Source organism: Grus americana, chromosome 32 (assembly GCF_028858705.1).
Source record: "Grus americana isolate bGruAme1 chromosome 32, bGruAme1.mat, whole genome shotgun sequence".
NCBI lineage: Eukaryota > Metazoa > Chordata > Aves > Gruiformes > Gruidae > Grus > Grus americana.
The window spans coordinates 770,704-891,936 of NC_072883.1; the positions used below are offsets into that span (position 1 = coordinate 770,704).

The window sequence follows — 121,233 nt, forward strand, 5'->3', positions numbered from 1 at the left end:
GAGCGTGGAGGTAAATTTTTGCCGAGAGTGACGTGAGACTCTATGTTGAGCCCTTGCGCGGCTAGGCGAGCCCGCAGCCCCAATGCGAGTGGGGCTGTGCGAGGGCCGGTGTGGGAGGTTTGAGGCCAGGCATCCCTTTTGGGGCTGGCACCTTTGGCCTGGAGCAGGGCCTCGACGTTTCCAGTTTGGAGCGTGGAGGTAAATTTTTGCCGAGAGTGACGTGAGACTCTATGTTGAGGCCTTGCGCGGCTAGGCGAGCCCGCAGCCCCAATGCGAGTGGGCTGTGCGAGGGCCGGTGTGGGAGGTTTGAGGCCAGGCATCCCTTTTGGGCTGGCACCTTTGGCCTGGGAGCAGGGCTCGACGTTAAAAATTTTGGAGCGTGGAGGTAAATTTTTGCCGAGAGTGACGCGAGACTCTATGTTGAGGCCTTGCGCGGCTAGGCGAGCCCCGCAGCCCCAATGCGAGTGGGGCTGTGCGAGGGCCGGTGTGGAGGTTTGAGGCCAGGCATCCCTTTTGGGGCTGGCACCTTTGGCCTGGGAGCAGGGGCTCGACGTTAAAAATTTGGAGCGTGGAGGTAAATTTTTGCCGAGAGTGACGTGAGACTCTATGTTGAGGCCTTGCGCGGCTAGGCGAGCCCGCAGCCCCAATGCGAGTGGGGCTGTGCGAGGGCCGGTGTGGGAGGTTTGAGGCCAGGCATCCCTTTTGGGCTGGCACCTTTGGCCTGGGAGCAGGGCCTCGACGTTAAAAATTTTGGAGCGTGGAGGTAAATTTTTTGCCGAGAGTGACGTGAGACTCTATGTTGAGGCCTTGCGCGGCTAGGCGAGCCCGCAGCCCCCAATGCGAGTGGGGCTGTGCGAGGCCGGTGTGGGAGGTTTGAGGCCAGGCATCCCTTTTGGGGCTGGCACCTTTGGCCTGGGAGCAGGGCCTCGACGTTTCCAGTTTGGAGCGTGGAGGTAAATTTTTGCCGAGAGTGACGTGAGACTCTATGTTGAGGCCTTGCGCGGCTAGGCGAGCCCGCAGCCCCAATGCGAGTGGGGCTGTGCGAGGCCGGTGTGGGAGGTTTGAGGCCAGGCATCCCTTTTGGGGCTGGCACCTTTGGCCTGGAGCAGGGCTCGACGTTTCCAGTTTGGAGCGTGGAGGTAAATTTTTGCCGAGAGTGACGTGAGACTCTATGTTGAGGCCTTGCGCGGCTAGGCGAGCCCGCAGCCCCATTGCGAGTGGGGCTGTGCGAGGGCCGGTGTGGGAGGTTTGAGGGCAGGCATCCCTTTTGGGGCTGGCACCTTTGGCCTGGGAGCAGGGGCTCGACGTTTCCAGTTTGGAGCGTGGAGGTAAATTTTTGCCGAGAGTGACGTGAGACTCTATGTTGAGGCCTTGCGCGGCTAGGCGAGCCCGCAGCCCCAATGCGAGTGGGGCTGTGCGAGGGCCGGTGTGGGAGGTTTGAGGGCAGGCATCCCTTTTGGGGCTGGCACCTTTGGCCTGGGAGCAGGGCCTCGACTTTTCAATTTTGGAGCGTGGAGGTAAATTTTTGCCGAGAGTGACGTGAGACTCTATGTTGAGGCCTTGCGCGGCTAGGCGAGCCCGCAGCCCCAATGCGAGTGGGGCTGTGCGAGGGCCGGTGTGGGAGGTTTGAGGCCAGGCATCCCTTTTGGGGCTGGCACCTTTGGCCTGGGAGCAGGGCCTCGACGTTTCAAATTTTGGAGCGTGGAGGTAAATTTTTGCCGAGAGTGACGTGAGACTCTATGTTGAGGCCTTGCGCGGCTAGGCGAGCCCGCAGCCCCAATGAGAGTGGGCTGTGCGAGGGCCGGTGAGGGAGGTTTGAGTCCAGGCATCCCTTTTGGGGCTGGCACCTTTGGCCTGGAGCAGGGCCTCGACGTTTCCAGTTTGGAGCGTGGAGGTAAATTTTTGCCGAGAGTGACGTGAGACTCTATGTTGAGGCCTTGCGCGGCTAGGCGAGCCCGCAGCCCCAATGCGAGTGGGGCTGTGCGAGGGCCGGTGTGGGAGGTTTGAGGCCAGGCATCCCTTTTGGGGCTGGCACCTTTGGCCTGGGAGCAGGGCCTCGACGTTAAATATTTTGGAGCGTGGAGGTAAATTTTTGCCGAGAGTGACGTGAGACTCTATGTTGAGGCCTTGCGCGGCTAGGCGAGCCCGCAGCCCCAATGCGAGTGGGGCTGTGCGAGGGCCGGTGTGGGAGGTTTGAGGCCAGGCATCCCTTTTGGGGCTGGCACCTTTGGCCTGGGAGCAGGGCCTCGACGTTAAAAATTTTGGAGCGTGGAGGTAAATTTTTGCCGAGAGTGACGTGAGACTCTATGTTGAGGCCTTGCGCTGCTAGGCGAGCCCGCAGCCCCAATGCGAGTGGGGCTGTGCGAGGGCCGGTGTGGGAGGTTTGAGGCAGGCATCCCTTTTGGGGCTGGCACCTTTGGCCTGGGAGCAGGGCCTCGACGTTTCCAGTTTGGAGCGTGGAGGTAAATTTTTGCCGAGAGTGACGTGAGACTCTATGTTGAGGCCTTGCGCGGCTAGGCGAGCCCGCAGCCCCAATGCGAGTGGGGCTGTGCGAGGGCCGGTGTGGGAGGTTTGAGGCAGGCATCCCTTTTGGGGCTGGCACCTTTGGCCTGGGAGCAGGGCCTCGACGTTAAAAATTTGGAGCGTGGAGGTAAATTTTTGCCGAGAGTGACGTGAGACTCTATGTTGAGGCCTTGCGCGGCTAGGCGAGCCCGCAGCCCCAATGCGAGTGGGGCTGTGCGAGGGCCGGTGTGGGAGGTTTGAGGCCAGGCATCCCTTTTGGGGCTGGCACCTTTGGCCTGGGAGCAGGGCCTCGACGTTAAAAATTTTGGAGCGTGGAGGTAAATTTTTGCCGAGAGTGACGTGAGACTCTATGTTGAGGCCTTGCGCGGCTAGGCGAGCCCGCAGCCCCAATGCGAGTGGGGCTGTGCGAGGGCCGGTGTGGGAGGTTTGAGGCCAGGCATCCCTTTTGGGGCTGGCACCTTTGGCCTGGGAGCAGGGCCTCGACGTTTCCAGTTTGGAGCGTGGAGGTAAATTTTTGCCGAGAGTGACGTGAGACTCTATGTTGAGGCCTTGCGCGGCTAGGCGAGCCCGCAGCCCCAGTGCGAGTGGGGCTGTGCGAGGGCCGGTGTGGGAGGTTTGAGGCCAGGCATCCCTTTTGGGGCTGGCACCTTTGGCCTGGGAGCAGGGCCTCGACGTTAAAAATTTTGGAGCGTGGAGGTAAATTTTTGCCGAGAGTGACGTGAGACTCTATGTTGAGGCCTTGCGCGGCTAGGCGAGCCCGCAGCCCCAGTGCGAGTGGGGCTGTGCGAGGGCCGGTGTGGGAGGTTTGAGGGCAGGCATCCCTTTTGGGGCTGGCACCTTTGGCCTGGGAGCAGGGCCTCGACGTTAAAAATTTTGGAGCGTGGAGGTAAATTTTTGCCGAGAGTGACGTGAGACTCTATGTTGAGGCCTTGCGCGGCTAGGCGAGCCCGCAGCCCCAATGCGAGTGGGGCTGTGCGAGGGCCGGTGTGGGAGGTTTGAGGGCAGGCATCCCTTTTGGGGCTGGCACCTTTGGCCTGGGAGCAGGGCCTCGACGTTTCCAGTTTGGAGCGTGGAGGTAAATTTTTGCCGAGAGTGACGTGAGACTCTATGTTGAGGCCTTGCGCGGCTAGGCGAGCCCGCAGCCCCAGTGCGAGTGGGGCTGTGCGAGGGCCGGTGTGGGAGGTTTGAGGCCAGGCATCCCTTTTGGGGCTGGCACCTTTGGCCTGGGAGCAGGGCCTCGACGTTAAAAATTTTGGAGCGTGGAGGTAAATTTTTGCCGAGAGTGACGTGAGACTCTATGTTGAGGCCTTGCGCGGCTAGGCGAGCCCGCAGCCCCATTGCGAGTGGGGCTGTGCGAGGGCCGGTGTGGGAGGTTTGAGGCCAGGCATCCCTTTTGGGGCTGGCACCTTTGGCCTGGGAGCAGGGCCTCGACGTTTCCAGTTTGGAGCGTGGAGGTAAATTTTTGCCGAGAGTGACGTGAGACTCTATGTTGAGGCCTTGCGCGGCTAGGCGAGCCCGCAGCCCCAATGCGAGTGGGGCTGTGCGAGGGCCGGTGTGGGAGGTTTGAGGCCAGGCATCCCTTTTGGGGCTGGCACCTTTGGCCTGGGAGCAGGGGCTCGACGTTTCCAGTTTGGAGCGTGGAGGTAAATTTTTGCCGAGAGTGACGTGAGACTCTATGTTGAGGCCTTGCGCGGCTAGGCGAGCCCGCAGCCCCAATGCGAGTGGGGCTGTGCGAGGGCCGGTGTGGGAGGTTTGAGGCCAGGCATCCCTTTTGGGGCTGGCACCTTTGGCCTGGGAGCAGGGCCTCGACGTTAAAAATTTTGGAGCGTGGAGGTAAATTTTTGCCGAGAGTGACGTGAGACTCTATGTTGAGGCCTTGCGCGGCTAGGCGAGCCCGCAGCCCCAATGCGAGTGGGGCTGTGCGAGGGCCGGTGTGGGAGGTTTGAGGCCAGGCATCCCTTTTGGGGCTGGCACCTTTGGCCTGGGAGCAGGGCCTCGACGTTTCCAGTTTGGAGCGTGGAGGTAAATTTTTGCCGAGAGTGACGTGAGACTCTATGTTGAGGCCTTGCGCGGCTAGGCGAGCCCGCAGCCCCAGTGCGAGTGGGGCTGTGCGAGGGCCGGTGTGGGAGGTTTGAGGGCAGGCATCCCTTTTGGGGCTGGCACCTTTGGCCTGGGAGCAGGGCCTCGACGTTAAAAATTTTGGAGCGTGGAGGTAAATTTTTGCCGAGAGTGACGCGAGACTCTATGTTGAGGCCTTGCGCGGCTAGGCGAGCCCGCAGCCCCAATGCGAGTGGGGCTGTGCGAGGGCCGGTGTGGGAGGTTTGAGGGCAGGCATCCCTTTTGGGGCTGGCACCTTTGGCCTGGGAGCAGGGCCTCGACGTTAAAAATTTGGAGCGTGGAGGTAAATTTTTGCCGAGAGTGACGTGAGACTCTATGTTGAGGCCTTGCGCGGCTAGGCGAGCCCGCAGCCCCAATGCGAGTGGGGCTGTGCGAGGGCCGGTGTGGGAGGTTTGAGGCCAGGCATCCCTTTTGGGGCTGGCACCTTTGGCCTGGGAGCAGGGCCTCGACGTTTCCAGTTTGGAGCGTGGAGGTAAATTTTTGCCGAGAGTGACGTGAGACTCTATGTTGAGGCCTTGCGCGGCTAGGCGAGCCCGCAGCCCCAATGCGAGTGGGGCTGTGCGAGGGCCGGTGTGGGAGGTTTGAGGCCAGGCATCCCTTTTGGGGCTGGCACCTTTGGCCTGGGAGCAGGGCCTCGACGTTAAAAATTTTGGAGCGTGGAGGTAAATTTTTGCCGAGAGTGACGTGAGACTCTATGTTGAGGCCTTGCGCGGCTAGGCGAGCCCGCAGCCCCAATGCGAGTGGGGCTGTGCGAGGGCCGGTGTGGGAGGTTTGAGGCAGGCATCCCTTTTGGGGCTGGCACCTTTGGCCTGGGAGCAGGGCCTCGACGTTAAAAATTTTGGAGCGTGGAGGTAAATTTTTGCCGAGAGTGACGTGAGACTCTATGTTGAGGCCTTGCGCGGCTAGGCGAGCCCGCAGCCCCAATGCGAGTGGGGCTGTGCGAGGGCCGGTGTGGGAGGTTTGAGGCCAGGCATCCCTTTTGGGGCTGGCACCTTTGGCCTGGGAGCAGGGCCTCGACGTTTCCAGTTTGGAGCGTGGAGGTAAATTTTTGCCGAGAGTGACGTGAGACTCTATGTTGAGGCCTTGCGCGGCTAGGCGAGCCCGCAGCCCCAATGCGAGTGGGGCTGTGCGAGGGCCGGTGTGGGAGGTTTGAGGCAGGCATCCCTTTTGGGGCTGGCACCTTTGGCCTGGGAGCAGGGCCTCGACGTTAAAAATTTTGGAGCGTGGAGGTAAATTTTTGCCGAGAGTGACGTGAGACTCTATGTTGAGGCCTTGCGCGGCTAGGCGAGCCCGCAGCCCCAATGCGAGTGGGGCTGTGCGAGGGCCGGTGTGGGAGGTTTGAGGCCAGGCATCCCTTTTGGGGCTGGCACCTTTGGCCTGGGAGCAGGGCCTCGACGTTTCCAGTTTGGAGCGTGGAGGTAAATTTTTGCCGAGAGTGACGTGAGACTCTATGTTGAGGCCTTGCGCGGCTAGGCGAGCCCGCAGCCCCAATGCGAGTGGGGCTGTGCGAGGGCCGGTGTGGGAGGTTTGAGGCCAGGCATCCCTTTTGGGGCTGGCACCTTTGGCCTGGGAGCAGGGCCTCGACGTTTCCAGTTTGGAGCGTGGAGGTAAATTTTTGCCGAGAGTGACGTGAGACTCTATGTTGAGGCCTTGCGCGGCTAGGCGAGCCCGCAGCCCCAATGCGAGTGGGGCTGTGCGAGGGCCGGTGTGGGAGGTTTGAGGCCAGGCATCCCTTTTGGGGCTGGCACCTTTGGCCTGGGAGCAGGGCCTCGACGTTAAAAATTTGGAGCGTGGAGGTAAATTTTTGCCGAGAGTGACGTGAGACTCTATGTTGAGGCCTTGCGCGGCTAGGCGAGCCCGCAGCCCCAGTGCGAGTGGGGCTGTGCGAGGGCCGGTGTGGGAGGTTTGAGGCAGGCATCCCTTTTGGGGCTGGCACCTTTGGCCTGGGAGCAGGGCTCGACGTTTCCAGTTTGGAGCGTGGAGGTAAATTTTTGCCGAGAGTGACGTGAGACTCTATGTTGAGGCCTTGCGCGGCTAGGCGAGCCCGCAGCCCCAATGCGAGTGGGGCTGTGCGAGGGCCGGTGTGGGAGGTTTGAGGCCAGGCATCCCTTTTGGGGCTGGCACCTTTGGCCTGGGAGCAGGGCCTCGACGTTAAAAATTTTGGAGCGTGGAGGTAAATTTTTGCCGAGAGTGACGTGAGACTCTATGTTGAGGCCTTGCGCGGCTAGGCGAGCCCGCAGCCCCAATGCGAGTGGGGCTGTGCGAGGGCCGGTGTGGGAGGTTTGAGGCCAGGCATCCCTTTTGGGGCTGGCACCTTTGGCCTGGGAGCAGGGCCTCGACGTTAAAAATTTTGGAGCGTGGAGGTAAATTTTTGCCGAGAGTGACGTGAGACTCTATGTTGAGGCCTTGCGCGGCTAGGCGAGCCCGCAGCCCCAATGCGAGTGGGGCTGTGCGAGGGCCGGTGTGGGAGGTTTGAGGCCAGGCATCCCTTTTGGGGCTGGCACCTTTGGCCTGGGAGCAGGGCCTCGACGTTTCCAGTTTGGAGCGTGGAGGTAAATTTTTGCCGAGAGTGACGTGAGACTCTATGTTGAGGCCTTGCGCGGCTAGGCGAGCCCGCAGCCCCAATGCGAGTGGGGCTGTGCGAGGGCCGGTGTGGGAGGTTTGAGGCCAGGCATCCCTTTTGGGGCTGGCACCTTTGGCCTGGGAGCAGGGCTCGACGTTTCCAGTTTGGAGCGTGGAGGTAAATTTTTGCCGAGAGTGACGTGAGACTCTATGTTGAGGCCTTGCGCGGCTAGGCGAGCCCGCAGCCCCAATGCGAGTGGGGCTGTGCGAGGGCCGGTGTGGGAGGTTTGAGGCCAGGCATCCCTTTTGGGGCTGGCACCTTTGGCCTGGGAGCAGGGCCTCGACGTTAAAAATTTTGGAGCGTGGAGGTAAATTTTTGCCGAGAGTGACGTGAGACTCTATGTTGAGGCCTTGCGCGGCTAGGCGAGCCCGCAGCCCCAATGCGAGTGGGGCTGTGCGAGGGCCGGTGTGGGAGGTTTGAGGCCAGGCATCCCTTTTGGGGCTGGCACCTTTGGCCTGGGAGCAGGGCCTCGACGTTTCCAGTTTGGAGCGTGGAGGTAAATTTTTGCCGAGAGTGACGTGAGACTCTATGTTGAGGCCTTGCGCGGCTAGGCGAGCCCGCAGCCCCAATGCGAGTGGGGCTGTGCGAGGGCCGGTGTGGGAGGTTTGAGGCCAGGCATCCCTTTTGGGGCTGGCACCTTTGGCCTGGGAGCAGGGCTCGACGTTTCCAGTTTGGAGCGTGGAGGTAAATTTTTGCCGAGAGTGACGTGAGACTCTATGTTGAGGCCTTGCGCGGCTAGGCGAGCCCGCAGCCCCAATGCGAGTGGGGCTGTGCGAGGGCCGGTGTGGGAGGTTTGAGGCCAGGCATCCCTTTTGGGGCTGGCACCTTTGGCCTGGGAGCAGGGCCTCGACGTTTCCAGTTTGGAGCGTGGAGGTAAATTTTTGCCGAGAGTGACGTGAGACTCTATGTTGAGGCCTTGCGCGGCTAGGCGAGCCCGCAGCCCCAATGCGAGTGGGGCTGTGCGAGGGCCGGTGTGGGAGGTTTGAGGCCAGGCATCCCTTTTGGGGCTGGCACCTTTGGCCTGGGAGCAGGGCCTCGACGTTTCCAGTTTGGAGCGTGGAGGTAAATTTTTGCCGAGAGTGACGTGAGACTCTATGTTGAGGCCTTGCGCGGCTAGGCGAGCCCGCAGCCCCAATGCGAGTGGGGCTGTGCGAGGGCCGGTGTGGGAGGTTTGAGGCCAGGCATCCCTTTTGGGGCTGGCACCTTTGGCCTGGGAGCAGGGCCTCGACGTTAAAAATTTTGGAGCGTGGAGGTAAATTTTTGCCGAGAGTGACGTGAGACTCTATGTTGAGGCCTTGCGCGGCTAGGCGAGCCCGCAGCCCCAATGCGAGTGGGGCTGTGCGAGGGCCGGTGTGGGAGGTTTGAGGCCAGGCATCCCTTTTGGGGCTGGCACCTTTGGCCTGGGAGCAGGGCCTCGACGTTTCCAGTTTGGAGCGTGGAGGTAAATTTTTGCCGAGAGTGACGTGAGACTCTATGTTGAGGCCTTGCGCGGCTAGGCGAGCCCGCAGCCCCAATGCGAGTGGGGCTGTGCGAGGGCCGGTGTGGGAGGTTTGAGGCCAGGCATCCCTTTTGGGGCTGGCACCTTTGGCCTGGGAGCAGGGCCTCGACGTTTCCAGTTTGGAGCGTGGAGGTAAATTTTTGCCGAGAGTGACGTGAGACTCTATGTTGAGGCCTTGCGCGGCTAGGCGAGCCCGCAGCCCCAATGCGAGTGGGGCTGTGCGAGGGCCGGTGTGGGAGGTTTGAGGCCAGGCATCCCTTTTGGGGCTGGCACCTTTGGCCTGGGAGCAGGGCCTCGACGTTAAAAATTTTGGAGCGTGGAGGTAAATTTTTGCCGAGAGTGACGTGAGACTCTATGTTGAGGCCTTGCGCGGCTAGGCGAGCCCGCAGCCCCAATGCGAGTGGGGCTGTGCGAGGGCCGGTGTGGGAGGTTTGAGGCCAGGCATCCCTTTTGGGGCTGGCACCTTTGGCCTGGGAGCAGGGCCTCGACGTTTCCAGTTTGGAGCGTGGAGGTAAATTTTTGCCGAGAGTGACGTGAGACTCTATGTTGAGGCCTTGCGCGGCTAGGCGAGCCCGCAGCCCCAATGCGAGTGGGGCTGTGCGAGGGCCGGTGTGGGAGGTTTGAGGCCAGGCATCCCTTTTGGGGCTGGCACCTTTGGCCTGGGAGCAGGGCCTCGACGTTTCCAGTTTGGAGCGTGGAGGTAAATTTTTGCCGAGAGTGACGTGAGACTCTATGTTGAGGCCTTGCGCGGCTAGGCGAGCCCGCAGCCCCAATGCGAGTGGGGCTGTGCGAGGGCCGGTGTGGGAGGTTTGAGGCCAGGCATCCCTTTTGGGGCTGGCACCTTTGGCCTGGGAGCAGGGCCTCGACGTTTCCAGTTTGGAGCGTGGAGGTAAATTTTTGCCGAGAGTGACGTGAGACTCTATGTTGAGGCCTTGCGCGGCTAGGCGAGCCCGCAGCCCCAATGCGAGTGGGGCTGTGCGAGGGCCGGTGTGGGAGGTTTGAGGCCAGGCATCCCTTTTGGGGCTGGCACCTTTGGCCTGGGAGCAGGGCCTCGACGTTAAAAATTTTGGAGCGTGGAGGTAAATTTTTGCCGAGAGTGACGTGAGACTCTATGTTGAGGCCTTGCGCGGCTAGGCGAGCCCGCAGCCCCAATGCGAGTGGGGCTGTGCGAGGGCCGGTGTGGGAGGTTTGAGGCCAGGCATCCCTTTTGGGGCTGGCACCTTTGGCCTGGGAGCAGGGCCTCGACGTTAAAAATTTTGGAGCGTGGAGGTAAATTTTTGCCGAGAGTGACGTGAGACTCTATGTTGAGGCCTTGCGCGGCTAGGCGAGCCCGCAGCCCCAATGCGAGTGGGGCTGTGCGAGGGCCGGTGTGGGAGGTTTGAGGCCAGGCATCCCTTTTGGGGCTGGCACCTTTGGCCTGGGAGCAGGGCCTCGACGTTAAAAATTTTGGAGCGTGGAGGTAAATTTTTGCCGAGAGTGACGTGAGACTCTATGTTGAGGCCTTGCGCGGCTAGGCGAGCCCGCAGCCCCAATGCGAGTGGGGCTGTGCGAGGGCCGGTGTGGGAGGTTTGAGGCCAGGCATCCCTTTTGGGGCTGGCACCTTTGGCCTGGGAGCAGGGCCTCGACGTTAAAAATTTTGGAGCGTGGAGGTAAATTTTTGCCGAGAGTGACGTGAGACTCTATGTTGAGGCCTTGCGCGGCTAGGCGAGCCCGCAGCCCCAATGCGAGTGGGGCTGTGCGAGGGCCGGTGTGGGAGGTTTGAGGCCAGGCATCCCTTTTGGGGCTGGCACCTTTGGCCTGGGAGCAGGGCCTCGACGTTTCCAGTTTGGAGCGTGGAGGTAAATTTTTGCCGAGAGTGACGTGAGACTCTATGTTGAGGCCTTGCGCGGCTAGGCGAGCCCGCAGCCCCAATGCGAGTGGGGCTGTGCGAGGGCCGGTGTGGGAGGTTTGAGGCCAGGCATCCCTTTTGGGGCTGGCACCTTTGGCCTGGGAGCAGGGCCTCGACGTTAAAAATTTTGGAGCGTGGAGGTAAATTTTTGCCGAGAGTGACGTGAGACTCTATGTTGAGGCCTTGCGCGGCTAGGCGAGCCCGCAGCCCCAATGCGAGTGGGGCTGTGCGAGGGCCGGTGTGGGAGGTTTGAGGCCAGGCATCCCTTTTGGGGCTGGCACCTTTGGCCTGGGAGCAGGGCCTCGACGTTAAAAATTTGGAGCGGGGAGGTAAATTTTTGCCGAGAGTGACGTGAGACTCTATGTTGAGGCCTTGCGCGGCTAGGCGAGCCCGCAGCCCCAATGCGAGTGGGGCTGTGCGAGGGCCGGTGTGGGAGGTTTGAGGGCAGGCATCCCTTTTGGGGCTGGCACCTTTGGCCTGGGAGCAGGGCCTCGACGTTAAAAATTTTGGAGCGTGGAGGTAAATTTTTGCCGAGAGTGACGTGAGACTCTATGTTGAGGCCTTGCGCGGCTAGGCGAGCCCGCAGCCCCAATGCGTGTGGGGCTGTGCGAGGGCCGGTGTGGGAGGTTTGAGGCCAGGCATCCCTTTTGGGGCTGGCACCTTTGGCCTGGGAGCAGGGCCTCGACGTTTCCAGTTTGGAGCGTGGAGGTAAATTTTTGCCGAGAGTGACGTGAGACTCTATGTTGAGGCCTTGCGCGGCTAGGCGAGCCCGCAGCCCCAATGCGAGTGGGGCTGTGCGAGGGCCGGTGTGGGAGGTTTGAGGCCAGGCATCCCTTTTGGGGCTGGCACCTTTGGCCTGGGAGCAGGGCCTCGACGTTAAAAATTTTGGAGCGTGGAGGTAAATTTTTGCCGAGAGTGACGTGAGACTCTATGTTGAGGCCTTGCGCGGCTAGGCGAGCCCGCAGCCCCAATGCGAGTGGGGCTGTGCGAGGGCCGGTGTGGGAGGTTTGAGGCCAGGCATCCCTTTTGGGGCTGGCACCTTTGGCCTGGGAGCAGGGCCTCGACGTTTCCAGTTTGGAGCGTGGAGGTAAATTTTTGCCGAGAGTGACGTGAGACTCTATGTTGAGGCCTTGCGCGGCTAGGCGAGCCCGCAGCCCCAATGCGAGTGGGGCTGTGCGAGGGCCGGTGTGGGAGATTTGAGGCCAGGCATGCGTTTTGGGGCTGGCACCTTTGGCCTGGGAGCAGGGCCTCGACGTTAAAAATTTTGGAGCGTGGAGGTAAATTTTTGCCGAGAGTGACGTGAGACTCTATGTTGAGGCCTTGCGCGGCTAGGCGAGCCCGCAGCCCCAATGCGAGTGGGGCTGTGCGAGGGCCGGTGTGGGAGGTTTGAGGCCAGGCATCCCTTTTGGGGCTGGCACCTTTGGCCTGGGAGCAGGGGCTCGACGTTTCCAGTTTGGAGCGTGGAGGTAAATTTTTGCCGAGAGTGACGTGAGACTCTATGTTGAGGCCTTGCGCGGCTAGGCGAGCCCGCAGCCCCAATGCGAGTGGGGCTGTGCGAGGGCCGGTGTGGGAGGTTTGAGGCCAGGCATCCCTTTTGGGGCTGGCACCTTTGGCCTGGGAGCAGGGCCTCGACGTTTCCAGTTTGGAGCGTGGAGGTAAATTTTTGCCGAGAGTGACGTGAGACTCTATGTTGAGGCCTTGCGCGGCTAGGCGAGCCCGCAGCCCCAATGCGAGTGGGGCTGTGCGAGGGCCGGTGTGGGAGGTTTGAGGCCAGGCATCCCTTTTGGGGCTGGCACCTTTGGCCTGGGAGCAGGGCCTCGACGTTAAAAATTTTGGAGCGTGGAGGTAAATTTTTGCCGAGAGTGACGTGAGACTCTATGTTGAGGCCTTGCGCGGCTAGGCGAGCCCGCAGCCCCAATGCGAGTGGGGCTGTGCGAGGGCCGGTGTGGGAGGTTTGAGGCCAGGCATCCCTTTTGGGGCTGGCACCTTTGGCCTGGGAGCAGGGCCTCGACGTTTCCAGTTTGGAGCGTGGAGGTAAATTTTTGCCGAGAGTGACGTGAGACTCTATGTTGAGGCCTTGCGCGGCTAGGCGAGCCCGCAGCCCCAATGCGAGTGGGGCTGTGCGAGGGCCGGTGTGGGAGGTTTGAGGCCAGGCATCCCTTTTGGGGCTGGCACCTTTGGCCTGGGAGCAGGGCCTCGACGTTAAAAATTTTGGAGCGTGGAGGTAAATTTTTGCCGAGAGTGACGTGAGACTCTATGTTGAGGCCTTGCGCGGCTAGGCGAGCCCGCAGCCCCAATGCGAGTGGGGCTGTGCGAGGGCCGGTGTGGGAGGTTTGAGGCCAGGCATCCCTTTTGGGGCTGGCACCTTTGGCCTGGGAGCAGGGCCTCGACGTTCCAGTTTGGAGCGTGGAGGTAAATTTTTGCCGAGAGTGACGTGAGACTCTATGTTGAGGCCTTGCGCGGCTAGGCGAGCCCGCAGCCCCAATGCGAGTGGGGCTGTGCGAGGGCCGGTGTGGGAGGTTTGAGGCCAGGCATCCCTTTTGGGGCTGGCACCTTTGGCCTGGGAGCAGGGCCTCGACGTTTCCAGTTTGGAGCGTGGAGGTAAATTTTTGCCGAGAGTGACGTGAGACTCTATGTTGAGGCCTTGCGCGGCTAGGCGAGCCCGCAGCCCCAATGCGAGTGGGGCTGTGCGAGGGCCGGTGTGGGAGGTTTGAGGCCAGGCATCCCTTTTGGGGCTGGCACCTTTGGCCTGGGAGCAGGGCCTCGACGTTAAAAATTTTGGAGCGTGGAGGTAAATTTTTGCCGAGAGTGACGTGAGACTCTATGTTGAGGCCTTGCGCGGCTAGGCGAGCCCGCAGCCCCAATGCGAGTGGGGCTGTGCGAGGGCCGGTGTGGGAGGTTTGAGGCCAGGCATCCCTTTTGGGGCTGGCACCTTTGGCCTGGGAGCAGGGCCTCGACGTTCCAGTTTGGAGCGTGGAGGTAAATTTTTGCCGAGAGTGACGTGAGACTCTATGTTGAGGCCTTGCGCGGCTAGGCGAGCCCGCAGCCCCAATGCGAGTGGGGCTGTGCGAGGGCCGGTGTGGGAGGTTTGAGGCCAGGCATCCCTTTTGGGGCTGGCACCTTTGGCCTGGGAGCAGGGCCTCGACGTTTCAAGTTTGGAGCGTGGAGGTAAATTTTTGCCGAGAGTGACGTGAGACTCTATGTTGAGGCCTTGCGCGGCTAGGCGAGCCCGCAGCCCCAATGCGAGTGGGGCTGTGCGAGGGCCGGTGTGGGAGGTTTGAGGCCAGGCATCCCTTTTGGGGCTGGCACCTTTGGCCTGGGAGCAGGGGCTCGACGTTTCCAGTTTGGAGCGTGGAGGTAAATTTTTGCCGAGAGTGACGTGAGACTCTATGTTGAGGCCTTGCGCGGCTAGGCGAGCCCGCAGCCCCAATGCGAGTGGGGCTGTGCGAGGGCCGGTGTGGGAGGTTTGAGGCCAGGCATCCCTTTTGGGGCTGGCACCTTTGGCCTGGGAGCAGGGGCTCGACGTTCCAGTTTGGAGCGTGGAGGTAAATTTTTGCCGAGAGTGACGTGAGACTCTATGTTGAGGCCTTGCGCGGCTAGGCGAGCCCGCAGCCCCAATGCGAGTGGGGCTGTGCGAGGGCCGGTGTGGGAGGTTTGAGGCCAGGCATCCCTTTTGGGGCTGGCACCTTTGGCCTGGGAGCAGGGCCTCGACGTTTCCAGTTTGGAGCGTGGAGGTAAATTTTTGCCGAGAGTGACGTGAGACTCTATGTTGAGGCCTTGCGCGGCTAGGCGAGCCCGCAGCCCCAATGCGAGTGGGGCTGTGCGAGGGCCGGTGTGGGAGGTTTGAGGCCAGGCATCCCTTTTGGGGCTGGCACCTTTGGCCTGGGAGCAGGGCCTCGACGTTAAAAATTTTGGAGCGTGGAGGTAAATTTTTGCCGAGAGTGACGTGAGACTCTATGTTGAGGCCTTGCGCGGCTAGGCGAGCCCGCAGCCCCAATGCGAGTGGGGCTGTGCGAGGGCCGGTGTGGGAGGTTTGAGGCCAGGCATCCCTTTTGGGGCTGGCACCTTTGGCCTGGGAGCAGGGCCTCGACGTTTCCAGTTTGGAGCGTGGAGGTAAATTTTTGCCGAGAGTGACGTGAGACTCTATGTTGAGGCCTTGCGCGGCTAGGCGAGCCCGCAGCCCCAATGCGAGTGGGGCTGTGCGAGGGCCGGTGTGGGAGGTTTGAGGGCAGGCATCCCTTTTGGGGCTGGCACCTTTGGCCTGGGAGCAGGGCCTCGACGTTTCCAGTTTGGAGCGTGGAGGTAAATTTTTGCCGAGAGTGACGTGAGACTCTATGTTGAGGCCTTGCGCGGCTAGGCGAGCCCGCAGCCCCAATGCGAGTGGGGCTGTGCGAGGGCCGGTGTGGGAGGTTTGAGGCCAGGCATCCCTTTTGGGGCTGGCACCTTTGGCCTGGGAGCAGGGCCTCGACGTTAAAAATTTTGGAGCGTGGAGGTAAATTTTTGCCGAGAGTGACGTGAGACTCTATGTTGAGGCCTTGCGCGGCTAGGCGAGCCCGCAGCCCCAATGCGAGTGGGGCTGTGCGAGGGCCGGTGTGGGAGGTTTGAGGCCAGGCATCCCTTTTGGGGCTGGCACCTTTGGCCTGGGAGCAGGGCTCGACGTTTCCAGTTTGGAGCGTGGAGGTAAATTTTTGCCGAGAGTGACGTGAGACTCTATGTTGAGGCCTTGCGCGGCTAGGCGAGCCCGCAGCCCCAATGCGAGTGGGGCTGTGCGAGGGCCGGTGTGGGAGGTTTGAGGCCAGGCATCCCTTTTGGGGCTGGCACCTTTGGCCTGGGAGCAGGGCTCGACGTTTCCAGTTTGGAGCGTGGAGGTAAATTGTTGCCGAGAGTGACGTGAGACTCTATGTTGAGGCCTTGCGCGGCTAGGCGAGCCCGCAGCCCCATTGCGAGTGGGGCTGTGCGAGGGCCGGTGTGGGAGGTTTGAGGCCAGGCATCCCTTTTGGGGCTGGCACCTTTGGCCTGGGAGCAGGGCCTCGACGTTAAAAATTTTGGAGCGTGGAGGTAAATTGTTGCCGAGAGTGACGTGAGACTCTATGTTGAGGCCTTGCGCGGCTAGGCGAGCCCGCAGCCCCAATGCGAGTGGGGCTGTGCGAGGGCCGGTGTGGGAGGTTTGAGGGCAGGCATCCCTTTTGGGGCTGGCACCTTTGGCCTGGGAGCAGGGCCTCGACGTTTCCAGTTTGGAGCGTGGAGGTAAATTTTTGCCGAGAGTGACGTGAGACTCTATGTTGAGGCCTTGCGCGGCTAGGCGAGCCCGCAGCCCCAATGCGAGTGGGGCTGTGCGAGGGCCGGTGTGGGAGGTTTGAGGCCAGGCATCCCTTTTGGGGCTGGCACCTTTGGCCTGGGAGCAGGGCCTCGACGTTAAAAATTTTGGAGCGTGGAGGTAAATTGTTGCCGAGAGTGACGTGAGACTCTATGTTGAGGCCTTGCGTGGCTAGGCGAGCCCGCAGCCCCAGTGCGAGTGGGGCTGTGCGAGGGCCGGTGTGGGAGGTTTGAGGCCAGGCATCCCTTTTGGGGCTGGCACCTTTGGCCTGGGAGCAGGGGCTCGACGTTTCCAGTTTGGAGCGTGGAGGTAAATTGTTGCCGAGAGTGACGTGAGACTCTATGTTGAGGCCTTGCGCGGCTAGGCGAGCCCGCAGCCCCAATGCGAGTGGGGCTGTGCGAGGGCCGGTGTGGGAGGTTTGAGGGCAGGCATCCCTTTTGGGGCTGGCACCTTTGGCCTGGGAGCAGGGGCTCGACGTTTCCAGTTTGGAGCGTGGAGGTAAATTGTTGCCGAGAGTGACGTGAGACTCTATGTTGAGGCCTTGCGCGGCTAGGCGAGCCCGCAGCCCCAATGCGAGTGGGGCTGTGCGAGGGCCGGTGTGGGAGGTTTGAGGCCAGGCATCCCTTTTGGGGCTGGCACCTTTGGCCTGGGAGCAGGGCCTCGACGTTAAAAATTTTGGAGCGTGGAGGTAAATTGTTGCCGAGAGTGACGTGAGACTCTATGTTGAGGCCTTGCGCGGCTAGGCGAGCCCGCAGCCCCAGTGCGAGTGGGGCTGTGCGAGGGCCGGTGTGGGAGGTTTGAGGGCAGGCATCCCTTTTGGGGCTGGCACCTTTGGCCTGGGAGCAGGGGCTCGACGTTTCCAGTTTGGAGCGTGGAGGTAAATTTTTGCCGAGAGTGACGTGAGACTCTATGTTGAGGCCTTGCGCGGCTAGGCGAGCCCGCAGCCCCAATGCGAGTGGGGCTGTGCGAGGGCCGGTGTGGGAGGTTTGAGGGCAGGCATCCCTTTTGGGGCTGGCACCTTTGGCCTGGGAGCAGGGCCTCGACGTTTCCAGTTTGGAGCGTGGAGGTAAATTTTTGCCGAGAGTGACGTGAGACTCTATGTTGAGGCCTTGCGCGGCTAGGCGAGCCCGCAGCCCCAATGCGAGTGGGGCTGTGCGAGGGCCGGTGTGGGAGGTTTGAGGCCAGGCATCCCTTTTGGGGCTGGCACCTTTGGCCTGGGAGCAGGGCCTCGACGTTAAAAATTTTGGAGCGTGGAGGTAAATTTTTGCCGAGAGTGACGTGAGACTCTATGTTGAGGCCTTGCGCGGCTAGGCGAGCCCGCAGCCCCAATGCGAGTGGGGCTGTGCGAGGGCCGGTGTGGGAGGTTTGAGGCCAGGCATCCCTTTTGGGGCTGGCACCTTTGGCCTGGGAGCAGGGCCTCGACGTTAAAAATTTTGGAGCGTGGAGGTAAATTTTTGCCGAGAGTGACGCGAGACTCTATGTTGAGGCCTTGCGCGGCTAGGCGAGCCCGCAGCCCCAATGCGAGTGGGGCTGTGCGAGGGCCGGTGTGGGAGGTTTGAGGGCAGGCATCCCTTTTGGGGCTGGCACCTTTGGCCTGGGAGCAGGGCCTCGACGTTAAAAATTTTGGAGCGTGGAGGTAAATTTTTGCCGAGAGTGACGTGAGACTCTATGTTGAGGCCTTGCGCGGCTAGGCGAGCCCGCAGCCCCAATGCGAGTGGGGCTGTGCGAGGGCCGGTGTGGGAGGTTTGAGGGCAGGCATCCCTTTTGGGGCTGGCACCTTTGGCCTGGGAGCAGGGGCTCGACGTTTCCAGTTTGGAGCGTGGAGGTAAATTGTTGCCGAGAGTGACGTGAGACTCTATGTTGAGGCCTTGCGCGGCTAGGCGAGCCCGCAGCCCCAATGCGAGTGGGGCTGTGCGAGGGCCGGTGTGGGAGGTTTGAGGCCAGGCATCCCTTTTGGGGCTGGTACCTTTGGCCTGGGAGCAGGGCCTCGACGTTAAAAATTTTGGAGCGTGGAGGTAAATTGTTGCCGAGAGTGACGTGAGACTCTATGTTGAGGCCTTGCGCGGCTAGGCGAGCCCGCAGCCCCAGTGCGAGTGGGGCTGTGCGAGGGCCGGTGTGGGAGGTTTGAGGGCAGGCATCCCTTTTGGGGCTGGCACCTTTGGCCTGGGAGCAGGGGCTCGACGTTTCCAGTTTGGAGCGTGGAGGTAAATTTTTGCCGAGAGTGACGTGAGACTCTATGTTGAGGCCTTGCGCGGCTAGGCGAGCCCGCAGCCCCAATGCGAGTGGGGCTGTGCGAGGGCCGGTGTGGGAGGTTTGAGGGCAGGCATCCCTTTTGGGGCTGGCACCTTTGGCCTGGGAGCAGGGCCTCGACGTTAAAAATTTTGGAGCGTGGAGGTAAATTGTTGCCGAGAGTGACGTGAGACTCTATGTTGAGGCCTTGCGCGGCTAGGCGAGCCCGCAGCCCCAGTGCGAGTGGGGCTGTGCGAGGGCCGGTGTGGGAGGTTTGAGGGCAGGCATCCCTTTTGGGGCTGGCACCTTTGGCCTGGGAGCAGGGGCTCGACGTTTCCAGTTTGGAGCGTGGAGGTAAATTTTTGCCGAGAGTGACGTGAGACTCTATGTTGAGGCCTTGCGCGGCTAGGCGAGCCCGCAGCCCCAATGCGAGTGGGGCTGTGCGAGGGCCGGTGTGGGAGGTTTGAGGGCAGGCATCCCTTTTGGGGCTGGCACCTTTGGCCTGGGAGCAGGGCCTCGACGTTTCCAGTTTGGAGCGTGGAGGTAAATTGTTGCCGAGAGTGACGTGAGACTCTATGTTGAGGCCTTGCGCGGCTAGGCGAGCCCGCAGCCCCAATGCGAGTGGGGCTGTGCGAGGGCCGGTGTGGGAGGTTTGAGGCCAGGCATCCCTTTTGGGGCTGGCACCTTTGGCCTGGGAGCAGGGGCTCGACGTTTCCAGTTTGGAGCGTGGAGGTAAATTGTTGCCGAGAGTGACGTGAGACTCTATGTTGAGGCCTTGCGCGGCTAGGCGAGCCCGCAGCCCCAATGCGAGTGGGGCTGTGCGAGGGCCGGTGTGGGAGGTTTGAGGCCAGGCATCCCTTTTGGGGCTGGCACCTTTGGCCTGGGAGCAGGGCCTCGACGTTAAAAATTTTGGAGCGTGGAGGTAAATTGTTGCCGAGAGTGACGTGAGACTCTATGTTGAGGCCTTGCGCGGCTAGGCGAGCCCGCAGCCCCAATGCGAGTGGGGCTGTGCGAGGGCCGGTGTGGGAGGTTTGAGGGCAGGCATCCCTTTTGGGGCTGGCACCTTTGGCCTGGGAGCAGGGCCTCGACGTTTCCAGTTTGGAGCGTGGAGGTAAATTTTTGCCGAGAGTGACGTGAGACTCTATGTTGAGGCCTTGCGCGGCTAGGCGAGCCCGCAGCCCCAATGCGAGTGGGGCTGTGCGAGGGCCGGTGTGGGAGGTTTGAGGCCAGGCATCCCTTTTGGGGCTGGCACCTTTGGCCTGGGAGCAGGGCCTCGACGTTAAAAATTTTGGAGCGTGGAGGTAAATTGTTGCCGAGAGTGACGTGAGACTCTATGTTGAGGCCTTGCGTGGCTAGGCGAGCCCGCAGCCCCAGTGCGAGTGGGGCTGTGCGAGGGCCGGTGTGGGAGGTTTGAGGCCAGGCATCCCTTTTGGGGCTGGCACCTTTGGCCTGGGAGCAGGGGCTCGACGTTTCCAGTTTGGAGCGTGGAGGTAAATTTTTGCCGAGAGTGACGTGAGACTCTATGTTGAGGCCTTGCGCGGCTAGGCGAGCCCGCAGCCCCAATGCGAGTGGGGCTCTGCGAGGGCCGGTGTGGGAGGTTTGAGGCCAGGCATCCCTTTTGGGGCTGGCACCTTTGGCCTGGGAGCAGGGCCTCGACGTTAAAAATTTTGGAGCGTGGAGGTAAATTGTTGCCGAGAGTGACGTGAGACTCTATGTTGAGGCCTTGCGCGGCTAGGCGAGCCCGCAGCCCCAGTGCGAGTGGGGCTGTGCGAGGGCCGGTGTGGGAGGTTTGAGGGCAGGCATCCCTTTTGGGGCTGGCACCTTTGGCCTGGGAGCAGGGGCTCGACGTTTCCAGTTTGGAGCGTGGAGGTAAATTTTTGCCGAGAGTGACGTGAGACTCTATGTTGTGGCCTTGCGCGGCTAGGCGAGCCCGCAGCCCCAATGCGAGTGGGGCTGTGCGAGGGCCGGTGTGGGAGGTTTGAGGCCAGGCATCCCTTTTGGGGCTGGCACCTTTGGCCTGGGAGCAGGGCCTCGACGTTTCCAGTTTGGAGCGTGGAGGTAAATTTTTGCCGAGAGTGACGTGAGACTCTATGTTGAGGCCTTGCGCGGCTAGGCGAGCCCGCAGCCCCAATGCGAGTGGGGCTGTGCGAGGGCCGGTGTGGGAGGTTTGAGGGCAGGCATCCCTTTTGGGGCTGGCACCTTTGGCCTGGGAGCAGGGCCTCGACGTTAAAAATTTTGGAGCGTGGAGGTAAATTTTTGCCGAGAGTGACGCGAGACTCTATGTTGAGGCCTTGCGCGGCTAGGCGAGCCCGCAGCCCCAATGCGAGTGGGGCTGTGCGAGGGCCGGTGTGGGAGGTTTGAGGGCAGGCATCCCTTTTGGGGCTGGCACCTTTGGCCTGGGAGCAGGGCCTCGACGTTTCCAGTTTGGAGCGTGGAGGTAAATTTTTGCCGAGAGTGACGTGAGACTCTATGTTGAGGCCTTGCGCGGCTAGGCGAGCCCGCAGCCCCAGTGCGAGTGGGGCTGTGCGAGGGCCGGTGTGGGAGGTTTGAGGCCAGGCATCCCTTTTGGGGCTGGCACCTTTGGCCTGGGAGCAGGGCCTCGACGTTAAAAATTTTGGAGCGTGGAGGTAAATTGTTGCCGAGAGTGACGTGAGACTCTATGTTGAGGCCTTGTGCGGCTAGGCGAGCCCGCAGCCCCAGTGCGAGTGGGGCTGTGCGAGGGCCGGTGTGGGAGGTTTGAGGGCAGGCATCCCTTTTGGGGCTGGCACCTTTGGCCTGGGAGCAGGGCCTCGACGTTTCCAGTTTGGAGCGTGGAGGTAAATTTTTGCCGAGAGTGACGTGAGACTCTATGTTGAGGCCTTGCGCGGCTAGGCGAGCCCGCAGCCCCAATGCGAGTGGGGCTGTGCGAGGGCCGGTGTGGGAGGTTTGAGGCCAGGCATCCCTTTTGGGGCTGGCACCTTTGGCCTGGGAGCAGGGCCTCGACGTTAAAAATTTTGGAGCGTGGAGGTAAATTGTTGCCGAGAGTGACGTGAGACTCTATGTTGAGGCCTTGTGTGGCTAGGCGAGCCCGCAGCCCCAGTGCGAGTGGGGCTGTGCGAGGGCCGGTGTGGGAGGTTTGAGGCCAGGCATCCCTTTTGGGGCTGGCACCTTTGGCCTGGGAGCAGGGCCTCGACGTTAAAAATTTTGGAGCGTGGAGGTAAATTGTTGCCGAGAGTGACGTGAGACTCTATGTTGAGGCCTTGCGCGGCTAGGCGAGCCCGCAGCCCCAATGCGAGTGGGGCTGTGCGAGGGCCGGTGTGGGAGGTTTGAGGCCAGGCATCCCTTTTGGGGCTGGCACCTTTGGCCTGGGAGCAGGGGCTCGACGTTTCCAGTTTGGAGCGTGGAGGTAAATTGTTGCCGAGAGTGACGTGAGACTCTATGTTGAGGCCTTGCGCGGCTAGGCGAGCCCGCAGCCCCAATGCGAGTGGGGCTGTGCGAGGGCCGGTGTGGGAGGTTTGAGGGCAGGCATCCCTTTTGGGGCTGGCACCTTTGGCCTGGGAGCAGGGCCTCGACGTTAAAAAGTTTGGAGCGTGGAGGTAAATTGTTGCCGAGAGTGACGTGAGACTCTATGTTGAGGCCTTGCGCGGCTAGGCGAGCCCGCAGCCCCAATGCGAGTGGGGCTGTGCGAGGGCCGGTGTGGGAGGTTTGAGGGCAGGCATCCCTTTTGGGGCTGGCACCTTTGGCCTGGGAGCAGGGCCTCGACGTTTCCAGTTTGGAGCGTGGAGGTAAATTTTTGCCGAGAGTGACGTGAGACTCTATGTTGAGGCCTTGCGCGGCTAGGCGAGCCCGCAGCCCCAATGCGAGTGGGGCTGTGCGAGGGCCGGTGTGGGAGGTTTGAGGGCAGGCATCCCTTTTGGGGCTGGCACCTTTGGCCTGGGAGCAGGGCCTCGACGTTTCCAGTTTGGAGCGTGGAGGTAAATTTTTGCCGAGAGTGACGTGAGACTCTATGTTGAGGCCTTGCGCGGCTAGGCGAGCCCGCAGCCCCAATGCGAGTGGGGCTGTGCGAGGGCCGGTGTGGGAGGTTTGAGGCCAGGCATCCCTTTTGGGGCTGGTACCTTTGGCCTGGGAGCAGGGCCTTGACGTTAAAAATTTTGGAGCGTGGAGGTAAATTTTTGCCGAGAGGGACGTGAGACTCTATGTTGAGGCCTTGTGCGGCTAGGCGAGCCCGCAGCCCCAGTGCGAGTGGGGCTGTGCGAGGGCCGGTGTGGGAGGTTTGAGGCCAGGCATCCCTTTTGGGGCTGGCACCTTTGGCCTGGGAGCAGGGGCTCGACGTTTCCAGTTTGGAGCGTGGAGGTAAATTTTTGCCGAGAGTGACGTGAGACTCTATGTTGAGGCCTTGCGCGGCTAGGCGAGCCCGCAGCCCCAATGCGAGTGGGGCTGTGCGAGGGCCGGTGTGGGAGGTTTGAGGCCAGGCATCCCTTTTGGGGCTGGCACCTTTGGCCTGGGAGCAGGGCCTCGACGTTAAAAATTTTGGAGCGTGGAGGTAAATTTTTGCCGAGAGTGACGTGAGACTCTATGTTGAGGCCTTGCGCGGCTAGGCGAGCCCGCAGCCCCAATGCGAGTGGGGCTGTGCGAGGGCCGGTGTGGGAGGTTTGAGGGCAGGCATCCCTTTTGGGGCTGGCACCTTTGGCCTGGGAGCAGGGCCTCGACGTTTCCAGTTTGGAGCGTGGAGGTAAATTTTTTGCCGAGAGTGACGTGAGACTCTATGTTGAGGCCTTGCGCGGCTAGGCGAGCCCGCAGCCCCAATGCGAGTGGGGCTGTGCGAGGGCCGGTGTGGGAGGTTTGAGGCCAGGCATCCCTTTTGGGGCTGGTACCTTTGGCCTGGGAGCAGGGCCTCGACGTTAAAAATTTTGGAGCGTGGAGGTAAATTTTTGCCGAGAGTGACGTGAGACTCTATGTTGAGGCCTTGTGCGGCTAGGCGAGCCCGCAGCCCCAGTGCGAGTGGGGCTGTGCGAGGGCCGGTGTGGGAGGTTTGAGGGCAGGCATCCCTTTTGGGGCTGGCACCTTTGGCCTGGGAGCAGGGGCTCGACGTTTCCAGTTTGGAGTGTGGAGGTAAATTGTTGCCGAGAGTGACGTGAGACTCTATGTTGAGGCCTTGCGCGGCTAGGCGAGCCCGCAGCCCCAATGCGAGTGGGGCTGTGCGAGGGCCGGTGTGGGAGGTTTGAGGGCAGGCATCCCTTTTGGGGCTGGCACCTTTGGCCTGGGAGCAGGGCCTCGACGTTAAAAATTTTGGAGCGTGGAGGTAAATTTTTGCCGAGAGTGACGTGAGACTCTATGTTGAGGCCTTGTGCGGCTAGGCGAGCCCGCAGCCCCAATGCGAGTGGGGCTGTGCGAGGGCCGGTGTGGGAGGTTTGAGGCCAGGCATCCCTTTTGGGGCTGGCACCTTTGGCCTGGGAGCAGGGCCTCGATGTTAAAAATTTTGGAGCGTGGAGGTAAATTTTTGCCGAGAGTGACGTGAGACTCTATGTTGAGGCCTTGCGCGGCTAGGCGAGCCCGCAGCCCCAATGCGAGTGGGGCTGTGCGAGGGCCGGTGTGGGAGGTTTGAGGCCAGGCATCCCTTTTGGGGCTGGCACCTTTGGCCTGGGAGCAGGGCCTCGACGTTAAAAATTTTGGAGCGTGGAGGTAAATTGTTGCCGAGAGTGACGTGAGACTCTATGTTGAGGCCTTGCGCAGCTAGGCGAGCCCGCAGCCCCAATGCGAGTGGGGCTGTGCGAGGGCCGGTGTGGGAGGTTTGAGGGCAGGCATCCCTTTTGGGGCTGGCACCTTTGGCCTGGGAGCAGGGCCTCGACGTTTCCAGTTTGGAGCGTGGAGGTAAATTTTTGCCGAGAGTGACGTGAGACTCTATGTTGAGGCCTTGCGCGGCTAGGCGAGCCCGCAGCCCCAATGCGAGTGGGGCTGTGCGAGGGCCGGTGTGGGAGGTTTGAGGCCAGGCATCCCTTTTGGGGCTGGCACCTTTGGCCTGGGAGCAGGGCCTCGACGTTAAAAATTTTGGAGCGTGGAGGTAAATTGTTGCCGAGAGTGACGTGAGACTCTATGTTGAGGCCTTGTGCGGCTAGGCGAGCCCGCAGCCCCAGTGCGAGTGGGGCTGTGCGAGGGCCGGTGTGGCAGGTTTGAGGCCAGGCATCCCTTTTGGGGCTGGCACCTTTGGCCTGGGAGCAGGGGCTCGACATTTCCAGTTTGGAGCGTGGAGGTAAATTTTTGCCGAGAGTGACGTGAGACTCTATGTTGAGGCCTTGAGCGGCTAGGCGAGCCCGCAGCCCCAATGCGAGTGGGGCTGTGCGAGGGCCGGTGTGGGAGGTTTGAGGCCAGGCATCCCTTTTGGGGCTGGCACCTTTGGCCTGGGAGCAGGGCCTCGACGTTAAAAATTTTGGAGCGTGGAGGTAAATTTTTGCCGAGAGTGACGTGAGACTCTATGTTGAGGCCTTGCGCGGCTAGGCGAGCCCGCAGCCCCAATGCGAGTGGGGCTGTGCGAGGGCCGGTGTGGGAGGTTTGAGGCCAGGCATCCCTTTTGGGGCTGGCACCTTTGGCCTGGGAGCAGGGCCTCGACGTTTCCAGTTTGGAGCGTGGAGGTAAATTTTTGCCGAGAGTGACGTGAGACTCTATGTTGAGGCCTTGCGCGGCTAGGCGAGCCCGCAGCCCCAATGCGAGTGGGGCTGTGCGAGGGCCGGTGTGGGAGGTTTGAGGCCAGGCATCCCTTTTGGGGCTGGCACCTTTGGCCTGGGAGCAGGGCCTCGACGTTAAAAATTTTGGAGCGTGGAGGTAAATTGTTGCCGAGAGTGACGTGAGACTCTATGTTGAGGCCTTGCGCAGCTAGGCGAGCCCGCAGCCCCAATGCGAGTGGGGCTGTGCGAGGGCCGGTGTGGGAGGTTTGAGGCCAGGCATCCCTTTTGGGGCTGGCACCTTTGGCCTGGGAGCAGGGCCTCGACGTTTCCAGTTTGGAGCGTGGAGGTAAATTTTTGCCGAGAGTGACGTGAGACTCTATGTTGAGGCCTTGCGCGGCTAGGCGAGCCCGCAGCCCCAATGCGAGTGGGGCTGTGCGAGGGCCGGTGTGGGAGGTTTGAGGCCAGGCATCCCTTTTGGGGCTGGCACCTTTGGCCTGGGAGCAGGGCCTCGACGTTAAAAATTTTGGAGCGTGGAGGTAAATTGTTGCCGAGAGTGACGTGAGACTCTATGTTGAGGCCTTGTGCGGCTAGGCGAGCCCGCAGCCCCAGTGCGAGTGGGGCTGTGCGAGGGCCGGTGTGGGAGGTTTGAGGCCAGGCATCCCTTTTGGGGCTGGCACCTTTGGCCTGGGAGCAGGGGCTCGACATTTCCAGTTTGGAGCGTGGAGGTAAATTTTTGCCGAGAGTGACGTGAGACTCTATGTTGAGGCCTTGTGCGGCTAGGCGAGCCCGCAGCCCCAATGCGAGTGGGGCTGTGCGAGGGCCGGTGTGGGAGGTTTGAGGCCAGGCATCCCTTTTGGGGCTGGCACCTTTGGCCTGGGAGCAGGGCCTCGACGTTAAAAATTTTGGAGCGTGGAGGTAAATTTTTGCCGAGAGTGACGTGAGACTCTATGTTGAGGCCTTGCGCAGCTAGGCGAGCCCGCAGCCCCAATGCAAGTGGGGCTGTGCGAGGGCCGGTGTGGGAGGTTTGAGGCCAGGCATCCCTTTTGGGGCTGGCACCTTTGGCCTGGGAGCAGGGCCTCGACGTTAAAAATTTTGGAGCGTGGAGGTAAATTTTTGCCGAGAGTGACGTGAGACTCTATGTTGAGGCCTTGCGCGGCTAGGCGAGCCCGCAGCACCAATGCGAGTGGGGCTGTGCGAGGGCCGGTGTGGGAGGTTTGAGGCCAGGCATCCCTTTTGGGGCTGGCACCTTTGGCCTGGGAGCAGGGCCTCGACGTTAAAAATTTTGGAGCGTGGAGGTAAATTTTTGCCGAGAGTGACGTGAGACTCTATGTTGAGGCCTTGCGCGGCTAGGCGAGCCCGCAGCCCCAATGCGAGTGGGGCTGTGCGAGGGCCGGTGTGGGAGGTTTGAGGCCAGGCATCCCTTTTGGGGCTGGCACCTTTGGCCTGGGAGCAGGGCCTCGACGTTTCCAGTTTGGAGCGTGGAGGTAAATTTTTGCCGAGAGTGACGTGAGACTCTATGTTGAGGCCTTGCGCGGCTAGGCGAGCCCGCAGCCCCAATGCGAGTGGGGCTGTGCGAGGGCCGGTGTGGGAGGTTTGAGGCCAGGCATCCCTTTTGGGGCTGGTACCTTTGGCCTGGGAGCAGGGCCTCGACGTTAAAAATTTTGGAGCGTGGAGGTAAATTTTTGCCGAGAGTGACGTGAGACTCTATGTTGAGGCCTTGTGCGGCTAGGCGAGCCCGCAGCCCCAATGCGAGTGGGGCTGTGCGAGGGCCGGTGTGGGAGGTTTGAGGCCAGGCATCCCTTTTGGGGCTGGCACCTTTGGCCTGGGAGCAGGGCCTCGACGTTAAAAATTTTGGAGCGTGGAGGTAAATTTTTGCCGAGAGTGACGTGAGACTCTATGTTGAGGCCTTGCGCAGCTAGGCGAGCCCGCAGCCCCAATGCGAGTGGGGCTGTGCGAGGGCCGGTGTGGGAGGTTTGAGGCCAGGCATCCCTTTTGGGGCTGGCACCTTTGGCCTGGGAGCAGGGCCTCGACGTTAAAAATTTTGGAGCGTGGAGGTAAATTGTTGCCGAGAGTGACGTGAGACTCTATGTTGAGGCCTTGCGCGGCTAGGCGAGCCCGCAGCCCCAATGAGAGTGGGGCTGTGCGAGGGCCGGTGTGGGAGGTTTGAGGCCAGGCATCCCTTTTGGGGCTGGCACCTTTGGCCTGGGAGCAGGGCCTCGACGTTAAAAATTTTGGAGCGTGGAGGTAAATTTTTGCCGAGAGTGACGTGAGACTCTATGTTGAGGCCTTGCGCGGCTAGGCGAGCCCGCAGCCCCAATGCGAGTGGGGCTGTGCGAGGGCCGGTGTGGGAGGTTTGAGGCCAGGCATCCCTTTTGGGGCTGGCACCTTTGGCCTGGGAGCAGGGGCTCGACGTTTCCAGTTTGGAGCGTGGAGGTAAATTTTTGCCGAGAGTGACGTGAGACTCTATGTTGAGGCCTTGCGCGGCTAGGCGAGCCCGCAGCCCCAATGCGAGTGGGGCTGTGCGAGGGCCGGTGTGGGAGGTTTGAGGCCAGGCATCCCTTTTGGGGCTGGCACCTTTGGCCTGGGAGCAGGGCCTCGACGTTAAAAATTTTGGAGCGTGGAGGTAAATTTTTGCCGAGAGTGACGTGAGACTCTATGTTGAGGCCTTGTGCGGCTAGGCGAGCCCGCAGCCCCAATGCGAGTGGGGCTGTGCGAGGGCCGGTGTGGGAGGTTTGAGGGCAGGCATCCCTTTTGGGGCTGGCACCTTTGGCCTGGGAGCAGGGCCTCGACGTTAAAAATTTTGGAGCGTGGAGGTAAATTTTTGCCGAGAGTGACGTGAGACTCTATGTTGAGGCCTTGCGCGGCTAGGCGAGCCCGCAGCCCCAATGCGAGTGGGGCTGTGCGAGGGCCGGTGTGGGAGGTTTGAGGCCAGGCATCCCTTTTGGGGCTGGCACCTTTGGCCTGGGAGCAGGGCCTCGACGTTAAAAATTTTGGAGCGTGGAGGTAAATTGTTGCCGAGAGTGACGTGAGACTCTATGTTGAGGCCTTGCGCGGCTAGGCGAGCCCGCAGCCCCAATGCGAGTGGGGCTGTGCGAGGGCCGGTGTGGGAGGTTTGAGGCCAGGCATCCCTTTTGGGGCTGGCACCTTTGGCCTGGGAGCAGGGCCTCGACGTTTCCAGTTTGGAGCGTGGAGGTAAATTTTTGCCGAGAGTGACGTGAGACTCTATGTTGAGGCCTTGCGCGGCTAGGCGAGCCCGCAGCCCCAATGCGAGTGGGGCTGTGCGAGGGCCGGTGTGGGAGGTTTGAGGCCAGGCATCCCTTTTGGGGCTGGCACCTTTGGCCTGGGAGCAGGGGCTCGACGTTAAAAATTTTGGAGCGTGGAGGTAAATTTTTGCCGAGAGTGACGTGAGACTCTATGTTGAGGCCTTGCGCGGCTAGGCGAGCCCGCAGCCCCAATGCGAGTGGGGCTGTGCGAGGGCCGGTGTGGGAGATTTGAGGCCAGGCATGCGTTTTGGGGCTGGCACCTTTGGCCTGGGAGCAGGGCCTCGACGTTAAAAATTTTGGAGCGTGGAGGTAAATTGTTGCCGAGAGTGACGTGAGACTCTATGTTGAGGCCTTGCGCGGCTAGGCGAGCCCGCAGCCCCAATGCGAGTGGGGCTGTGCGAGGGCCGGTGTGGGAGATTTGAGGCCAGGCATCCCTTTTGGGGCTGGCACCTTTGGCCTGGGAGCAGGGCCTCGACGTTAAAAATTTTGGAGCGTGGAGGTAAATTGTTGCCGAGAGTGACGTGAGACTCTATGTTGAGGCCTTGCGCGGCTAGGCGAGCCCGCAGCCCCAATGCGAGTGGGGCTGTGCGAGGGCCGGTGTGGGAGATTTGAGGCCAGGCATCCCTTTTGGGGCTGGCACCTTTGGCCTGGGAGCAGGGCCTCGACGTTTCCAGTTTGGAGCGTGGAGGTAAATTTTTGCCGAGAGTGACGTGAGACTCTATGTTGAGGCCTTGCGCGGCTAGGCGAGCCCGCAGCCCCAATGCGAGTGGGGCTGTGCGAGGGCCGGTGTGGGAGGTTTGAGGCCAGGCATCCCTTTTGGGGCTGGCACCTTTGGCCTGGGAGCAGGGCCTCGACGTTAAAAATTTTGGAGCGTGGAGGTAAATTTTTGCCGAGAGTGACGTGAGACTCTATGTTGAGGCCTTGCGCGGCTAGGCGAGCCCGCAGCCCCATTGCGAGTGGGGCTGTGCGAGGGCCGGTGTGGGAGGTTTGAGGCCAGGCATCCCTTTTGGGGCTGGCACCTTTGGCCTGGGAGCAGGGCCTCGACGGTTCCAGTTTGGAGCGTGGAGGTAAATTTTTGCCGAGAGTGACGTGAGACTCTATGTTGAGGCCTTGCGCGGCTAGGCGAGCCCGCAGCCCCAATGCGAGTGGGGCTGTGCGAGGGCCGGTGTGGGAGGTTTGAGGCCAGGCATCCCTTTTGGGGCTGGCACCTTTGGCCTGGGAGCAGGGCCTCGACGTTTCCAGTTTGGAGCGTGGAGGTAAATTGTTGCCGAGAGTGACGTGAGACTCTATGTTGAGGCCTTGTGCGGCTAGGCGAGCCCGCAGCCCCAGTGCGAGTGGGGCTGTGCGAGGGCCGGTGTGGGAGGTTTGAGGCCAGGCATCCCTTTTGGGGCTGGCACCTTTGGCCTGGGAGCAGGGGCTCGACGTTTCCAGTTTGGAGCGTGGAGGTAAATTTTTGCCGAGAGTGACGTGAGACTCTATGTTGAGGCCTTGTGCGGCTAGGCGAGCCCGCAGCCCCAATGCGAGTGGGGCTGTGCGAGGGCCGGTGTGGGAGGTTTGAGGCCAGGCATCCCTTTTGGGGCTGGCACCTTTGGCCTGGGAGCAGGGCCTCGACGTTAAAAATTTTGGAGCGTGGAGGTAAATTGTTGCCGAGAGTGACGTGAGACTCTATGTTGAGGCCTTGCGCGGCTAGGCGAGCCCGCAGCCCCAATGCGAGTGGGGCTGTGCGAGGGCCGGTGTGGGAGGTTTGAGGCCAGGCATCCCTTTTGGGGCTGGCACCTTTGGCCTGGGAGCAGGGCCTCGACGTTTCCAGTTTGGAGCGTGGAGGTAAATTTTTGCCGAGAGTGACGTGAGACTCTATGTTGAGGCCTTGCGCGGCTAGGCGAGCCCGCAGCCCCAATGCGAGTGGGGCTGTGCGAGGGCCGGTGTGGGAGGTTTGAGGCCAGGCATCCCTTTTGGGGCTGGCACCTTTGGCCTGGGAGCAGGGGCTCGACGTTAAAAATTTTGGAGCGTGGAGGTAAATTTTTGCCGAGAGTGACGTGAGACTCTATGTTGAGGCCTTGCGCGGCTAGGCGAGCCCGCAGCCCCAATGCGAGTGGGGCTGTGCGAGGGCCGGTGTGGGAGATTTGAGGCCAGGCATCCCTTTTGGGGCTGGCACCTTTGGCCTGGGAGCAGGGCCTCGACGTTAAAAATTTTGGAGCGTGGAGGTAAATTGTTGCCGAGAGTGACGTGAGACTCTATGTTGAGGCCTTGCGCGGCTAGGCGAGCCCGCAGCCCCAATGCGAGTGGGGCTGTGCGAGGGCCGGTGTGGGAGGTTTGAGGCCAGGCATCCCTTTTGGGGCTGGCACCTTTGGCCTGGGAGCAGGGCCTCGACGTTAAAAATTTTGGAGCGTGGAGGTAAATTGTTGCCGAGAGTGACGTGAGACTCTATGTTGAGGCCTTGCGCGGCTAGGCGAGCCCGCAGCCCCAATGCGAGTGGGGCTGTGCGAGGGCCGGTGTGGGAGATTTGAGGCCAGGCATGCGTTTTGGGGCTGGCACCTTTGGCCTGGGAGCAGGGCCTCGACGTTTCCAGTTTGGAGCGTGGAGGTAAATTTTTGCCGAGAGTGACGTGAGACTCTATGTTGAGGCCTTGCGCGGCTAGGCGAGCCCGCAGCCCCAATGCGAGTGGGGCTGTGCGAGGGCCGGTGTGGGAGGTTTGAGGCCAGGCATCCCTTTTGGGGCTGGCACCTTTGGCCTGGGAGCAGGGCCTCGACGTTAAAAATTTTGGAGCGTGGAGGTAAATTTTTGCCGAGAGTGACGTGAGACTCTATGTTGAGGCCTTGCGCGGCTAGGCGAGCCCGCAGCCCCATTGCGAGTGGGGCTGTGCGAGGGCCGGTGTGGGAGGTTTGAGGCCAGGCATCCCTTTTGGGGCTGGCACCTTTGGCCTGGGAGCAGGGCCTCGACGTTTCCAGTTTGGAGCGTGGAGGTAAATTTTTGCCGAGAGTGACGTGAGACTCTATGTTGAGGCCTTGCGCGGCTAGGCGAGCCCGCAGCCCCAATGCGAGTGGGGCTGTGCGAGGGCCGGTGTGGGAGGTTTGAGGCCAGGCATCCCTTTTGGGGCTGGCACCTTTGGCCTGGGAGCAGGGCCTCGACGGTTCCAGTTTGGAGCGTGGAGGTAAATTTTTGCCGAGAGTGACGTGAGACTCTATGTTGAGGCCTTGCGCGGCTAGGCGAGCCCGCAGCCCCATTGCGAGTGGGGCTGTGCGAGGGCCGGTGTGGGAGGTTTGAGGCCAGGCATCCCTTTTGGGGCTGGCACCTTTGGCCTGGGAGCAGGGCCTCGACGTTAAAAATTTTGGAGCGTGGAGGTAAATTGTTGCCGAGAGTGACGTGAGACTCTATGTTGAGGCCTTGTGCGGCTAGGCGAGCCCGCAGCCCCAGTGCGAGTGGGGCTGTGCGAGGGCCGGTGTGGGAGGTTTGAGGCCAGGCATCCCTTTTGGGGCTGGCACCTTTGGCCTGGGAGCAGGGGCTCGACATTTCCAGTTTGGAGCGTGGAGGTAAATTTTTGCCGAGAGTGACGTGAGACTCTATGTTGAGGCCTTGTGCGGCTAGGCGAGCCCGCAGCCCCAATGCGAGTGGGGCTGTGCGAGGGCCGGTGTGGGAGGTTTGAGGCCAGGCATCCCTTTTGGGGCTGGCACCTTTGGCCTGGGAGCAGGGCCTCGACGTTAAAAATTTTGGAGCGTGGAGGTAAATTTTTGCCGAGAGTGACGTGAGACTCTATGTTGAGGCCTTGCGCGGCTGGGCGAGCCCGCAGCCCCAATGCGAGTGGGGCTGTGCGAGGGCCGGTGTGGGAGGTTTGAGGGCAGGCATCCCTTTTGGGGCTGGCACCTTTGGCCTGGGAGCAGGGCCTCGACGTTAAAAATTTTGGAGCGTGGAGGTAAATTTTTGCCGAGAGTGACGTGAGACTCTATGTTGAGGCCTTGCGCGGCTAGGCGAGCCCGCAGCCCCAATGCGAGTGGGGCTGTGCGAGGGCCGGTGTGGGAGGTTTGAGGCCAGGCATCCCTTTTGGGGCTGGCACCTTTGGCCTGGGAGCAGGGCCTCGACGGTTCCAGTTTGGAGCGTGGAGGTAAATTTTTGCCGAGAGTGACGTGAGACTCTATGTTGAGGCCTTGCGCGGCTAGGCGAGCCCGCAGCCCCATTGCGATTTGGGCTGTGCGAGGGCCGGTGTGGGAGGTTTGAGGCCAGGCATCCCTTTTGGGGCTGGCACCTTTGGCCTGGGAGCAGGGCCTCGACGTTAAAAATTTTGGAGCGTGGAGGTAAATTTTTGCCGAGAGTGACGTGAGACTCTATGTTGAGGCCTTGCACGGCTAGGCGAGCCCGCAGCCCCAATGCGAGTGGGGCTGTGCGAGGGCCGGTGTGGGAGGTTTGAGGCCAGGCATGCGTTTTGGGGCTGGCACCTTTGGCCTGGGAGCAGGGGCTCGACGTTTCCAGTTTGGAGCGTGGAGGTAAATTTTTGCCGAGAGTGACGTGAGACTCTATGTTGAGGCCTTGCGCGGCTAGGCGAGCCCGCAGCCCCAATGCGAGTGGGGCTGTGCGAGGGCCGGTGTGGGAGGTTTGAGGCCAGGCATCCCTTTTGGGGCTGGCACCTTTGGCCTGGGAGCAGGGCCTCGACGGTTCCAGTTTGGAGCGTGGAGGTAAATTTTTGCCGAGAGTGACGTGAGACTCTATGTTGAGGCCTTGCGCGGCTAGGCGAGCCCGCAGCCCCATTGCGAGTGGGGCTGTGCGAGGGCCGGTGTGGGAGGTTTGAGGCCAGGCATCCCTTTTGGGGCTGGCACCTTTGGCCTGGGAGCAGGGCCTCGACGTTTCCAGTTTGGAGCGTGGAGGTAAATTTTTGCCGAGAGTGACGTGAGACTCTATGTTGAGGCCTTGCGCGGCTAGGCGAGCCCGCAGCCCCAATGCGAGTGGGGCTGTGCGAGGGCCGGTGTGGGAGGTTTGAGGCCAGGCATGCGTTTTGGGGCTGGCACCTTTGGCCTGGGAGCAGGGCCTCGACGTTTCCAGTTTGGAGCGTGGAGGTAAATTGTTGCCGAGAGTGACGTGAGACTCTATGTTGAGGCCTTGCGCGGCTAGGCGAGCCCGCAGCCCCAATGCGAGTGGGGCTGTGCGAGGGCCGGTGTGGGAGGTTTGAGGCCAGGCATCCCTTTTGGGGCTGGCACCTTTGGCCTGGGAGCAGGGCCTCGACGTTTCCAGTTTGGAGCGTGGAGGTAAATTTTTGCCGAGAGTGACGTGAGACTCTATGTTGAGGCCTTGCGCGGCTAGGCGAGCCCGCAGCCCCAGTGCGAGTGGGGCTGTGCGAGGGCCGGTGTGGGAGGTTTGAGGCCAGGCATCCCTTTTGGGGCTGGCACCTTTGGCCTGGGAGCAGGGCCTCGACGTTAAAAATTTTGGAGCGTGGAGGTAAATTTTTGCCGAGAGTGACGTGAGACTCTATGTTGAGGCCTTGTGCGGCTAGGCGAGCCCGCAGCCCCAATGCGAGTGGGGCTGTGCGAGGGCCGGTGTGGGAGGTTTGAGGCCAGGCATCCCTTTTGGGGCTGGCACCTTTGGCCTGGGAGCAGGGCCTCGACGTTTCCAGTTTGGAGCGTGGAGGTAAATTTTTGCCGAGAGTGACGCGAGACTCTATGTTGAGGCCTTGCGCGGCTAGGCGAGCCCGCAGCCCCAATGCGAGTGGGGCTGTGCGAGGGCCGGTGTGGGAGGTTTGAGGGCAGGCATCCCTTTTGGGGCTGGCACCTTTGGCCTGGGAGCAGGGCCTCGACGTTTCCAGTTTGGAGCGTGGAGGTAAATTTTTGCCGAGAGTGACGTGAGACTCTATGTTGAGGCCTTGCGCGGCTAGGCGAGCCCGCAGCCCCAATGCGAGTGGGGCTGTGCGAGGGCCGGTGTGGGAGGTTTGAGGCCAGGCATCCCTTTTGGGGCTGGCACCTTTGGCCTGGGAGCAGGGCCTCGACGTTAAAAATTTTGGAGCGTGGAGGTAAATTGTTGCCGAGAGTGACGTGAGACTCTATGTTGAGGCCTTGCGTGGCTAGGCGAGCCCACAGCCCCAGTGCGAGTGGGGCTGTGCGAGGGCCGGTGTGGGAGGTTTGAGGCCAGGCATCCCTTTTGGGGCTGGCACCTTTGGCCTGGGAGCAGGGGCTCGACGTTTCCAGTTTGGAGCGTGGAGGTAAATTGTTGCCGAGAGTGACGTGAGACTCTATGTTGAGGCCTTGCGCGGCTAGGCGAGCCCGCAGCCCCAATGCGAGTGGGGCTGTGCGAGGGCCGGTGTGGGAGGTTTGAGGCCAGGCATCCCTTTTGGGGCTGGCACCTTTGGCCTGGGAGCAGGGGCTCGACGTTTCCAGTTTGGAGCGTGGAGGTAAATTGTTGCCGAGAGTGACGTGAGACTCTATGTTGAGGCCTTGCGCGGCTAGGCGAGCCCGCAGCCCCAATGCGAGTGGGGCTGTGCGAGGGCCGGTGTGGGAGGTTTGAGGCCAGGCATCCCTTTTGGGGCTGGCACCTTTGGCCTGGGAGCAGGGCCTCGACGTTAAAAATTTTGGAGCGTGGAGGTAAATTGTTGCCGAGAGTGACGTGAGACTCTATGTTGAGGCCTTGCGCGGCTAGGCGAGCCCGCAGCCCCATTGCGAGTGGGGCTGTGCGAGGGCCGGTGTGGGAGGTTTGAGGGCAGGCATCCCTTTTGGGGCTGGCACCTTTGGCCTGGGAGCAGGGGCTCGACGTTTCCAGTTTGGAGCGTGGAGGTAAATTTTTGCCGAGAGTGACGTGAGACTCTATGTTGAGGCCTTGCGCGGCTAGGCGAGCCCGCAGCCCCAATGCGAGTGGGGCTGTGCGAGGGCCGGTGTGGGAGGTTTGAGGGCAGGCATCCCTTTTGGGGCTGGCACCTTTGGCCTGGGAGCAGGGCCTCGACGTTTCCAGTTTGGAGCGTGGAGGTAAATTTTTGCCGAGAGTGACGTGAGACTCTATGTTGAGGCCTTGCGCGGCTAGGCGAGCCCGCAGCCCCAATGCGAGTGGGGCTGTGCGAGGGCCGGTGTGGGAGGTTTGAGGCCAGGCATCCCTTTTGGGGCTGGCACCTTTGGCCTAGGAGCAGGGCCTCGACGTTAAAAATTTTGGAGCGTGGAGGTAAATTTTTGCCGAGAGTGACGTGAGACTCTATGTTGAGGCCTTGCGCGGCTAGGCGAGCCCGCAGCCCCAATGCGAGTGGGGCTGTGCGAGGGCCGGTGTGGGAGGTTTGAGGCCAGGCATCCCTTTTGGGGCTGGCACCTTTGGCCTGGGAGCAGGGCCTCGACGTTAAAAATTTTGGAGCGTGGAGGTAAATTTTTGCCGAGAGTGACGCGAGACTCTATGTTGAGGCCTTGCGCGGCTAGGCGAGCCCGCAGCCCCAATGCGAGTGGGGCTGTGCGAGGGCCGGTGTGGGAGGTTTGAGGGCAGGCATCCCTTTTGGGGCTGGCACCTTTGGCCTGGGAGCAGGGCCTCGACGTTTCCAGTTTGGAGCGTGGAGGTAAATTTTTGCCGAGAGTGACGTGAGACTCTATGTTGAGGCCTTGCGCGGCTAGGCGAGCCCGCAGCCCCAATGCGAGTGGGGCTGTGCGAGGGCCGGTGTGGGAGGTTTGAGGCCAGGCATCCCTTTTGGGGCTGGCACCTTTGGCCTGGGAGCAGGGCCTCGACGTTAAAAATTTTGGAGCGTGGAGGTAAATTTTTGCCGAGAGTGACGTGAGACTCTATGTTGAGGCCTTGCGCGGCTAGGCGAGCCCGCAGCCCCAGTGCGAGTGGGGCTGTGCGAGGGCCGGTGTGGGAGGTTTGAGGGCAGGCATCCCTTTTGGGGCTGGCACCTTTGGCCTGGGAGCAGGGCCTCGACGTTTCCAGTTTGGAGCGTGGAGGTAAATTGTTGCCGAGAGTGACGTGAGACTCTATGTTGAGGCCTTGCGCGGCTAGGCGAGCCCGCAGCCCCAATGCGAGTGGGGCTGTGCGAGGGCCGGTGTGGGAGGTTTGAGGCCAGGCATCCCTTTTGGGGCTGGCACCTTTGGCCTGGGAGCAGGGCCTCGACGTTAAAAATTTTGGAGCGTGGAGGTAAATTGTTGCCGAGAGTGACGTGAGACTCTATGTTGAGGCCTTGCGTGGCTAGGCGAGCCCACAGCCCCAGTGCGAGTGGGGCTGTGCGAGGGCCGGTGTGGGAGGTTTGAGGCCAGGCATCCCTTTTGGGGCTGGCACCTTTGGCCTGGGAGCAGGGCCTCGACGTTAAAAATTTTGGAGCGTGGAGGTAAATTGTTGCCGAGAGTGACGTGAGACTCTATGTTGAGGCCTTGCGCGGCTAGGCGAGCCCGCAGCCCCAATGCGAGTGGGGCTGTGCGAGGGCCGGTGTGGGAGGTTTGAGGCCAGGCATCCCTTTTGGGGCTGGTACCTTTGGCCTGGGAGCAGGGCCTCGACGTTAAAAATTTTGGAGCGTGGAGGTAAATTGTTGCCGAGAGTGACGTGAGACTCTATGTTGAGGCCTTGCGCGGCTAGGCGAGCCCGCAGCCCCAGTGCGAGTGGGGCTGTGCGAGGGCCGGTGTGGCAGGTTTGAGGGCAGGCATCCCTTTTGGGGCTGGCACCTTTGGCCTGGGAGCAGGGGCTCGACGTTTCCAGTTTGGAGCGTGGAGGTAAATTTTTGCCGAGAGTGACGTGAGACTCTATGTTGAGGCCTTGCGCGGCTAGGCGAGCCCGCAGCCCCAATGCGAGTGGGGCTGTGCGAGGGCCGGTGTGGGAGGTTTGAGGGCAGGCATCCCTTTTGGGGCTGGCACCTTTGGCCTGGGAGCAGGGCCTCGACGTTTCCAGTTTGGAGCGTGGAGGTAAATTTTTGCCGAGAGTGACGTGAGACTCTATGTTGAGGCCTTGCGCAGCTAGGCGAGCCCGCAGCCCCAATGCGAGTGGGGCTGTGCGAGGGCCGGTGTGGGAGGTTTGAGGCCAGGCATCCCTTTTGGGGCTGGTACCTTTGGCCTGGGAGCAGGGCCTTGACGTTAAAAATTTTGGAGCGTGGAGGTAAATTGTTGCCGAGAGTGACGTGAGACTCTATGTTGAGGCCTTGTGCGGCTAGGCGAGCCCGCAGCCCCAGTGCGAGTGGGGCTGTGCGAGGGCCGGTGTGGGAGGTTTGAGGCCAGGCATCCCTTTTGGGGCTGGCACCTTTGGCCTGGGAGCAGGGGCTCGACGTTTCCAGTTTGGAGCGTGGAGGTAAATTTTTGCCGAGAGTGACGTGAGACTCTATGTTGAGGCCTTGCGCGGCTAGGCGAGCCCGCAGCCCCAATGCGAGTGGGGCTGTGCGAGGGCCGGTGTGGGAGGTTTGAGGCCAGGCATCCCTTTTGGGGCTGGCACCTTTGGCCTGGGAGCAGGGCCTCGACGTTAAAAATTTTGGAGCGTGGAGGTAAATTTTTGCCGAGAGTGACGTGAGACTCTATGTTGAGGCCTTGCGCGGCTAGGCGAGCCCGCAGCCCCAATGCGAGTGGGGCTGTGCGAGGGCCGGTGTGGGAGGTTTGAGGGCAGGCATCCCTTTTGGGGCTGGCACCTTTGGCCTGGGAGCAGGGCCTCGACGTTTCCAGTTTGGAGCGTGGAGGTAAATTTTTGCCGAGAGTGACGTGAGACTCTATGTTGAGGCCTTGCGCGGCTAGGCGAGCCCGCAGCCCCAATGCGAGTGGGGCTGTGCGAGGGCCGGTGTGGGAGGTTTGAGGGCAGGCATCCCTTTTGGGGCTGGCACCTTTGGCCTGGGAGCAGGGCCTCGACGTTTACATTTTGCAATCCCAAATCAGCCAAACTCGGCTCATTCCCAACTTGTCCTGTCAAAGCTCGAAGCTTTGCACCATCACCCCCAACAAACAGCCTTCTTGTGCCTTTCTTTTTCTCCTTTTTCCTTTCCGAGGACTGAGGGGCTCCTGCCTTTTCCTCCGGAACACACCAATGTCCTGAAACACCAAAGAACCCCAAGAGATGGACCCAGTGCAACTGGCTCAGGTGGACAATTCACTGGGGTCTGGTTGGGGGTTTGCTCATTACTTCAGCGACAGTGCTCATGCACAAGACAATCAGCCCTTTTTGGGAAAGGAAACAGGTATTTCTGGGTGCCAAACCTGGCCTGGTGCTGTTCCCCAGCACAGGCTGCCGGGAGAGGTGCAGCTCCGGGAAAAGCCACCTTCAGCAGCTCCCATCCAGGTGGGAGTGGGGAGGCTGTTGGTTTCCCTTTTTGTTTTGTGCTTGGAGGTTTATTTTGTGACTCCATCACTCCCCCTCCTTCTTAACTAGACAGGGGAGAAAAGCATAAGGAAAGGCTGGTGGGGCGAGATAAGGACAGGAACAGATGACTCAGCAGTTACCATCATGGGCAGATGACAGACTCATCGTAGAGGAAATAATTCATCTAATTTATTACCGAGCAAAAGAGAGTAGAGCAATGAGAACTAAAACCAAATCTTAAAACGCCTCCCCTCACCCCTCCCATCTTCCTGGACTCAACTTCACTCCCGATTTCTACCTACTCCAGCCCAGCACCACAGGGGGATGGGGAATGGGGGCTGTGGTCAGTTCATCACACCTTGTCTGCTGCTCCTTCCTCCTCAGAGGAAGACTCCTCACACTCTGCCTCTGCTCCAGCGTGGGGTCCCTCCCATGGGAGACAGTCCTCCACCAACTTCTCCAAAGTGAGTCCTTCCCATGGGCTGCCGTTCTTCACCTGCTCCAGCATGGTCTCTCCCATGGGGTGCAGACCTTCAGGAGCAAACTGCTCCAGCGTGGGGTCCCCCACGGGGGCACAAGTCCTGCCAGCAAACCTGCTCTGGCGTGGGCTCCTCTCTGCATGGGACCAAAGGTCCTGCCAGGAACTTGCTCCACTGAGGGTTTCCCAAGAGCTCACAGCCTCCTCCAGGTGCCACCACCTGCTCTGGCATGGGGTCCTCCATGGGCTGCAGGTGGAATTTCTACACCCCCTCATCCTTCCGCCATGGGCTGCAGGGGGACAGCCTGCTTCACCATGGTCTTCACCACGGGCTGCAGGGGGATCTCTGCTCCGGCGCCTGGAGAACCTCCTGCCCCTCCTTCTGCACTGACCTGGGTGTCTGCAGAGTTTCTCACATCTTAATCTCATTGCAACAGCTCTTGCTCCTTTTTTTTTTCCTCTCCTTCTTATCTCTGTTGTCCCAGAGGCGCTACCACCACCACCACCCATCGCTGATGGGCTTGGCCTTGCACAGCAGTGGGTCCGTCTTGGAGCCAACTGCCATCGGCTCTCTCAGACACAGGGGAAGCTTCTAGGACCTTCTTGCAGAAGCCACCCAGGTAGCCCCCCGCTAACAAAAACCATGCCATGCAAACCTGGGACATCACCCCACAGGCAGGAATTCGGAAACGGAAACTGAGCAGCCTGGTGACTCCTGTAACTCGTGCCCGTCTGGTGAGTGACTTGTCTTTCTGCAGGGGATTTAGAATATTTCCTTTCCTTTAGAGTCTTGTCAGGGATTTGCAATAAATGCTGGTGAGGGGGAGCGGGGCAGAGCAGGGGGCTGCACCGGGGAGCCGTATGCGGTCCTGTCCTGCACTGGAGCAATGGGGGTGCTGGTGCAGGAGGGTTGGTGGGATTGCTGGAGCCTCTTTGGGGGCACATGCAGCCCTTCTTCCCCATCCCCTCTCCAGCAGCTGTAACCCCCCATCGCCCTCCCTCTGCCTCCCTTCCCCTCCCTCTTCTCCAGCTCCGGACGCACATGTGGCTCCCTGCGAGCCCCGGGGGCCTCCTGAGTTATTTGGTGACTCTGCACGTCCTGCGGCTGGGATCAGGTAGGGATCCTGCAGGGCTGGGGGGGGCTTTTGCCCACTCCAGGTGGCAGCTGTGGGGCAGGGGAGCTGCCATGGAGTGGGGGGAGCCCAGCCCAGAGCTGGGCCCCGCATGGGTTTTGCTTTCCCTTGGGCTCTTTCTGCAATGTGTCCCTTGCCCTGGGGGCACCTTTGGTCCCATCCTGCAGCGCTCCCCTCAAACGTTTCTGGCTTGCAGCAGGGCTGGCTGGGGTGGAGGTCGTTTTCTGGAGCACGTTCCCCCTCCCAGGAAACCTCCTTCTCCTTCCAGTCCTCCCACTCCCTCGCCACTTTCTCCAGGGTCTTTGGACCATGGGGAGGGCAAAGTAACGCCCGTGGGATGGAGCGTGCACCAAGGTCACGCCAAGCTCGCCCCTTGCCATACAACACCCCTAAATTAACGTAGGCACAATCTCTGTGTCTCTGTGTCCTTCTCCATCACCAAGCTGACTTCAGAGTGGTGGGACCAGACCACACTGTCCAGGCGACTGTGGGGCAGGACGTCGTGCTGCCATGTCACTTGTCCCCCAGCGTGGAGGCTCGGAGCTTGGACATCAGGTGGATCCGGCATCCATTCTCTGAAACGGTGCACCACTACCGAAATGGAGAGGACCTGTACAGGGATCAGATGGAGGAATATGTTGGGAGGACAGAGTTGGTCAGAGATGGTCTCTCCCGTGGACGCCTGGACTTGCGAATCTCTGCGTTGAGACCCTCTGACGATGGTCAGTACGTCTGCACTGTGACAGATGGTGCCTCTTATGGAGAAGCTACGGTGGATCTGGAGGTGGCAGGTTTGTGGTGGGTGCGGTGTTTGCAGGGGCTGGTGCGGGTGTCCGTGGGTTTGTGTGTCCCTCCCAGAGCTCTGTCCCATCCTCAGGTGTGTGGATGAGGTGCCGAAGGACAGGAGCCGTTGAAAGAGGTGGGGTGCGAGGGGGCTGTTGCCTGCAGTGCCTGCCCAGGAGGGAGCACGCAGGTGGTGCTGGAGGTGGTTTTGGGGCAGAGCCACATGGATGTGGTGGCTTTGCTGGGTGTGCGTGGTGTCTGTGAAGGGTGTCCTGGTGATGGTGTGAAGGCCCTGGGGACGAGGTGCTGAGCAGCTCCTTGTGCTCAGAGCCGGGGCTGCCAGCCAAGCCAAGGCTGGGACCTGACGCTGTTAGGTGTGGAGTTGGGAAGAGATCTCTTCCTGGCTCTGAGCAGCTGGATCTTTGCTTTGGCTTTGCCCTTTGTGCCGTAGGAGACCTGGCACGTTGTCTGGAAGCATTGGGGCTTCTTCAACAAAGACGAGTAACTACAGACGCTGCCTTGAGGCGCTGAATCTCGGCAGCTGGGTCTTGCTCTGCCGGGCTGTTTTGTGGGAGATGTGGGGTCGTTTGGCATCAATGCTCTGCAGTTCCCGCACAAGTTGGGGTGGTTTTGGTGGCCGGTCCTGTAGCCCTGGTGGGACCCATGATGTGTCTGCTATCGGATTCAGAGGCCTTTGAGTTGAGTCCATCCCACACTGACCCCAACCACGGGCTCTTCCCCAGCCACAGGCTCTGTCCCTCAGCTCTCCCTGGAGGCTTACGAGGACGGAGGCATCCGGGTGGTGTGTCGATCGGCCGGCTGGTACCCACTACCGGAGGTGCTGTGGAGAGATCCCGATGGGCAGCATCTCCCCTCGGTCTCCCAGAGACATTCCTCGGATGAGAGGGGCCTCTTTGACGTCGAAGGCATCATCATTGTGACCAATGGGAACAGAGATGGGAAATGGTCCTGCGTGGTCAGAAGCATCCGCCTCAACCAGGAGCAGGAGACGTCCCTGCACATCTCAGGTGCAATGATGGCAGCCAGACCCTGTGGTGCCGGCAGCAGGGCTGGGGTTTGCTGCGTTGCTTTGAGCAGCTTTGATCTGGGGTTCGCGGTGCAAGGTGTGGGGTGTGGGGGCACGGGAGGGCTGTGCACCTTCACAGCCTTGGGGCGTTTGTCTTTTTGTTCTTCTGCTGCTCAAACACGGGACTGTAAAACCATCCCTTTTCCTGCTGATGGTTTTGTTTCTCAGCTCCCTTTTTCCACAATGCCCGTCCCTGGATGGTTGGTGTGGGGGTGCTCCTCGTGCTTTCAGCTGTGCTCCTTGGCCTCGGTGCTTATCTGTGGAGAAGGAAAGGTAAGTGGTGTCAGAAGAATGTTTTGCCTTCACCAAAAAGCTCTTTGGGCAAAGGAAGGAAGGGGACAAGGACCCATGGTGGGGTGTGTGTGGGAGGACAGGGAGCACGGCCAGACCATCTCAGTCTGGTGGGAAGGTGCAAGAGACCCTCTTGAGATGTTCCCAGGGATGAAGCCAGCTGCTGTCCTGACCCCCTCTTCCTCTGCCTTTGCTTTTCAGTGGTGCAGTCCCGAGAGCTGGGTGAGTCCTTGTGGCCCCTTCCCCCAGCAAAACCTCCAGGCAAAGGAGCCCCCCTGGGAGGGACGTGGGTTTGGATGGCTCCTGAAGTTACGGCTGAACTCCAGAGTGCCTGGGTGGGCTGATGGGGGGATGGGCTGGCAGGGAGCCATTTCACCTGATTTGGGGAGATTTCGCACTCCCCAAAGAGAAGGAGTTGGGGTTCAGCCTGAACTCTGCCTGGCCCTGTGGGAGCAGCCATGGGATGAGACGCTGTCCCCTCTGATCACTTACTGCTTTTGGTTTTGCTTTGCAGAGAAAAGAGATGCAGCACTGGGTGAGTGTCCATGAGCTCTATCATGGCGTGGGGTTCTGTTCTGGGCACTTTGTGCTCAGCCCTTTCCCTCCTTGCCCGTCCTCTCCATCCCTGCATCCCCCAGCTCTGGGAAAGCCCAAGGCGATGTGCCTGGCAGGGTGGGCAGCTCGGGGACACCAGCCCACACCTGGACCCTCACCCCTGCCCAGAGGTGCTGGGGACCGGCTGGGGGATGTGACCAGCTCTTGTCTCTCCTTCTAGCCTGGAGAAAGTTTCTGCTTCCCCACAATCCAGGTAATCCCGTATTTTAGTGCCCTTCTGGGTGGGTCTCCTCCCTGTGCTTGTGTGCAAGGGGCATCTGGGCTGGGCAGTGCCCGGGACTGGCCGTGCCTGGGTGTGTTTGGTGACTCAGACACCCCCGAGCAGGGCACTAGCCTGTTCTCCAGCCCCTTTCTTGCCTTTCCAATGCATTGTGAGTGGCATCCCTGGGGCCAAGAGGAGCCCTCTGCCACCCCCCTGAGAGCCCGTGCACTGCCCAGACCCAGCCACTGCCTCCCCAGGCTGCTCCTCCCTGCTGGGGCTGCAGCCCCACCGTTGCCTGTTCCCAGGGGACCCAGCTGGGCCGTGGCCGTGCTGGGGCCGGCCCCGTCATGGGCATCTCTAGGAGGAAGGAGATGCCCCGTGTGCTGCCCCGCGGGGCAGAGCCTGGCCCCAGGGTGCTCAAACCCTGCCCACGACGCAGCTCTGCCCCTGATGCTCTGGCTCCTCCTGTCCCCTGCAGACGTGGTGACCCTCGATCCAAACTCGGCTCATTCCCGACTTGTCCTGTCAGCGGATGGGAGAAGTGTGAGATGGGGAAGAGCACGGCAGGACCTGCCCGACACCCCTGAGAGATTTACGTATTGGTGCTGCGTGCTGGGCCAGGAGGGGTTCAGGGAGGGGAGGCACTGCTGGGAGGTGGAGGTGAAGGGGGAGGTGGGAGGTGATTCCTGGTGGGCTGTGGGGGTGGCCAGGGACTCTGTGCACAGGAAGGGGTATCTGGAGCTGAGCCCTGCAATAGGGGTCTGGGGGGTGGGGCACTGGGAAGGGCAGTTTGTGTCTGTCACCTCTCCTCGCACCTCCCTGTCCCCGATCCCCATCCCCAGGAGACTCTGGGTCTGTCTGGACTGCACGCAGGGGCTGGTGACTTTCATCGATGCCGACAGCGGGGTCGAGATCTTCACTTTCCCACCAGCCTCCTTCAATGCAGAGATCATCCGACCCTGGTTTTGGGTGGAGACATGGAATAACAAGCTGTGCCTGAGGGGCAGAACCTCCTAGACCCTCTGCCCCCCTTCCATCCCCACCGCAGCCCCGGACAGCCCCTGCCCTGCTGCAGACACTGCCCGCTCTCCTCTCCTCCATCCCGCAGCAGCACATGTCCCTCTCTGCCCTGCCCAAGCCCACCCTGCCCAGGCACAGCACCATGGCCTTCAATAAAGCTTTGTGGGTGTGTTGGGATTGCGTGGCAAGGTTTTGGTAGCGGGGGGGCTACAGGGGTGGCTTCTGTGAGAAGCTGCTAGAAGCTCCCCCTGTGTCTGACAGAGCCAATGCCAGCCGGCTCCAAGACGGGCCCACCGCTGGCCAAGGCCAAGCCAATCAGCGCCTCTGTGATAACATATTTAAGAAGTAGAAAAACAGAGAGAGAGAGCTTTTGCAGCCGGAGAGAGGAGTGAGAAGATGTAAGAAACTCTGCAGACACCCAGGTCAGTGCAGAAGGAGGGGGAGGAGGAGCTCCAGGCGCCGGAGCAGAGATCCCCCTGCAGCCCGTGGTGAAGGCCATGGTGAGGCAGGCTGTCCCCCTGCAGCCCATGGAGGAAGGATGAGGGGGTGTAGAGATTCCACCTGCAGCCCGTGGAGGACCCCACGCCGAAGCAGGTGGAGGCACCTGAAGGAGGCTGTGGCCCGTGGGAAGCCCACGCTGGAGCAAGTTCCAGGCCGGACCGGTGGACCCGTGAAGAGGGGAGCCCACGCCAGGGCAGGTTTGCTGGCAGGACTTGTGACCCCGTGGGGGACCCCACGCTGGAGCAGTTTGCTCCTGAAGGTCTGCACCCCGTGAGAGGGACTCCATGCTGGAGCAGGGGAACGATGAGAGGAGTCCTCCCCCTGAGGATGAAGAAGCGGCAGAAACACCGTGAGATGAACTGACCGTAACCCCCATTCCCCGTCCCCCTGTGCTGCTGAGGGGGGGAAGGTTGAAGCCGGGAGTGAAGTTGAGCCCGGGAAGATGGGAGGGGTGGGGGGAAGTGTTTTAAGAGTTGATTTTATTTTCTCATTCCTCTACTCTGTTTTGCCTAGTAATAAATTAGATGAATTCCCTCTCTAAGTTTGGTCTGTTTTGCTCGTGACAACAATTAGTGAGTGATCTCTCCCTGTCCTTATCTCGACCTGCAAGCATTTCGTTATGCCTTTTCTCCCCTGTTTAGTGAATGAGGGGAGTGAGAGAGCGGCTCTGGTGGGCACCTGGTCCCCAGCCAGGCTCAACCCACCACAGGTGGGATGAGTGGGATTGATGGGATGGTGTATTGGGTTTGCGTGGCAAGGTTTTGGTAGTGGGGGGCTACAGGGGCGGCTTATGCAAGAAGCTGCTAGAAGCTTCCCCTGTGTCTGATAGAGCCATTGCAAGGTGGCTCCAAGATGGACCCGCCGCTGGCCAAGGCCAAGCCAATCAGTGCCTCTGTGATGACATAGTTAAGAAGGTAAGAAACAAGTTACAGAGAGCTTTTGCAGCAGGACAGAGGAGTGAGAAGATGTAAGAAACTCTGCAGACACCCAGGTCGGTGCAGAAGGAGGGGCAGGAGGAGCTCCAGGCACTGGAGCAGAGATCCCCCTGCAGCCCCTGGTGAAGGCCATGGTGAAGCAGGCTGTCCCCCTGCAGCCCATGGAGGAAGGATGAGGGGGTGTAGAGGTTCCACCTGCTGCCCATGGAGAACCCCACGCCAGAGCAGGTGGTGGCATCTGAAGGAGGCTGTGACCCCGTGGGAAGCCCACGCTGGAGCAAGCTCCTGGCAGGACCTGTGGCCCCATGGAGAGAGGAGCCCACGCCAGAGCAGGTTTGCTGGCAGGACTTGTGACCCCATGGGGGACCCACGCTGGAGCAGTTTGCTCCTGAAGGTCTGCACCCCATGAGAGGGACTCCATGCTGCAGCAGGGGAACGATGAGAGGAGTCCTCCCCCTGAGGATGAAGAGGCGGCAGAAACACCGTGTCATGAACCGACCGTAACCCCCATTCCCCGTCCCCCTGTGCCGCTGGTGGGGAGTAGGTGGAATTGGGAGTGAAGTTGAGCCCGGGAAGATGGGAGGGGTGGGGGGAGGTGGTTTAAGATTTGGGTTTCGTTCTCATTCCCCTACTCTCTTTTGCCTGGCAAGCAATTAGATGAACTTCCTCTCTAAGGTCAGTCTGGTTTGCCCATGACGATAATCAGTGAGTGATCTCTCCCTGTCCTTCTCTCGACCCACCAGCGTTTCATTATACCTTTTCTCCCCTGTCTAGTACAGGAGGGGGGGTGATGGAGCAGCTCTGGGGGGCACCTGGCCTGCAGACAGGGTCAGCCCACCACAGTCTTTTTTTGGCGCCCAACGTGGGGCACGACAAAATCGAGACAAGGAGAGTAATTGGAAGAGGTAACGGGCAAAACATGGACTGAACGTAGCTAGAGAGTGAAATAGTGGTGAAGGGACGAGGGGAGGACTGCGTGTGGAAATTGTCCCCTCTTGTTTGGAGTTGTGATGATGTTATTTTGATTTTGGTGAGAGGAATTCTTTTGTCTTTTTTCTTGTTGCTGTGATTTAGTGTGTGAAGTTTCTGTAGTGAGCGTGTATTGTAATGCTAACACCTAAATACGTGATGGACAGAGGCGAGGGGTGCGATGTATTGGGTTTGCGTGGCAAGGTTTTGGTAGTGGGGGGGCTACAGGGGTGGCTGTAATGACAGATGGAACCCAACGCCATGGACTAAATGAACTCGACGGACATTTTAGGGCGATGGCCCGTAGAGTAAGGGAACGATCTCTGTGAATAATCTAGGCGTGCCGTAGATGGTATAGAAGAAGGGGTGGCTAACGTCCCGGTTCTGGCTAGGGTAGAGTTAATTTTCACAAGGAGCCAGGACAGGTGAGCCAAGCTGGCCAGGGGGCTATTGCATCCCATGTGACGTCATGCTCCCCACAAAAGGGGGCTAGTCGGGGAGGGGCGGGTTTGGCGTGGCTCCGGGACGGGCTGAGGGTCCAGTCGGTCGTGGGATCGGTGAATTGCTTTCTGTTCTCACCCACAGTGATTATTTGTTATCAGTTGATTGTTTCCCTCTCCCTCGCCGTCCCAGTAACCCGTCCTTATCCCAACCCTCGAGGCTTTGCCTCTGTTTTTCCATTCTCCTCCCCATCCCGCCGGGGAGGGGTGAGCGAGCAGCGCGTCGTGCTCAGCTGGGATGGGGCTGAACCACGTCGGATGGGATGGGATGGGATGGGATGGGATGGGATGGGATGGGAGGGTGCTGGGAGCAGGGCCTAGGGGTGTCTGAGCCCGGCAGGGCACGGGAAGGGGTGGGGGACACACGAGAAGGGGCTGGGGCTGCGGGAACCAAGGACAAAGCAGAGCCCAGGCAGCCCGGCTGCTCCGAGCCGGTACCGATGCTCAGAGCCGCTCCCGGTGATGCCGCCACTGCCACGCAGGTAAGGGGCGCAGGATGCCCAGAGCCAGGAACAGGACCCCCACTGCTACACCATCCCTTGGGGGGGTTATGGTTTCTCCTTCTGCACCCCCATCCCCTTCTGCCCCTCCCAGATTCCACCACAGCTGGGTCCGGGCTCCCCAACAGCCCTGGGGTAGAAGGGGCTCATCCTGCTCCCCCTCCCCAGCTCTGGGAATGGCCCCCTGGCGCCCCCATGCCCTGCTCTGGGTCCAGCCCCTCGCACCCCCCTGCACCCCTGCTCTTGGGGATGGGCTGCCCCTGCATGGGGATGGGAGGGTGGGGACAGCGGGGGACACGTCCTGCCCTGGGATCTGAGGTCCCTGAGGGGACAGGGCAAAGGGACAGGGCACAGCGACAGGGCACAGCTGGCATGTCCCGACACTTCAAACCCCCCCCACGCCCCATCTTGTCCACTTCTCCCCCACTCCCCACAAGCTCCTGGCTGTTGTCGGGCTGCAGGGACACTGCTGGGCTCCTCCTGGATGGCCCAACAGCACAACGAAGCTCTAAGTTTTGCACCATCACTCCCAACGAACAGACTTCTTCTGCCTGTTCTGCTTGGTTCCTCTTTCGATGTTTATTTTTTGACTGATGACTTGGGCACAGATGCGGAACTTCAGCTCATGTTGTGCAGGGTGGAGCCAGAAGTCGCCCCACAGCCAGGAATTCTGCAGCTAAAATTGAGAAGCCTGGTGCCTCCTGTAACTCATGACCATCTGGTGAGCGACTTTTCTTTCTGCAGGGGATTTAGAATATTTCCTTTCCTTTCGAGTCTTGTCAGGGATTTGGAACAAATGCTGGTGAGGGGGAGTGGGGCAGAGCAGGGGGCTGCACCGGGGAGTCGTGTGCGGTCCCGTCCTGCCCTGCAGCAACGGTTTGTTCTGCCATGGGGGTGCTGGTGCAGGTGGTTTGGTGGGATTTCCGGAGCCTCTTTGGGGGCAGGTGCAGCCCTTCTTCCCCATCCCCTCTCCACCAGCTGTAACCCCCCATCACCCTCCCTCTCCCTCCCTTCCCCTCCCTCTTCTCCAGCTCCGGACGCAGATGTGGCTCCTCCTGAGCTATTTGGTGACTCTGCACGTCCTGCGGCTGGGATCAGGTAGGGATCCTGCAGGGCTGGGGGGGGGTTTTGCCCACTCTGGGGGGCAGCTGTGGGGCAGGGGAGGTGCCATGGAGTGGGGGGAGCCCAGCCCAGAGCTGGGCCCCACATGGGTTTGGCTTTCGCTTGGGCTCTTTCTGCAATACGTCCCTTGCCCTGGGGGCACCTTCGGTCCCGTCCTGCAGCGCTCCCCTCAAGCGTTTCTGGCTTGCAGCAGGGCTGGCTGGGGTGGAGGTCGTTTTCTGGAGCACGTTCCCGCTCCCAGGAAACCTCCTTCTCCTTCCAGTCCTCCCACTCTCCCGCCACTTTCTCCAGTGTCTTTGGACCATGGGGAGGGCAAAGCAACGCCCGTGGGATGGAGCGTGCACCAAGGTCACGCCAAGCTCACCCCTTGCCATGCAACACCCCTAAATTAACGTAGGCGCAATCTCTGTGTCTCTGTGTCCTTCTCCATCACCAAGCTGACTTCAGAGTGGTGGGACCAGACCGCCCTCTCCAGGTCACCGTGGGGCAGGACGTCGTGCTGCCATGTCATTTGTCCCCCAGCGTGGAGGCTCGGAGCTTGGACATCAGGTGGATCCGGCATTCATTCTCTGAAACAGTGCACCACTACCGAAATGGAGAGGACCTGTATGGGGAGCAGATGGAAGAATATGTTGGGAGGACAGAGTTGGTCAGAGATGGTCTCTCCCGTGGACGCTTGGACTTGCGAATCTCTGGGTTGAGACCCTCTGATGATGGTTATTATGTCTGCACTGTGACAGATGATGCCTCTTATGGAGAAGCTACGGTGGATGTGGAGGTGTCAGGTTTGTGGTGGGTGTGGTGTTTGCAGGGGCTGGTGTAGGTGTCCGTGGCCCTGGGGATAAGGTGCTGAGCAGCTCCTTGGGCTGAGAGCTGGGGCTGCCAGACAAGCCAAGGCTGGGAACTGATGCTGTTAGATCTCAAGATGATAAGAGATCTCTTCCTGGCTCTGAGCAGCTGGATCTTTGCTTTGGCTTTGCCCTTTGTGCCGTAGGAGACCTGGCACGTTGTCTGGAAGCGTTGGGGCTTCTTCAACAAAGATGAGTAACTACAGACGCTGCCTTGAGGCGCTGAAGCTCGGCAGCTGGGTCTTGCTCTGCCGGGCTGTTTTGTGGGAGATCTGGGGTCGTTTGGCATCAATGCTCTGCAGTTCCCGCACAAGTTGGGGTGGTTTTGGTGGCCGGACCTGTAGCCCTGGTGGGACCTGTGATGTGTCTGCTATCGGATTCAGAGGCCTTTGAGTTGAGTCCATCCCACACTGACCCCAACCACGGGCTCTTCCCCAGCCACAGGCTCTGGCCCTCAGCTCTCCCTGGAGGTTTATGAGGACGGAGGCATCCGGGTGGTGTGTCGATCGGCCGGCTGGTACCCACTACCGGAGGTGCTGTGGAGAGATCCCGATGGGCAGCATCTCCCCTCGGTCTCCCAGAGACATTCCTCGGATGAGAGGGGCCTCTTTGACGTCGAAGGCATCATCATTGTGACCAATGGGAACAGAGATGGGAAATGGTCCTGCATGGTCAGGAGCATCCGCCTCAACCAGGAGCAGGAGACGTCCCTGCACATCTCAGGTGCAATGATGGCAGCCAGACCCTGTGGTGCCGGCAGCAGGGCTGGGGTTTGCTGCGTTGCTTTGAGCAGCTTTGATCTGGGGTTCCCCGTGCAAGGTGTGGGGTGTGGGGGCACGGGAGGGCTGTGCACCTTCACAGCCTTGGGGCGTTTGTCTTTTTGTTCTTCTGCTGCTCAAACACGGGACTGTAAAACCATCCCTTTTCCTGCTGATGGTTTTGTTTCTCAGCTCCCTTTTTCCACAATGCCCGTCCCTGGATGGTTGGTGTGGGGGTGCTCCTCGTGCTTTCAGCTGTGCTCCTTGGCCTCGGTGCTTATCTGTGGAGAAGGAAAGGTAAGTGGTGCCAGAAGAATGTTTTGCCTTCACCAAAAAGCTCTTTGGGCAAAGGAAGGAAGGGGACAAGGACCCATGGTGGGGTGTGTGTGGGAGGACAGGGAGCACGGCCAGACCATCTCTGGCTGGTGGGAAGGTGCAAGAGACCCTCTTGAGATGTTCCCAGGGATGAAGCCAGCTGCTGTCCTGACCCCCTCTTCCTCTGCCTTTGCTTTTCAGGGCTGCAGTCCCGAGAGCTGGGTGAGTCCTTGTGGCCCCTTCCCCCAGCAAAACCTGCTGGCAAAGGAGCCCCCCTGGGAGGGACGTGGGTTTGGATGGCTCCTGAAGTTACGGCTGAACTCCAGAGTGCCTGGGTGGGCTGATGGGGGGATGGGCTGGCAGGGAGCCATTTCACCTGATTTGGGGAGATTTCGCACTCCCCAAAGAGAAGGAGTTGGGGTTCAGCCTGAACTCTGCCTGGCCCTGTGGGAGCAGCCATGGGATGAGACGCTGTCCCCTCTGATCACTTACTGCTTTTGGTTTTGCTTTGCAGAGAAAAGAGATGCAGCACTGGGTGAGTGTCCATGAGCTCTATCATGGCGTGGGGTTCTGTTCTGGGCACTCTGTGCTCAGCCCTTTCCCTCCTTGCCCGTCCTCTCCATCCCTGCATCCCCTGGCTCTGGGAAAGCCCAAGGCGATGTGCCTGCCAGGGTGGGCAGCTGGCGGACACCAGCCCACACCTGGACCCTCACCCCTGCCCAGAGGTGCTGGGGACCGGCTGGGGGATGTGACCAGCTCTTGTCTCTCCTTCTAGCCTGGAGAAAGTTTCTGCTTCCCCACAATCCAGGTAATCCCGTATTTTAGTGCCATTCTGGGTGGGTCTCCTCCCTGTGCTTGTGTGCAAGGGGCATCTGGGCTGGGCAGTGCCCGGGACTGGCCGTGCCTGGGTGTGTTTGGTGACTCAGACACCCCCGAGCAGGGCACTAGCCTGTTCTCCAGCCCCTTTTCTTGCCTTTCCAAGGCATTGTGAGTGGCATCCCTGGGGCCAAGAGGAGCCCTCTGCCACCCCCCTGAGAGCCCGTGCACTGCCCAGACCCAGCCACTGCCTCCCCATGCTGCTCCTCCCTGCTGGGGCTGCAGCCCCACCGTTGCCTGTTCCCAGGGGACCCAGCTGGGCCGTGGCCGTGCTGGGGCCGGCCCCGTCATGGGCATCTCTAGGAGGAAGGAGATGCCCCGTGTTCTGCCCCGCGGGGCAGAGCCTGGCCCCAGGGTGCTCAAACCCTGCCCACGACGCAGCTCTGCCCCTGATGCTCTGGCTCCTCCTGTCCCCTGCAGACGTGGTGACCCTCGATCCAGACTCGGCTCATTCCCAACTTGTCCTGTCAGCGGATGGGAGAAGTGTAAAATGGGGAACAGCATGGCAGAAACTGCCCAACACCCCTGAGAGATTTGACACTTGGTGCTGTGTGCTGGGCCAGGAGGGGTTCAGGGAGGGGAGGCACTGCTGGGAGGTGGAGGTGAAGGGCAGGGTGGGAGGAAATTCATGTTGGGCTGTGGGGGTGGCCAGGGACTCTGTGCACAGGAATTGGTATCTGGAGCTGAGCCCTGCAATAGGGGTCTGGGGGGTGGGGCACAGGTCAGGGCAGTTTGAGTCTCTCACCTCTCCTCGCACCTCCCTGTCCCCCATCCCCATCCCCAGGAGACTCTGGGTCTGTCTGGACTGCACGCAGGGGCTGGTGACTTTCATCAATGCCGACAGCGGAGTTGAGATCTTCACTTTCCCACCAGCCTCCTTCAATGCAGAGATCATCCGACCCTGGTTTTGGGTGGGGACATGCAATACTGAACTGTGCCTGAGGGACAGCACCTCCTAGAACCTCTGCCCCCCTTCCATCCCCACCGCAGCCCCGGACAGCCCCTGCCCTGCTGCAGACACTGCCCGCTCTCCTCTCCTCCATCCCGCAGCAGCACATGTCCCTCTCTGCCCTGCCCAAGCCCACCCTGCCCAGGCACAGCACCATGGCCTTCAATAAAGCTTTGTGGGTGACCATGGAGGGTGGCCGTGCTGGTTCCTGGGGGCTTTTGGTCCTGATTCCTGCCTGCCCGCGAAGGGCATTTGCAGACTGAGTTTTCAGTCCTTCGGATGATTTGCAGGTCCTCCTTCTGCCCACCCCACCCCATGCTGCTCCCCAGTCCAGCTCTGGGTCCGGGCTCCCCAACAGCCCTGGGGTAGATGGGGCTCGCCCTCGTCCCTCTCCCCAGCTCTGGGAATCCCCCCGGGCCATTATCCCATAATCACAAGGATGGGGCTGAGTGTGGGAAAGCATCTTGGTAACTGCGGGGCTTTAGGTGCAGCAGCAGAGGAACCTTCTGAGTGGAGAAAGAATTTCCCCACCTGGGGCTCTTTTAGGGTGATATTTAGCAATGTTGATTGCTGTGGCTGCTGCTGCTGCTCTGGGGTTTGGTGCTGCAGTGGAGCCAGGGACTGTGCGATGGGATGGGATGGGATGGAGTGGGATGGCATGGCATGGCATGGGATGGTAGGGTGCTGGGAGGGGGGGCCTAGGGTGGCCAAGCCAGACAATGTGTGGGAAGGGGCGGGGGACCCAAGAACAAAGCAGAGCCCAGGCAGCCCGGCTGCTTGGAGCCGGTACCGATGCTCGCAGCTGCTCCCGCTGATGCCACATCCCTGTAGGTAATGGGCAGAGGATGGCTGGGGCTGGGGCCGAGATCCCCCCGCTGCACTGACCTGGGGGGTTTGTGGGCCATCCTTCTGCTCCCCCTGCCCTCTTTTGAAGCTGGACTCTGGTAGACAGCCAGACAGACGTAAGGCGTTGTTAGGACTGTTTAGGCGGCTGGGTGAGTCTGCAGCCCCAGTGTCAGTGGGGCTGTGAAAGTGCCGCTGAGGGAGGTTTCATGGTGGAAACTTTGGGCACTGAGTGTTGTAGCCAAGTCCCTGCTCGACTTTGTGATGTGCCTGAAGGAACAAAGCTTCCCAGCTGTGTGCTGGGGCTGGGCAGCCCAGGTGGGTGCCATGAGGCTGGGGCTGGGCAGCCCAGGTTTTCCAAAGGCTGGAGGTGGGCAAGGGCCAGGGCAGCTCTTTGTGCAGCCCCTGAGGCTGGGGCTGGCCCTGCTGGGCCAAGGGCTCTAGCTGGGGAGGGGGCTGCCTGCCCTTGCCTGCCCTTGCCAGCTGGCCTAGGAGGGAAGGGAAGGGAGAAGGGAAGGGAAAAGGGAAGGGAAAATGGAAGGGAAGGGGCTGCCGCCACAGGCAGCTGCCTCCAGCAAGGAGCAGCCGGTCCCCGTGGCAAGGAAGGATCCCTCCCAGCAATGCCCGACTTCACGCACCACCAGCACACAGCGCCGGGAGCTCGGTGCCTCCGTCGGCCACACGTGGGAGCTGCCGTGCGTCCGGGAAGCCTGGTGGGAGAGGAGTGTGGAGGTACCTGCCACCTGCTCCTGAGTGGGTGAGGGTCGGGCAGCCGGCACTGTGGAGGAGCAAGGGGCGGAGGCAGAGAGAGGCCTGGGGGTGCTGAAGGTCTCCCGTGGGTGCCAGGAGGTGGGGTGAGTCGTGTGTGCGGGCCCATCCCTGCCGTGCTTCTCCAGATCTCTGCCTGCCTCCTTCCTCTCCCTGCCTCCAGCTCCCTTTCCGCCTGGCCGGATCCCCCAAGATCGTTGCTCTTCTGCCAATGCTGCCCTGTACCCTGCTGCCTTCCACTTGGCCTTTCTCTGCCTCTCCTGGTCTGCTACCCCACCTGCTGGGATTTCATTCTGCCCTCATGGCTTCTGACAAATGCATTTCTGCCTCTGTGTCTGTGCAGCAAGCTGTCTCTGTCTGCAGTGTGTCCTGTCGCCTGTCGTTGGCGTGACGACCTGGTTCAGGAACAGCACGACGACCAGCCCCGGGTCATTCGGTCCATTAGCTCACAGACACCAATGTGGTGGACGGCAAATGGCGTTTATTGGTGGGCAACAGAGCATTATATAGCTTAGGTTTACAACATCACATCCGTCTGCTTACGTCGTAAATTAAACACTATTGGCTATTAGGAGAGGGGTCTTATCTTTCCGTACAGCGCGACATCTTCCGGCCACCGGGCCCTAACTACCTACATTTCCTACATTTATTCTATATTATATGACACTCTTATATGTTATAAATTTGAAGAAAAAGATAAGGCACGTTAAACGGGTGGAAGTTAGGGGTAACCGTTAGTAATGGGGTGTAAGTCGGGATAACTTCAGGGATAACTGGGGGTAACACTGAGCGTACCTTCTTAGTATTCTTAAATATATATATCTACTCACTATTCTTAAAGCAGTTGTTGGCGTTCTACTAACATAATGTTAACGCTCTCTAGCCGGCTTCTAACAAACGACACGATTCTATTCAATAGGCAGGGTCCAAAGATCAGTGCCATCATGATCATTGCGATTGGCCCTATCAAGGTAGATATCAGGGTGGTTAGCCATGGTGAGTGGTTAAACCATGATGCAAACCAATCTTGTTGTGCCTCTCGGTCCCTTTTTCGCTTTTCCAATCCCTCTCGCAATTTGGCCATAGTGTCTCTCACTACTCCTGTGTGGTCCGCATATACACAACACTCTTCTTTTAGTGCAGCGCACACCCCTCCTTGCTGTAAGAAAACCAGGTCCAATCCTCTTCGATTTTGTAACACGACTTCCGATAATGATCTAATTGATTGTTCTAATGCGGTTATTGATTGTTCAATTCTAGCCATGTCCTCATCTACTGCCACTCTCAGGGCGCTGAATTCTTTGCTCTGTTGTACCAGGGATGTTACTCCTGTGCCTAGTCCCACACCTCCTATGATCATCAGAGTAGCTATCGTTAGTACTGTAAAGGGTTCCCGTTTTGACAGATGATGTCCTGGGGTAATATATGAGTCATAGGCATATTCTTCAGGATGGTAAAAGATCTTAGGGACTATAGACGCCTGGACACAATATTCTGAGGATTCATCAAATATTTCCAAGGACAAACAGGGTGTAAGTCCAACAGTGGAACAAATCCACTTGGCATTTTCGACCGGTATTAACCACTTTGCAGGGGTTTTGTACCGTGCCTTACCAATACATAGTTGCTTATTGTGCTCTGGGACTTTGCCTACACACATGCCACTTCCCACCACCTGTGCCAATGTAATGGTTTGTTTTTCTGTGTCCCAAATACATTGGGCCGGATTTATGCCATTTGACTGTAAAGGCATGTCCGTTATTCCTACAGCCTCATAAAAGGGTGGTTTTCTTCCGTAGCATAACCAGCAATGCTCTGTAAGGTTTGGATTAGTTTTGTTCAATACCTGGTAGCTAGCTTGCATCATTTTCCAGAGAGGATTTCCATAAGGGATTTCGGCGGTGGGTGGCGTGGTGGATGTTTTCTGGTTGTTGGTCTTTCTAATCATGTAGTCCTGGCTGCGAATAGCCCGGACCACTCTCTTAGCAATTGCTTGGTTGGGGCCTGTTGGCCATGGATCATTTGGGACAACCTCTTTTTTTATGATGATTAAGCCACCTCTGTCTGTCCCTGGTTCTGTGTATCTTATTCCCCACATTTTTCCAAGTAACCAACTGTTCTCTCGGGACTTGGTAACATTTAAGAAGAGGTATTGGCAATTTCCGCGTCCTCGCCATGCTTGCGGTGGAATGCACCCATATGGACCCCATTGGACTTTTAGGTATTTGTCTCTACCACTACCCGGTATCCAAGCAGGGGCTATGGTCTCACACCCCCAATAGGTACAGTAATATTGGTTAGGGGAGTTGCAATATCCCTTCCCAGGATTAGAGCTAGGACACATATAAAATCCCAGGTCTTCCCAACACCGGTCTCTCGGGACAAGCTGACACAGAGAGGTAGTAAAACTTGGCGCACCTGATGTTATTTGAGTTGCAATAATCTGGTGATCCTCAAACCGAAAGAGGGACCATTTAAATGGCTGATGAGGGTGGCCTGATTTTACCTGTTCTATGGTGACAAGCTCTAGGATCAAAATCACACAAAGGCATCGCGGCCCCCCCCCCTGCAGGGGCTATTTTGTCGTTGTTTGGTTTCTCCCAGTGCGGAATTTCCAGGTTCGGACGGGGTGCTTGTCAGCTTGTCATCTTCTTTTGTCACCGGGGTGTACGGGTTACGAGGGCGTCCAGTGATCCGGTCCTGTGAACAAAAACCCATAGTTTTCATTAGTTTTATTCTGGAGGTCTGGTTTAATAGACTTAAGCGGACACCACTTAATTACTCCATCTTTTTTGACTGCGGCATATCCTCGCCCTGTAAGGACTAATCTCCATCCTTGTTCCCATTCTCCCAGCTCATTTCTAATTATGACTAACGGGCCTTCCTCTAATGCCCGAGTGGCCCAATGTTTTTGGGTGGGACTATTCACCTCTTCTCCCCTGGGGAATTGGTTCAGTGCTAATAAAGCAGTCGCTAGTAAGCGCGCCTGATCTCCTGGGGGAACAGTGTTGGTAAAGCCTTCTGCTTTTGCTAATACCTCTAATTTAGATTTTAAAGTTTGGTTTGCTCGTTCGACTATGGCTTGTCCCGTGCTATTATACGGGATGCCGTGTATTAAGGTAATGCCCCATTTCAGAGCGAATGCTTGGACTGATTTGGATACAAAATTCGGACCGTTGTCTGTTTTGATCTGATTAGGGACGCCAAGCCAAGCCATGGCTGTCAGCCAGTGTTGGATGGTTGCTTTGGAGTCAGTCTTGAGGTGTTGTGTCGCTACGATCATCCCGCTATATGTGTCTACAGTCACCGCTAGCCACGCTTGAGGTTTCAGTAATTGACAGAACGTAAAATCCGTCTGCCACACCTCAGAGGCTTTGAGACCTCTGGGGTTGACTCCACTAGACCATAGAGGTGTTTTTTGACAATGGGGGCACGTGGCTACTATGTGTTTCGCATCAGTGGCTGAAATTCCACATCTCTTTGCTAGTGCTTTAGCTCCAATGTGGAGGGATTCATGTAGCTGGCGGGCATCTCTTAGCGTCCACAATCCTTTAGCAGCGGCATCTGCTTTGTCGTTACCGGTTTGGAAAAAGCCTTTAATTGGGTCGTGGCTGTTGACGTGGATGACCGATATGGTACCTTTTCGGGAAAAAAGCGCTTCTTCTAGCATTAGAGCTATTGTAGACGTCGACACGCCGGGCCCCGACATGGCTAAGCAAAGCTTGGCCACGAACATTGAATCGGTTACTATATTGAGATGTTCCATTGGGAACAGTCCGCATGCCAGTACCACTGCCGCCGCTTCCAGCTGTTGAACTGAAAGCGCACGATCGGTCATTTTGATACGGTGCCATTCTCCTTCCGATTGCCATACTGCTGCCGCGGTTGAGGTTACTGAGGATGCGTCTGTGAAGACCGTTGGTCCCGGCTGGGGCCGGTCCATGACCTTCTGTGGAAGGTCGATGTCGACGATTTTCAGCATTTGAGTCCAGGGGGGCTTTCTGGCATGCCGGACTTCTCCACCAAATCCGACGAGGGCTACAGCTAGATGTTCTGACATTGCCACTGATTGCGTTGGGAGCTGTTTGCGGAAGGGTAGGTATATTGTGGCAGGTTCAATACCTAAATGTCTTAGGGCGAGTTTTCTGCCTTTCATGATGAGGTTACCAAGGCACTCGATCCCTGGGGAGAATGCACGTGATGGTTTTCCCAGGACTACCCATTGTATTGGTTGAGCTTTTTCAGGGGGGCCCTGGGCCAGTGCCCCTACTCCCCCTCCTGCCGTAAAATGCACATACAGATCGAGTGATACATTTGGCTTCCATCTGGCGAGTGAGCTTGACGATATCTGCTGCTCGATAAAGTCAAGAGAGCTCATTGCTTCTGTCGTTAGAGTTTTTTGTTCCCATGGGTTCTTGCCTTTCAGAAGGTCGTATAGGGGGGACATGGTTTCTGGAGGGACCAGGACGATATTGCGGAGCCATTGCAAGGATCCTACTAACTGTTGCATGTCGTGGAGCGTCTTGATGTTCCGACGGATTTTCATTTGGGGGGGGGGTTATGTAGGAGCTCGTGATGTTTACTCCTAAAAAACTTACACATGGTCCTCTTTTAATTTTTGCAGTCGCGATTTCGAACCCGTTTGTTTTTAGAGTGTCTGAAACTGTCGACACCAGCTGGTCTACCTGACTCCCTGACGGTGCGGCGATCAAAATATCATCCATATATTGAATGATAGTTGCAGTCGGGTCGCTGCGTCGAACCGGTGCCAGTGCCCGATCTACCGTTATTTGGCAGATAGCAGGCGAGTTAATCATTCCTTGGGGTAGTACTTTCCACTGGAAGCGTAAATTGGGGCGTTGGCTATTTGGGAACACGACGGAAAAGGCAAATCGTTCTCTATCCTCCTCATGCAGGGGTATCGAAAAGAAACAGTCTTTAATGTCGAGAATAGCGCAAGGCTGTCCCTCTGGTATCATAGAGTTCATAGGTAACAGCGTTTGGACGGGACCCATTGGTTGAATTTTCTCGTTTACCTTACGTAGCTCATGGAGGAGGCAAAATCCCTCACCCGATCGTTTGGGTATTACAAAGACTGGGGTGTTCCATGGGCTAGTAGAAGGCCTCGTTGTAGTTCGCGGTCGATTAGCTCAAGAAGAGCATCCATTCGAGGCTTCGACAGGGGCCACTGCTCGACCCACACTGGGTCGGATGATCTCCACGTCAGTCTAATTGGTAGAAGTGGGTGTGTAGCAGTGGCCCTTATAGTAAATTTGTCACCCTGGCTTCTAATAGAGCCGGAGTGTTCCTTCCCAACAGGGGTGGGACTCCTGACATGACATATGGGAAAAGGTTGATGGTTTTCTCTGGTCCTTTTTCTGTGTGAAGCGTAATTGCTATTAATTGGGCGCTTTTCCGAGCTCGAGTTAATCCTCCGACTCCACCCACCAAGGGGGCATCTTCCAATTTCCAGTGTGGGGGCCAGTTCGTTTCGGGGATAACGGTAACATCTGCTCCGGTATCGATCAAAAAGGGGACGCTACTGGTGGTGCCATCTAAGGTATTGTAGGGGGAACAGATTCCCCACACCACTGGCGGGTTATCACACCTTACTGTCAGGGCCACCCTGGGGTCTCGCCCCCGAGGGGTGGTAGTTGCTGTCCCTGAGGCAGGGACGGGTTCGGCTGGATCGTCGGTTGAACCATAAAGTCGGTCGCCCGTCGAGGGGGCAGCGGATTCGGGAGCGCTTCGCCCCATTCGGGGTTGGCATAGTTGGGCCGCCTTATGTCCCAAGTGGGAGAGGGCTGTGCGCGGCCCGGGTGCCCCCTCCCCTTTGCGTTTCCCTGGTTTTTAGATCTGCATTCCCTGGCGAAATGCCCTTTCTTTCCACAAGCCCAACACGGTCCTCTGGGTCGATTTTGACGCGGGGCGGGCAGTGTTGACGGGTCCCTAAGCCAAGGGCAGTTTGCTACGACGTGGCCTGCCTGGCCACATTTAGAACATACCACCATAGTAGCTATTGCGGTGCGAACAGCAACTTGAATCGGGGCTAGATGTTCTTCATTCGCGACACGTTTAATCATGTCCGCGATAGTTGATCCCGCTGGCAGAGACCGTAAGGTTTCTTTGGCTTTCGAATTACACTGTTGGCGCAAGCAGTCTGCAAGGACCGGGCCTTTTGCTTCCACAGGCAGGGTCGAGGAGTCGATCGCTGCCTGGAGGCGATCTACAAATTGTGTAAAACTCTCACTTTCATTTTGTTTTATTGTGGACCATGGCGATGGCTTGGCGACAACTCTGGAGGCTACACGGATAGCTTCTCTGGCCGCGCGAGTAGTCGTCATAACTTCATGGGCCCGCAAGCCCTGGGCTTGCGCATGGGGGGTAATCATTGTTGGGTCTGTACCCATTAGCCGCTGCAGGCTGGAGCCGTGTAGTGGATGGTCCGCCCCGGTTACTCGGGCTAGTTGCCTCGTACAGTTGTCCTCCCATTCTTGTTTAAAAACGATCATTCCTGCCCCGTCAAAGATCAGTCTGCAAGTCTGTTTTATATCGAATGGGAGCATGTCATCTCCTCCGAAAATCCCGTCTATCAGGGTGGAAACCAAGGCAGAATTGAGCCCTTTGTCTGCGATTGCTTTAACAATTGTTTGTATATCCTTAGGATTTATTGGCGAGTGGACCCTTTGACCCCCATCCGTCACCCGGACTGGGAACGCTAGCGCGGCCGATGGGGCCCAGTCGGCGCATGCGGTCTTTATTTTCCTCCAGTCCGTGAGAGGGATCTCTCCCCCTCCTGGTTCCTCTTTAATTTGGATGGGAATATTTTGGCCCTTGACTCTGTTTATCTTCGTTTCCTTCTCCTCTAAGTTCGAATCAGTTGTAAGCCACTCGTCCCAGGAAGTGTCTGATCCGGAGTCGGAACTCGACTGACTGGTTACTTCCGGGTTCCGGTACCTTTTTGTCGGGCTCCGGCCCCGCCCTTTTCCCTTGTGGGTGGGCCGTTCCCTCCATCTTGACCCGCCTCGCCTTCTGACCGACAGGGTGTTTGCCCTATGAGGGCATTTTTTCCGATAGCCGCTCTGACTGGGTTTCCGCCCCTCATTCACGCCCCCCTTCTCTCCCCGTTCATCCCCGCTGCTTTTCTCCTCCTCGTTCTCCTCCCCTTCTTGTTTGTGTGCGCTTGTTGATTTTAGCGCTTCCTCCCTGTTCCCGCCCGAGGCATTCTCGCCCTGCCCTTCTTCTTTGTGCTCGGCGCCATCTTGGGGCGCGTAGGGCGGTGGCGTAGTCCAGATTTCTTTAGATTCTGATTTTTCTGCGGTGCTTCTGGCCTCCTCGGCTAGCACACCCCAGAAGGATTTAGCTCGTTTCTGTCCTTCCGTAAGCGGGTCGGGGTTTGGGGATTGAGGGGACGTGTCGCCCTCTTGCAGATCTTTAGGCTCAGCAGAATCACCAGCGTCTGGGGGGAGCAAAGTCTGTGTGGCTGCCCCGACTCCCAGTTTCGGAGTGGCCAGCAGACAGCTCTTTGCCGCCCTCCAGGTCTCCTGCTCTTGTATAGCTTTCTGCAGGGCGTGTACCACTTTTCCCCATGATTTAAGGTTTTTCCCACGACCCGAGGACATCGTCTCCTCGGCTAACGCTCTAATGCACTTCTCCCCCACTTCAGGGTGGAGAATATCCACCGGCTGGTCAATGACCCCAATTTGTAAAAGTCTCGCAACTGCGAGAGTAAAATCTTTAGGTCTAAAATCAATCACCCACTGTTTATGTAATTGAGATACGACCTTCACAAGGGCTTCCATCCTCCTTGTTGGTCCGGGAGCGTCCTCCCCGCCGGGCTGGTCCTGCCGCTCCGGCCACCGTTCACCCGATTCCAGGCGAGTGCTTCCCGGGTTTCGGCACCACTTGTTGCCTGTCGTTGGCGTGACGACCTGGTTCAGGAACGGCACGACGACCAACCCCGGGTCGTTCGGTCCATTAGCTCACAGACACCAATGTGGTGGACGGCAAATGGCGTTTATTGGTGGGCAACAGAGCATTATATAGCTTAGGTTTACAACATCACATCCGTCTGCTTACGTCGTAAATTAAACACTATTGGCTATTAGGAGAGGGGTCTTATCTTTCCGTACAGCGCGACATCTTCCGGCCGCCGGGCCCTAACTACCTACACTGTGCGAGGGCCGCTGAGGGAGGTTTGAGGGCAGGCATGTGTTTTGGGGCTGGCACCTTTGGCCTGGGAGCTAGGGCTGGACGTTTAGAGTTTTGAGCATGGACGCTGATTTTGGTGGAGAGGGTCGTAAGGCTCTATGTTGAGCCCTTGCTGGGACAGGCGAGCCCGCAGCCCCAGTGGGAGTGGGTCTGTGCGAGGGCCGCTGAGGGAGGTTTGAGGGCAGGCATGCGTTTTGGGGCTGGCACCTTTGGCCTGGGAGCTAGGGCTGGACGTTTACCATTTTGAGCATGGACGCTGATTTTGGTGGAGAGGGACGTAAGGCTCTATGTTGAGCCCTTGCTCGTCTAGGCGAGCCCGCAGCCCCAATGTGAGTGGGTCTGTGCGAGGGCCGCTGAGGGAAGTTTGAGGGCAGGCATCCCTTTTGGGGCTGGCACCTTTGGCCTGGGAGCAGGGCCTCGACGTTTCCAGTTTGGAGCGTGGAGGTAAATTTTTGCCGAGAGTGACGTAAAACCGCTATATTGAGGCCTTACGCGGCTAGGCGAGCCCGCAGCCCCAATGCGAGTGGGGCTGTGCGAGGGCCGGTGTGGGAGGTTTGAGGGCAGGCATGCGTTTTGGGGCTGGCACCTTTGGCCTGGGAGCAGGGGCCTGACGTTTCCAGTTTGGAGCGTGGAGGTAAATTTTTGCCGAGAGTGACGTGAGACTCTATGTTGAGGCCTTACGCGGCTAGGCGAGCCCGCAGCCCCAATGCGAGTGGGGCTGTGCGAGGGCCGGTGTGGGAGGTTTGAGGCCAGGCATCCCTTTTGGGGCTGGCACCTTTGGCCTGGGAGCAGGGCCTCGACGTTTACACTTTGAAATCCCAAATCAGCCAAACTCGGCTCATTCCCAACTTGTCCTGTCAGCGGATGGGAGAAGTGTGAGAAGGGGAAGAGCGCGGCAGGACCTGCCCGACACCCCTGAGAGATTTGACACTCGGTGCTGTGTGCTGGGCCAGGAGGGGTTCAGGGAGGGGAGGCACTGCTGGGGGGTGGAGGTGAAGGGGGAGGTGGGAGGTGATGCATGGTGGGCTGTGGGGGTGGCCAGGGACTCTGTGCACAGGAAGGGGGATACGGACCTGAGCCCTGAATGAGGGATCTGGGGGGTGCGGCACAAATCAGGGCAGTTTGTGTCTCTCACCTCTCCTCGCACCTCCCTGTCCCCGATCCCCATCCCCAGGAGACTCTGGGTCTGTCTGGACTGCACGCAGGGGCTGGTGACTTTCATCGATGCCGACAGCGGGGTCGAGATCTTCACTTTCCCACCAGCCTCCTTCAATGGAGGGTTCATCCGACCCTGGTTTTGGGAGGGGGTGTGATTTTACCCCAGCCGGCAGCTGAGCCCCACCCAGCTGCTCACGTCCTCCCCATCATCGGGTGTGAGAGAATTGGAAGAGTCAAAGTAACGCAATGTTTTTTTGCTTAACTTGTAACCACAAAACTTTTATATTATGACTACCGTCTTCCTGTCGAAGATGCAGAACCTCAGCTTGGCGGAAGGAACCTGCAGTCACTCCCACGTTCAGTTACTCTACAACGGAAACTCGAGCAAGGTTGGATGTATTGGGGAGCCTGGTGCCTCCTGTAACTCGTGCCCGACCGGTGAGCGAATTTTCTTTCTGCAGGGGATTTAGAATATTTCCTTTCCTTTACAGTCTTGTCTCCTCCTTGTTGAGGAGCTGTGTGTGTTCCCATCCTGCCCTGCAGCAATGGTTTGTTCTGCCATTGGGGTGCTGGTGCAGGTGGTTTGGGGGGATTTCCGGAGCCTCTTTCGGGGCAGGTGCAGCCCTTCTTCCCCATCCCCTCTCCACCAGCTCTAACCCCCCATCGCCCTCCCTCTGCCTCCCTTCCCCTCCCTCTTCTCCAGCTCCAGACGCAGATGTGGCTCCCCACGAGCCCTGGGGGCCTCCTGAGTTATTTGGTGACTCTGCACGTCCTGCGGCTGGGATCAGGTAGGGATCCTGCAGGGCTGGGGGGGATTATGCCCACTCTGCGGGGCAGCTGTGGGGCAGGGGAGGTGCCGTGGGGTGGGGGGAGCCCAGCCCAGAGCTGGGCCCCGCATGGGTTTGGCTTTGCCTCGGGCTCTTTCTGCAATACGTCCCTTGCCCTGGGGGCACCTTCGGTCCCGTCCTGCAGCGCTCCCCTCAAACGTTTCTGGCTTGCAGCAGGGCTGGCTGGGGTGGAGGTCGTTTTCTGGAGCACGTTCCCGCTCCCAGGAAACCTCCTTCTCCTTCCAGTCCTCCCACTCCCTTTCCACTTTCTCCACTGTCTTTGGACCATGGGGAGGGCAAAGCAACGCCCGTGGGATGGAGCGTGCACCAAGGTCACGCCAAGCTCACCCCTTGCCATGCAACACCCCTAAATTAACGTAGGCGCAATCTCTGTGTCTCTGTGTCCTTCTCCATCACCAAGCTGACTTCAGTGTGGTGGGACCCGACCGCCCTCTCCAGGCGACTGTGGGGCAGGACGTCGTGCTGCCATGTCACTTGTCCCCCAGCGTGGAGGCTCAGAGCTTGGACATCAGGTGGATCCGGCATCCATTCTCTGAAACGGTGCACCACTACCGAAATGGAGAGGACCTGTATGGGGATCAGATGGAGGAATATGTTGGGAGGACAGAGTTGGTCAGAGATGGTCTCTCCCGTGGACGCCTGGACTTGCGAATCTCTGAGTTGAGACCCTCTGACGATGGTCAGTACGTCTGCACTGTGAGAAATGGTGCCTCTTATGGAGAAGCTACGGTGAATGTGGAGGTGTCAGGTTTGTGGTGGGTGCGGTGTTTGCAGGGGCTGGTGCGGGTGTCCCTGGGTTTGTGTGTCCCTCCCAGAGCTCTGTCCCATCCTCAGGTGTGTGGATGAGGTGCCGAAGGACAGGAGCCATTGAAAGAGGTGGGGTGCGAGGGGGCTGTTGCCTGCAGTGCCCGCCCAGGAGGGAGCACGCAGGTGGTGCTGGAGGTGGTTTAGGGGCAGAGCCACATGGATGTGGTGGCTTTGCTGGGTGTGCGTGGTGTCTGTGAAGGGTGTCCTGGTGATGGTGTGAAGGCCCTGGGGACAAGGTGCTGAGCAGCTCCTTGGGCTGAGAGCCGGGGCTGCCAGCCAAGCCAAGGCTGGGACCTGACGCTGTTAGGTGTGGAGTTGGGAAGAGATCTCTTCCTGGCTCTGAGCAGCTGGATCTTTGCTTTGGCTTTGCCCTTTGTGCCGTAGGAGACCTGGCACGTTGTCTGGAAGCATTGGGGCTTCTTCAACAAAGATGAGTAACTACAGACGCTGCCTTGAGGTGCTGAAGCTCCGCAGCTGGGTCTTGCTCTGCCGGGCTGTTTTGTGGGAGATCTGGGGTTGTTTGGCATCAATGCTCTGCAGTTCCCGCACAAGTTGGGGTGGTTTTGGTGGCCGGACCTGTAGCCCTGGTGGGACCTGTGATGTGTTTGGTATTGGATTCGGTCATCACCTTTGAGTTGAGTCCATCCCACACTGACCCCAACCACGGGCTCTTCCCCAGCCACAGGCTCTGGCCCTCAGCTCTCCCTGGAGGCTTACGAGGACGGAGGCATCCGGGTGGTGTGTCGATCGGCCGGCTGGTACCCACTACCGGAGGTGCTGTGGAAAGATCCCGATGGAGAGCATCTCCCCTCGGTCTCCCAGAGACATTCCTCAGATGCGAGGGGCCTCTTTGACGTCGAAGGCGTCATCGTTGTGACCAATGGGAACAGAGATGGGAAATGGTCCTGCGTGGTCAGGAGCATCCGCCTCAACCAGGAGCAGGAGACGTCCCTGCACATCTCAGGTGCAACGATGGCAGCCAGACCCTGCGGTGCCGGCAGCAGGGCTGGGGTTTGCTGCGTTGCTTTGAGCAGCTTTGATCTGGGGTTCCCCGTGCAAGGTGTGGGGTGTGGGGGCACGGGAGGGGTGTGCACCTTCACAGCCTTGGGGCGTTTGTCTTTTTGTTCTTCTGCTGCTCAAACACGGGACTGTAAAACCATCCCTTTTCCTGCTGATGGTTTTGTTTCTCAGCTCCCTTTTTCCACAATGCCCGTCCCTGGATGGTTGGTGTGGGGGTGCTCCTCGTGCTTTCAGTGGTGCTCCTTGGCCTCGGTGCTTATCTGTGGAGAAGGAAAGGTAAGTGGTGTCAGAAGAATGTTTTGCCTTCACCAAAAAGCTCTTTGGGCAAAGGAAGGAAGGGCACAAGGACCCATGGTGGGGTGTGGGCGGGAGGACAGGGAGCACGGCCAGACCATCTCTGGCTGGTGGGAAGGTGCAAGAGACCCTCTTGAGATGTTCCCAGGGATGAAGCCAGCTGCTGTCCTGACCCCCTCTTCCTCTGCCTTTGCTTTTCAGTGCTGCAGTCCCGAGAGCTGGGTGAGTCCTTGTGGCCCCTTCCCCCAGCAAAACCTCCTGTCCAAGGAGCCCCCCTGGGAGGGACGTGGGTTTGGATGGCTCCTGAAGTTACGGCTGAACTCCAGAGTGCCTGGGTGGGCTGATGGGGGGATGGGCTGGCAGGGAGCCATTCCCTGGGGTTTGGGGGTTTTTTTGCACTTCCCAAAGTGCAACTCTGTCTAGTGCTGTGGAGGCAGCCATGGGATGAGCAGCTGTCTCCTCTGGAGATTTAATCCTTTTGCTCTTGCTTTACAGAGGAACGAGATGCAGCACTGGGTGAGTGTCTGTGAGCTCCATCACAGTGTGGGGTGCTGTCCCAGGTGCTTTGCGTTCGCCCTTTCCCTCCTTGCCCGTCATCTCCCTCCCTGCATCCCCTGGCTCTGGGAAAGCCCAAGGCGATGTGCCTGCCAGGGTGGGCAGCTCGGGGACACCAGCCCACGCCTGGACCCTCTGCCCTGCCCAGAGGTGCTGGGGACCGGCTGGGGGATGTGACCAGCTCTTGTCTCTCCTTCTAGCCTGGAGAAAGTTTCTGCTTCCCCACAATCCAGGTAATCCCGTATTTTAGTGCCATTCTGGGTGGGTCTCCTCCCTGTGCTTGTGTGCAAGGGGCATCTGGGCTGGGCAGTGCCCGGGACTGGCCGTGCCTGGGTGTGTTTGGTGACTCAGACACCCCCGAGCAGGGCACTAGCCTGTTCTCCAGCCCCTTTTCTTGCCTTTCCAAGGCATTGTGAGTGGCATCCCTGGGGCCAAGAGGAGCCCTCTGCCACCCCCCTGAGAGCCCGTGCACTGCCCAGACCCAGCCACTGCCTCCCCAGGCTGCTCCTCCCTGCTGGGGCTGCAGCCCCACCGTTGCCTTTTCCCAGGGGACCCAGCTGGGCCGTGGCCGTGCTGGGGCCGGCCCCGTCATGGGCATCTCTAGGAGGAAGGAGATGCCCCGTGTGCTGCCCCGTGGGGCAGAGCCTGGCCCCAGGGTGCTCAAACCCTGCCCACGACGCAGCTCTGCCCCTGATGCTCTGGCTCCTCCTGTCCCCTGCAGACGTGGTGACCCTCGATCCAGACTCGGCTCATCCTGAACTTGTCCTGTCAGCGGATGGGAGAAGTGTGAGAAGGGGAAGAGCGCGGCAGGACCTGCCCGACACCCCTGAGAGATTTATGTATTGGCGCTGTGTGCTGGGCCAGGAGGGGTTCAGGGAGGGGAGGCACTGCTGGGAGGTGGAGGTGAAGGGGGAGGTGGGAGGTGATTCCTGGTGGGGTGTGGGGGTGGCCAGGGACTCTGTGGACAGGAATTGGTATCTGGAGCTGAGCCCTGCAATAGGGGTCTGGGGGGTGGGGCACAGGTTAGGGCAGTTTGAGTCTCTCACCTCTCCTCGCACCTCCCTGTCCCCGATCCCCATCCCCAGGAGACTCTGGGTCTGTCTGGACTGCACGCAGGGGCTGGTGACTTTCATCGATGCCGACAGCGGGGTCGAGATCTTCACTTTCCCACCAGCCTCCTTCAATGCAGAGATCATCCGACCCTGGTTTTGGGTGGGGACATGGAATACTGAACTGTGCCTGAGGGACAGCACCTCCTGCACCATCTGCCCCCCTTCCATCCCCACCGCAGCCCCGGACAGCCCCTGCCCTTCTGCAGACACTGCCCGCTCTCCTCTCCTCCATCCCGCAGCAGCACATGTCCCTCTCTGCCCTGCCCAAGCCCACCCTGCCCAGGCACAGCACCATGGCCTTCAATAAAGCTTTGTGGGTGACCATGGAGTGTGGCCGTGCTGGTTCCTGGGGGCTTTTGGTCCTGATTCCTGCCTGCCCGCAAAAGGTATTTGCAGACTGAGTTTTCAGTCCTTCGGATGATTTGCAGGTCCTCCTTCTGCCCACCCCACCCCATGCTGCTCCCCAGTCCAGCTCTGGGTCCCGGCTCCCCGACAGCCCTGGGGTAGATGGGGCTCTCCCTCGTCCCTCTCCCCAGCTCTGGGAATGGCCCCCAGGCCATTATCCCATAATCACAGGGATGGGGCTGAGTGTGGGAAAGCATCTTGGTAACTGAGTGGCTTTAGGGGCAGCAGCAGAGGAACCTTCTGAGTGGAGAAAGAATTTCCCCACCTGGGGCTCTTTTAGGGTGATATTTAGCAAGATTGATTGCTGTGGCTGCTGCTGCTGCTGCTCTGGGGTTTGGTGCTGCAGTGGAGCCAGGGACTGTGGGATGGAGTGGGATGGGATGGGATGGGATGGGAGGGTGCTGGGAGGGGGGGCCTAGGGTGGCCAAGCCCGACAATGTGTGGGAAGGGACGGGGGACACACAGGAAGGGGCTGGGGCTGTGGGACCCAAGAACAAAGCAGAGCCCAGGCAGCCCGGCTGCTCGGAGCCGGTACCAATGCTCGCAGCCGCTCCCGCTGATGCCACATCCCCGTAGGTAACAGGCGGAGGATGGCCGGGGCTGGGGCCGAGATCCCCCCGCTGCACTGACCTGGGGGGTTTGTGGGCCATCCTTCTGCTCCCCCTGCCCTCTTTTGAAGCTGGACTCTGGTAGACAGCCAGGCAGACGTAAGGCGTTGTTAGGACTGTTTAGGCGGCTGGGCGAGTCTGCAGCCCCGGTGTCAGTGGGGCTGTGAAAGTGCCGCTGAGGGAGGTTTCATGGTGGAAACTTTGGGCACTGAGTGTTGTAGCCAAGTCCCTGCTCGACTTTGTGATGTGCCTGAAGGAACAAAGCTTCCCAGCTGTGTGCTGGGGCTGGGCAGCCCAGGTGGGTGCCATGAGGCTGGGGCTGGGCAGCCCAGGTTTTCCAAAGGCTGGAGGTGGGCAAGGGCCAGGGCAGCTCTTTGTGCAGCCCCTGAGGCTGGGGCTGGCCCTGCTGGGCCAAGGGCTCTAGCTGGGGAGGGGGCTGCCTGCCCTTGCCTGCCCTTGCCAGCTGGCCTAGGAGGGAAGGCAAGGGAGAAGGGAATGGAGAAGGGAAGGGAAGGGGCTGCCGCCACAGGCAGCTGCCTCCAGCAAGGAGCAGCCGGTCCCCGTGGCAAGGAAGGATCCCTCCCAGCAATGCCCGACTTCACGCACCACCAGCACACAGCGCCGGGAGCTCGGTGCCTCCGTCGGCCGCGCGTGGGAGTTGCCGTGCGTCCGGGAAGCCTGGTGGGAGAGGAGCGTGGAGGCACCCGCCACCTGCTCCTGGGTGGGCGAGGGTTGGGCAGCCGGCACTGTGGAGGAGCAAGGGGCGGAGGCAGAGAGAGGCCTGGGGGTGCTGAAGGTCTCCCGTGGGTGCCAGGAGGTGCCATGAGTCGTGTGTGCGGGCCCATCCCTGCCGTGCTTCTCCAGATCTCTGCCTGCCTCCTTCCTCTCCCTGCCTCCAGCTCCCTTTCCGCCTGGCCGGATCCCCCAAGATCGTTGCTCTTCTGCCAATGCTGCCCTGTACCCTGCTGCCTTCCACTTGGCCTTTCTCTGCCTCTCCTGGTCTGCTACCCCACCTGCTGGGATTTCATTCTGCCCTCATGGCTTCTGACAAATGCATTTCTGCCTCTGTGTCTGTGCAGCAAGCTGTCTCTGTCTGCAGTGTGTCCTGTCGCCTGTCGTTGGCGTGACGACCTGGTTCAGGAACGGCACGACGACCAGCCCCGGGTCGTTCGGTCCATCAGCTCACAGTCACCAATGTGGTGGACGGCAAATGGCGTTTATTGGTGGGCAACAGAGCATTATATAGCTTAGGTTTACAACATCACATCCGTCTGCTTACGTCATAAATTAAACACTATTGGCTATTAGGAGAGGGGTCTTATCTTTCCGTACAGCGCGACATCTTCCGGCCACCGGGCCCTAACTACCTACATTTCCCCCCTCCCTATGCATAAGAAAATTAGTTAAAATATAACAATTCTAAGAATAAGGTCTATCTCTATTCTTATTCTATATTATATGACACTCTTATATGTTATAAATTTGAAGAAAAAGATAAGGCACGTTAAACGGGTGGAAGTTAGGGGTAACCGTTAGTAATGGGGTGTAAGTCGGGATAACTTCAGGGATAACTGGGGGTAACACTGAGCGTACCTTCTTAGTATTCTTAAATATATATATCTACTCACTATTCTTAAAGCAGTTGTTGGCGTTCTACTAACATAATGTTAACGCTCTCTAGCCGGCTTCTAACAAACGACACGATTCTATTCAATAGGCAGGGTCCAAAGATCAGTGCCATCATGATCATTGCGATTGGCCCTATCAAGGTAGATATCAGGGTGGTTAGCCATGGTGAGTGGTTAAACCATGATGCAAACCAATCTTGTTGTGCCTCTCGGTCCCTTTTTCGCTTTTCCAATCCCTCTCGCAATTTGGCCATAGTGTCTCTCACTACTCCTGTGTGGTCCGCATATACACAACACTCTTCTCTTAGTGCAGCGCACACCCCTCCTTGCTGTAAGAAAACCAGGTCCAATCCTCTTCGATTTTGTAACACGACTTCCGATAATGATCTGATTGATTGTTCTAATGCAGTTATTGATTGTTCAATTCTAGCCATGTCCTCATCTACTGCCACTCTCAGGGCGCTGAATTCTTTGCTCTGTTGTACCAGGGATGTTACTCCTGTGCCTAGTCCCGCACCTCCTATGATCATCAGAGTAGCTATCGTTAGTACTGTAAAGGGTTCCCGTTTTGACAGATGATGTCCTGGGGTAATATATGAGTCATAGGCATATTCTTCAGGATGGTAAAAGATCTTAGGGACTATAGACGCCTGGACACAATATTCTGAGGATTCATCAAATATTTCCAAGGACAAACAGGGTGTAAGTCCAACAGTGGAACAAATCCACTTGGCATTTTCGGCCGGTATTAACCACTTTGCAGGGGTTTTGTACCGTGCCTTACCAATACATAGTTGCTTATTGTGCTCTGGGACTTTGCCTACACACATGCCACTTCCCACCACCTGTGCCAATGTAATGGTTTGTTTTTCTGTGTCCCAAATACATTGGGCCGGATTTATGCCATTTGACTGTAAAGGCATGTCCGTTATTCCTACAGCCTCATAAAAGGGTGGTTTTCTTCCGTAGCATAACCAGCAATGCTCTGTAAGGTTTGGATTAGTTTTGTTCAATACCTGGTAGCTAGCTTGCATCATTTTCCAGAGAGGATTTCCATAAGGGATTTCGGCGGTGGGTGGCGTGGTGGATGTTTTCTGGTTGTTGGTCTTTCTAATCATGTAGTCCTGGCTGCGAATAGCCCGGACCACTCTCTTAGCAATTGCTTGGTTGGGGCCTGTTGGCCATGGATCATTTGGGACAACCTCTTTTTTTATGATGATTAAACCACCTCTGTCTGTCCCTGGTTCTGTGTATCTTATTCCCCACATTTTTCCAAGTAACCAACTGTTCTCTCGGGACTTGGTAACATTTAAGAAGAGGTATTGGCAATTTCCGCGTCCTCGCCATGCTTGCGGTGGAATGCACCCATATGGACCCCATTGGACTTTTAGGTATTTGTCTCTACCACTACCCGGTATCCAAGCAGGGGCTATGGTCTCACACCCCCAATAGCTACAGTAATATTGGTTAGGGGAGTTGCAATATCCCTTCCCAGGATTAGAGCTAGGACACATATAAAATCCTAGGTCTTCCCAACACCGGTCTCTCAGGACAAGCTGACACAGAGAGGTAGTAAAACTTGGCGCACCTGATGTTATTTGAGTTGCAATAATCTGGTGATCCTCAAACCGAAAGAGGGACCATTTAAATGGCTGATGAGGGTGGCCTGATTTTACCTGTTCTATGGTGACAAGCTCTAGGATCAAAATCACACAAAGGTATCGCGGCCCCCCCCCCTGCAGGGGCTATTTTGTCGTTGTTTGGTTTCTCCCAGTGCGGAATTTCCAGGTTCGGACGGGGTGCTTGTCAGCTTGTCATCTTCTTTTGTCACCGGGGTGTACGGGTTACGAGGGCGTCCAGTAATCCGGTCCTGTGAACAAAAACTCACAGTTTTCATTAGCTTTATTCTGGAGGTCTGGTTTAATAGACTTAAGCGGACACCACTTAATTACTCCATCTTTTTTGACTGCGGCATATCCTCGCCCTGTAAGGACTAATCTCCATCCTTGTTCCCATTCTCCCAGCTCATTTCTAATTATGACTAATGGGCCTTCCTCTAATGCCTGAGTGGCCCAATGTTTTTGGGTGGGACTATTCACCTCTTCTCCCCTGGGGAATTGGTTCAGTGCTAATAAAGCAGTCGCTAGTAAGCGCGCCTGATCTCCTGGGGGAACAGTGTTGGTAAAGCCTTCTGCTTTTGCTAATACCTCTAATTTAGATTTTAAAGTTTGGTTTGCTCGTTCGACTATGGCTTGTCCCGTGCTATTATACGGGATGCCGTGTATTAAGGTAATGCCCCATTTCAGAGCGAATGCTTGGACTGATTTGGATACAAAATTCGGACCGTTGTCTGTTTTGATCTGATTAGGGACGCCAAGCCAAGCCATGGCTGTCAGCCAGTGTTGGATGGTTGCTTTGGAGTCAGTCTTGAGGTGCTGTGTCGCTACGATCATCCCGCTATATGTGTCTACAGTCACCGCTAGCCACGCTCGAGGTTTCAGTAATTGACAGAACGTAAAATCCGTCTGCCACACCTCAGAGGCTTTGAGACCTCTGGGGTTGACTCCACTAGACCATAGAGGTGTTTTTTGACAATGGGGGCACGTGGCTACTATGTGTTTCGCATCAGTGGCTGAAATTCCACATCTCTTTGCTAGTGCTTTAGCTCCAATGTGGAGGGATTCATGTAGCTGGCGGGCATCTCTTAGCGTCCACAATCCTTTAGCAGCGGCATCTGCTTTGTCGTTACCGGTTTGGAAAAAGCCTTTAATTGGGTCGTGGCTGTTGACATGGATGACCGATATGGTACCTTTTGGGGAAAAAAGCGCTTCTTCTAGCATTAGAGCTATTGTAGACGTCGACACACCGGGCCCCGACATGGCTAAGCAAAGCTTGGCCATGAACATTGAATCGGTTACTATATTGAGATGTTCCATTGGGAACAGTCCGCATGCCAGTACCACTGCCGCCGCTTCCAGCTGTTGAACTGAAAGCACACGATCGGTCATTTTGATACGGTGCCATTCTCCTTCCAATTGCCATACTGCTGCCGCGGTTGAGGTTACTGAGGATGCGTCTGTGAAGACCGTTGGTCCCGGCTGGGGCCGGTCCATGACCTTCTGTGGAAGGTCGATGTCGACGATTTTCAGCATTTGAGTCCAGGGGGGCTTTCTGGCATGCCGGACTTCTCCACCAAATCCGACGAGGGCTACAGCTAGATGTTCTGACATTGCCACTGATTGCGTTGGGAGCTGTTTGCGGAAGGGTAGGTATATTGTGGCAGGTTCAATACCTAAATGTCTTAGGGCGAGTTTTCTGCCTTTCATGATGAGGTTACCAAGGCACTCGATCCCTGGGGAGAATGCACGTGATGGTTTTCCCAGGACTACCCATTGTATTGGTTGAGCTTTTTCAGGGGGGCCCTGGGCCAGTGCCCCTACTCCCCCTCCTGCCGTAAAATGCACATACAGATCGAGTGATACATTTGGCTTCCATCTGGCGAGTGAGCTTGACGATATCTGCTGCTCGATAAAGTCAAGAGAGCTCATTGCTTCTGTCGTTAGAGTTTTTTGTTCCCATGGGTTCTTGCCTTTCAGAAGGTCGTATAGGGGGGACATGGTTTCTGGAGGGACCAGGACGATATTGCGGAGCCATTGCAAGGATCCTACTAACTGTTGCATGTCGTGGAGCGTCTTGATGTTCCGACGGATTTTCATTTGGGGGGGGGGGTATGTAGGAGCTCGTGATGTTTACTCCTAAAAAACTTACACATGGTCCTCTTTTAATTTTTGCAGTCGCGATTTCGAACCCGTTTGTTTTTAGAGTGTCTGAAACTGTCGACACCAACTGGTCTACCTGACTCCCTGACGGTGCGGCGATCAAAATATCATCCATATATTGAATGATAGTTGCAGTCGGGTCGCTGCGTCGAACCGGTGCCAGTGCCCGATCTACCGTTATTTGGCAGATAGCAGGCGAGTTAATCATTCCTTGGGGTAGTACTTTCCACTGGAAGCGTAAATTGGGGCGTTGGCTATTTGGGAACACGACGGAAAAGGCAAATCGTTCTCTATCCTCCTCATGCAGGGGTATCGAAAAGAAACAGTCTTTAATGTCGAGAATAGCGCAAGGCTGTCCCTCTGGTATCATAGAGTTCATAGGTAACAGCGTTTGGACGGGACCCATTGGTTGAATTTTCTCGTTTACCTTACGTAGCTCATGGAGGAGGCAAAATCCCTCACCCGATCGTTTGGGTATTACAAAGACTGGGGTGTTCCATGGGCTAGTAGAAGGCTCTATATGGCCTCGTTGTAGTTCGCGGTCGATTAGCTCAAGAAGAGCATCCATTCGAGGCTTCGACAGGGGCCACTGCTCGACCCACACTGGGTCGGATGATCTCCACGTCAGTCTAATTGGTAGAAGTGGGTGTGTAGCAGTGGCCCTTATGGTAAATTTGTCACCCTGGCTTCTAATAGAGCCGGAGTGTTCCTTCCCAACAGGGGTGGGACTCCTGACATGACATATGGGAAAAGGTTGATGGTTTTCTCTGGTCCTTTTTCTGTGTGAAGCGTAATTGCTATTAATTGGGCGCTTTTCCGAGCTCGAGTTAATCCTCCGACTCCACCCACCAAGGGGGCATCTTCCAATTTCCAGTGTGGGGGCCAGTTCGTTTCGGGGATAACGGTAACATCTGCTCCGGTATCGATCAAAAAGGGGACGCTAATGGTGGTGCCATCTAAGGTATAGTAGAGGGAACAGATTCCCCACACCACTGGCGGGTTATCACACCTTATTGTCAGGGCCACCCTGGGGTCTCGCCCCCGAGGGGTGGTACTTGCTGTCCCTGAGGCAGGGACGGGTTCGGCTGGATCGTCGGTTGAACCATAAAGTCGGTCGCCCGTCGAGGGGGCAGCGGATTCGGGAGCGCTTCGCCCCATTCGGGGTTGGCATAATTGGGCCGCCTTATGTCCCAAGTGGGAGAGGGCTGTGTGCGGCCCGGGTGCCCCCTCCCCTTTGCGTTTCCCTGGTTTTTAGATCTGCATTCCCTGGCGAAATGCCCTTTCTTTCCACAAGCCCAACACGGTCCTCTGGGTCGATTTTGACGCGGGGCGGGCAGTGTTGACGGGTCCCTAAGCCAAGGGCAGTTTGCTACGACGTGGCCTGCCTGGCCACATTTAGAACATACCACCATAGTAGCTATTGCGGTGCGAACAGCAACTTGAATCGGGGCTAGATGTTCTTCATTCGCGACACGTTTAATCATGTCCGCGATAGTTGATCCCGCTGGCAGAGACCGTAAGGTTTCTTTGGCTTTGGAATTACACTGTTGGCGCAAGCAGTCTGCAAGGACCGGGCCTTTTGCTTCCACAGGCAGGGTCGAGGAGTCGATCGCTGCCTGGAGGCGATCTACAAATTGTGTAAAACTCTCACTTTCATTCTGTTTTATTGTGGACCATGGCGATGGCTTGGCGACAACTCTGGAGGCTACACGGATAGCTTCTCTGGCCGCGCGAGTAGTCGTCATAACTTCATGGGCCCGCAAGCCCTGGGCTTGCGCATGGGGGGTAATCATTGTTGGGTCTGTACCCATTAGCCGCTGCAGGCTGGAGCCGTGTAGTGGATGGTCCGCCCCGGTTACTCGGGCTAGTTGCCTCGTACAGTTGTCCTCCCATTCTTGTTTAAAAACGATCATTCCTGCCCCGTCAAAGATCAGTCTGCAAGTCTGTTTTATATCGAATGGGAGCATGTCATCTCCTCCGAAAATCCCGTCTATCAGGGTGGAAACCAAGGCAGAATTGAGCCCTTTGTCTGCGATTGCTTTAACAATTGTTTGTATATCCTTAGGATTTATTGGCGAGTGGACCCTTTGACCCCCATCCGTCACCCGGACTGGGAACGCTAGCGCGGCCGATGGGGCCCAGTCGGCGCATGCGGTCTTTATTTTCCTCCAGTCCGTGAGAGGGATCTCTCCCCCTCCTGGTTCCTCTTTAATTTGGATGGGAATATTTTGGCCTTTGACTCTGTTTATCTTCGTTTCCTTCTCCTCTAAGTTCGAATCAGTTGTAAGCCACTCGTCCCAGGAAGTGTCTGATCCGGAGTCGGAACTCGACTGACTGGTTACTTCCGGGTTCCGGTACCGTTTTGTCGGGCTCCGGCCCCGCCCTTTTCCCTTGTGGGTGGGCCGTTCCCTCCATCTTGACCCGCCTCGCCTTCTGACCGACAGGGTGTTTGCCCTATGAGGGCATTTTTTCCGATAGCCGCTCTGACTGGGTTTCCGCCCCTCATTCACGCCCCCCTTCTCTCCCCGTTCATCCCCGCTGCTTTTCTCCTCCTCGTTCTCCTCCCCTTCTTGTTTGTGTGCGCTTGTTGATTTTAGCGCTTCCTCCCTGTTCCCGCCCGAGGCATTCTCGCCCTGCCCTTCTTCTTTGTGCTCGGCGCCATCTTGGGGCGCGTAGGGCGGTGGCGTAGTCCAGATTTCTTTAGATTCTGATTTTTCTGCGGTGCTTCTGGCCTCCTCGGCTAGCACACCCCAGAAGGATTTAGCTCGTTTCTGTCCTTCCGTAAGCGGGTCGGGGTTTGGGGATTGAGGGGACGTGTCGCCCTCTTGCAGATCTTTAGGCTCAGCAGAATCACCAGCGTCTGGGGGGAGCAAAGTCTGTGTGGCTGCCCCGACTCCCAATTTCGGAGTGGCCAGCAGACAGCTCTTTGCCGCCCTCCAGGTCTCCTGCTCTTGTATAGCTTTCTGCAGGGCGTGTACCACTTTTCCCCATGATTTAAGGTTTTTCCCACGACCCGAGGACATCGTCTCCTCGGCTAACGCTCTAATGCACTTCTCCCCCACTTCAGGGTGGAGAATATCCACCGGCTGGTCAATGACCCCAATTTGTAAAAGTCTCGCAACTGCGAGAGTAAAATCTTTAGGTCTAAAATCAATCACCCACTGTTTATGTAATTGAGATACGACCTTCACAAGGGCTTCCATCCTCCTTGTTGGTCCGGGAGCGTCCTCCCCGCCGGGCTGGTCCTGCCGCTCCGGCCACCGTTCACCCGATTCCAGGCGAGTGCTTCCCGGGTTTCGGCACCACTTGTTGCCTGTCGTTGGCGTGACGACCTGGTTCAGGAACGGCACGACGACCAACCCCGGGTCGTTCGGTCCATTAGCTCACAGACACCAATGTGGTGGACGGCAAATGGCGTTTATTGGTGGGCAACAGAGCATTATATAGCTTAGGTTTACAACATCACATCCGTCTGCTTACGTCGTAAATTAAACACTATTGGCTATTAGGAGAGGGGTCTTATCTTTCCGTACAGCGCGACATCTTCCGGCCGCCGGGCCCTAACTACCTACACTGTGCGAGGGCCGCTGAGGGAGGTTTGAGGGCAGGCATGTGTTTTGGGGCTGGCACCTTTGGCCTGGGAGCTAGGGCTGGACGTTTAGAGTTTTGAGCATGGACGCTGATTTTGGTGGAGAGGGTCGTAAGGCTCTATGTTGAGCCCTTGCTGGGACAGGCGAGCCCGCAGCCCCAGTGGGAGTGGGTCTGTGCGAGGGCCGCTGAGGGAGGTTTGAGGGCAGGCATGTGTTTTGGGGCTGGCACCATTGGCCTGGGAGCTAGGGCTGGACGTTTACCATTTTGAGCATGGACGCTGATTTTGGTGGAGAGGGACGTAAGGCTCTATGTTGAGCCCTTGCTCAGCTAGGCAAGCCCGCAGCCCCAATGTGAGTGGGTCTGTGCGAGGGCCGCTGAGGGAAGTTTGAGGGCAGGCATGCGTTTTGGGGCTGGCACCTTTGGCCTGGGAGCAGGGCCTCGACGTTTCCAGTTTGGAGCGTGGAGGTAAATTTTTGCCGAGAGTGACGTAAAACCGCTATATTGAGGCCTTACGCGGCTAGGCGAGCCCGCAGCCCCAATGCGAGTGGGGCTGTGCGAGGGCCGGTGTGGGAGGTTTGAGGGCAGGCATGCGTTTTGGGGCTGGCACCTTTGGCCTGGGAGCAGGGGCCTGACGTTTCCAGTTTGGAGCGTGGAGGTAAATTTTTGCCGAGAGTGACGTGAGACTCTATGTTGAGGCCTTGCGCGGCTAGGCGAGCCCGCAGCCCCAATGCGAGTGGGGCTGTGCGAGGGCCGGTGTGGGAGGTTTGAGGCCAGGCATCCCTTTTGGGGCTGGCACCTTTGGCCTGGGAGCAGGGGCTCGACATTTCCAGTTTTGAGCATGGATGCTGATTTTGGTGGAGAGGGTCGTAAGGCTCTATGTTGAGCCCTTGCTCGGACAGGCGAGCCCGCAGCCCCAATGTGAGTGGGTCTGTGCGAGGGCCGGTGTGGGAGGTTTGAGGGCAGGCATGCGTTTTGGGGCTGGCACCTTTGGCCTGGGAGCTAGGGCTGGACGTTTAGAGTTTTGAGCATGGAAGCTGATTTTGGTGGAGAGGGTCGTAAGGCTCTATGTTGAGCCCTTGCTCGTCTAGGCGAGCCCGCAGCCCCATTGTGAGTGGGTCTGTGCGAGGGCTCCTGAGGGAGGTTTGAGGGCAGGCATGCGTTTTGGGGCTGGCACCTTTGGCCTGGGAGCTAGGGCTGGACGTTTACAGTTTTTAGTGTGGACGCTGATTTTTGGTGGAGAGGGTCGTAAGGCTCTATGTTGAGCCCTTGCTCGGACAGGCGAGCCCGCAGCCCCAGTGTGAGTGGGTCTGTGCGAGGGCCGCTGAGGGAGGTTTGAGGGCAGGCATGCGTTTTGGGGCTGGCACCTTTGGCCTGGGAGCTAGGGCTGGACACCTTTCTCATCCTGGATACCCATGGGGCTGGGGACATCAGCCTGACTCCAAAGCTGCATTCGGGTTGTGGTTAGGGTTAGGGTTAGGGTTGAGATAGTCACAAAGCCTACAGGTCCAGAAGACCTGGGGCTGGAAAAGGCATGCCAAGGGGAACACGGCACTGGACCAACACAGCTTCCTACATGCCATTCAAATCTGGGAATAGCCATGGTGCTGGAGACCTCGGCCAGAACCCAACGGTGCCATTATGGAAGGTTAGGGTTAGGGTTAGGGTTAGGGTTAGGGTTAGGTTTAGGGTTGAGATAGCCACAAAGCCTAGAGTTCCAGGGACCTTGGGGCTGGAAACAGCATGCCAAGGGGAACACGGCACTGGACCAACAAAGCTTCCGACACACCTTTCTCATCCTGGATACCCATGGGGCTGGGGACATCAGCCTGACTCCAAAGCTGCATTCAGGTTAGGGTTAGGATTAGGGTTAGGGTTAGGGTTAGGGTTGAGATAGCCACAAAGCCTACAGGTCCAGAAGCCGTGGGGCTGGAAAAGGCATGCCAAGGGGAACACGGCACAGCACCAACACAGCTTCCTACATGCCATTCAAATCTGGGAATAGGTATGTGGTAATGGACCTTGGGATGGGATACAGCATGCCAAGGGGAACGTTGACAGTTTTGAGCATGGACGCTGATTTTTGGTGGAGAGGGTCGTAAGGCTCTATGTTGAGCCCTTGCTCGGACAGGCGAGCCCGCAGCCCCAGTGTGAGTGGGTCTGTGCGAGGGCCCCTGAGGGAGGTTTGAGGGCAGGCATGCGTTTTGGGGCTGGCACCTTTGGCCTGGGAGCTAGGGCTGGACGTTTAGAGTTTTGAGCGTGGACGCTGATTTTGGTGGAGAGGGTCGTAAGGCTCTATGTTGAGCCCTTGCTCGGACAGATAAGCCCGCAGCCCCAGTGTGAGTGGGTCTGTGCGAGGGCCGCTGAGGGAGGTTTGAGGGCAGGCATGCGTTTTGGGGCTGGCACCTTTGGCCTGGGAGCTAGGGCTGGACGTTTAGAGTTTTGAGCATGGACGCTGATTTTGGTGGAGAGGGTCGTAAGGCTCTATGTTGAGCCCTTGCTCGTCTAGGCGAGCCCGCAGCCCCAATGCGAGTGGGGCTGTGCGAGGGCCGGTGTGGGAGGTTTGAGGCCAGGCATCCCTTCTGGGGCTGGCACCTTTGGCCTGGGAGCAGGGCCTCGACGTTTCCAGTTTTGAGCATGGAGGTAAATTGTTTCCAAGAGTGACGTGAGACTCTATGTTGAGGCCTTGCGTGGCTAGGCGAGCCCGCAGCCCCAATGCGAGTGGGTCTGTGCGAGGGCCGGTGTGGGAGGTTTGAGGCCAGGCATCCCTTTTGGGGCTGGCACCTTTGGCCTGGGAGCAGGGCCTCGACGTTAAAAATTTTGGAGCGTGGAGGTAAATTTTTGCCGAGAGTGACGTGAGACTCTATGTTGAGGCCTTGCGCGGCTAGGCGAGCCTGCAGCCCCAATGCGAGTGGGGCTGTGCGAGGGCCGGTGTGGGAGGTTTGAGGCCAGGCATCCCTTTTGGGGCTGGCACCTTTGGCCTGGGAGCAGGGCCTCGACGTTTACACTTTGAAATCCCAAATCAGCCAAACTCGGCTCATTCCCAACTTGTCCTGTCAAAGCTCGAAGCTTTGCACCATCACCCCCAACAAACAGCCTTCTTGTGCCTTTCTTTTTCTCCTTTTTCCTTTCCGAGGACTGAGGGGCTCCTGCCTTTTCCTCCGGAACACACCAATGTCGTGAAACACCAAAGAACCCCAAGAGATGGACCCAGTGCAACTGGCTCAGGTGGACAATTCCCTGGGGTCTGGTTGGGGGTTTGCTCCTTGCTTCAGCAACAGTGCTCATGCACAAGACAATCAGCCCTTTTTGGGAAAGGGAACAGGTATTTCTGGGTGCCAAACCTGGCCTGGTGCTGTTCCCCAGCACAGGCTGCCGGGAGAGGTGCAGCTCCGGGAAAAGCCACCTTCAGCAGCTCCCATCCGGGTGGGAACAGGGACGCTGTTGGTTTCCCTTTCTGTTTTCTGATTGGAAGTTGAACTTATGACCCTGGACGTTGATATGTGGTTGTGAAACCTCAGCTCATTGTGTGGGGGGTGGAGCCTGGAGTCACCCAACAGGCAGGAATTCTGAAACAGGAACTGGGCAAAGGTTGGATTTATTGGGCAGCCTGGGCCACCCGCACCTCATGCCCGTCCGGTGAGCGACTTTTCTTTCTGCAGGGGATTTAGAATATTTCCTTTCCTTTAGAGTTTTGTCAGGGATTTGCAATAAACGCTGGTGAGGGGGAGTGGGGCAGAGCAGGGGGCTGCACCGAGGAGCCGTCTGTGGTCCTGTCCTGCCCTGCAGCAACGGTTTGTTCTGCCATGGGGGTGCTGGTGCAGGTGGTTTGGGGGGATTTCCGGAGCCTCTTTGGGGGCAGGTGCAGCCCTTCTCCCCCATCCCCTCTCCAGCAGCTGTAACCCCCCATCGCCCTCCCTCTGCCTCCCTTCCCCTCCCTCTTCTCCAGCTCCAGACGCAGATGTGGCTCCCCGCGAGCCCCGGGGGCCTCCTGAGTTATTTGGTGACTCTGCACGTCCTGCGGCTGGGATCAGGTAGGGATCCTGCAGGGCTGGGGGGAGGCTTTTGCCCACTCTGGGGGGCAGCTGTGGGGCAGGGGAGGTGCCGTGGGGTGGGGAGAGCCCAGCCCAGAGCTGGGCCCCGCATGGGTTTGGCTTTCCCTTGGGCTCTTTCTGCAATACGTCCCTTGCCCTGGGGGCACCTTCGGTCCCATCCTGCACCGCTCCCCTCAAACGTTTCTGGCTTGCAGCAGGGCTGGCTGGGGTGGAGGTCGTTTTCTGGAGCACGTTCCCACTCCCAGGAAACCTCCTTCTCCTTCCAGTCCTCCCACTCCCTCGCCACTTTCTCCAGGGTCTTTGGACCATGGGGAGGGCAAAGCAACGCCCGTGGGATGGAGCGTGCACCAAGGTCACGCCAAACACACCCCTTGCCATGCAACGCCCCTAAATTAACGTAGGCACAATCTCTGTGTCTCTGTGTCCTTCTCCATCACCAAGCTGACTTCAGAGTGGTGGGACCAGGCCGCCCTCTCCAGGTGACTGTGGGGCAGGACGTCGTGCTGCCATGTCACTTGTCCCCCAGCGTGGAGGCTCGGAGCTTGGACATCAGGTGGATCAGGCATTCATTCTCTGAAATGGTGCACCACTACCGAAATGGAGAGGACCTTTATGGGGAGCAGATGGAGGAATATGTTGGGAGGACAGAGTTGGTCAGGGATGGTCTCTCCAGTGGACACCTGGACTTGCGAATCTCTGCGTTGAGACCCTCTGACGATGGTCAGTACGTCTGCACTGTGACAGATGGTGCCTCTTATGGAGAAGCTACGGTGGATCTGGAGGTGTCAGGTTTGTGGTGGGTGTGGTGTTTGCAGGGGCTGGTGCGCGTGTCCCTGGGTTTGTGTGTCCCTCCCAGAGCTCTGTCCCATCCTCAGGTGTGTGGATGAGGTGCCGAAGGACAGGAGCCGTTGAAAGAGGTGGGGTGCGAGGGGGCTGTTGCCTGCAGTGCCTGCCCAGGAGGGAGCACGCAGGTGGTGCTGGAGGTGGTTTTGGGGCAGAGCCACATGGATGTGGTGGCTTTGCTGGGTGTCCGTGGTGTCTGTGAAGGGTGTGCTGGTGATGGTGTGAAGGCCGTGGGGACAAGGTGCTGAGCAGCTCCTTGGGCTGAGAGCTGGGACTGCCAGCCAAGCCAAGGCTGGGACCTGACGCTGTTAGGGATGGAGTTGGGAAGAGATCTCTTCCTGGCTCTGAGCAGCTGGATCTTTGCTTTGGCTTTGCCCTTTGTGCCGTAGGAGACCTGGCACGTTGTCTGGAAGCATTGGGGCTTCTTCAACAAAGACGGGTGGGTGCAGACGCTGCCTTGAGGCGCTGAAGCTCGGCAGCTGGGTCTTGCTGTGCCGGGCTGTTTTGTGGGAGATGTGGGGTCATTTGTTATCAATGCTCTGCAGTTCCTGCACAAGTTGGGGTGGTTTTGGCGGCCGGCCCTGTAGCCCTGGTGGGACCTGTGATGTGTCTGCTATCGGATTCGGTCGTCACCTTTGAGTTGAGTCCATCCCACACTGACCCCAACCATGGGCTCTTCCCCAGCCACAGGCTCTATCCCTCAGCTCTCCCTGGAGGCATACGAGGACGGAGGCATCCGGGTGGTGTGTCGATCGGCCGGCTGGTACCCACTACCGGAGGTGCTGTGGAAAGATCCTGGCGGGCAGCATCTCCCCTCGGTCTCCCAGAGACATTCCTCGGATGAGAGGGGCCTGTTCGACGTCAAAGATGTCATCGTTGTGACCAATGGGAACAGAGATGGGAAATGGTCCTGCGTGGTCAGGAGCATCCGCCTCAACCAGGAGCAGGAGACGTCCCTGCACATCTCAGGTGCAACGATGGCAGCCAGACCCTGCGGTGCCGGCAGCAGGGCTGGGGTTTGCTGCGTTGCTTTGAGCAGCTTTGATCTGGGGTTCGCGGTGCAAGGTGTGGGGTGTGGGGGCACGGGAGGGGTGTGCACCTTCACAGCCTTGGGGCGTTTGTCTTTTTGTTCTTCTGCTGCTCAAACACGGGACTGTAAAACCATCCCTTTTCCTGCTGATGGTTTTGTTTCTCAGCTCCCTTTTTCCACAATGCCCGTCCCTGGATGGTTGGTGTGGGGGTGCTCCTCGTGCTTTCAGCTGTGTTCCTTGGCCTCGGTGCTTATCTGTGGAGAAGGAAAGGTAAGTGGTGTCAGAAGAATGTTTTGCCTTCACCAAAAAGCTCTTTGGGCAAAGCCAGGAAGGGCACAAGGACCCATGGTGGGGTGTGGGCGGGAGGACAGGGAGTACGGCCAGACCATCTCTGGCTGGTGGGAAGGTGCAAGAGACCCTCTTGAGATGTTCCCAGGGATGAAGCCAGCTGCTGTCCTGACCCCCTCTTCCTCTGCCTTTGCTTTTCAGTGCTGCAGTCCCGAGAGCTGGGTGAGTCCTTGTGGCCCCTTCCCCCAGCAAAACCTCCTGGCAAAGGAGCCCCCCTGGGAGGGACGTGGGTTTGGATGGCTCCTGAAGTTACGGCTGAACTCCAGAGTGCCTGGGTGGGCTGATGGGGGGATAGGCTGGCAGGGAGCCATTTCACCTGATTTGGGGAGATTTCGCACTCCCCAAAGAGAAGGAGTTGGGGTTCAGCCTGAACTCTGCCTGGCCCTGTGGGAGCAGCCATGGGATGAGACGCTGTCCCCTCTGATCACTTACTGCTTTTGGTTTTGCTTTGCAGAGAAAAGAGATGCAGCACTGGGTGAGTGTCCATGAGCTCTATCACGGCGTGGGGTTCTGTTCTGGGCACTTTGTGCTCAGCCCTTTCCCTCCTTGCCCGTCCTCTCCATCCCTGCATGCCCTGGCTCTGGGAAAGCCCAAGGCGATGTGCCTGCCAGGGTGGGCAGCTCAGGGACTCCAGCCATGGGCTGTCCCCTCTCCCCTGCCCAGAGTCCTGGGCACCAGCCATCGGATGTGACCATGCTGGCAGGGAGCCATTCCAGCATTTGGGGGTCTTTTCCCATTTCCAAACAAAAGGAAGTTGGGATTTGCCCAAGCTCTGCTTACTCCTTCATAAGTGCTTATGAGATGACTTGCTGTCTCCTCTGATCACATATTGCTTTTGCTTTCCAGGGGAACAAGCTGCACTGCTGGGTGAGTCTCTGGGAGCAATTGCACAGCGTGGGGTGCTGTCCCGGGTGCTCTGTGCCTGGCCCTTTCCTTCCTCACCCATCCTCTCCATCCCTGCATCCCCTGGCTCTGGGAAAGCCCAAGGCGATGTGCCTGCCAGGGTGGGCAGCTCGGGGACACCAGCCATGGGTTCTCCCCTCTCCCCTGCTCAGAGCCCTGGGCACCAACCAAGGGATGTGACCAGGCTGGCAGGGAGCCATTCCCAGGTTTGGGTGTTTTTTACACTCCCCAAAGTGGAGCTGGGGGTCAGCCTGAACTCTATCGGATCCTGCAGGAGCAGCACAGAGTTGAGAATCTGTCCCCTCTGATCACTTACTGCTTTTGGTTTTGCTTTCCAGAGAAAAGAGTTGCAGCACTGAAGGGTGAGTCTCTGTGAAGCTCCATCACAGCGTGGGCTGCTGTCCCGGGTGCTCTGTGCTCGGCCCTTTCCCTCCTTGCCCGTCCTCTCCATCTCTGCATCCCCCAGCTCTGGGAAAGCCCAAGGCGATGTGCCTGCCAGGGTGGGCAGCTCGGGGACACCAGCCCACACCTGGACCCTCCCCCTGCCCAGAGGTGCTGGGGACCGGCTGGGGGATGTGACCAGCTCTTGTCTCTCCTTCTAGCCTGGAGAAAGTTTCTGCTTCCCCACAATCCAGGTAATCCCGTATTTTAGTGCCATTCTGGGTGGGTCTCCTCCCTGTGCTTGTGTGCAAGGGGCATCTGGGCTGGGCAGTGCCCGGGACTGGCCGTGCCTGGGTGTGTTTGGTGACTCAGACACCCCCGAGCAGGGCACTAGCCTGTTCTCCAGCCCCTTTTCTTGCCTTTCCAAGGCATTGTGAGTGGCATCCCTGGGGCCAAGAGGAGCCCTCTGCCACCCCCCTGAGAGCCCGTGCACTGCCCAGACCCAGCCACTGCCTCCCCATGCTGCTCCTCCCTGCTGGGGCTGCAGCCCCACCGTTGCCTGTTCCCAGGGGACCCAGCTGGGCCGTGGCCGTGCTGGGGCCGGCCCCGTCATGGGCATCTCTAGGAGGAAGGAGATGCCCCGTGTGCTGCCCCGCGGGGCAGAGCCTGGCCCCAGGGTGCTCAAACCCTGCCCACGACGCAGCTCTGCCCCTGATGCTCTGGCTCCTCCTGTCCCCTGCAGACGTGGTGACCCTCGATCCAAACTCGGCTCATCCTGAACTTGTCCTGTCAGCGGATGGGAGAAGTGTGAGAAGGGGAACAGCACGGCAGGACCTGCCCGACACCCCTGAGAGATTTACGTATTGGTGCTGTGTGCTGGGCCAGGAGGAGTTCAGGGAGGGGAGGCACTGCTGGGGGGTGGAGGTGAAGGGGGAGGTGGGAGGTGATTCCTGGTGGGGTGTGGGGGTGGCCAGGGACTCTGTGCACAGGAATTGGTATCTGGACCTGAGCCCTGCAGGAGGTATCTGGGGGGTACGGCACATGTCAGGGCAGTTTGTGTCTCTCACCTCTCCTCGCACCTCCCTGTCCCCAATCCCCATCCCCAGGAGACTCTGGGTCTGTCTGGACTGCACGCAGGGGCTGGTGACTTTCATCGATGCCGACAGCGGGGTCGAGATCTTCACTTTCCCACCAGCCTCCTTCAATGGAGAGATCATCCGACCCTGGTTTTGGGTGGGGACATGGAATACTGAACTGTGCCTGAGGGACAGCACCTCCTAGACCCTCTGCCCCCCTTCCATCCCCACCGCAGCCCCGGACAGCCCCTGCCCTTCTGCAGACCCTGCCCGCTCTCCTCTCCTCCATCCCGCAGCAGCACACGTCCCTCTCTGCCCTGCCCAAGCCCACCCTGCCCAGGCACAGCACCATGGCCTTCAAGAAAGCTTTGTGGGTGACCATGGAGTGTGGCCGTGCTGGTTCCTGGGGGCTTTTTGTCCTGATTCCTGCCTGCCCGTGAAGGGCATTTGCAGACTGAGTTTTCAGTCCTTCGGATGATTTGCAGGTCCTCCTTCTGCCCACCCCACCCCATGCTGCTCCCCAGTCCAGCTCTGGGTCCGGGCTCCCCAACAGCCCTGGGGTAGATGGGGCTCGCCCTCGTCCCTCTCCCCAGCTCTGGGAATGGCCCCCAGGCCATTATCCCATAATCACAGGGATGGGGCTGAGTGTGCGAAAGCATCTTGGTAACCGAGGGGCTTTAGGGGCAGCAGCAGAGGAACCTTCTGAGTGGAGAAAGAATTTCCCCACCTGGGGCTCTTTTAAAGCGCTATTCTGTAATATAAAATGCTGTGGCTGCTGCTGCTGTCCCAGCCCCCGTGACTCCTGCATCGCTGTCGGGTGCATCCCTTCTCCAGGACATCAGGAGAACCATGAGCAGGGTATCGTCCATCCTGGACATCTTCACCATGATGTGGCCTTGGTCCAAAAGGGACCCCAGGATGGGCAGGGACAGGGCAGTGGGCACTGTGGGTGTGGGGACGGGTATGGGGGGGGTGTCAGGGAAAGCGGGAGTTGCTTCATGGGGTGAAATTCGCCCATCGCCGTGCAAAAAGTCTGGCTGAGCCCAGCTTTTCCACTGGATCCAGCTCATCTGGTACTGAGGAAGCCCAAAATTTGGCAGAGAGCTCCTCCAGATGTGGTCTCGCCCCCCTGCTCCAGATGTGCTCCCCGCAGAGCCCAAAAGGCACCTGGCAGCGGTGGGATTCGAACCCACGCCCCCGAAGAGACTGGAGCCTTAATCCAGCGCCTTAGACCGCTCGGCCACGCTACCCCGCTGGAAAAATTTGGGCTCGTTTTGTGAAACGATAAGAAAAAAATTGATAAAAAATTGGGGAATTCAGCAAAATTCATCATGGGGGGTGTTTTTTAAAGGGGGGGGGGGGGTGAGGGGGTCTCAACCTTGTCGTGCCACCCCAAGAGTCATGCTACCGCAGTGGGAAAAAAATTGGTGTCGTTCTGCAAAACACTAAGAAAAAAAATTTGGGGAATTCAGCAAAATTCATAATGGGGGGGTTAATGGGGGTTGGGGGATGGGAAGGGGGTCTCAGCCCTGTCCTACCACCCCGGGGGTCCCGCTCGGCTCCTTGTCCCTTCGGGAGCCAAAGGACGGAGCTCCAGGTGGGTGACACAAGAGACAGAGCTTGGGGACAGTTCGCAGATGCCCTGAACCTCCTGGATTTGGTCTCTTTCCCCAATTTTTCTGCCCGCTTTCGCTCCTTCAACTTACACAAAAATGCTGACAGACCTTTTTTTTTTTTCTCCCCTCTTTTTAGAGCAATAAAACTCCCATGAATTTCCAAAGAAAGGACAGTGGATGCGTATCGAAACTTATCCCAAACATCCATGGGTTGGTTTTGGGTTTTGGTGGGGTTTGGTTTTGGTTTTTTTTTCCCCCAAATACAGGTGAATTAAAATTACATTGACACACACACCCCCCAGGAAAAAAAAAAAAAAAGAGGGGGAAAAAAAAAATCATTATTTTCTGCAGTGGTCAAGTTGTCATCTTTTTCAGGGACGTGCAACTGCTCTAACCCCAAAGTCCCCTCAATGGTGGGACCTGAGCTGAACCCTCCCAGGATTTGGAGGTGGGGATGGGTGTCCCACCTCCCAGTAGGACTTTTCCAACGTGATCTTCAGAGAGATCCCACCACGTAAGGGTCAAATCTCTCGGGGTGGTCCTGTGTGGACCCCTGTGACTCACCTTCCCGCCATCCTCAGCCAGGAGGGGGTTGGGGTGAGTGGAGATGGGCTCCAAGGTCATGTCCACTGGCGGGAAGAGCAGAAGTTTTTGTGTTCAAAAAAGACGTCTAGATGCGGCACTTGGGGCCTTGGTTTAGTAGACATGGTGATGTTGGGTTGATGGTTGGACTTGATGGTCTTAGAGGTCTTTTCCAACCTTAAAGATTCTATGATTCTAAGAAGGTCTCAACTAGGGTGGAATGACACTATCTAGTGCCCACCACCTACTTCCAGGACCATAAGGTGTAGAGACCCTACCCGGACAATCACACTCAGCTCCACTTTGGGATCTGCTGGTCCTCGCCAAGGTGCCTCCAAACCTGTTTTTCTGATGTCTTATGAGCCGAGGTGTTTAATTGAGCGCTAATTTCCTCACCAGCCCTCAGGCTGAGCAAGGTGCTCCACCCATGAGAGATGTCTCCTCCTACAGAGACTCTTTACACTTGTCCCATCCCCCTCGGCGGGTGAGGTTAACTTTTTAATTCTCTGCGTGGTAATCAGGAGTAACGACAATTACTCGAGAGGTTCAAACAAATTTACAATCTCACTCTCTGTCCCTTGCCTTGGGGTTGACCGAGCGATGATCTTTCACAGGCACGTGTGTGCAGAAGACACATGGTCTTTGGTTGCGTGTTTCAGGAATAGAGCAGTTGCCTCACAAGGAGTTATCCCACCTCTGCAGGTTCCGTTCTTGGTCAACAGTCCCTTGTCATCAGCCAGTCCATGTCAAGACCGACATCAGAGCCTTACGTCACCCCATGGCTCAAACAAACGTCTTGACTTCTTCTTGGAGGCCCCATCCCTGGAAGTGTTCAAGGCCAGGTTGGATGAGGCTTTGGGCAACCTGGTCCAGTGGAGGGTGTCCCTGCCCATGGCAGGGGGATGGAACTAGATGGTCTTTGAGATCCCTTCCAACCCTGACCATTCTATGATTCTATGATCTTCTAGGGTGGTGATTCTCAAGAGAAGAGAAGAGAAGAGAAGAGAAGAGAAGAGAAGAGAAGAGAAGAGAAGAGAAGAGAAGAGAAGAGAAGAGAAGAGAAGAGAAGAGAAGAGAAGAGAAGAGAAGAGAAGAGAAGAGAAGAGAAGAGAAGAGAAGAGAAGAGAAGAGAAGAGAAGAGAAGAGAAGAGGAGGAGATGGCACAGGTAATCATGCAGCCAACAACAGCTACGCCAATCATCAAAAATATGAAACAACACCCAACCTTTCTATTGACGGAGCCACAAACCCGGTCTCTCTCCTCTACTTGGGACACTTCATATGAAACCCACCTCTGAAACCTCCAAATGGGACAAGAGCCAGCCGAAGGGCTGGAGAAGGTGTTGTGGCACCTCCTTCCAGAAGCGATGGGTGCCGAACCCCGTGGCGTTGCAGACGGGCAAGGCTCCATGATCCAACCCGCGTTCACTCGCCTTTAATAATCAGTTGGAAACCCAAAAACGCCGCCGGTGGGAACGTCGTACGTGCCCCACAGCTCGGCAGATTCCACGCCCGGATATTTGTGCTCCTGGGAAAAGCGACGCGGAAGCGGTGACTCACCTGCTGCTTCCAAAAAAAAAAAAAACAAACCCAAAACCACCAAAACCTTTCTGCAGAGCCTCAGGGAAGAAACGCTACCTGCTCAGCAAGCTTTCCACGTCCTGGACGGGAAGAAAAAATCAGACAAAAAGAGGGATTTACACTCCGCGTTTTGCTGAAGAGAATTTTCTGATCTTCTGATTTTCTCATCTTCAACCCTCCCTTTCCCCACCCTGAATTACAAGCATCCCATTTTCCACCTTTTCCTCTGCAGGAAAATAAGGGGGGGAAAAGAAAAAAAAAAAAAAAAAGTGGTTACAGAAATCCAAAGAGCCGCAACTTCTCTCTTTGAGGGTCCATCTTCTTCCTCCACCGGCCACGTTGCCGTTGCGTAAATCCCTGAGGTGGTTTTGGGCTTGGGTTTTGTTAAAAAAAAGAGGAATTAGGTGTTTCTAGTAGCTGCAGAAAGCAGGAGGTGCACGTGTGAAGGGTAACGGTGACCTCCCTCTGAAGGTGGTGTGGTCAATCGAAGAGGGGAGGGTCTCACCTTCAGCAGCCCCCAAGCTGGTTGGTGGCACTTCTCGTTGATCTCATCGATGAGCTCACCCAACACTTGGCTCTGCTTGGTCATCTGGGCGACGTTGTTGCATAGCTTGGTGGTCATGGCCCCGCTTCTCCTGCTTCAGACTCTACTGGAGCTTCTCCACTTCATCCAAGAAGTTGTGCGGCTTCTCGAACGCCTCGATCTTCTCGCTCGCTCTGGAAGTTTTATTCTTTGCAGGGGTTGGGGGAAAAAAAATGGGAAACAGTGGTGGGATCTCGTTGGGAGACATGGAACTCCTCAGAAAGGAGTTGCCTTCCACTCAGCCAGCTTCTCCCGGGATTTCAAGCCCCACACTTCCACCTTCTGCTGCTGTGGGAGTTTTACGGCTGCCTCCAGCTTCTTCTGGTGAGGGGAGGAAGCAAACATGGGGAGGGAAGAATGCGACCGCATCCGCAAGGACATGGTGGGAGTTAGGAACGCAAGAAAAAAAAACCTCGTGCGTGACCACGGCTGGGCACATCCCTGGCTTTCCAGGCACCGAAGGGGGCTTTGCCTGGAGAAACCAGTAGCTGAAACTGTTGATGGACCATCTTACATCATCCACGGCATCATTACCGTGCTTCCACGGTTTCCAGCCCCCTCTCCATCCATCCATCCATCCATCCATCCATCCATCCATCCAGGTGCTCACATCTGGAGCACACAGAGGGATGAAACCACATCTGGAGAGCTTTGCCCACTCATGGCCTCCTCAGTACCAGATGAGCGTGGTCATGCTGGATCCAGTGGAGAAGCTGGACCCAGCCAGACTCTTCCCAGTGACATCCATGGGAAGGATCCGGCCCAGACCCATCCCTTGTCTCTGCCCCATGGTCCTCCCCGCTCCCGCCATGTTCTTCTGGCTCCAGAGGATTTTATGGGAACCCACTTTGAGCTTTGCCAACGGTGGGATGAAGCACTCCAGAGCACCATGATGGGTGATTTTCACTCCACACAGCAGATCCCATCTACCCCAAACCCCTCCTTGCCCGCCTCCGCAGCCACAGTGCCCACTGCCCTGTCCCTGCCCACCCTAGGGTCCCTTTCGGACCAGGACCACCCCATGGTGAAGATGCCCAGGATGGAACATATCCTGCTCATGATTCTCCTGACATCCTGGAGAAGGGATGCACCCCATAGCAGTGCAGGAGCCACTGGGGCTGGGACAAACCCCAGAGCCTGTCCCCACCATCCCACAACCCCAATGTGCCCTTGATGGTGGGATCCATGGGAATTCAGATCCATCGCAGCCCTCCCCGGGTACAGGAACACCCCGAGGCCACCCCACCTTCAGGCATGTCCCCTCCATCTCCACAACCAGGGGGCTCCAAGCTCTCCAGCCCCAGTTCCACCAGGTTCTCCAGTTTCTGGTTGGGGCACAGGTGGGTCCCCAGGACCACGTCCCCCATGTTCACACTCGAGACCATCGTACCTGCTCAGGACAGCGCCGGATCCAGCTGGACATGGGGGTTGGAGGAGACATGGGGGGGGGGGTGTGTCTCCCATCTCTTCCCCCATCTTTCCCAACCATGAGCAATCAAATCATGATCCTGCAACTCCTAGAAACCCAGTTCTACTTTATTGCACCTCGTTTTAAAGCGGGTACCCACAAACAAGGTGTCACAGCCGAGCCAAATTCATCGTGGTGTAGTTTGAAGGCGGCAGCATAAAAAAAAAAAAATTCGGATGAGAGACAGGGAGCACGGGGGGTGGGGGGGGGGGAAATTGGGGAAGGAAACACGCGTTTGGAAAGCGCCGTAGCCAATAAAAACAGATGATCCAAACGGACCGAACCTCGGGGGTACGGAGACCCCTCAGTTTCAGGATGGGCCTTCTCTTAAAATACGTAAATGTTTTTGAAGGTGGGAAGCTAAAAAAGAGGGGGTTTAGCCTCTAAAGGAAGACGTAGATGTTCTCCTCAGGTGGGTTCCCAATGCACGGGCCAAGATGAGCGGTCCCCAAACCTCACAATTCTCCATCCCATCGGGGCATCGGCATCTCTGCAGCCCCCCTGGGGTTGGGGACTGACCGGCCACCTCCATCCCTCGTCCCCGTGTCCTGAGAACATCTTCTGCCATGTAGTGTGTTTGGAGGAAGGGTGAAAATTACGTTGAAATGCATTTCTGGCATGGATGGGGCGTGGAAGGGGAGTACCCATCCATTCATCCATCCATCCATCCATCCATCCATCCATCTATCCAGTCCATCCAATCCATCCAATCCATCCATCCATCCATCGCTGAGGTGGGCACCCAAAGGCACGTCGAAGGAGCAGGGCAAAACAAAGTCATTGACTGGAACCCACCAGCAGCTCCTTACGGAGATGCGTCCGCAGATGCTTCATGAGGGAAGAGCTGGACATGAAGCATTTGGTGCATTTGGTGCATTTATAGGGTTTCTCCCCGGTGTGGATCCTTCGGTGGATGATGAGGGTGGAGCTGGCCCGAAAGCTCTTCTCACAGTAAGAGCACTGGTAGGGTTTCTCACCCGTATGGATACGCTGGTGCCTACGAAGGGTGGTGTTCTCCCGAAAAGCTTTCCCGCAGTCGGAGCAGACGTAGGGTCTGGGTCCTATGTGGGTCTTCTGATGGAGGAGGAGAGCCGAGTGGACGGTGAAACCGATCCCGCAGGTGGAGCACTGGTAGGGTTTCTCCACCAAGTGTTTTTTCCGGTGTCGTTTGAAGGATGAGCTTTCAAAGAAGGCTTCCCGGCAGTCGGAGCACGGATACGGGGCCTGGTTCCTGTGGATCCTGAGATGGGCGACGAAGGCTGAGTTTTTTGAGAAGATTTCCCCGCACTCGGGACACTTATAGGTCCCTTCCTCCATATGACTCTTGCGATGTTTGCTGAGCGATTTGTTGGCCATGAAGCTTTTCCCGCAGTCGGGGCACTCGTAGGGTCTTTCTCCCGTGTGTATTCGCCGGTGGATGATGAGGGTGGACTTGGAAGTGAGTTTTTTCCCGCAATCCGGACAGGCGAAGATGGCTCCTTCCGTGTGGCTCTTGCGATGTTTGTTGAGGGACTTGTTGGCCATGAAGCTCTTCCCGCAGTCGGGGCACTGGTAGGGTCTCTCCCCGGTGTGTATCCTGCGGTGGATGATAAGAGCTGAGTTGGAAGTCAGGTTTTTCCCGCACTCGGAACATCGGTACGGCCCGTTCTCCAGATGAAGCTTGCGATGTTTTTTGAGCGATTTGGTGGAAGCGAAGCGTTTCTCACAGCTGGGGCATTTGTAGGGTTTCCTCTGGCAATGGGTCTTCTGATGGTCCTTCAGGGTGGAGCTGCACATGAAACTTCTCCTGCAGTTGCAGCAGGTGAAGGGTTTCTCCCCAAGATGGATCTTCTGGTGCCGGTTGAGGGATGAATCACTGCTGAAGCTTTTCCCACACGCGTTGCAGGCGTGTTTGTGTTGCCCCAGCTGAATTCTTGAGGTGCTCTTGGTGTTAGGTCTTCTCCCGTTGTGGCTGGAAGAAGCCGATCTCCTTCCCGAGTGGTTTTTGTGGTGCTCGTAACCCAACGAGATGCCACCTTTGGGTTTCCTCGCTGACCCACCGCGCAGGTCTCCGTCGTCCTCCTGGGAACTGTCCTCCTCCGTCTCGCTCGTCCACCCGTCGTCTGCTGGGAAAAGCAAAAAAAAATAAAAAAGGAAGAAAAGGAAGGGGATCCACCTCATCCACCTCTACGTCCATCCTGAACGTGCCCCAGGGAAGGATCTCGAGGAGGGATGGAGAGAAGCACCCCAAAAAAGCGACTGATTTTGTCCCTCAGTCATATCTGGCTACGCTGATCCAGAAGAAGCGTCTGGTGTCTCCAGCTGCCGATGCCCAAACGGGTCCTCGCACCCCCGCAACCCCCCCTCCTCCCAGTTACACCAGTTTCCGGTACGATCTTGCTTGCTGGAGGCAAGGACCGATGCTTGGCATCTCCATTTTGGGGTGGAAAACAACACTTTTACCTGAGTGAAAGGAGTCGGAACCGGAGGAGCTCCCAGCATCTTGGCAGCTTCTCCACCGTTTCCTTTTCCTCGTCCACAACTTCAAGAGGGGTCTCGCCAGTTGTTCCTCCTCTTCCTCCTCCGAGCTCTGGATGTCGGGGATCCAAACCTCCTCCCCTTGCTCCAGCCGAGCGAGCAGGTCGGGGTTGTACACGGGGAAGCCTGCTCAGGTAGACAGCGGTGGATTATTTGGTAGACAACAACCCTCTGCCATGCCTCATCACAAGAGACAGAGGTGTGACCCAAAAACTCATCCCTCTTCAGAAAGAGAAAGAAAATCCGGGTGCTCGAGTCTCCGAGGAGGAAAGTCCCAGTTGGAGGTATCTACGAGAGCTTTCCAGGTGATGGAGAAGGCATCCCAGGGAAGAAGAACCTTGAACCAGAGAGGAATCAGCCCCAAGACCACTTTTCAAGAAGACAGAAAAGCCCAGTGAGATGAAGAGCAGTTGAGAAAGGCAGAGGTTGTCCATCTGGAAAGCCTCGGGGAATATCGAGCAGGAGGAAAAGGCTGGAAAAAACCCAGGAGTAGAACCACGAGTAGAACCAGGAGTAGCACCAGGAGTAAAACCAGGAGTACCAGCCACACAGCTTGGAAGCATCTTGCCCAAGTGACCTGCTCCCTGATTTTACTTCGAGAAAAATCTTTTTTTTTTTTAGGGGGCACGGTGGACAAGCCACGCTCCCAAATGAAGAGGTTGCATCCTGGTCAATGAGACACTTGTGTCCGTTGAACATCTACTCCGAGAGCAGGACGTTGGAGAAGGAGAAAAGGAAGGAAGAGACGATGCCCGAGGACCGAGCTGGGCGTGAAAGCGTGACTTTTATCCACTATATTAGCGCCCTTCGAGGCGGGATCGTTGGCATTAATTAATTAATTCTTAGCTGGAGCAGCTCAGCGTGCCCAAGGTTGGCATGGTCTTCTCATGGTCTTCTTGTGGGCATCATCTAGAAAACCAGCAGTAACCTGAAAGGTCAAGTACTGATGCTACCCGGTCCCAAAATTAAATCGGATTAGAAAAGAGCAAGAAGGACCATAAAAAAAAATTAAAAATTAAAAAATAAAGGAAAACATGTGGTACAGTGAGATTAAGTTCACGTTGATTCATCTTATGACCGAGCAACTCTAAAAGCCACGTGAACCAGACCTCAAAGCCTTCTTCACCCACCCAAGTGCCCCAAAACCTCAACCAGAGTCAACTTTCTATCTTGCCCGCTCCCCTTCTGGACCCACAATTCTCATCTCGCGGCTAGAGGAGGCCTGGGGACTTCTCCTTTCCCAAAATTGTCCCTTTTCAGGTGGCCAGGAGCTGTCAGGAGAGGGCACTGTGAGCCCACAAGAGCCGCCGAGCCCCAGCTCCCAGGTGGGACGTCCCTCGCCGGCAGATTGCCTCCCATATTTTAACTCAATTTTGGCAGTTTTACTCATGGTGTAGGTGGGAGAAGAGCATCCACCTGCCCAGGTTGAGATGCTTGGAGCACCTCGACGGGTGCCTGAGGGACTTTGGGTGTTGAGGAGAGCACCCAGTGATCCCATCCGTCTCCTGTTGAGGATGAAGACAGGGGTTCTCAGCTAAGTTTCTTGGCCAGGATTAATTAAAACCACCTCACAGAGTGAGCCACAGAAGCTCCGTGAGATGCCTCCTAGAGCAGAAGAAGGGAAACCCAACAAGACTGAGGGTTGGTCCCACCATTCCCGTGACCACAGGCATCACCTTCACCTTTCCTGGTGCCCAGGTACATCCTCCTTGGGAAAAAAATCACGTTTATCGCAGGAATGGAGGTGGGAAGAGCAAACACAAACCATTATCTCGGCCACCCCAAACGGGATGAAACCTGGAAGCCCACCACGAGTCTCCGACACTGACGTACGACCCACAAAACGTGAAGAAACGAGGAGAAAAAAGAGGATTTCTTTTAAAAGGAGCCTTGGAGATTGAAACCAGGAGCTCCCAGGGAACACCAGCACCAGGTTGAGGGGAGGAGCTGGATGAGTCCTCCTGCCCCCCCACCCTGGGGAGACCACCAAGGTGCCCCAAGGATGGGGTGGGGTGGGGAAGGATCGGGGGTCCCTACCTGCTAGGAGGGTGGGGGGGAGGTCGGAGAGCGGCCGCGGCTTCTCGGTGGCGGTGACGGTGACCTCCTGGAGAGCCTCAGGCACCTGGACGGGGAGGGGACACGCCATGGGTTAAAGGGGCAAGAAAGCGGCACCAGTTTCAAAATGAAAACGTTAAAACCAGAGTAAGAATCGAAATTAAAAGAGAAAAAGGGAAAAAATGAAAAATAAAAAAGAGAAAAAAGGGGGGGAAATGAAAAATGAAAAAAACCAAAGAATCAAAATTTAAAAAAAAAAAACCAGAGAAGCAAAAGGAAAAAAAAAATCCCATCGTGAAAACGATAAATGAAAAAAGAACTAAAATTAAAAACCCTGAAGAACTATAAATTATAAAAACAAAGAACGCAATTTTTTTAAAGAATAAGAAATACAATCGAACGAATAAAAAAGAAATAAAAAAGTAAGAAATAACAAAGTAAGAAATGACAAAGTAAGAAATAACAAAGAAATAACAAAGAAATAAAAAAGTAAGAAATAAAAAAGTAAGAAAGAAAAAAGAAAGAAAAAAGTAAGAAATAAAAAAATAAAAAAGTAACAAATAAAAAAGAAATAAAAAAGTAAAAAAAAAAACAAAGAAATAAAACCAAAGAAGTAAAATTAAAAAGTGATAAATAAAATAAAAAAACCAAGGTAAGAAATAAAATAACAAAGACCTAAAATTAAAAAAAAAAAAAAATAGGAGATAAAATAAAAAAAGAAGTAAGCTATAAAATAAAAACCTAAGAAATAAAATTTTTAAAACCCAAAGAAAGAACTAAAATTTAAAAACCAAAGTAAGAAATAAAGTAAAAAAAAAAAGTAATTTTTTTTTTTAAAAAAAAAGCAAAGTAAGGATTAAAATTTAAAAAACTAACTTCCAAATCCAGAAATAAACGAAGAAATAAAATACAAAACCCTGAGGTAACAGCCCCCCTCCACCCGTGTCCCCCCCACCCGTGTCCTCCCCCCATACCTCCCCACCCGTGTCCCCCCCACCCGTGTCCCCCCCACCCGTGTCCCCCCTACCTGTGCCGGCTCCAGCGTGGCCATGGCCGGGGGCGGGGGGGGGGGGGGGCGGTGCTCAGCGTCGCTCCACGCCGCGCAGCCCCACGCGTTACGGGTGCGTGGGGGGGGGGCTCAGCACCCCACGCGTTATGGTTTGGGGGGGGGGCTCAGGACCCCACTCGTTACGAGCGGGGGGGGGGGTCAGGACCCCGCGCTTTATGGGGGGGGGCTCAGCACCCCACGCGTTATGGGTGGGTGTGGGCGGGGGGGGCTCAGCACCCCACGCGTTATGGGGGGGGGGGGCTCAGCACCCCCCAGCCCCACGCATCCCCCGCCGGTCGCAGCGCGGGGCTCCGCGGTACCTGCGCGCCCGCCGTGCGCGGCGGGGGGGGGGAGGGTGGACCCGAACCCACCCGGCACCGCGAGTGGGCGGGGATGGGGCCGGCCCGAACCCTCCCGGCACCCCCTTTTGGGGAGAAAAACGCCTTTTCCACGCTTTGCTCTTTTTTTTTTTTTAACCTTTCGGGTTTTTACCTTTTCCCCCCTTTTTTTTTACACCCCCCCCCTTTTTTTTGTACCTTTTCCCCCTTTTTTTCCCTTTTTCCCCCTTTTTTTCCCTTTTCCCCCTTTTTCCCTTTTTTCCCCTTTTCTCCCCCTTTTTTCCCTTTTCCCCCTTTTTTCCCCTTCTCCCCCTTTTTCCCTTTTTCCCCCTTTTTCCCCTTTTTCCCCCCTTTTTTCCCTTTTCCTCCTTTTTTCCCTTCTCTCCCTTTTTCCCCCTTTTTTCCCACTTTTTTCCCCCTTCTTTCCCCCTTTTCCCCTTTTTTCCCCTTTTCCCCCTTTTTTCCCTTTTCCCCCTTTTTTCCCTTCCCCCTTTTTTCCCTTCTCCCCCTTTTTCCCCCTTTTTTCCCCCTTTTTTTTTTTCCCCTTTTTCCCCTTTTTTTTTTCCCCTTTTCTCCCCTTTTTTCTCCTTCCCCCTTTTTCCCCCTTCTCCCCCTTTTTCCCCCTTTTTTCCCTTTTCCCCCTTTTTCCCTTTTTCCCTTTTTCCCCCCTTTTTCCTTTCCCCCCTTTTTCCCCTTTTCTCCTCCTTTTTCCCCCTTCCTCCTCTTCTTTCCCCTTTCTCCCCTTTTTCTTTTTTCCCCTTTCCTTTTTCTCCCATTCTCCCTTTTTCCTTCCTTTTTTCCCTCCTCCTCCTCTTTTTCCTCTTAATTTTTCCTTTTATTTTTCTTTTCCTAACCACAGCGCTTAAAATTTCCCTTCCAAATTAAGATTATTCGAGGCTGAGAAACCCAATCTGACCCCAAAATCCACCCCGACCAAGAAAGGAAGAAATAAAAATTAAGAAATTATTATTTTAGAGCCAAAAAAAACCAAAAACAAAAAAAAGTGTCATCCTGCTTGGGATATATCGCATTTATTTTAAAGCCAAAATCGGGGTTTATCCCCACATAAATAAAAATATGCAAAGTAAAGGAAAAAATGGGGGAAAAAATCTGTTTCTGAAGCATTTTTTTTCTGTCCCTGTGGGATGCTCAGTGCGGGAGTCAAAGAAAAGGGGAAAAAAGCACCAAAAAAATCTTTTTCTAAAGTAATTTTTTCCGTTCCCCTGGGATACTCAGTGCAGGATGGGACCCGAAGCAGCTCCAGGCAGGAAAAATTCCCGAAGGAAATTAATTTCCTCCGTGAAAAAAAAAAAAATAATTCCTTAAAAAAAAAAAAAAGCAGCATTTTTTTTTGTTCTGTCTCAATTTTTTTCTCAAAAAAAAAAAAAATTTTACATCGCTCAAATTTGCTTGAAAAAACTGAAATTTAAGGCTGCAGAGGGAGGTTTTCAATTCCATTGTGGAATTAAAGGGTTATTTGGGATTTTTTTTTTTTCCCCTCCCCTCATTTTTAACACCTTCTCCGGCTGGCGCCGACCCTTTTTTTCTTTTTTTTCCCCTAAAAAAAAAAGAAAATCCCGACAAATGTTCGTCTTGCGGAACTGCGGTTATTTCTTTATCGCCCTTGATGAATGGGAGCCGCCGTTTCCTTCCCCCCCACCAGAAAAAAAAATTTTAAAAGGGCCCATTTTTCGTTTTTTTTTTTTTTTAACTTGAATTTAGGAACAAAACAGCCAAAAGTGAAGAAAATAGCGTAGAAAAAAAAATTTAATATATATAGAGAGAGATTCCTTAGGTGGAGGTTTGATCAGATCTCGTCCACTTCAAACTGCATAAAATTATTGCAGCTGCAGAAGGATAAAAATATAAAAAATATAGAAATGTAGAAATAGAGAAATAGAGAAATATAAAAATAGAGAAATAGAGAAATAGAGAAATATAAAAATAGAGAAATAGAGAAATATAGACATATAGAATCATAGAAATATAGACATGTAGAAATATAGAAATATAAAAATATAGAAATGTAGAAATATAGAAACATAGAAATATAGAAATATAGAACTATAAAAATATAGAAATATAGAAACATAGAAATATAGAAATACAGAAATATAGAAATATAAAAATAGAGAAATAGAGAAATATAGACATATAGAAATATAGAAATATAGAAACATAGAAATATAGAAATATAAAAATATAGAAATATAAAAATAGAGAAATAGAGAAATATAGACATATAGAAATACAGAAATATAGAAATATAGAAATATAAACATATAAACATATAGACAAACATATAAAAATATAAAAGTATTAAAATAAAATATAAATATATAAAATATACAAAGATAAAAAGAGAAAATATAAAAATATACTGAACTGTTAATAAATATTATTCTAACAGTATAATAGTATATCATTATATACTGCAGTCATTAAAAATTCTAAGCTGCTAATGACATTTTAATACCTGAAATATACCACAGAATAATAAATAATAATTCACTTTTAATCATCCCACATTCCAGTAACGGATAAATTCTTTATTCACTGCGTGAGACCTTTTTTCCGCTTATTTACCCCCAAAATGAAATGAAAAATATTCTTCGCATCGTTCCTCTTTCGAAACTCCGCACTTTGTTAACCGAATAACTGAATTTACCCAAATAAACTGGTTTGGACTGGTTTCTCCCCGGCCGTTTTCAACCATTTCCAGTTGCGACCATTTATGGGACATTTCTCCTTCAGCCAGCCCTTAGATCATCGTTGCATCATCACCGTGCTCGTTAGTCCTGAGTCCTGATCCGCTTGTCTTTAGCTTGGGATCAAAACTCGGGTGGAGGACCATCCAACTTGGTCCATGGAGGACCGTCAGGCCACCGAACCTTCCCCGGTGGGATGAGCGAGGAGAAAAGCAACGAGAAGATCCATGGCCAAGCGGGTGGAGGAGGTAAACCTCAAAGAGGAACGAGACAGAAGAAGACTTCCCAAGACTGAAAACCAACCCCAACTCCATCCCATCCTTCTCTGGGAGGATTTGAGGCGTTATCCTCTCCGTTACAGGGCCGGAGACCTTCATTTGGTGGAGGACGTGTCCTGATAGAGACCCTTCTCCTTGCTAAAAGTGCGGGAGATGGAATCTACACCTGACCAGGTCCTACATCTCACGGGTGGGAAGGACAACCCATGCCACGTCGCTCCACTCATCATCTCCTCTTATATCCACGGGCGGAGAGATGACGGTGCAAGAGCCCACCTTGGAGATGTTCATCCCTGAGGAAACCAGACGGGTCAAGGTGGACATCCCTGAAAAATCAAAGCCACCGGGAAGAGGGGAACTGGTTTGGGGGGGCGGCGGGGGGGGGGGGGCTGGAGAAGGGACACGATGAAGCAAGGACACCCCCCCTCATCAGGATGGGTGGAGGGTGTAGGACCCAGGATGGGACAGGAAGAATCACCCACCTAAAGGAAGAAACACCCAGAAAATATGGGTCCAAAAAAAAAAAAAAAAGAGAATTTAAGAATTTAAGCTCCTCAAGATGCCCGTTTTCCTGTATCTTGCAGGAAAAAACCTCCTCCTCTTCCCTGAGGGGGGGAGGAGATAAATCAATCCACCTTATCGCCCCCATCCAGGTCCACCCAGGACCACCCCGCAGGTGCCAACTGCCCTTTCTTCTCCAGATCGCCCATCGAGATATCCCCAATTCAAGCATTCATGGGGGAAAATGTCCCCAGGGCTGAGGGGAGGGGGTTTCCCCCCTCCTCCTCCCCCCTAATTAAGGTAATTAAAGCCTGTAAAGCTCCTCCTGCCTGGATTAGTTTCCATTTTCTTGGAGAAAACAGATTCCCAAGAGCCACAAAGACTCTTTTTTTTTCCCTGGTTTTTCAGCTGGTTTCCATGCTCGCGTGGGCAAGGAAAAATCGAGATTTCTTTTATTTTTTTTTAAATAAATTATTATTTTTCCTCCTTTCCAGGGTTAGCCAGGTGTTTAAGTCTCCTGGGGTGGGGGGCTTCCACCCCAACAGCTTCACCTCAGCAGATGTGATGAAGGGATGGGTGGCATCAAGGGTTCCACCTCCCCCTCCCGAAAAAAAAGGATCTTCTCCCCCCACCACCCATGGCATTGACCTTGGCCAGCTCTGCCAGGCTCCCTGGTCTCCAAAAAGTATCTCAGAAAGCATCTCCCAGTGGAGAAAAATCACCTTCCCACCCTCCGTGGACATCTCGGAGGGTTCTCGTGGGAGCTACAGCCGTCCCACCCTGCGTCGCTTGGCCAAGGGGAGACCAAGGCCACGTTGTCTTGAGCTGAGCCCTCCATCCCTTTGGGAATGGAGGAGATTCCCATGGGAACCAGCCCCAATCCCACCCATAGCTCTGGTCTGCCCAACAGGTCACCGACATGACGTCAGGGTGGCCGTGCTGAACCTCAAACCTCTGCGAGGCCAGTGGTGGCAACACCTCGACGGTGAGAGCTCTCCGATGGTTGCACCCACCTCCTGCCTGCAGCCGGTCTTCTCTTCCCACCTCCGCCATTTCTGGTCTTGAGGGATCATTTTTGTGGCCAAAGAGAAGATCCGAGTGGAGGAAAACCCCTCCAGAAGCTCCTCCTGGAGGAACATCACGTTTAACGGGCTCTATCAACCCAACCCAAGCCCCAGATAGCCCAAAACTTTCTTTTCCTGAAGGTTTTAAACTTTTTTCCCCCCTTCTTTTTTTTTCTATCCCAGCCCTTGCGCCCGCTCAGGCCCCAAGGCTTTCACCGACTTCCTCACGACTCTTCCTGATCGCCTCCTTTTTCACCGAAAAAGTCGTAAATTTTGGTTTCGTCGGCCCGGCAGCAGATGGGGGCTGCTCCCTTCTCGTCGCAACATCCTCTCTGAGCAGAAAGATCCTCTGCTGATCTAAACTCACAAAAAACAGGCATTTGGGCATATTTTTCTCACGTCACGGCTGTCGGGTATCCAGACCAGCTCATGGAGGAGCTCTGGATGTCTTGGACGCTTCCCAAAAATAAGGAGCATGAACCAGTCACCCTAAATTCAGTTTTGGACGTCGGTTGGATTCAGGCACGTCCATCAGAACGGATTCTTTATGGGTTTTTTTTGATTCTTCACGGTTTTTGGATGGTTTCTCCAAGGGGATGTGATGAGGAGAGGTTGCTCCAGGGTGGGAAGCCGGTGGAACCCACAGCTCCTCGGGGCTCCACGGGACGGGGTGAGCATGGCACCGGGGGGGGGCTCGGACCCTTGGGTGGGCAAACTTGGATCTCTGCAGGGATGTAGGAGCATCAGGGGTGGAAGGAGAGCTGGGAGGACAATCCCACCCTGGAGAACGGGGATGCAGGAAGACCCCCACCACCACCCCCACCCTGGAGAAGCGAGGATGGGGACAGAGTGTGACATTTAACACCGAATTCAGGGTGACGTTTAACACCTTCCAGTCACCTTTAGAAGATTTCTTCAAGCCAAAGAGCTTGACCTCTTGGTTGACCCAACCCATTGCATCTCCAGGTCTCCCATCCTGGTTCCAAAAGGTCCACGTCAACATGGCGGGTCCATCCCGTTGGCCATCGCAACCGTGACGCAGCATGCAAAAAAAAAAAAACCCATCCAAGAGCAAGAAATCCCTTCATTCCACCACGGATGAGGCAAATTTAATTTCCTGAGGTGGCTCTTCCGCACCCCGTAACTCCTGTTAACGAGATGCCTCAGCGAGATCTTCACCCACCGCGAGGAAAGCCTTCATAACCCGTTAATTCCTTGATGACTATAAATTAATTAATAGCAAACCAGCCGAGAAACCCCCTCTCCAACCTACCAGAGTTGAGTTTTGGCTATTTTGGGATGTGTCAACCCTTTATGGACCATCCCACGGGGGTCTCCAAACCGTGACCACCCCCCAGAAGATCAAACCCACCTGTTGCAGCGGGGGCTGGAGGAGGGGGGGGGGGGGGGGAGTTGAATTTGGGCTGCGGAGCATCTACACCCCTAAAACCCCTTCCCCCACCTCCAAAAACCGACACCCACCCCCCCTTCAGCCTCCAGAACGTCGTCGATGTGGCCGAATGACTTTTTTGGGGAATAAAACCTGGGATTCTCTAATTCCTGAGTGCAAGGCAAGGATTATTTTTTTATTTTTTTATTTTATTTACTTTAAATTTTTTATTTTTTTAATTTTTTTTTTTTTGAGTTGGGGGGGGGCTGTCGTATCTCTACCAAACCCCCAGAGCATCCCAGAGACCACCAACATCTCAAGACCTGCAGGGCTGGGACCATCCTAAGGACCACCAACATCTCAAGAGCTGCAGGGTTGGGAGCAGAAGAGGTTTCTCCCCCCACACCTCGAGATTTTTTTTTTTTTGGGGGGGGGTGGGTGGTGTTTCCTGACCCCACAGGGGGTAAATCTGCCATCGGGGACATTCCTGCCCATTGTGCCAAGCAGGAGACCCATTACCTTCCCCCCTTGATGGTCCCTCCGGGGGGTGGGATGACCTTAACCCTTTCCTCCCAACCGAGAGGGATGGAAAAAAAAAAAAAAACCCCAGCAAATAAATGGGAAGGTCCTTCCGCTTATCCAAAAACCAGCTGGTTTTTGCCCCAAAATGAGTCCCAGGCGCTGAAAATGAACCTTCTTCTCCCCAAATTTCTCCTTAAATTCATCCCCTCGGAGGAAGGACGAGCAGCTGGGAAGGGATTTGGTGTAAGCGGGGAAAATAAAACTGGGGGGGGGGAAACTATAAAGCGAATTACTGCGCCCCCCCACCTTTTAAAAAAAAAAAATATAAAAAAATATAAATTTACTTGCCCGAAAGGCACAAAGAAATGCCGACACGCTGTGACGGAGGAGATGATGGAGCTGAGGATGAGGATGGAGATGAAGGGGGAAATGGGGATGGGGGGAGGTCAGAGAGGGGGTTTCCCAATGCGGATGAGGCAAAAAAATCTGAATTCATCCAATTTATAGAAGCAGTAATTTGATTTTTCTCTTCTCTTGACCATGTGAATCCCTTTGCAAGGCCGGAAAAGGGGTTTTAAACACGATTTTTTTTTTTTTTTTAGGACCAGAAAGTTGCAAGTTTGTAGAATATTCTATTTTTTTTACTATTTATCCCTCCTAAATTTGTTCTTTTTGGCATAAAAATTGGAGAGCTAAAAAAAAAATAATAATAAATATCCCCAAAATAACTTCAAAAGACTCAACCGTCTACTTCGGAGCCTTATTATAACGTGAAATTAAGTCGTTTCAAGCGCTAAAAAGATGAAGGAGGGTTTCTAATTCATTTTTATACGATAGATATCGAAATATTTTTACGATTTATTAAAGTCTTTTCCTACGTGCCGATATTTCATCTTCCCGGAGAGGAGGATTTGGGTTGACAGAGAGGAAAGCGATAATTTTCTTAAAAATCAGAAATCCACCTTAATTTGATGCGGATCCGTTTGAAATCGGAAATTTTTGAGTTAAAAGATAAAGAGAGAAAGCAAAAAAAAAAAAAAGCAAAAAAAAAAAAAAGCAGTTTTCTTCCCAAAAATGGGGGATACCTGCCCGAACCCCGAATTTCTGCGCTGCTCCTGGGTTGGCAGTTAAAGTTTTTCCTCCCTGAGCCTCGGATTAGACCCTTTTTCCCCTGATTTTACACCAAAACGCAGGGGTGATGCTCCGGTGAGGGGGTGCGACCTCAAATTTCCCCCCCACACACACACACACACGCCGGCTCGCGGTGGTTTCGCTTCTCCTGGGGTTTTATTGTCCGGCGGAGAAATTTAATCATATCGGGCTGCAAAAAAAAAAAAAAAAAAAACCTAAAAAAAAAAACAAAAAAAGAAAAAATTAAAATTAAAAATTAAAAAATATTTAAAAATTAAAATTGAAAATAAGAAGCAAATCTTTCCTTTTGGTTTTACCTGGTTTTTAGCAATTTTTAGATTTTTTTGGGGGGGGGGGGAGGGGCGATTTCCCCAGGGGTTGGGATGGGACCCTCGAAGGGTGGGGGGTTTTTTTTTTTGGGGGGGGGGGGGGGATGGACACCCCCCCGAAGATGCTTTAACCCCAGGTGGGATCCTGCTCCCAGCTCCGTCTCCATCCCAGTAAAAAACCAGTTTGCGGAGCCAAACTGGGATGCGAGGGGACACGAAAGGGTGTCTGGGGCGAAGGGGGGGGGGGGGGGCCCCACGAAGGGGTTTCGCGAGGTTCGGTTCAACCGAAAATTTGGGAGGGGGTGGGAAAAGGGACCCCCACACCCACCCAGGGGGCAACCGGGGAGCACGGACGCACCGAGGGGTACGGGGGGGTGGGGGTGGGGGGGGGGCAGGATACTTGGGGTCCCCCCCCCCTCTACGGACCCTTCGGTCACCGTTTCCATCCGGATCGAGTATGGAGGGACACAGGAATTGGGGGAAAAAAATAAAAATAAAAATAAAAAATAAAATAAATCTGGTGGCTGTTCCGGAATGATGGTGGGGTCCCCAAAATCAGATCCCCCCCCCCACCCCCCCAGGTAAGAACTGGGGATGATGGGGGAGGGGGGGACACCCCCAGTTTGAGCATCCCCTGGGAGCAACTGGGAGGTCCCGCGGCGGGGATGCGGGGATGAAGGCGAGCGTGGGGCGGAGGAAGAATGCGCTGCGAGAAGGTGTTTTGGGGAGAAAAAGGGCAAAAAAGGGCAAAAAGGGGTTCGTTGGTTCGTTTTGTTCCTCAGGTCATAAAACCGCTAATTGCAACCGGGCGAAATGTGGTTTTCCTGGGGTGAAAAAGAAAATAAATAAAATAAAAAATACGGGAGGCGCTCCCACGGTGCTGCTGTTCTCGGGGCGCCGCTCGCTTCAAAATGGGGGGTGGGGGCAAAAAAAAAAAAATGGGGAAAAAAAGTGGGAAAAAAGGGGTTCGTCCGACCTCGTGGCCCATCCTCAACGCAAGCGGGGTGTGTAGAGACGGAGACGCGGCGAAACCGCGGTGGGAAATTAAATGACGGCTTATCGCCCACCAACCTAGTCAGTTTTCCTAAAAAAAAGCCATTTTTCCCCATTTTTTTTTTAAATTTTTTTTTTTTTTTTTTTTTTGCATGGAAGGGTTTCCCTGGAAAGGAGCCGTGACTCGTGTCCTCATCTCCCCGATTTTCCAAATCGCTTTAGGACGAGCTCAGAGGTGGTTGGTGTTTTGTCGATTCTTCATCTTCCAATAAAAATCATGGGTTTGGGATTATTTAAAAAAAAAAAAAATTAAAAATTTAAAAAAAAAAAAAATAGATAAATAAGGCTCTTGCAAAGGCGACGGGAAGGGAAGAAACGGCCGCGGCGTGCGCGATGCACCTGGGAAAAAAAATAAAAAAATAAAAATAATCACGTGCGTTAAAAATGGGATCATTTCTTTTTAAAAAAAAATTAAAAAAAAATAAAATATGACCTTGAATTTGGCTCGGAAGCATCTGCCGGGTTCAGCTCCACCCCCCCCCCCCCAACCCCCCCCTTCTTCCTTTCATAAAGGAGGAAGCGGATGAAAATTTCGATTTCGGGCGCCTCCGCGGGCTCCCGATGACCCCCCCAACCCCCCCAGGAGCGACGCTGCCTGCACCCCCGCAGGCAGGACCGGTAGGGCAGGGATTTGGGGGGGGGGGGGAGATGTTGGGGACCCCCCCCCAAGGGTGAGGGGTGAAGCTGGGGGGGGGGGTTTGGGGGGGTTTATGGGGGTTTGGGTTGGTTTTTTTTTAAGACTGCAGCCTGTTGAACCCTTTCCGATGGTGTCACCCCCCACCCCGCCGTGGGTCCCCCCCCAAAAAAAATTTGACCCCCCCCAGGCTGCGGCACGCTTTCCCTCTCTCTTTTTTCCCCCTCCCCAAAACCCATCATTTTTCCCGTCCAGATTCCCTCCCCCTACTCACGCGAATCGATAAATCAACTTCTCCCGCCCCAAATTTACCCGTTTTTGGGGTTTTTTTCCCTCCTTGTTTCCTCCCCGCTTTGCCGCAAGCGCTGAGCCCTTGCAGAGTTGTGACAGCAGTGCCCCATCCCAGCCCGGGGTTGCGGCCAGCGGGGACACCAAAATATTGGGTTTTTTTCATGGATAAGTAGGAAAAGATCCTTGGAGGAGGGGGAATCTCCATCCTTGGAGGTCCCAGAGCCACCCAACCTATTTATTTATTTTATTTTTTTCCACTATTGCTTAATTCTCCAAGTTTTACCTTAAAAAAAAAAATCCTCCCCGAATTGACGTTCCCTGCACCACCCTCAGCTTTATCTTAATTTAATCGATTTTTCTTTTTTTTTTTTTTTTTTTTGAATTTCCGATGGGAAGATGCCGTTTCCTTCGCCCTCCCGCCTCCCTCGCGTCACCTCCGTCACCGCTTGCGTCGCGATTTTCTTCTTCTTCGGCTTTCGCGTCCGCCAGCTGGACTGCGGTAAGGATCTTCTCCCACGACATCCATCCGTCGTGGTTTTTTTTTTTTAAAGTGGGGGTTTTTTTAAAAAAAAAAAAGCTAAGTGGGATCAATAACAAATTCTGGGGATTTGGGGAGGTTCCATCAAGAAGCGCCCTACCAGGAGGTGATGGTTTGAGGATCCATCATCCCCATGGGTGAAGCCCAAGAGCTGGTTTGGCCCCAGACCTTCTAAACCAACCCCAAATTCTGTCTTCCGGCACCCCTGCGCCCCAAAAATCTGTCCTTTCTCCCTCCATGGCTTCTCCTCCGTCGTTTGTGCAGCTTTCGGGTGGTTTCTTCTTCTCCTCACAAGAGCTCTCCTCATCTTGGGGTGCTTTTCGGATCCAGCTGTGAAAGAGCACGGTGATGTTCCTTCACGCTCGGTTGACGGTCGCTTCCATGAACCCAACCAAAATCCTTAAACCAAAAAAAAAAAAGAAGAAATAAACTCAATTCTTTGCACAGACGATGTAGCAGAACCGCGTGTCTCAGGCACGTCTTCTTCTCACCTTCCACCTTTCGCAGCCCAGTTCAGAGTCCTGGGATCCGACCACCCCATCACCGCCGTCGTGGGAGAAGACGTCGTCCTGCCTTGTCACCTCTCCCCTAGGCTGAACGCCGAGAACATGGAGGTGAGGTGGTTTCGGTCCAAGTTCTCCGTCTACGTCCACCTCTACCACAGCGGGCAGGACCACTACTCCTCCCAGATGCCCGAATACCAGGAGAGGACAGAGTTTTTAAAAGAGGGCATCTCTGTTGGGAACCTTTCCTTGAGGATCCTCAGGACCAGGTTGAGCGACGAGGGGCAGTACCAGTGTCTCATCAAAGATGGGAATTTTTACGAAGAAACCACGCTGGAGCTGAAGGTAGCAGGTAAAAACCAGGGTTGTCTACAAGATGGACCCTCTGGAACGTCCCGTTTGTCCACCACAACTCAGAAATCCCGTTTGGTTTTTCTCTGCTTGGTAGCCCAGCTCCTCATGAGCATCTTCTGAGCTACCTGGCCTCAGATCCCTGCAGAACATCAACTGTCCCATCACCAAACGCCCCGAAACCTCACAAATACAGCAACACCATCCTCTAAGCCAGGAGAAACCTCCCGGTTCCCCCAGGTCAGCCATCTCAGACCAGGGCCCTGGCTTCATCTCCAGTTGGCTCGCTTCTAAAGAGACCTCCATGGACAAAGCAGGAGGTGACGCAACCGGATCCAAAAATACATCCTCGTGCACCTTTGCCCATTAAGGATGTGGTCTTCAAATTGTCCCAAGGTGGGACGTGAGCTGGAGAACGTTGACCTTGCAGTTGGCCAAACGTCTCCCATGTCCTAAAGACAGCGCTTTCCTCCCTAAAACCATCAGGTCTCGCCTTGCTTAGTCTGCAGAGGGGATGAGCTTCCATCTGGGTGGAGATGGTGTCATCTCGGGACCTTCCATCCTTCTGCACGGGATGGGTTCCGTGATTTCACGGTCCTCCTGTGACTCTGAGGGGGAATTAATCCGGCTCGGGCTGTCCCCAAAACTGAAAGTTTACGAGGTTTTGGGGTTTATTTGAGGAAGGAGGAAAATGTAGGAACAAATAACATCAGTTCCACCCCAAGTTCAGATGTTTTCCCTGAGTCTTTCACCACTGCTGCCCCGACTTTATGGCTGTGAACGGAAAAAGCTTTGAGAAGGTCTTCTCCAGGATGGGCGCCCACTTTGGCTGATGGAGGTATTGGGGTTTTTTTTTGGGTCCCAGTTTCAGGTTCCAGCCCCCTCCTCTCCTTGAAGGATTACAAAGACGGGGGAATCCGAGTGGGATGTCGAGCAACCGGCTGGTACCCAAAGCCCGAGATGCTGTGGAGAGATTTGGACGGCCACCAGCTCCCGTCCTTCACCGAATCCGACTCCCAAGACCAGAACGGCTTCTTCGAAGTGGAGAAGTCCATCGTCATCCAAAAAACCGCACGCCGGAACGTGTCCTGTTCCATCAGAAACACGCGGCTTGCCCAGGAGAAGGACTCAACCATTTATATATCAGGTGACGTGCCACCAGAATTAAAGTTGGGTTTTTTTTAAAGTCATACCTGGAAAATAAGGGGTTTCTTCCCCTAATTTTATGCACCCAATGGTCGTTGGCTGCATCCAAAGAGGCTTCTGGGCACGAGGGACCTCTCGTGTCCCCGGTTGGGCACCTTCGGCTGCGCCGCTCCACGCGTCACGAACCGGTTTCTGGGCCATCAGGGATCAAGTCAGGGATGCTGAGGATCAATTTTTTAGTGGAAAACTGGTTTCAGCGTAGTTTTCTTAAGAACCACTGCAAAGCAGGGGTTTTTTTTTTTTCTATTAAAATTTTATTTTTTTTTCCTATTAAAAAACAACCTCAGGTCTAAATATTTCAATAAAGGCTCTCAGAGGAGACCGAGCGTTTGCAAGACACCGTTTTTCTACGTACTCCCATCACAGAACATCAAATTAAAAAAAAAAAAAAAAAGAGTTTAGAACGTTTTTATGGGAATTTCTTTTCAGTTCTAAATTTCCAACGGGCTCACGTTAATTCATTACTTTTACACAAGACCGTGGCACCACCACGCGTTTACGTACGGCCACGTTCACGCCGACACACGACAGACGCGTATAATCTCACCCCGGATTAACACGATTTTGGGAATTTTTCTCTTCCAGACCCCATTTTCCCAAAGAATTCTCCCTGGATGGCAGCTTCGTTCGCGACCCTGGCTGCCTGCTTGGCTTCGTTGGTCGTCTTCTCTCTTTTCGTCTTACGGCTACGAGGTGAGGCGGGAGGAAAGAACAAGGCGGTCATTGGGGCACCCAAGACACCACCAAATTCATACGGACCTGCCCAAGGGAGAACCGACTGCCCCCAGACATTTGCGACTCACTAGAGCTCTATCCCGTTGAAATATTCGCCCCCCCAAAAAAATATCATTTTTTTAGGGACTGGAAGCATAATCTCCATCCCCAATAGCTCATGACCTTGACCGGGTTGACCATCAAATCCCCTAAAACGAACCGCAGGGATGGGACGCGAAGGAAGAAGAGCTCCAACGTGAGCAAACGTCCCTATTTCACACCAAAATTCCCCCTTCCGGCATCAACCAAACCAAAAAAATACCCAATTTCGGCCAACGTCTCCATCACGGGTCAACCACTCAAGACGTAGGTGTGGGAGAAACCTTCCCGTAACCCACGCGACCTTCTCTGTTCTTTCTTACAGCCCAACACACCGCAGAACTTGGTAAGAAATGCTCTTTTTTTCTCCTACACCCCTTTTAAAAAGTTAATTTTATTTTTTTTGGTACCGAAGGAGGGTCAGGTCTCGCACGCATGCGTCTCCTAAATTTGCTTTCGGGTGATTTCACCCCAAAAAGGCATTTGAAAGAATTATGAGGGGTGGGAAAAGGTTGAGTGGATTTCATTTATGTTCTGAAAACACACCAAAAAAAAAAAACCCACCCCAAAAAAACCATGGAATTGGGAAAATATTTTCTTTTTCCTGCTTTTTCCTTTTTATTTGGTTTTTTTTTTAACCAAACCAGTTTTATTATTGACGCTGAACTTCTACACCATTCTCCACACCCCGGGGCAGACGACAGCCACCGACCATTTTCCTGCGAGAAAGGAAAACTTCCCCTTACGCTTATTTCTGCTTTTTCTTTCAGAGAAACGCAACGTCGAAATCCGTAAGTTTGGGGGTTTTGGGGTTGGTTTTTTTTTCTGTCATTGAGGGAAAAATAAGAGCGGCAGACGGCCGCTCGCTTCATCACACAAGTTTATAAACCGGCGGGGAGGAAGCGAAAAAATTGGGGAACTAAATAAAATAATAAAAACTTAATCTGAGTTGGCCAACTTGGGTCATCGACCTCAGGAAGGACCAAATTTCTGTATTTTCATAAAATTAACCCCTGAGGTGGTGGGCTGCGGTGTCCGTTTGTAGTCGTTTAATTCGACCTTTGGTACGGTTTTCGGGGAGAGCTCGGGTTTGGAGGAATCAAATTTTGAAATAATAAAAATTAGCTTCCTCGGTTTTGGCGGAATTAAAATGTCGGAGGAGTAATAAGAAGTAGTTTCCTTGTTTTCAGAGGAATAAAGTTCAAATTTGCCCATTTTCTCCCCAAAGAGAAAGCAATAAATCCCCCCCGTTTTTCTTCTTTCTCAAATTAAAATCGTTAGCTTCGATGGCAACAAAGCTAACGAGGAAACGTCACCCAAGAGGAGGACCAAGAATCCGTTTTATTTTTTTTTTTTACTCTTAGAAAAAAGAGCGCGTCACCCATCAAAATCTCGTTTAGGGCAATCGATTCAGCAGGTTTTTCCCCCAAAAAAAGACCTCCATCACCTTCCAACATCAACCCAACCCTTCCTTCAACTCAACTTCCAAAGTCCCAGCCAGGAGAAAACCAAAAAAGTCCGCGGGCACCTGGACAAGTTCCCAGCACCAAATTAGCATTTTCCAGCGATCCCACATATTTTTTTTTCTTCCCTATTTTTATTTATTTTATTTTATTTTATATTTTTCCCCCTTCCAGGCGAACGCGATATGGAAATACGTAAGTATTGTTTTGCTTCTTCCACCCGTTAAAAGCCCGGGAAAAGGAGAAGACCTTCCCCTCACCTCCATCCAGCTTCAGATGAGGTTGAGCCCAACTTCTTGGTGGCACCAACACCCCCCCCCAAAAAAAAAAACCCTCCTTCCAGCCCAATAAATTGCCCAAAAATCCTTCATTCAAGCCAATTTTCCCCTCTCCGGGCAGATTTTGGAGGTCTAGCACCACAAAAGCACCTCTGAACGTACCCTTGGGTTTGGTGGCTACGTAGGGATGAAAGTCTGAGGGTTCCATCCCCAAAAGCCCATGCTCTTACTAAAAACATTTCATTTTTATTTTCTTTTTTTCAGAGAAACAAGCCGGAGAACTCCGTAAGTTCGATCCTCGCTCTTCCCCGACCCCGTGGTCTTTCAAAGAGCAGAAATTTTTATTTTTGGGGGGGGGGGGGGTGGGGGGGTGGGATTGGTCTTCCTCAGTTTTATTACCAAGACCCCACCGACATCGATCGCAAAACTCTCCCAGGGTCTAAAATAACAACGAATTGGACCAAAAAAAAAAAAAAAAAAGATGTCCAGGTTCCCATTTCGATGCCTCGATGTCATAAAATCGATTAAATTTGAGTCTATTAAACCGAAACGTGCCTGGGACCGGTCTGCAACCCTGGGGCCACCACCCCAAATCGCCCCACATCCCCTCGGCGCGGCAGAGGAACCTCTGGCGATCACGTCTGTTCGGTTTCAGGGTGGAGAAACACCATCGTCCCCGTGGAAGAAGGTACCCGGGGTGGGGATGTCTCGCGCTTTGCTTCTCCGTGGGCCTCTCTCCGCGGCTGGGAGGGATGGACAACTCAAGGACTGAACCTCCACACCCCAACTCCTCTGATGTTTCCTTTTTCCACCAAATCAGCATTTTTCTGTCTTTTTTTTGGGGGGGGCTATTTCTAAAGCCCCAGGGTCTTGACGCCCAACGTAGCGCGCGCGCGGAAGCCAGGGGAGGGTACGGAGCTGGGATGGTCCCAGGCAAAATTCCCCTGGGAAGAGGGTCGCGGGATGGGGAAACTCAGCGCGTCTCCACGCCCAAGGGTGATGCCCTTGGTTCCTCCCCAAGAGGTAGACCTGGATATTTAATAAGGTTCCTCCTAAATTCATTGAGTTTTGGGTCCGTTCCGTGGTAAAGCGCGACCCACATCCACGCCACGAGGCCTCTTAGCTCCCCAAAACGGGGCAGCCACCCCCCAACCAGCACTTGGCCAATGCGGTCTCCTAGAGGAGGCACCATCTGGGACCACGCTAGGGGTGGTAGTAGTAGGAGATGGGACCAAGCTCTGGCAGCGCTGAGCGCTCGAGGTCCCACGAAACGTTTCTCCACGGGTAACCAACTGTAGGAGACCCCCAAAGGCAACCGAGGTCTTCAGCCGAGCTTTCTCCTTCTCCCTGCAGTGCACGTGACGCTGGACGCGGACACGGCGCACCCCCAGCTCATCCTCTCGGCGGGTGGGAAGAGCGTACGGCGCGGAGACGCGCGGCAAGCCATGCCAGATAACCCCGAGAGATACGACACCTACCACTGCGTCCTGGGCCAGGAGAGATTCGTCTCGGGGAGATACTTCTGGGAGGTGGACGTGGGGACGGTGGAAGGGGGCGTCTGGGCAATGGGGGTGGCCAAGGAGTCCATGAAGAGGAAGGGGTGGATCAACCCAGCTCCTCAAGATGGGATCTTGGCTCTTTTCCACTGCGGGGGCAAGTATTGGGCTTTGACCTTCCCCGACCACACGGCTCTCGTCCTCACCCAGATGCCCCGGACGATTAGGGTTTACCTGGACTTTGAGGGACAGAAGGTGGCTTTCTTCAACGTTGACAACCAAGACCTGCTCTTCACCTTCCCGCTGACCCAGTTGAGCGGGGAGACGATCCGTCCCTGGTTCCGCGTGGGGCCGAACGCCGAACTCAACCTGAAGTCACCTCCTTCTCCGCCGCGCGTCCCCAGCGTGGAGGAGCCTCTCCTCCCTTCGTGTTTCTTCCTGCAGAACCTCTCTACAGGAGGACGGGCCCCGCACATGCCGGAGAGCGGCACGTGACCAAGACGGGACAATCCACGGTGCCGTCCGCGAGCAGCCGTGATCGTCACCCAAGACTCTTCCGCTCACGTCGTGCCACCACGGTGTCCCAAGACTCGTGCCACGATGGTGTCTCCACCCGAGCAGAGCTATCGCTGCTCCTGTTGGAGCTTGCGGCAGGACGTAGCGGTGGCTAAGACTCATTTGTCTTCTCCTAAGGTGATGTCTCCGAGCGAGCTGCTTTCTCCTAGAAGGTAAAGAGACCAAACCAACAAGGGTGTTGGAACCCACCTGAGATACGTGAAGGAAAACCCCACCAAGACAAGAGTCTGGGATGAAGGAGCTGCACATCTCCACCCTCTTCTTTCCCACTTTATCTCCAGTCCCCAAAGTCCCATCAAACGTGGCCAGTTTAGGGGGGTGGTGACGGTCTCTGTTGTGCCGTTCCTCTGGCAGGGGGATTCGTGGTGCTCGGTTCCTGACGTCCACCTCCTCACCGGGTGCTGCAATATATTTACAAAATACGCTCTTGCCATTAAAAAAACTTTCTCCTTGACGGCTTTGTGGGTTATTTGATGGGGAAGAAGGGTTCTGCAGAGCAACCAGCTCCGGCCAAGGGTCCGGATCATCCGGCAAATCCACAGGGATGAGGCAAATCCAGGGTCAAGCCAGGAACCAAGTCTGCAGATGAGGAAGAACCATGGGCTGGAGATGAAGAAGAACCTTGGGCTGCAGATGAGGAAGAACCATAGGCTGGAGATGGAGAAGAACCATGGGCTGCAGATGAGGAAGAACCATGGGCTGCAGATGGAGAAGGACCATGGGCTGCAGATGGAGAAGAACCATGGGCTGCAGATGGAGAAGAACCTTGGGCTGGAGATGAGGAAGAACCATGGGCTGCAGATGGAGAAGGACCATGGGCTGCAGATGGAGAAGAACCTTGGGCTGCAGATGGAGAAGAACCATGGGCTGCAGATGGAGAAGAACCATGGGCTGCAGATGAAGAAGAACCTTGGGCTGCAGATGAAGAAGAACCTTGGGTTGCAGATGAAGAAGAACCATGGGCTGCAGATGAAGAAGAACCTTGGGTTGCAGATGAGGAAGAACCATGGGCTGGAGATGAGGAAGAACCTTGGGCTGCAGATGAGGAAGAACCTTGGGCTGGAGATGAAGAAGAACCTTGGGTTGCAGATGAAGAAGAACCTTGGGCTGCAGATGAAGAAGAACCTTGGGCTGCAGATGAAGAGGAACCGTGGGCTGCAGCTCAGCCTTGGCCATGGCTCCTCCAACATGGTGGAGCATCCCAGGCTGGGCTTAAATAGAACCCTTGGGCCATCAGCTTGTCTGAGGTGGGGCTAATCAGGGTCACGAATGCTAATTAGCACCCTCATGGTCCTGATAACGCTGCCCGGCGATGGAGTTGCATCTCCTGAACTCTCCACTGGTGACGTCCGAGCCCTGTAGGCATCTCCAAGGGGTCCGCGTCCCATCGCCACGTGTGCCCTCCGTGGTGGGACTAAAGTTGAAACCCAAAATTTCACCAACTGCCACTAAATTTGCAGAAGACGGGGGGTGGGGGGGACGGGGGAGGGGGGAAGAAAAATAAAAATAAACCCAGCAGATGCCGGTTGTCCCTTCCCGTCGCCCATTTCTTCACCCAAAGATGGGTCAAGAAACCCACCCACGGGCTGCACCCACGGGGGGGGGGTTGCTGAACCCCTGGGAGATGCTCCCCCACAGGTGATGTTCTCCTTTGGGGGGTGCTCCCCCGGGGGGGGGTGATGGTCCCCCAAAAGTGATGTTCCTCCAGGAACGATGCTCTCCTTGGGGGGGGTGATGCCCCCCCAAAAGTGATGTTCCTCCAGGGGTGATGCTCTCCTTGGGGGGGGGTGATGCCCCCCCAAAAGTGATGTTCCTCCAGGAATGATGCTCTCCTTGGGGGGGTGATGCCCCCCCAAAAGTGATGCTCCCCCAGGACCGATGTTCACCCTGGGGGGGTGGGGGATGCTGCTTTCTCTTGGGGGGTGTGTGTGAAGGTCCCCCAAAAGTGATGCTCCCCCAGGACTGATGCTCACCCCAGGGAGGGGGTGGGGAATGCTGCTTTGTCTTGGGGGGGGCTGATGGTCCCCTGAAAGTGGTGCCCCCCCAAAAGTGATGCTGCCCCATGGGTGATGCTCCCCCAGGGATGCTGCTCTCCTTGGGGGGGGGGGGGCGATGCTCCCCAAAAAGTGATGCTCCCCCAGGGACCATGCTCCCCAAAAACTGATGCCCCCCCCCCAAGTGATGCCCCCCCAAAAGTGATGCCCCCCCCAAAAAGTGATGATGCTCCCCCAGGACCGTTGTTCACCCCCGGGGGGGTGGGGGATGCTGCTTTCTCTTGGTGGGGGGGTGGGGGGGGGTGAAGCTCCCCCAAAAGTGATGCTCCCCCACGGGTGATGCTCCCCCAGGGGTGCCGCTCTCCTCGGGGGGGGGGGGGGGATGCCCCCCCAAAAGTGACGCTCCCCCAGGGATGCTGCCCCCCCCCCCAGGATGCCGCTCACCCCGGCTCTTCCCGGGGGGTCACCGCCGCCGCCGCCCCGAGCACCCTGATCCCGGCGGGGGGGGAGTGGGGGGGTGACGCAAAGCGCAGAAGGGGACGATGCTCCAACCTCCCCCCCCCCCCCCCCAAATTACCAGGACCCCCCCCCCTCATAGACCCCCCACCCCCCCCAAATTTTTCCAGCCGGTTCTGGGCGGTTTTGGGGCCTGTTGCAGCCCGGCCGTGTGTGCGGAGGCACAGGAAGGGGCTGGGACAACGCTGAGCCGCAGCGGCGCTGGGAGGGGGGCGACGGTTACCGGAGCTGGGGGGACACCCCAAAAAAAATACACACACACACACCCCCCCCCCAAAAAAAAAAACCAAACCCCACCGGCTCCGTCGGGCGGTGGGAACCCACTCGAGATCTCGTGGGATTTTGGAGGGGGGGGGAAGTGGGGTGGGGAGGGGCATCACCACCCCCACCCCCACCTCCTTAATCCCACCCCCCCCCCCCCAACTTGGGGATCGGGCAGGGAAACGCCGGAGAGATACGGAATGGTGGGAAGGGGGGGGCGGGGGGGCGGGGGGGTCCATCCAGGAGCTCCTCGTTGGCCGTCGCACGTGGAAGGGCGGCCGTGACCACCCTGATGACCCCCCCCCCCCCCAATCTCGTTGTCCCCATAGATACGGAACGGATGAGGGAGGAGATGGAGAACCCCGAGAAGATCCAGGTGAAGGTGGAGGAGGACGCGGGCGGTGAGGATGAGGAGCCAACGCAAGACGAAGGTTGGGAGAACCGGAGAACGGGAGGACACGGAATTGGGGAGAAAAGCGGAGAAAGCGCCAACCGCGGGAATCCGGGTGAATCGCGTAGCGAATCGCCGCCCAAAGCGAAACCCAAGAGGAAGCCCCACAAATGTCAAGAGTGCGGCCGGATCTTCAACTGGAGCAACCACCTCGTCCGCCACCGCCGCCTACACACGGGCGAGAGACCCTACAAGTGCTCCGTCTGCGGGAAGGGTTTCAACGACGGTTCCCCGTTGCTCATCCACGAGATGCTCCACCGCGGCGAGAAACCCTACAAGTGTTTGGATTGCGGGAAGAGCTTCAGTCAAAGTTCTCACCTCATCTCCCACCAAGTGGTCCACACCGATGAGAAACCTTACGTCTGTCCCGATTGCGGGAAGAGTTTCGCCCGGCAGCAGTATCTCCTCATGCATCGGAGGGTCCATACGGGTGAGAGACCCTACGAGTGCCGGGATTGCGGGAAGAGCTTTCGGAAGAGTTCCGACCTGGTCAGGCACAAGACGGTCCATACGGGTGAGAAGCCCTTCAAATGTCCCGTCTGCGGGAAGGGTTTCACCCAAAATTTCCGTTGTAACGCCCATAAAAAGGTCCATGGCGAGGAGAAGGTCGACCAGGCGATGTCTCCAGCCCGGGACACCCAACAGAGCGGCCGTCAGACCATGGTCCCGCCAGGTAACCTTGACCTACTCCATCCCCCACGTTGGGTCCATCCTTGGGTTCGGTTGGGTCCATCCTTGGGTTCCATTGGGTCCATTCTTGGGTTCGGTTGGGTCCATCCCCCATGTTGGGTCCGTCCTTGGGTTCCATTGGGTCCGTCCTTGGGTTCCGTTGGGTCCGTCCTTGGGTTCCGTTGGGTCCATCCTTGGGTTCCGTTGGGTCCGTCCTTGGGTTCCATTGGGTCCTTCCTCGGGTTCCATTGGGTCCATCCCCCACGTTGGGTCCATCCTTGGGTTCCATTGGGTCCATCCTCGGGTTCGGTTGGGTCCATCCCCCACATTGGGTCCATCCTTGGGTTCCGTTGGGTCCATCCTTGGGTTCCGTTGGGTCCATCCCCCACGTTGGGTCTGTCCTTGGGTTCCATTGGGTCCGTCCTTGGGTTCAGCTGGGTCCATCCTTGGGTTCCATTGGGTCCATCCTCGGGTTCGGTTGGGTCCATCCCCCACGTTGGGTCCATCCTTGGGTTCCATTGGGTCCATCCTTGGTCTCAGTTGGGTCCATCCCCCACGTTGGGTCAATCCTTGGTCTCAGCTGGGTCCATCCTTGGTCTCAGTTGGGTCCATCCCCCATGTTGGGTCCATCCTTGGGTTCCATTGGGTCCATCCTTGGTCTCAGTTGGGTCCGTCCTTGGGTTCCGTTGGGTCAGAGCCGTGCCGCGCATGGGGTAGGAAGGTCCTCGGGGCGGGAAGGTCCTCGGGGTGTGGAGACACCACCCCCCCCCCATTTTTTTCCACGCGGAAATTTTTTAGGGGGGGGGGGGGGGGTGTCGCGTCTCAGCCCTGTTCTCTGTCAGCAGGTGACGGTGGCCACCAAGAGGAGGACTCCCAAGAAGGAGAACCCAAGAGATCCAGCTTGAGGGTGGAGGAAGGTGATGGGTGTTGGGGTCCCGACGAGGACGAGGTCCTGGAAGAGCCGCCAAGAGCAGAGCCTCGGCCCGGCGAGAGGCGGGAGTGGTCGCATCCTCGCGAGGACGTCGCGGAGGACCCCGAGGAGATGGGCCGTGCTGAAGAGCGGGTCCACGAACGCCGGAAAAATTGGGGTTGTAGGAACAACCCGAGGCAAGACCAGGAGCTTCAGGGCCAGGAGGAGCCCCAGAGGCGCCCCGAACGCGGGAAGAGCTTCGGCGATGACGGTTCCGCCCTCGTGTCCCACCAGGAGAAGTTCCGCCGGTTGGAGAAACCCAACGAACGTCCCGCGGAGTCGCTAAACCGGGAGCTTTTCCACCGAAACCAAGCCCGGGTGGAAAAATCCCATTTCTGCTCGGATTGCGGGAAAAGCTTCACTCGAAGGTTCAACCTCCAACTTCACAAGAAGCTTCACACGGGAGAGAGGCCCCACAAGTGCCCCGAATGCGGTTTGAGCTTCACCAACACCTCCCACCTCATCGTCCACCAACGGATTCACACCGGGGAGAGACCCTACAGGTGTCCCGTCTGCGGGAAGGGCTTCACCATGAGCTCCAAATGTCTGGAACACGAGAGGACCCACACGGGAGAAGCTCCTTACCGATGTTCCGAGTGCGGGAACCGTTACAGGACCAAGGTCTCCTTGACGTCCCACGTGAAGACGCACGCGGATTAGGAGGAACGAGGTCGTCGTCTCCTCGGCCCGATGGTTCACCTAAAGATGGACCTCAAGGGTCAAGTTCAAGAGTCGGCCGGAGCGGGGAGGTGACGCCCGTCGTGGGTTTTTTTGGACCTTCTGGAAGGTGAGGAGATCCCTCAGGGAAGTCCTGGGCGAGGAGGAGATGGGGCTTCATCCCGGCCAAGGGGCCGAGGGCGGAGGGCGAGGAGGAGCCCGTCTTCATCCTCATCATCCTCATCGGCACCCGCGGGAGCCGCGGACACCCGGCGAGGACCTTGATGACCTTCACCTTCACCGGCCTCGTCTTCCTCGCGGTGGGGTGGGTTTTTTTTGGGGGGGGGGGGGGG

At 56.7% G+C, this 121,233-nt stretch overlaps 6 protein-coding genes and 1 non-coding gene across 28 annotated transcripts; 5 read left to right on the forward strand and 2 right to left on the reverse strand.

Moving 5' to 3' along the window:
- The first annotated feature begins 38,076 nt into the window (after nucleotides 1–38,076).
- LOC129198296 (butyrophilin subfamily 1 member A1-like) lies at nucleotides 38,077–86,832 on the forward strand. Of its 13 annotated transcripts, none has more exons than XM_054807466.1 (11): nucleotides 47,740–48,041; nucleotides 81,762–81,846; nucleotides 82,309–82,656; nucleotides 83,395–83,679; nucleotides 83,907–84,011; nucleotides 84,231–84,251; nucleotides 84,544–84,564; nucleotides 84,936–84,956; nucleotides 85,331–85,354; nucleotides 85,595–85,627; nucleotides 86,116–86,832. In XM_054807466.1, the coding sequence occupies exons 1-11, from the start codon at nucleotides 47,805–47,807 to the stop codon at nucleotides 86,652–86,654; spliced, it is 1,719 nt and encodes a 572-aa protein (XP_054663441.1). In that variant the 5' UTR covers nucleotides 47,740–47,804; the 3' UTR covers nucleotides 86,655–86,832. The 13 variants fall into 13 exon arrangements, with proteins under 13 accessions (XP_054663437.1, XP_054663441.1, XP_054663442.1 ...); XM_054807469.1 differs by lacking the exon at nucleotides 47,740–48,041 and adding an exon at nucleotides 81,144–81,451; XM_054807467.1 differs by lacking the exon at nucleotides 84,544–84,564.
- On the forward strand, nucleotides 38,178–42,694 carry LOC129198337 (butyrophilin subfamily 3 member A2-like). Of its 4 annotated transcripts, XM_054807560.1 has the most exons (8): nucleotides 38,178–38,770; nucleotides 39,270–39,519; nucleotides 39,815–39,899; nucleotides 40,361–40,708; nucleotides 41,444–41,728; nucleotides 41,956–42,060; nucleotides 42,280–42,300; nucleotides 42,593–42,694. In XM_054807560.1, exons 2-8 carry the CDS (start codon nucleotides 39,433–39,435, stop codon nucleotides 42,625–42,627), a joined length of 966 nt encoding a protein of 321 aa, XP_054663535.1. In that variant the 5' UTR covers nucleotides 38,178–38,770; nucleotides 39,270–39,432; the 3' UTR covers nucleotides 42,628–42,694. The 4 variants fall into 4 exon arrangements, with proteins under 4 accessions (XP_054663535.1, XP_054663533.1, XP_054663532.1 ...); XM_054807558.1 differs by having other exon boundaries at nucleotides 42,280–42,647; XM_054807557.1 differs by lacking the exon at nucleotides 42,593–42,694 and having other exon boundaries at nucleotides 41,956–42,317.
- On the forward strand, nucleotides 42,646–45,119 carry LOC129198238 (butyrophilin subfamily 1 member A1-like; the record flags this gene model as incomplete). Its single annotated transcript, XM_054807393.1, has 2 exons — nucleotides 42,646–42,886; nucleotides 43,374–45,119. Coding segments are annotated over 2 exons (780 nt in total), but the record flags the coding sequence as incomplete, so codon positions are not given.
- Nucleotides 86,833–87,617: 785 nt separating the features above from the next.
- On the reverse strand, nucleotides 87,618–87,699 carry TRNAL-AAG (transfer RNA leucine (anticodon AAG)). Its single transcript has one exon. It is a non-coding gene; the product is annotated as a tRNA-Leu (tRNA).
- Nucleotides 87,700–92,945: 5,246 nt separating this feature from the next.
- LOC129198239 (zinc finger protein OZF-like) lies at nucleotides 92,946–97,902 on the reverse strand. The gene is made up of 4 exons (XM_054807395.1): nucleotides 97,879–97,902; nucleotides 96,834–96,918; nucleotides 94,722–94,922; nucleotides 92,946–94,381 (listed from the first exon to the last, which is right to left on the reverse strand). Exons 1-4 carry the CDS (start codon nucleotides 97,900–97,902, stop codon nucleotides 93,057–93,059), a joined length of 1,635 nt encoding a protein of 544 aa, XP_054663370.1. The 3' UTR covers nucleotides 92,946–93,056.
- A 9,414-nt stretch (nucleotides 97,903–107,316) lies between these two features.
- Nucleotides 107,317–115,816, forward strand: LOC129198310 (butyrophilin subfamily 1 member A1-like). Of its 4 annotated transcripts, none has more exons than XM_054807496.1 (11): nucleotides 107,317–107,388; nucleotides 108,535–108,637; nucleotides 109,184–109,531; nucleotides 110,396–110,677; nucleotides 111,322–111,429; nucleotides 111,875–111,895; nucleotides 112,320–112,340; nucleotides 113,187–113,207; nucleotides 113,555–113,575; nucleotides 113,946–113,978; nucleotides 114,644–115,816. In XM_054807496.1, the coding sequence occupies exons 2-11, from the start codon at nucleotides 108,535–108,537 to the stop codon at nucleotides 115,279–115,281; spliced, it is 1,596 nt and encodes a 531-aa protein (XP_054663471.1). In that variant the 5' UTR covers nucleotides 107,317–107,388; the 3' UTR covers nucleotides 115,282–115,816. The 4 variants fall into 4 exon arrangements, with proteins under 4 accessions (XP_054663471.1, XP_054663470.1, XP_054663469.1 ...); XM_054807495.1 differs by having other exon boundaries at nucleotides 107,326–107,391; XM_054807493.1 differs by lacking the exon at nucleotides 107,317–107,388 and adding an exon at nucleotides 107,708–107,831.
- A 2,249-nt stretch (nucleotides 115,817–118,065) lies between these two features.
- On the forward strand, nucleotides 118,066–121,204 carry LOC129198312 (zinc finger protein 420-like). 4 transcript variants are annotated; one of them, XM_054807506.1, is made up of 3 exons: nucleotides 118,066–118,336; nucleotides 118,463–119,257; nucleotides 120,099–121,204. In XM_054807506.1, exons 2-3 carry the CDS (start codon nucleotides 118,474–118,476, stop codon nucleotides 120,881–120,883), a joined length of 1,569 nt encoding a protein of 522 aa, XP_054663481.1. In that variant the 5' UTR covers nucleotides 118,066–118,336; nucleotides 118,463–118,473; the 3' UTR covers nucleotides 120,884–121,204. The 4 variants fall into 4 exon arrangements, with proteins under 4 accessions (XP_054663481.1, XP_054663480.1, XP_054663478.1 ...); XM_054807505.1 differs by having other exon boundaries at nucleotides 118,072–118,336; nucleotides 120,096–121,198; XM_054807503.1 differs by lacking the exon at nucleotides 118,066–118,336 and having other exon boundaries at nucleotides 118,355–119,257; nucleotides 120,096–121,198.
- The last annotated feature ends 29 nt before the right edge of the window (nucleotides 121,205–121,233 follow it).

Excerpts from the sequence above, each read along its gene's own strand:
- LOC129198337 (XM_054807557.1), top strand. The coding sequence starts at position 39,433 with ATGCAAACCTGGGACATCACCCCACAGGCAGGAATTCGGAAACGGAAA. Across the intron at positions 39,900-40,360 it reads CGTCCTGCGGCTGGGATCAG|CTGACTTCAGAGTGGTGGGA; the intron begins GTAGGGATCCTG and ends TCCATCACCAAG. Across the intron at positions 41,729-41,955 it reads GACGTCCCTGCACATCTCAG|CTCCCTTTTTCCACAATGCC; the intron begins GTGCAATGATGG and ends TTTGTTTCTCAG.
- LOC129198296 (XM_054807458.1), top strand. The coding sequence starts at position 47,805 with ATGGCCCAACAGCACAACGAAGCTCTAAGTTTTGCACCATCACTCCCA. Across the intron at positions 82,657-83,394 it reads GGTGGATCTGGAGGTGTCAG|CCACAGGCTCTATCCCTCAG; the intron begins GTTTGTGGTGGG and ends GCTCTTCCCCAG. Across the intron at positions 85,355-85,594 it reads AAGAGTTGCAGCACTGAAGG|CCTGGAGAAAGTTTCTGCTT; the intron begins GTGAGTCTCTGT and ends CTCTCCTTCTAG.
- LOC129198239 (XM_054807395.1), bottom strand. The coding sequence starts at position 97,902 with ATGGCCACGCTGGAGCCGGCACAG. Across the intron at positions 96,919-97,878 it reads CCACGCTGGAGCCGGCACAG|GTGCCTGAGGCTCTCCAGGA; the intron begins GTAGGGGGGACA and ends CTCCCCGTCCAG. Across the intron at positions 94,382-94,721 it reads TTCCGACTCCTTTCACTCAG|ACGACGGGTGGACGAGCGAG; the intron begins GTAAAAGTGTTG and ends TTTTCCCAGCAG.
- LOC129198310 (XM_054807493.1), top strand. The coding sequence starts at position 107,775 with ATGACCCCCCCAACCCCCCCAGGAGCGACGCTGCCTGCACCCCCGCAG. Across the intron at positions 107,832-108,534 it reads CACCCCCGCAGGCAGGACCG|ATGCCGTTTCCTTCGCCCTC; the intron begins GTAGGGCAGGGA and ends TCCGATGGGAAG. Across the intron at positions 113,208-113,554 it reads CGAACGCGATATGGAAATAC|AGAAACAAGCCGGAGAACTC; the intron begins GTAAGTATTGTT and ends TCTTTTTTTCAG.
- LOC129198312 (XM_054807503.1), top strand. The coding sequence starts at position 118,426 with ATGACCCCCCCCCCCCCCAATCTCGTTGTCCCCATAGATACGGAACGG. Across the intron at positions 119,258-120,095 it reads TCAGACCATGGTCCCGCCAG|CAGGTGACGGTGGCCACCAA; the intron begins GTAACCTTGACC and ends GTTCTCTGTCAG.